Source organism: Pinus tabuliformis, chromosome 9, assembly GCF_031772625.1.
Source record: "Pinus tabuliformis cultivar Carrire ecotype Pingquan chromosome 9, CPIR1, whole genome shotgun sequence".
NCBI lineage: Eukaryota > Viridiplantae > Streptophyta > Pinopsida > Pinales > Pinaceae > Pinus > Pinus tabuliformis.
Window position 1 is genome coordinate 1,906,928,453 of NC_142307.1, and position 144,179 is coordinate 1,907,072,631.

Below are 144,179 nucleotides of genomic sequence, written 5' to 3' on the forward strand. Positions count from 1 at the left end.
GGGTATGAGAAGATCAGTTTGAGAAAGAAGACAACCAGAAAGGTATATTCCATCTTCTTTCTATCCAAATTTTTCTTTATCTATTACTGATGATGATCCCAAAACTGTGAAGGAAGCAGTAGATTCAAAGGATGGAAAACTCTGGAAAGAGACCATGGTTGATGAAATGACATCTTTGCACAAAAATGAGGCATGGAATTTGGCGGAGTTTCTGGCTGGAAAGAAACTCATTGGTAGCAAATGGGAGTTCAAGAAGAAGACAAATGCATAAGGAAAGGTGGAGAAATATAAAGCTCAATTGGTAGAAAAAGGTTATTCCCAGGTGCCGAGACTTGATTTTGGTGATATTTTTTCTCCTGTTTCCAAGGTAGCTTCTATTAGATTATTGTTATCTGTTGCTGCTGCTATTATTTTTTGAGGTAGAACAGATGGATGTTAAGACAACATTTCTTCACGGGGATCTGGAAGAGGAGATCTACATGAAGCAACTTGAAGGCTTTGCGGTGAAGGGTAAGAAAGAACTGGTATGCAAGTTAAATAAGTCTCTGTATGGGTTAAAACAGTCACCAAGGATGTGGTATAAGAAATTTGATACATTTATACGGGGACTTGGCTTCACTAGAAGCAAATTAGATCACTGTGTGTATTTTAAATTAATTGGTGACCATGTTATCTATTTGGTCTTGTATGTGGATGATATGTTGCTGGTTGGAAATGACAAAGAAATTATCCATTATTTGAAGACCCAACTGTCCTCCAAATTCGACATGAAAGATCTTGGTGCTGCAAACTATATTTTGGGAATGGAAATTAAAAGAGATCAGGAAAAGAGGAAGATCTAGTTAAACTAGAGGAAGTATGTCGAGACAATACTGCAGAGGTTTAATATGCAGGATAGTAAACCGATGAAGGTTCCTATTCTTGTAGGTGTAAAGTTATCTGCTGAACAGTGTCCCAAGACATAAGAAGTGGAAGAGGACATAAGAAGTGCAATCGGTAGCCTAATGTATGCAATGGTCTGTACTAGACCAAACATTGCACATGCATTGGGAGTATTGAGCAGGTTTATGTCAAAACCATGGAAGGAGCACTGGACAATAGTGAAGTTGGTCTTCAGGTATTTGCGTGGCACTAGTGATTATGGTTTGTCCTACCAAGGAAGACGAGGATTGGATAGAGTTTTGGATATTCGTGGCTTTGTTGATGCAGACTAGGCTAGAGATCTGGATCAAAGAAGATCTACAAGTGGGTATGTGTTTAATCTATTTTGAGGTGCAGTCAGTTGGACGAGTAAGAAACAATCTATAGTGGCACTATCAACTATAGAGGAAAAATACATGGCAGCCACTCATGCAAGCAAGGAAGCACTTTGGTTGCAAAGATTATGTACAAGTATGGGGTTAGTACAGGGAGCTATAAGGATAGACTGTGACATCCAAAGTGAAATTTTCTTGGCAAAGACCCATGCTTACCATTCAAATACAAAGCACATTGATGTTCAGTATCACTTTGTGAGGGATATGATAGAAGAAAAAATGGTGTTGCTGGTAAAGGTGGACACTTTGAAGAATACTGCAGATGCATTGACAAAATCTGTGAGCTCTGAGAAGTTCTCTTGGTGTAGAGAAACAATGGGTGTTGCAGGGCTGGATAAATGAGTAAGCTCTCTTGTGGCCCCCTATGGAACAAAAACAACAAGTGGGAGAATGTTGGGTTGTGTTATATTCTTTCCACGACTAGCCTATGTAGTGAACCAGGCAGGTTAGAGGGGGGGCAGAGCCCCCCCTTCATTGCGTCGATTGTGCAGCGGGGAGTCACAGGGAGTTTGAGGGCATAGGCAGCCCCCCTCTATAGGGTCTGGGGCAGCACCCCATGGAATTTTTTTTTTTGACCCTGTATTAGGTTGGGCGGACCTAGCTATGGTTTTGTGCATGGTTTTTGCACATGGTTTTGGACGCGATGGTTTTCAGTCCATGGTTTTGGACGTGATGGTTTTTAGTCCATGGTATTGGATGCTTCGGCATGTATAAATATGTATTGTAACATTGAAAGGAAACTAATGAAAAATCAATATGGTAATCTCGGTTTTGGGATCTAGGGGAAAATCGCTATGTATATGTGTTTTATGTGTTATTCTCTCGCATTGTTTATTTTCTGTGTTTTACAATTCATATGCAGGTAATTTTTGTACGGGGTTAAAACTTACATTGGCATGTATGGCCAGTCTCTCTTTGGAAGCAATCCAATGTAGGATGCCAGCTAAATCTTATACTCTATACCTCAAAGAACAGTGGCTGCAATGTCAGATTAAGACCCTAGCATAGAGAGGCACCATGCCATTTCAGGACTATAGGCAGTTCATTGATCTTTGTGATAAAAGTACACTAGAAGATAGGGCCAAAATGGTTGAGTTTTATTTGCACAACATGGCCCTAACAGACATGAATGTATGGGACCCTAATTCCAAGCTAGGAGATTTACAATTAATGGCTTTGGCATCATCGATGAAACATGAGGACTCAAGGGCTATAGAGATGAAAAGGATATTGGCAAGAGAGAAAACTGAACCTCTTTTTATCATATTTGAACAATCAAATCCCATGGCCCTCATCAGTACCCATAATTTGATTGCAAATGATCCTCAGTTGGCACCTACATATCTAGCTACCCAAGAGCAAGAAATTTCACATTTTGAGGACATGTTTAGGTTGCTAGGAGATGATAGCATACATGCTTGCCTAAGGAGATGGAACACACTACCATACATCTTAAAGATAAGAGAGTATCACTCTCCTCAAAGGTTGAGAGAGGCACTAAACAGGACACCTATGTATAAGCAATCTATGCTAAGTTTGAAGGTCAATTGGATTGGCCTAAAACTCAGTCCACCACTACTATTAAGGATGCTAGAAGAGAGAAAGGAAGAAGAAGAAGAGAAGAGGCTGTGGGAGGAGGTAGAAAAGAAAGCAGGCTTCTATCAACAAGAAGAGGAGACCACAACAGAAGCATGGGATGTCAGAGAGACCACTAGATCCATGAAGGATATGGATATTGATTAAGTTGCTCAGAGGATGAGCAACACTTTCAGTAGGGGGGTGATGATGAGCCTCATCATTGGGTAATTATATGGGCCTTAATTAACATCCTAGCTTAGTCAAACCAACTTTTCTTGTAACTTATTACATGTTTTTTATTGTATTTTTTTTTATGAGGTGAGTTAGAGTTGGATATTATGCTTTATGGACTAATATGCATTGAATGTAGGATTAAAGGAGAAAATCAAGGAATTTTGGCAAAGACTAATGTAAAAACTCTAATGGGACAAGGGAGAAGGATTGTAGGAGGTAAATCCTCCTCATTTACTACTCCTCCATTCATCACATCAGATCAGAGTGCAAACAGCCAAATCATGAGGACTAGAAGGAAGCCAAGGAAGTGAGAGGCAAAGCACTAGTTTATCTCGAGTTTGGGAGCCGAGCCTCCCTAGTTTTAAGGAAGTTGTTGGGGACTTTAGATGTATAAGTAGAGAGGCCTAGTACCTCAGTAGGATTTTGGATTTTTATTGTAAAACACTAATCTATTTTCGAGCTGCAAGACTTGTGAAAGTTCTATTGATGTAATTTGTTGTTTTGGTAATAAGAATGAGTTTTGTTTTGAGCCAGAACTGAGTTAGCTTAGAGGGTTGAATCTCTTGGGTTAGGGCACAACCCTAGCAACCAAGACTCCTCTTTATTGTACATGTATGTTTAGTGTAGATTCATAACTTCATTGTTAATTTGCTTTTTATATGTATTTCCATTACAAGTAGTGTATATTAGATTGGTTGTTTAATAGGTTGCTTCCATTTGTGCCTTATTTCAAGTATCATATTAGCAGGGATAAAAACAATCACCACAAGGTTTTCAGTAGGAGTCTCGACCTCACTTCCTCCCTCTGGGATCATGACTTAAGGAAGGGACCCTTAAGCAACCCCAAAATCACAGATTTCTAGTTCTTTTATGAGATTCGGAGTTTGTTGTCTTTAATTAGTATTTGGTTAGTTTTGCAAGGTAGATTTCCATTGTCATATTTTTCATCTCCATTTCTGCAATATATCTCATTCATGCTTTCATTCCTTTCAACAACTTTCTTCATGCATATTATAGGCAGTTGATTCACTAATTCTGCTTTTCTAGTTTATGAAAATGTATCTTATTGCATAGCCAACAGCCACCTTCCACTCCATCCACCTTAGCCATCCCTTGTTTTCACCACCACCTTCACTATTTTTTCATCATTTTTTATAGAAATTATTCCAAGCACATTGAGCGAATCTAGCCATCTATTATCTTGGATATTGACTCTTGAGTGATCCTAGTCCTTGTCCCACTCTATTCCACCCATCACACACCTTTCGTAGGCCTCCCATCACCTCAAACACCTCACATTTAGCTCTCGGATGTATCCTGTAGGTTTCCTGTAATTCCTACAAGATCATCCTTTAGGTTTCTAGTACATCTTGTAGGTTTTCCAGAAATGGCCTGTTTTGAGGTTGAATTGATGGAAAACCTCTAGGAAGTCACCAAAATCCTCCCAAGGGTCTTCTACACCATCCATCCATCTCATAACCCTTCCATCCATCCTCAAACACCCTTAATTCACCTGCCACATCCAAAAGAACAATTAGTTTGCATACTTGATTTTGCATAAAAAGACAAAAAAGAAAAAACAGATTTAGTTTAGTCTCTTTACTTGCACATTAGTGTTGTTTGATGCTTCTTACTTCTACAACTTAGATAGTAGCATTTGTTTCATGTTGATTTAGCATTTCTGCCTAGCATAGCTTCTTAAATGGTTAATTAGGAAATGGTGTGATTTAGCATTACATGTCGACCTTCTCCATTATTGTAGTAGAGTAACTCTCTCTTACAGTAGATTTACCATTCTTCCATCAAAGAAGAAAGCTTCTTTTGACTCCATAGAAGTCTGGCTTGGAACCCTAGTGGTCTCTTGCCAGCTGAACAGTGACAACAAGCAGAACCATCACTTTTACTTGTGCATACAACACTGTCACCTCCAAGTTTGTATGAACCCCGGGTTGATAAGTAAAGCTGGTAGCCCAGGAGTTGCAGCATCCTTGCTGCAATATTGGCGCTCATTAGTTATAATGAATTTTATTAGAACAAGAGGTGTGTTATTGTTATAACACCTTTGTTTTTATTGTCATCACTTCTGTCTTGGATGACCACACTTCTATTCTACAGGATAACATACTATTTTCAACATCAACATACCTCAACAACATATTATCATTGCCTTAGACTTACATCATGCCTTTTACTTTGTCTTTTCCTTTCATCACAACATCTCATCTCAACCATCATATGCATATAAGAAGATAAGCAAGCCAACATCTGTCACCAACTCATCAACGTCTCCATTCAACCATGCCACATGTCTATCAAGAATCATAATCATAGCTCAAGATAACAAGCTCAAATCCTTCATCTATGATCAACATAGCCTCTGCAAAATACCTTGCAAGATACCTTTCCATCAAGCCTTGTTTCTCATCTTGTTCCTTTTCCATCAATGACAACAATGCCAACAATATCCCCCTTTGGCATTGATGGTAACATTGTGATCCTCCCCCTTTTTGTCTTGAGAAGAATTCTCCTTATTACACTAGACTTTTGCTTACCTCCCCCTTTTTGTCTTGAGAAGAATTCTCCTTATTAAACTAGACTTTTGCTTACCTCCCGCTTTGACATAAATGGAAAGGGGTACAAGGAAAGGTCTATCTCTATTTATGATGGAGAAAACCACACGCTCCATTTTTTTTTTTTAGATTTCTTTTCATGCACACTATAGTATTGACATTAATTTCATTTCTTGCATCATTTTTACATTCATTACATGAGAAAAAAAACGTGCTAACCAAGTCATTTTATTGAGCATATGAGAAGTACTTTAGTACTGTCTAATTTAAATAAAGATAAAATTCATTGATTATTTCATGTACTGTCAAAGATCAAACTCACCTTAAACTCCATCACACTATATGCCACTATCAAATTTATGTTTAGATGTCTCTGTCCTAATTGTTGTCAATGTATGGTCTATCCTTATTGGAATTTGTCATAATCCACATTCTTGCACATCTATGGAGGTCAAAACTGCTGCCCTTCTCTACCATAGAATTTCGTTTTCGAATCTTTTGACATTCCCACTTCAGACAAAGGAATGCTTTCCAATCACCTAATTCTGGTAATACAAATACTTTTTCAAAATTAGATGAGTCAAGCTACAAATATCTCAAGAGCTAGTGCCACTCCAAATGAACCATATCAACATTTTCATTCTCTTCTTGCTATAAAATTTGAGATTCTTTTATTTATATATGGCCTCTTCTATATAAATTGGGTCTTATGTGAAATATTTGTCAAGTCTCTATTGTACATGTGAAAATTCCATTGCTCAAAAGCTAGGGTGCAAACTACATATCAAAGGCAAGCTATTTATCATGTGTTTCAGCTGAGTATTATTTATTGTGTAAATAATACTCCCAACATGGATAATCAATGTGGAATGGAAGTATAATTTCAAAATGAATTCAAGATTCTCAACCTTTGTTCAATTTAGGTTTCACCACTTGTTTGGTTGTTTCTGGTTCCAAGTCCAATGCATAGCAACAGAAACATGAAAAATTCTTCTCCTATAGATGGGTTGTGTAAATTAACAATATACTCAAAAAATTTCATGAGCATGCCCAACATATTTTGAACCCAAATTAAGATAAGCTTATTCCTCAATGTAGCCAAAATGGTGTCCTATCAAGCTCCAAAACAACCAAAGTCAAATTCAAATAACACACTATGGTCACCTTGTCACAACTCTCATTTGATTTAGACCTCCATAACTTCAAATCATCGCTCCACCTAAAATTGTGTTGTATGAACCTTTTGTATAAGATTAAGTTCTGCATTTTTGTATAAGCTTTAGTTTTTCTCAGAACTTTTTTCACTAACACCTTGGGTTATATTTCTATATAGAAAAATCATGAGACCAACACCAATAACATTTTTTAACATACCATACCATACCATACTCTATTTTGGTACCAAAACAACTATACACTCAAGTCCAATTGCATGAACAACTGAGGACTGTAGTGGGAAGTGAAATCTTGGTTGGCATTGTTGGCATTCACTAGTTAATGGTTAATGGTTAGTACCTAGATCCAAAGGAGCTAAAGGAGCAATCTGAGCATCCAATAATCTGAATGACTAAAAAATATTCATCATTTACAAATTACTTAGACATTGGATTCACCACAATGGTGATTTATGATTGTGGTTCTAGCATAAGGTCACAAGGAATCAACAATTTAAGAACTTGGCATTGAAGGTGCTAAATGACAATCCAAACATTTTTGTATCTAATAAGATCAAAGAATGAGGTAAATGATTGACCAAGACACAAGATCCATTGCAATGGTAGGTTAATCCAATGGTCATAACACTTATGTTGGGTGTGGATCCTGATTATCTTCTTGATTGTTCAGAGATTTTTTCTTTTAGTCATGTTGGATCACCATTCCTAAAGGGGCAGGAACGCCTCCTACTTAATCACTGTCAGGGGAGTACAAGGGGGTGATAACAACTTTTATGAGCCACCCCCTTGGTAGGGGTTCGAGGCTAGTGCCCTCGAAGCTAAAAATAGATGAAAATTTACCTTGTAAAATATTGTAATTTCATAGTCAATCTTAGTTTTTCATTAGATGGATGATCTGATGGTAGAAGTTATGTTAATTTAGGTTTTTTTTCCTTAGAAGGAAATCCTCAGTTTATATTATAGAGTTGTATTACGACTGTGTATTATTATTCTGAGTGAGAGAGAGGGGGCGGGGGGAGGCTATGTGAGAGAAAAGAGGAAATTACAATAGATTTGTTGTATGTTGTATCTCTTCATTTTTGGTAGATAATATAAAAGGAAGGACTCGTTGTTTCTCTGTGGACGTAGCGCAAATTGGGTGAACCATGTATACCTGTGTCTCTCTAATTTTATGTGTTTCTATATTCAAGTTTTTGCAATATTTTTTTTATTTCATTTCTCTGTTAATTAACTTATAACAACTAATATCAGAGTTGAAGGTCTATTTGGCTAATAAACGCGCAGGAAAGAAGGGTTCCTTGTTTGAGTGGGAGAAATGATGGAAGATGGTAGGTTTAGGGTCAAGAAATTTAATGGCCAAAACTACAAGTTGTGGAAGATGTAGATGGAAGATTATCTGTATTAGAAATATATTTGCCTACTATTAAGTGGAAAATCAAAGAAGCCGACAAGTATGACAGATGTAGAATGGGAGATTATCGACAAAAAGGCACTAGGAACAATATGGCTTTGTCTGGAAGTGTCGGTGACATTCAACATTTCAAAGGAAACTACAACAAAAGGTTTAATGATGCCATTGGTCAACTATATGAAAAACCCTCATATTCAAATAAGTTATTTCTTATGAAGTGTCTATTAAATATGAAGATGTTAGAAGGTGGATCTATTTCTAATCATTTAAATGAATTTAACATGGTTACTATTCAGTTAAGTTTTGTAGGGGTAAATTTTGATGATGAAGTTAAGGTTCTGTTATTTTTGTTTTCATTTCCAGAAAGTTGAATGGCTTAGTTATGGCTTTTAGTAACTTTGTCTCTAGATCTAGTACTTTAAAGTTTGATGAATTTGTTGGTGCCATCCTTAACAAGGAAATGCGACAAAAAAACTCTGGTGAAACATTGGGTAATGCTTTCACTGCAAAGATTAGGGGAAGAAAAATGGAAAGAGGAAGGAGCCCAAGAAATCGTAGTAAGTCAAGAAAAGGTAGATCCAAATTCCAATAAGGGATAATGTGCTAGAAATGTGAGAATAAAGGACACATGAAGAAAGAATGCAAATCTCATAAGGGAAAATAAGGAGATGGAAAAAAGAATCATGAAGCGAATGTGATAGGGGATGTGTTACAAGATGATTTGATTTTTTCATTAGATAATATTATTGTTGCCTAGGTGTTAGATGCAGGGGCCTCATTACATGCCACACTTGATAGGAAACATTTTCATGACTATGTTCAAGGATATTTTGGACAGGTTTGTTTGGATGAGGATATACCCTACAAAATCATTGGAATGGGTAAGGATTTTATAAAGAAATAGAATGGAGACCAATTGTTATTGAATGAGGTAAGGCATGTTCCAGATCTTAAGAAAAATCTAATTTCAACAAGGAAGTTAGGTGGTGAGGGTTGAGTAGCTACATTCACAAACAAAACTTGGAAGGTCACTAAAGGAGCCCTTGTAATAGAAAACGTAGAAAAGGTTGGTACATTGTATTTATGCAATAATATTTCTAATTACCTGAATGCTTTAACTTCCACAAGAGAAGATACATCACACTAGCATCAAGGCTCAAGCACATGAGTGAGAAGGGGATACAGATTATTCTCTCAAGAAATTTGTTGCCAGGTTTAAAGCACGGGGGCTTCACTCAATGAACTTATGACATAGAACATGTGTTCATGGCATACTAAACAATACCCTTAATTTAATTACATATTGGAAAATACCTCTAAAAAACACTTTATTTAACCCCCTACCAATACGAACGCAATACATCTTCCCAATTTAAAAACCCCTACTTTCACTAGATATTGTAGGTATCCATTTTTTCATTACCATTTTTTATACCCCTTTATATTTTTATATTAAATTTGAGCTCCATTTTTTATACACAACATATAAAAACCCTTTTCGCCCTATTATATGCTCAATATATTATGCCATTTTTTCCTCAATATATATCCCCCAATATGAATGCACGTGGTATGGTATTGCTCCCCCATTGAAGCCCCTTGTGGTTTGAAGCATGCTGATTTAGATTTATGGGAAATTATGTTTATGGAAAACAGAAGAGAGTCAAATTTATCAGAGTTGGGAAGGAAAAAAAGAGCTAAAAAATAGAGCTTGTGCATAAAGATGTATAGGTATATGCTCAAGTATCATCTCTCGATGGCTCTTTCTATTATGTTACTTTTATTAATGATGCAACTAGGAAAACATGGATTTATTGTATTCAAAATAAATCTGATGTATTTGATACTTTTAAGAAATAGAAATATTTGGTTGAGAATGAAATAGGAAAGAAGTTGAAGTGTCTCAGATCAAACAATGGAGGTGAATATTGCAGCAAAGGGTTTGATAACTATTTTTCAAAGCATGGAATTCACAGAGAGAAAACAGTTCCACGAACACCATAGGGAAATGGTGTGTTAGAAAGGATGAACATGACAATCATGGAGCATGCAAGGTGCGTGAGATTGCATGCAGGATTTTCCTTACAATTTTGGGAAGATGTATATAATGTTGTTTATCTAATACACATAGGGCCTTAAAGTTCCCTAGATGGTGGTATTCTGGAGGAGGCATGAACATGTAAAAATTTAAACTACTCATTTTTAAAGACATTTGGTTGTGAAGCCTTTGTCCACGTAAATAAAGAAAATATAACAAATTTTGAGGTAAAATCAAAGAAATGTACCTTTATTGATATGGTGTAAATGGTTTTGGTTATCGCTTATATGATTATGAAAATAACAAAGTCATTATTAGCAGAGATGTCATATTCAATGAAAAGGTCTTCTATAAGGATCAGATGCAGGGAAAGAAATAGGAAAAATAAAACAAAGAACATGCAGTGCTTGATGAGATCGCAAAAAAAGTAAAGGTTCCTAAAAATCATAATGTTCAACAACCACAACAATAAAATTCACCTCGAACACCTAAAAGTGGTGTTAGAAGATCTACCATGATAAGTAGACCCCCTGAACTATAATCTCCTTCATTATATTATGTATTGTTGATTAATTATGGTGAACCAAAAATAAATGAAGAAGAAATGCAAGTAGAAACCAAGAAGAAGTGGGAGGAAGCCATGGAATAAGAGATGGACTCCTTGATGCATAACCAGACTTGGGACTTAGTCAAGTTTCCTGCAGGTAAAACAACCTTGCAGAATAAATGGGTTTATAGGTTGAAGGAAGAAGATGGAGGTAAATAAAGATATAAGGCTATACTTGTTGTGAATGTGTTTGAACAAAAGAAAGGCATATATTTTGATGAAATTTTTTCTCTTCTTGTTAAAATGACTTTAATCAGAACTATTTTAAGTATAGTGGCATACGAAAAATTGCATCTTGAGCAGTTAGATGTAAAGACAACCTTTCTCCATGGGGATTTGGAGGAAGAAATATATATGAAGCAACCACAAGGGTATGAGTTCAAAGGGAAGAGGAAATTAGTGTGAAAATTGAAGAATAGCTTGTATGACTTAAAATAGGCTCCAAGGGAATGGTATCTAAAATTTGATAGGTTTATGTTTGAACAAGGTTATACTAGATGTCATTCTGATCACTGTGTTTATCTTAAAAAGAAAAATGATGGCAGTTATATTATATTGTTATTTTATGTAGATTAAATGCTTGTTGCAGGGTATAACATACATGAAATAAATGTTCTCAAAGGAAAATTGGCAAATCCATTTGCAATGAAGGATTTGGGCACTGCAAAACAAATCCTTAGTATGATAATATCTAGAGACAAACAAAATCACAAATTAACATTGTGTCAAAGTGAGTACATAGAGAAGGTGTTGGAAAGATTTGATATGCAGAATGAAAAACCAATTAGTACACCTTTGGCTAGCCATTTCAAACTAATTAAGTAGATGTGTCCCAAGACTCAGGAAGAGATGAATTATTTGTGTAAATTTCCATATGCATCAGTAGTTGGAAGCTCAATGCATGCAATGGTCTGCACAAGGTCTGATATTGCACATGCAATGGAAGTTGTAAAAAGGTATATGAAAAATCCAAGAAAATAGCAATTGATGGCATTGAAGTGGATTCTCAGGTATTTGAGAGGTACCACAAATCAAGCATCATGCTTTGTTGGTTCAAACATTTCTCTACATGGATATGTTGATGTAGATATCGAAGGTGATATAAATAACAAGAGGAGCACCATAGGGTATGTGTTTACTATAGGTGGAACAACTGTTAGTTGGGTTTCAAAATTGCAAAACATTGTTGCACTTTCAAAAATGGAAGCAGAGTATGTTTCTACTACAAAGGCTAGTAAATAAATGATTTGGTTACAAAGGTTTATGGATGAATTGGCAAGAAGAAGGAGATGGGAAGGTTATACAGTGACAACTAGAGTGTCATTCATCTTGAAAAGAACTCAACATTTCATTCCAAGACAAATAATATATAGCTCAAGTACAATTTCATATAGTCAGTGTTGGAAGATGGACAATTGAAGCTGGAAATGATACACACTAGCCAAAATCCGACAGATATGTTAACAAAAGTTGTAACCAGGGAGAAACTAAGATTCTACTAAGTTTCAATTGGTCTTCAAGTATGATGGTGAAGATGAGAAACAACCAGGTCCAAGTGGAGTTATTGTCTAGCAAGTGAAGCAATGATGGTGTTTATATAATTAGTCTCAAAGTGGGAGATTTTTGGGTGTGGAGGTTGATTATATTCCTGATTGTTCATAGATTTTTTGTTTCAGTTGTGTTGGATCCTTATTCCTAACAGGGCAGCAACACCATCTGTTTAATCGCTATCAGGGGGGAGCAACAATGAATTTTATGAGCCCCCCCCCCCGGCAGGGGTTCAGGCGCAGTGCCATCGAAGCTAAAAATAGATGAAAAATTTCCTTGTAAAATATTGTAATTTCGTAGTCAATTTGGTTTGTTCCTTAAGCGGATGATCTGATGGTAGAAGTTATGTTAATTTAGGGTTTTGGGCCTTAGAAGGAAACCCTCAGTTTATTTGAGGGAATTGTATTGCAGTTGTGTATTATTATTCTGAGAGAGAGAGGAGGTTGTGTGAGAGAAAAGAGGAAATTACAGCAGATTCATTGTAGTTTATATCTCTTCAATTTGTTGAATAATATAAAAGGAAAGATTGGTTGTTTCTCCGTGGATGTAGCCCAAATTGGGTGAACCACATATATATGTCTCTCTCTTGTTTTATATGTTCATGTATTTGTGTTTCTGCAATATTTAATTTATTTCATTGCTCGGTTAATTAATTTATCACAACTTATTTGTGCAAAAGGGAGCTAATAAGAAAAGGAATAAGAAAGTTTTAAAGGGAAAACTAAAGGTCTGCACCATGTATAAATATGAATGGTTTGTAAGATAATCGTGAAGTGATCAAAGAATATGACAAAGCATATATATTCCATCAAAAAGCATAGTGAGGAGAGCACAGGTGTGAGAAGAACACATGCGTGAAGTGAGTGTGTAAATTGTGTGTAAGCATAGAACATTATGAGATTAGGGCCAATAAGAAGTGCATAATGAGTGTTTGTCAGAAAATTTGATAAAGTACATAGATAAATAAAGCATGTGAAAATGAGAACTATCTGAGATCTATGCTAGTGGAGAGTGAGAAAAGAAGAGTTCAACACTGAGAAATGTGCCAGATGACTACAAGTGAACCAAAAAGAGGAGATCGTTGATGAGGAGGAAAAAAAAGGAGACCATAATTAAAGATGTTTGAAGGTGTAAGAATTAAAGAAAGCTTTCCTTTGGATATGGTATTAAAATATGATGAAATAGAGGTCTGAAAGGAAAAATAGATTGGATCAAAAAGTCTAAGGGGATTTTTGTTTCTACAAGTTAGTTCTTGCAAATATGAGGGGATTGGGGTCTCTTACAAATTGTTGCTTGCAAATTTGAGGGGATTGGAGTCTCCTGTAAGTTGGTGCTTGCAAATATTAGGGGATTTGTGTCTCTTGTAGGTTGGTTCCTAAAAATATTTATAATAGTAGGTTGGTGCTTACTTCAATCAAATAATTAAAAGAAGATTTGTGGTTATCCTATGCTCAATGCTCTTATGTGACTGGTGTATTATACCGTGATTGAATGTTTTAAATAGAGTAAAATTGTATTATATTGATTCACCCCTCCCCCCTACTCAGTATAAATGTTAATCCAACAAAATAATTGATCAAAATCCATAAATACATAATCATTTTCATGCTTGGTGGAAGATAGACCATCGAGATGGATTCCCAAGGTTTGTACATAGCATACATGTGTGAAACACTTGCCTCTTGATGTCAATTTTAACAACAATCCATGTAATTCATGATCTAATATATATGCTAATATCATGTTAAAGCATTGGCCAATAGGAGTAGTTTACAACACTACTAGCATGTTTTCCATTCCAAAGTTCCCTACCACTCAACTCTAATGTGTCTCCCATATGAACTTCTCATGTTCACTTGAAGGAACATAAATATGGGACAAATGGCATAAAATGTAGGTTTTAACCCCGTACAGAAATTACCTGTATACGAATTCTAAAACACATAAAATAAACAATGCGAGAGCATAACACATAAAACACATATACATAGAGATTTTACCCTAGATCCCAAAACTAGGACTACCAGCTTGATTTTTCATTATATTCCTTTCAATGTTACAATACATATATATGCATGCCGAAGCATCCAATACCATAGACTAAAAACCATCGCATCCAAAACCATGGACTGAAAACCATAGGTAGGTTCACCCAACCTAATATAGTCATGGAAATAATATAACACAACCCAACATTCTCCCACTTGTTGTTTTCTTTCCACAGGGAGCCATAGGAGAGCTTAGTCATTTTTCTAGCCCTAAAACGCCCATTGTTTCTCTACACCATGAGAACTTCTCAGAGCTCACAGATTTTTTCAATGCATTTGCAGTATTCTTCACAGTGTCCACCTTTACCAGCAACACCTTTTTGTCTTCTATCATATCCCTCACAAAGTGATACTGAACATCAATGTGCTTTGTTTTTGAATGGTAAGCAGGGTTCTTTGCCAAGAAAATTACACTTTGGCTGTCACAGTCTATCCTTATAGCTCCCTGTACTAATCCCATGCTTGAACACAATCACTGCAACCAAACTGCTTCCTTGCTTGCATGAGTGGCTGCCATGTATTCTGCCTCTATAGTTGATAGTGCCACTACAGATTGTTTCTTACTCATCCAACTGGCTGGTCCTCCAAATAGGTTAAACACATACCCACTTGTAGATCTTCTTTGATCTAAATCTCCAGCCCAGTCTGCATCCAAAAAGCCACAGATATCCAAAACTTTGTCCGATCCTGGTCTTCCTTGGTAGCACAAACCATAATCACTAGTTCCATGCAAATACCTGAAAACACGCTTCATTGCTGTCCAATGCTCCTTCCATGGTTTTTACATAAACTTGCTCAATACTCCCACTGCATGTGCAATGTCTGGTCTAGTACATACCATCGCATACATCAGGCTACCGACTGCACTTGCATATGGAACACGAGATATATCCTCTTCCTCTTCTTGTGTCTTGGGACACTGTTCAATAGATAACTTTACACCTACAGGAATAGGAACCTTCACCGGTTTACTATCCTGCATATTAAACCTCTACAATGTTGTTTCTAAATATTTCCTCTGGTTTAACTAGAGCTTCCTCTTTTCCTGGTCTCTTTTAATTTCCATGCCCAAAATGTAGTTTGCAGCACCAAGATCTTTCATGTCGAATTTGGAGGACAATTGGATCTTCAAATCCTGGATAATTTCTTTGTCATTTCCAAAGAGGAACATGTCATCCACATACAAGACCAGACAAATAACATGGTCACCAATTAATTTAAAATACACACAGTGATCTGCTTTGCTTCTGGTGAAGCCAAGTCCCTGTATAAATGTATCAAATTTCTGATACCACATCCTTGGTGATTGTTTTAACCCATACAAAGACTTATTTAACTTGCATAACAGTTCTTTCTTACCCTTCACCATAAAGCCCTCAGGTTACTTTATGTATATTTCCTCTTCCAGATCCCCGTGAAGAAACGTTGTCTTCACATCCATCTGTTCTACCTCAAAATCAAAAGCAGCAACAACAGATAAAAGTAATCTAATAGAAATTACCTTGGCAACAAGAGAAAAATTATCACCAAAACCAATTCCCGGCACCTGGGAATAACATTTTTCTACCAACCAAGATTTGTATTTCTCCACCTTTCCTTCCGCATTTATCTTCTTCTTGAACACCCATTTGCTGCCAATGGGTTTCCTTCTAGCCGAAAACTCCACTAGATCCCAAGCCTCATTTTTGTGCAAAGATGTCATTTCATCAACCATGGCCTCTTTCCAAAGTTTGTCATCCTCTGAATCTACTACTTCCTTCACAGTTCTGGGATCATTGCTAGTAATAGATAAAGAAAAATTTCAATAGAAAGCAGATGGACTATACCTTTCTGGCTACCTTCTTTCTCAAACTAATCTTCTCACACCCAGAGTTTGTGGCTCTTCATCTTTTGATTCCTCCTCTGCTATAGAGTCTGATTCTTCCTCCTTTAGCTCAAAATCTATATTCTCAAGTTCCTTTGGTTGGACTTCATGTTTAATAACATCTTTTACCTCTCTAAACACCACATCTCTACTGTACACAACCTTCCTTGATACTGGCTTCTAAAGCTTATAACCCTTTAAACCATCCTTATACCCAATAAAGATGCACTTTTCATATTTACTATCCAACTTGGTTCATTTCTCCTTTGGAACATGTACATACGCCTCACATCCAAATACCCTCAGATGTGAAAGAGAGGGTTTCTTACCAGTCCATACCTCTTGTGGAGTATTATCCTCCAACGCTAATGAAGCTGACCTGTTGACCAAGTAACATGCAGTATCCACCGCCTTTGCCCAGAATTCATGTCCTAACCTGGCACCATTGAGCATGCTTCTTTCCCTTTCCATCTTCGTCTTGCTCATTCATTCTGCAACTCCATTTTGCTAAGGTGTATATGGAGCAGTCTTTTGTCGTGCTATACCACACTTCTTATAGAATTCTTCAAATTCCTTGATGCAAAACTCTCCATCATTATCTGTCATCAACACCTTTATCTTCTTGTCTGTCTGATTTTCCATGAGAGCCTTAATTTCTTTAAACCTGTCAAAGGCTTCAGATTTCTTCTTAAGGAAATATATCCATGTATTCCTTGAGAAGTCATCTATAAATGATACATAGTACACAGTCTCACCCAGTGATGGAACCTTCACAGGTCCAAACACATCAATGTGCACAAGTTCTAATATTTGTTTCGCCCTCTTACTACCAGAGGGGAAACTCACTCGATTCTGATTCCCATATACAAAATTTTCACAGAAATCAAAATCCAGAGAGCTATTACTCATACCTTCTACCATACTTTACCATGAAGTATTCGAAGGCCCTTCTCTCCAATATGTCTAAGCCTTTGATGCCACAGCATGGTATTCTCTCCAGAGACCATTAGATTTTCTACTCCACTTTCAGTAACCACAGAACTGTTGCACCCATCAACAACCGTGCTACCTTGCAGCTTGTACAGAGTTCCAATCTGAATTCCCCACATCAATACCAGTGCTCCCCGAACCATCTTGCAGGTATCCTTCTCGAACACTATTTTTACACCTACATCATCCAGCTTGCTTACAAAAATCAGATTTCTGGCTAATGCAGGAATATGCAGAAAACCCAGAAGTGTTCTAACCCTTCCACCTTGCAACTTCAACATTACTTTTCCACGACCAATGATTCTAGCCTTCCTATCATCCCCCAAGAAGACATCACCACCATCATATTTCTCATACGCGCAGAACCACTCTCTATGGGGAGTGAAGTGAAAGGATGCACCTGAGTTAATCAACCATGCCTCATGATATACATGTGTACTTGAAGAAGCCAAGTACACATCCCCACCTTCATCTGAGGTGGTTTTCGCCTCTACAGAAGGAGCATCATCAGATTTCTTTCCTTTATCAGGAGCTTTAGATTTACAATCCCTTTTGTAGTGCCCTTCCTTTCCACATTTCCAACACACCACCTTTACAGGTTTTCCTGGAGATTTAGATCTCCCTCTAGATTAAGATCTCCCACTCGATGACTTATTTTTTTTTTTCTGTTTTGGGACTATCCTCGTACAGACAAGGCATCACCATTCTGGCTCTCCATATTTTTCCATCTCATTTCCTCCGTCAACAAGGATGAGACTATTTCATCAAACTGCAAGGCAATTGCATTGCTACCTATTGCAATAACCAGACTATCCCACGAATCTGGTAGAGAAAAAAACAAATTGATGCAGTTATCTTCATCTGAAACTTTAATATCAACAGATGCTAGTTGACTTACCATAGTATTAAATGCATTCAGATGCTCTGTCACTGAGTCTCCATCTTTCATCCTTAGGTTATACAACTTTTTCCGCAGGAAGCATTTATTCACGAGAGACTTAGATTGGTACAAGTCCCTAACTTGTCCCACAAAGCCTTCGTCGTAGCTTCCCCTGATACATTCAACAATATTGAATCTGAGACACAAAATCGTATTGTTCTCTTTGCTTTTCGATCCAACTTCTTCCATTATTCATCAGACACTCCCGATGGTTTAGTATCTGGATCTACCTCGATCCACTAATATTTATCCACCAAAAGATCCTCCATCTTGAGTTTCCACAGCTTAAAACTCTTACCATTAAATTTCTCGATCTCTATCTTTCCACTGCTCGCAATCTTCTTTCACCACCAAAATTGATCTCGCAGATCTCCCACTGAATAGGATCTACCATAGGCCTGAGGGAAACCCCTCAGCAACAAAGGCGTCCCCTTGAAGCCAAAATGGTTCCAATACCAAATGTAGGTTTTAACCCCGTAAAGAAATTACTTACATACGGCTTCTAAAACACATAAAATAAACAATGCGAGAGCATAACACATAAAACACATATACATAGAGATTTTCCTCTGGATCCCAAAACCGAGACTACTAGCTTGATTTTTCATTATATTCCTTTCAATGTTACAATACATATATATACATGCTGAAGCATCCAGTACCATGGATCGAAAACCATAGGTAGGTTCGCCCAACCTAATATAGTCATGGAAAGAATATAACACAACCCAACATAAAAATTGATCACAAAGATGAAATTCAAAGACTAATTTACCTACACCTAGTGTCCAATAGGTAATAAGGAAATCAAGGTCATTGCTATCAATTTGGGGCCACTCAACAAAGGTCTCCTATGCATGAGATTTTAGCATTTTGAACAAGGCCACAATCTAATGTTGTTTGAGGTAGGCCACAACATGATTTATGATGTCTTTCTTGTACTTCATGATCAATTTGAACTATTGCAAGTATGTGTACCACTTTTGATGGAGGTCATTCTATAACATTTTCAACCTCTACATGAACTTATATGATTGTGGTTATTGTGTATGATTGTCTCCTTCCCTAGAATGTAAATATTCTATTGGTAATAGGACTAGATATCAAAATTCATCTCCTTGTCATAGATGGGTAACATGTGAACCTCGATATAGAGTGTCTTACTTTGATAGCCCATTAAATTTATGGGTTGAGTAAGGACTACATAAAAATCATATTCCAAATCATCTATCCCAATATTGAATAGCTATTGTAGGTATGATAAAGTGAGTATAGGTGTTGAAAAATTATTTTGTTTTAGATTATTAAACTCTCCCTATTGTGACAGGCCAAATAAACTTGGAATTTGGCGCTACCCTTGGTCACTTTGGTTAGTGGCCAAGCAATATGAGAGCCCAAGTGTGAATTTGCAATAGAAACTAGCAAGACCTATTAACCCATAGAGCTCTATTGCAATTTCCCAAATTCCATGAATCATGAATGATTTGGATCTTAAATGGCTCCATATGCACACCATGTGCTTCCATGATGTATCCTACATACTAAAGTCTATATATGCCAAATGAGCATTTCTCTAGATTAACATATAACTTGTGCTATCGTAGGGTACTCAGGATATATTTTGTAGTAAAACTTAATAGATTAATAAAACATATTGCACTTATCATGAATGATAAGAACTTCACTTCATCCATACTTAAATACATCCACACAAGAATGTAGAAAAAACTCTTAAAGTAAGGGAATACAATAAAAAAATTCTTATCAAATGAATGAATACATAAACCATGATTGTTTCAATCTAATAATCAAGGTGTAATATATGTCAATACCATAATACTCACACATCTTTATAGTTTCTCATGAATATTTATATGGTTTTATATTAACCGCTCTGTATTATATTATTTCCTCTAATTATAAAATGAGTGTATTTTATAATTATGACCCTATTAAATTGATTATAAATCTTTAGATATTTTATATATCATCCATTTAAAACTATTAATAATATAAAGTCTTCACTAAAAAGTCTAAAAAAAAGAGAAGAAAGAATTATATATATATATATATATATATATATATATATATATATATATATATATATATATATACTTATTCTCATTTAAATATATTTTTAAAAAATCTAAAAAGTGTAAAAAAAAGAAAGATTTTTTTTTACTTATTTTCATTTAAATATATTTTTTAAAAATCTAAAAAGTGTAGAAAGAAAGAAAGAAAGATTTTTTTTTTACTTATTCTCATTTAAACATATTTTTAAAAAATAAATTTTTGTTATCATTGTGAAACTTTATAATATTTTTTTTTAATGTTTGAAGATGTAAAGGGTTGCAATAACATAAAAATATATATAATAAATTTATATGTGTGAGATTGGAAATTTATAATGCTTAATATAGAGGGTGAGATTGGAAATTTTTTTAAAGTAATTTATTTTATATATGGGGAGTATTAGTTTAATAAATATTTTGGTTAATTTTTATATAAATAATTTAAGTTTTTCTTTGTTTTATTGCTTTTTTAACACATAATTGTTAGTATAATTACTGGTAAATTGTTGGGGTTTGTAGTTTATTCTTTCCATAAACTAGTTCACAATCGGGGATTTAAACTTTGGATCTCTTAATTTTCACAGATTTCACATTACTTTGATCACCAGTTAAACTACCCTTGAGACAACTTTTTTTTGCATTATTGATTAAATTTATGTTTGTAAAGATTTAAAATTTGTAATTCCTTTGATATAGAATATATTTTAAAAATCAAAAAAATTATATTTATTTTGAATCATACAAATCTTTTTAAATTTTATTAAAAAAATATTAAATATTTAAAAAAAAAATAAAAATATAATTAATAAAATATTTATATATTACAAAAATTGAATAAATTAATATATATAGAGATGTATATTATAAAAAGAAAAAAACTAATTAAATGTCAATTTTATCGTACAATTTCCATGGGTTTATTATCTAAATCGATGCATGCTCACTTTATGTTGTTATATCTTGGCCATTACTTCATTATTTATATGTTACAAATATTTGGGGTTTTAATTGGAAACGATGGTTTCAGTTATAATCAAATCCAATCACTTCATTGTTAGTCTTGATTGGGCTATGGATGTCTAAAGCTCATTTTTCAATTTTCTTTATTGGTAGTTTTGATTGGACAATCAATGTCTAAAGCTCATTTTTCTTGGCTTTATGAATTTTTTTTTGCCATTCACATAAGAGCTTGAGAAGTAATGGATGGAGGTAGTGCTCACATTGGAGCTGATTGTGTCATTAATGGTATTATCATCACCAATTTGATGACCTTGAGTGTTATTAATGGTTAATGGAGGAGGAAATGGAAGTTGAAGCAACAAAACATTGCATGTACAAGTAGTTTGAGAATATTATTTAGCTAAAAGCAATCTCATTTGCAAACATTCCTTCTGATAAATTTTATGTTATCAATAATGGAAATATCTTACATGAAAGTAATTGGTCATTTCATAAATATGATATTGTATGATGGTAGACATAAGATGATCAACCAAGTATCAAATAATAAAACTTTTATTTTTATTTTTAATTATAATTAAGTTAAATTAGATACTCTAAATAATAAAAAGAAATTTTCATATAATCATAATAATATTTATATCAATTAACTAATAATGATGTGAATTTCATTATTCACTATTTATACTCAATTGAAAACCTTATAGGTAGCCAAATTCATGTTGTTATTTATACATAAAAATTTATGTGAAAATAATTACTTAGTAATATTTAAATGTAATTATTAAACAGAGCTTATATTACAATAAAGATTGATAGCTAAAAGCAAGTAGCTTCTCCCTGGACCAAAATTTAGTTAAAAAGCTATAAAATTGTCATTATCCGTAAAATTGATTTATGGATGGAGTCAAAAGTTTCTTGGTAAACCAAAATTTGATAAGGCTGCACAAGAAATTCATGTTGTCTATGGCTTATGTGACAAATCAAATCAAATGTCTCTGGGACCATTATTGTTTGACATAAATAAAATCAAATGGGGCAACATATGAGTGCTTGGGACCATTATTGTTACCCTTTTCTTCACATATTAGAAAGCAAGTAATTGCTCGTGGCAACTATGAGGACAAACTATTTTTGGTAGGTGTGGGCAAACTGTAAGTTCACATGTGCTATGTCATATATTTCAAAAGTTCTCATCGCTTATGTTAGATTACACACAATGAATATATGGGGCTTAAAGATTATTGAAAGTAGTATGCAAAGGTATGTTTTCAAAAATTATGGCCACATTTTTTTTCAATGAAGAAGTGTATATTACATTTTTTTCACTATTTTATATCCGGATTAACATGATTGTCTTCATAGAACATTGAATTTTTTTAATTATTATTTAAATTAAAATTGATATTTGATTTTAAGGTAGAATTTAAATTTATTTTTGATAAGTAAAGTTTTTAAAAAATATATATAAATGTAAAAAATATTTTATAGTTTTAAGATCTATAAGATTTACAGAGATTTAGTAAGTGTAGAGGTTTGCTTTTTATAATAACTATTACTTAATTATTTAAGTAGACAAATTATTTACAAATAATAATGTGATTGCAGAGAAGAGTTATTATATTTAGAAATCAATATATATATATATATATATATATATATATATATATATATTCTCAACTTTGGATCTATCAAGGGTTAAGAGGGATTAATTCTCTCGAGTTTTACATTGAAAAAAGAAGTTTGCACCTTGAGAGATTTAATCCCTTTTGATACTTATAGATCTAAGCTACTTTTCAACCTATAACTAATAAATAATTTCTCAATTACTATTTTATTCATTGTGCCGAAAAGCAACCCAGTATGAGGTAGATCTCAAGCGTTAACATTTAACATTTTTAATATTTAAAAATCAATCTAATTATTATTATGTATAAACACAATATAAATTTAAAATATAAAGAGGTTTACGAACACTCAAAAACAACAATGTATGGTAAATAAATAAAACTATAAATAAACCAGAGGTATGGTAAATAAATAAAACCTCTTTTTATATTTACTCCATAAACCTACTTACAAATACTCTAAAAAGAGGTTTTATTTAGGTGAAGCCTATGGGCCACATTATTATTAATACCATGCAAAAAATTATTATTTAACCCTAATATTAATAATAAAAGATATTATTATTATTATTATTATTATTATTATTATTAAATCTAATATTCATATTAATATATTATAATAGGAATATTATTAAATTTAATAATTTTGGATTAATACAATATTAAATTTGATATATTATAATATATATTAATGTATCGTGATATTTATTAGCTCTAGATATATATGGGAGGGAAGAACAATGACATAAAGTGATAGAGATGGATAGAGAGGGGAAGTGACAAGGGAGAGATGGAGTTAAGCTAAAGGAGAGGGGAGAGGAGGAATTAAAAGAGAGATGGGGAGAGGAATGAGAGAGGTAGAGAAGGGTAAGAGAGGGAGATGGAGACACAAAGATGGATAGGGGAGAGAGAGAAGGAAAGAGGGAGGGATATAGTAACATAGTTGGAGAGAGAGAGAGAGTGATGGGGGAAGAGAGAGGATTGTAGGGAAAAGAGAGGAAGGGAGACATATAGAGGATTGGAGGGAAAAGAGAGAGAGAGAGAGGGAGGTAGGAGAGAAACAGAGAGAGAGGAAGGATGAGAGACATGACTTGAGAGAGAGGAGGAGATTGATGAGGGAAGAGAGAGGATTGGAGGGAAAAGAGAGAGAGAGAGAGAGAGGTAGGAGAGAAAGGGAGAGAGAGGAAGGATGAGAGAGAGGAGGACATAGGGAGGAAGGGAGGAGGATAGACGAAGGGTTATATAGATGGAGTTGGAGGGGGAGAGAGGGAGGGAAGAAGAAAGACATAGGGAGTGAGAAGTGGAGAGAGACAAGGAGTGACAAGGGAGAGATGGAGAGAGAGTGTGTATGTTTTTGGGTGAGATAAAGAGACAAAGAAGGAGAGATGGAGAGAATGGGGGAGAGAAGGAGAGAGAGAGGGAGGGACAGAGAGATTGATAAATATGGAGTAAGATAGCATGTATGTTTGGGGGGAGGGGTGAGATAGAGAGACAAAGAAGGTGAAATGGAGGGATATATAGATATAGATGGAGGGGGAGAGAGGGAAGAATATTTCTTGCACTAGATGCGTTGATTTCAGTGTAGATGGTGATTTCTAATCCTATTTGATTGCTTACACTAGATGCATTGATTTTAATATAGATATTGATTTCTAATGATATTTGATTGCTTGCACTAGATGCATTGATTTCAATGTAGATGGTGATTTCTAATCCTATTTGATTTCTTACACTAGATGCATTGATTTTAGTGTAGATTTTGATTTCTACTGATATTTGATTACTTACCCTAGATGCATTGATTTCAATGTAGATGATTTCTAATCCTATTTGATTGGTTGCACTAAATTGATTGATTTTAGTGTAGATGGTGATTTCTAATCCCATTTGATTGCTTGCACTAGATGCATTGATTTCAATGTAGATGTTGATTTCTAATCATATTTGATTGCTTGCACTAGATGCATTGATTTCAATGTATATTATTTCTAATCATATTTGATTTCTTGCACTAAATGCATTGGTTTCAATGTAGATGGTGATTTCTAATCCCATTTTATTGCTTGCACTAGATGCATTGATTTCAGTGTAAATTTTATTTTCTAATCTTATTTGATTGTTTGAATTAGATGCATTGATTTCAGTGTACATGTTGATTTATGATTTGATATAATTGGATGTATGATGGTACATTAATTTTAAAACATTTGGATTAACATTGTGCATTGATTTTAGTGTAAGCACAAAAAATTATTGACAATGTACATTGATTTTTGTGTTATAGTATTTCAACCTATTAATATTGGAGAGCAAGAGAGACAAGGTATGATGTTTACTACAATATCTCAAGCTAAAGATTTAAATGGTTTACAATTTCAACTCTCCTTTTCATATAATCGATATTAAAAGATGACAAAAATAACAAGGGTGACAATAAGAATAGTAGAAGAAAGTAGTTCGAGATTAATCACAATGAAGACCATTTGTAATTGACTACATTCTTATTATTCACATTTTCATCATTCAACACTATTACATTGTCATTTTGCATTCAAACTTTTTATATCATCAGTTTTCATCATTGAAGTTATTAACAATATTTATCATCTCAACAAACTGAGGTAACCAAGAAAATTTAAAACTAATATGACCAGATTAATCTCAGACATATTTAGCATATTTATAATCATTATATTAATATTAGATGTATTTACATGTTAAGGATAAAATTAATCATATCTTCGATAAATTTTCCTTCCCGCACACAACTGAAACTAGCCTAGATCCATCTTAATTTCGGATCTATCAAGCGCCAAAAGGAATCAAATATCTCGAGGTGCAAACTTTTCCTCAAATTTTACATTCAAAAAAAAATTACACCTCAAGAAATTTGATCTCTCAATACTTAATAAATCTGAAATTAAAATAAATCTACAGTAATTACTTAATACTTAAAAATTATATAATAATATATTAAATTATTTTTTTACACCCATTTTTATTTACAAATCATTTAAATATATAATCATATATAAACAAAATTTAAACTCAAAACTATATAAAAAATTCCTTATCAACTATTTTTTTATTCCAACAAAAAAAATCTTTACTTTATAATATTTATTCATTTTTCGATCCAATATTATATATTAATTTAATGATTCTTCATAAAATACATATCTCAAACAAATTTTTTGAATATTTGTATTTTAAAGATAGTATCTAAAATGAATGCCACAAAAGTTTGAGACTTCATTGAAAATGAAATTTACAACCATCATAGCCATATATATTTATTCAAAATTTTAACCTATAAGAGACTATATATATATATTCATTCTTCGAACCATAAAGCCAAAACCCGATTTATATTAATCCACTATCTAACACCACCTTCAAAAAAAAAAAAATATTAAACTTCGATCATCTAACCATTTCCTTAACGCATTTATAATATGTTTTATGCTTTACATTTCAAAGTGCATGTCCACATGAACCATTAAGGACGGACAATACAATCAAATTAGATATTTCCACTAAACCGTAAACTTAAAAAAATATGTAGATACGTAGAAGCATGCTAAACGTGTTTAACAATTAAACAAGATATAGATACGTAGAAGCATGCTAAATGTGTTTAATAATTATACAAGAGAAGCGGCATGGCAGCGAGTCCTTACCATGAGCGAGCTTCAAGAAAAGAAACACCATGAGAAAGGTAAAGTAAGTAAAGCAACAATAGTCTTGAAAGCTATTGTTTATTGAGCTTCAATTTTTGTATGATTATCAGCAATGAAAGCCATTGTTCATTGAGCTTCAATTTTCATATGACTATCAATAATGGAGAAGATGATCAGAATTGTTACTGCAGCAAACAATTGAATCACAATATGTGGAAGAACCAGCAAGTTAGTCTATTGCACTACTACAGTCTTGCATTAATCCAAGAAAATCCTTTAGAACATGAAACACATGCCATCTAATGATCAATGTCAGAAACAATAAATACTGCCAACTGAGCCAACCATATGATATCTAGTTGTGTTGATGTGCATATTTGTATGTAATGTAAAATGATAAGCATACTGTTAATCTCATTTAATGAGATAAGAGATTTGCCTAGAGAAGAAACTCAGGCACATACCACTTTTAGCAAATACAAGGTGGGTTAAATCTGGGTGAAGAAACCTATTAAAGTAAATCAAATCATTCTGCTAATTAAGACAACACCCTCATTCTGAGCAGCTTAGAAGTTAGAAATAGCTAGCCAACAAGAACCCCTGAAACAGAAAGAAGAGGCCAAATAGGCTTGCATTGAGCTATGGAGGGCCTTCGAAGGTGTGCGTTAAGGATTAAAAGGCAGATTTTAGGCTTGAAAGAGTGTGTGGAGGAGACAGAGGCTGCTATAGGCAACATTAAGGTTACTACTGAAGATATTTTTTGATGCCTTGCAACTAAGAAATTAACTAGGAACAGTGGGATAGATGGTAGCTAATATGCATCCTTGGTAAGCCAAAGCTCCATAGTGTAGCTGGTTCCTAAATCAACTAGACATATGGGCCATGGCAGTATGCCATTATTTTAGCGCAACCTACTACATAAATTAATTAATGATTGCACAATCTACGTCTTGCATTAACTTTAGGTTCTATACACCATCATGAATACTTAAGGGTAGCATTCACATTTTTTTTTTCTAAGTTAGGCTATTTCTATTACTGAAAAAATATTGTACACTAAGGCCTTGGCCTATACCTATCCATGCCTGAGTAATGGCAAAAAACAACAGAATCAAGAACTAGACTACCCATAATGGGAAACCAGTCCTAGTCAAAATGATTTCAAAATTTAGCTTGCTACCCATGCAGGGGAAACTAGCAATGTGCACAGTTTGTTATCAGTTTTCATAGTGAGACAAAAACCAACTACAGAACCTAAAATCAGCATTTTTTTTTTCCCAGAACCCCATAAAAAAAACTAGAAAGCAAAGTTCCAAAAACCTGAGAGAAAAGACTCGTGGCAGGCTGAGTCGCAAACACGAGGTAGACTATGTGGCTAACACACAACAATCAAAGTGGCTGACTAGGAGTGAGGCGGAGATGACAGGTGTTCCTCCACTATGAAACATCTATAATTGATCCGGATTTAAACAGGAACGCAACAAATTACAGAGATAACCATATACACAAAGATGCAGCGGAAATAATACTTCATTTCATTAATGGAAAACACTGAAATATGCTTACAACTAGAAATGGAAATAAACCAACTAGGGTGATGGTAGCTTATCTCTGAGAAGAGATGTGATGGCTACATGCCTCTGAATTGTGTTACAATGAGGCTCGAAGGCCTATTTATTATTGAGAAACAATGGAAAACCCTTAACATTCCAAAACCTAACCCTAGGAGATGAAACGCCAAACTGTGGGCCCCGTTTGGGGTAAATTGGTACATCAATTTCCCGGGGTCGTAACTTTGGCATATGATCTCCGTTTGACGCATACAATAGCTCGTTAGAAAGATCTATCCGAATACTACCATTGTTGGAACGGGAAACATTAGTCCATTGCATGGACCCATGTTGCCCCCGGATTCCCCAAAAAACATCGTTTAGGGCCTCAAAACGGCTCCGGAAGTTCAGGACCCGAAAAAATGCTAAAAATAGTAAATTGTGCTACAATTAAGGAAACTGAAAATGCTGAGAAAGACAATGGTGGGGGTCTAGGTGGACTTGGCAGGTGGCCACCAATATCCACCTGGATCATTCCTCCCCCCTTAGGAAGCAATGGTCCCCATTGCGTTGAGCTCCTCCATGAGATGAGGAAACTTTTGCTGAACTTGTTCCCTGGTGAGCCACTTGCCCTGCTGAAGGAGTTGGCCTGCTTTGACAACTCGATACAGTTGGATATTCTGTTGGCGAGTGTTCTTGATCTGTGTGTCCATGATCCGATCAATTGCAGCTTGTTCCATGCAATCTGGATTTAATTCTGTGGGTTTGAGCTGTTCTGCAATGTCGGATGTGTCTAGCAATGGTGGAAAGTATGGCCGAAGGCGGTCCACATTGAACACTGGGTGCAGGCCAAGGAATGGGGGAATGCTGAGCTCAAATGCATTGTCTCCCATAGCCTTAGTAATGGTGTAAGGACCATATCGGAGTGGTCTCAATTTCCGATAGGCTCCAGTAAGGCGTTCCTTTTGCAAATGCAACCAGACTTTGTCGCCCACCTGAAACTTGTGTGGCACCCGATGTTGATCATGTCGCTGCTTGTACTTGGCATTTGATTTCTCAAGAATGTCATGGACCTGCTGGCGAATATGTTGGATATGCTCAATGAAGCTGGTGGCCTTATCTGTTTCGGACTGGACATGAGCTGAATTCATGTGAGTAGCTGCAAGTGGCATGGCCACATCAATGGGGCATAGTGGCTGGAATCCCAAACCCACCTGAAAAGGGTTATGGCCAGTGGAGCTGTGAAGAGCTCGGTTGTAGCTGTGCTGAACATAGGGGAGGCTCTCGTCCCATGTGCATGGATGCTTTGAGTTATACATGCGCAGAATGTGCACAATCATCCTATTGACAACCTCTGTCTGGCCATCAGTTTGAGGATGGAAGGTTGTGGACTTCGTGAGTTTGGTGTCCAGCATTGACCAGAGACTGGACCAAAATGTGCTGAGAAACCGACTGTTCCGATCTGAGATGATAGACTGTGGGATCCCAAAGTGCACCCACACTCGTTCAAAGAAGAGTTTAGCAGTGGCTTCTGCTGTGATATTCTTCTTGCAGGCCATCATAATGGCCATCTTCGAGAACCTGTCGACGACCACAAAAACACAGTCATTTCCATGCTTAGTGGAAGGAAGGTCTGACATGTAATCCATGGAGATGGATTCCCAAGGTCGACTAGGGGTAGGCAACGGGGTATAAAGGCCGTGCTTCTTAATGGTCGGTTTGGCAATGGCACAGGCAGTACATGATCTGATGTACTTCCCAACATCCTGTCGAAGATTTGGCCAATAGAAATAATTTTGCAGTACTGCCACTGTTTTCTCGACCCCGAAATGCCCAACAGCCCGACTGTAGTGTGCTTCCCAAATCATCTTGGCACGCTCGCTTGAAGGAACACAAAGGTGACCGAGGTGGCATAATAGGGCATCCTGGAGGTGAAAATCTGCAACACGCCGACCCTCCAAGAGTGTCTGGTATGTGTGGCCGAATTCTGGGTCGCTTTTGTAGAGAAGTGGCCAATCAGAAGTCTCGTGCCCACAAGAGTTGAGCACGGTGGTTAACGCCATGATCGGGGGTCGACTGAGGCAATCTGCAACATTATTGGTGCTGCCCTTCTTATACTTGATATTCAAGTGGAACTGTTGCAGGTATGTAGACCACTTCTGATGGCGATCATTCTGCAATTTCCCTTGGGTCTGTATGAACTGCAGGGGTCGGTGGTCTGTGTGGATGACCGTTTCCTTCCCCAAAATGTAATGCTTCCATTGTCGGCAGGCCTGTACAATGGAATACATCTCTTTATCATAAGTGGGGTACTTTCGGACTGTGTCTGAAAGTGTTTCACTGTGATATGCCACTGGATGTCCATGTTGAGTAAGGACTGCCCCAATAGCATAGTCAGAGGCATCTGTCTCGACCTCAAATGGTTGTTGTAAATCTGGTAACGCGAGCACTGGTGTCGTGCAGAGGCGATCCTTCAACTCCATGAATTCCTTCTGTTGAGATTCAGACCAAAAGAATTTTTCTTTCGCCCCTCCCTTGGTGACTTGACTCAAGGGCCAAGAAATATGAGAAAACCCCAACACAAACCTGCGGTAGAAGTTGGCAAGACCTAGAAAGCTGCGGAGCTCTGTTAGAGTGGTTGGAGAGGGCCAATCCCGAATGACTTGGATCTTGGCTGGATCGACATGCACCCCCTGTTCATCAATGATGTATCCCAGATACTGAACCTGGGTCATGCCAAAAGTGCATTTCTCCAAATTGGCACATAGCTTGTGTTGCCGCAGTGTTTGGAGAACCTGTCGGATGTGGTGGAGGTGCTCTTCCCAACTCTGGCTGAAGATCAGAATGTCATCCAAGTATACTACTACAAAGGAGTTGGTGAATGGCCGCAAGATGTCATCCATTAGCCTCATAAAGGTTGCAGGAGCATTCGTCAATCCGAAAGGCATGACCAACCATTCGAAGAGGCCCTCCTTGGATTTGAAGGCAATCTTCCACACATCAGAGGGTTCGATTGGTACCTGGTGATATCCTGACTTTAGATCGATCTTTTTGAAATATTTTGCCCCCTTTAGTTGGTCTAGGAGGTCATCAATCCGCGGGATCGGGTACCTATTACAGACAGTGATCTTGTTCAGCGCCCGATAGTCAATACAGAGTCTCCACGTCCCATCCTTCTTCTGTACCAACACGATCGGGCTCCCACAGGGCGATGAACTCGGACGGATGTGACCTTTCTGCAGGAGCTCCTGAATCTGCCTCTTGATTTCATCGTTCTCCAGAACGGAGCGCCGATAAATTGGTCCATTGGGTAGCGGCGCACCTGGGGTCAGATCGATGGAGTGCTTGACTTGACAGTGCAGAGGAACCCCTGCCGGGGAGGTGAAGATGTCCTCGTACTCCTCCACAATCTTGTCCATCTGTAGTTGTCGTGCAGAGGGACCCCGTCTGGAGGCCGCGGCCACTGTCTTCTTCTTTCCTTGAGGGCGTATCATCAGGAAAACAAATTTCCTGGTTTTGGAAATGATCTTACTGCATTGTTTTGCAGTAATCAAAGAGATGGTGGCAGGTGGTGCTACCTCTGGTATCCTGAACAACTTATTTCCCAATGTAATAATAACAGCACGGGGCCTTGATTCATACACAGCATGTCGCTTCCACAAGTATGGTTGTCCTAGTAATACATCACAAACTTCAAGGGGAGCAATGTCACACAATACCTCATCCGTGAAGGGCTTGATGTTGTATGGAAGGCGACACTGCTGGCTCACGCGAAGATCTCGTCCTTGGTGAAGCCACCCAATGGTGTATGGTTGTGGATGTGCTGTGGTCGGTAAGCCCAACCGCTTCATGACCTCTGCCGAAATGAGGTTCTTTTGACTCCCGCTATCAACAATGAACTGTATCGGGGAGCCCTTTACCCACATTTGAGAGTGGAAGAGACGCTCCTCCTCCTCTGGATCTTCAGGTTCATTTTTCTGGATCTTTGCGGTAGCAACAGTGGCGCTGGGATCCGCATCAATGATCTGCTTCCCTTTTTCATACCCCTTATCAGGTTCTGACTCAGAGTCAGAACATGCATCTGATTCTGAAACCTTTAGCTCAGCCACCAGTGACTGCTTGGCCCGACCCTCACTTGTGTTGTGAGTGGAGCTCTTATGGAACTCGCACCATTTTCCAGTGTCCTTTCTCGGCTTCGCGGCGCTATTCTTTGCTTTCAGCTTCGGCTGGTTGTCTTGGGCTGTCCCGCCTTGGCTTTGTCCTTTGTTCTGTGGTTTCGGGGCACCTTTCCCCTGCTTTGGATTCGCAGATCCAAAGTCTCACTTCTTTTGTTTAAACTTCTGCTCGACCTTGACGGCATATCGGTATGCTGCGCCGAGCGAGGGGATGTTTAGGAATTGTATTTCTTCCTGGATGTACTTGTGCAGGCAGCCACGGTATTTGAGTATCAAATGTTGCTCCGAATCCTTGATACCCAACTTTGTGCGAAGGGTATGGAAAAGATTGGTGAACTCCGGCACATCTTGGTCCCTTCCCTGCCGCAGCGTGGTCCACTTTATGTATTCATCCTCATAGCTTCCAACAGGGTAGTACTGCTCCTTGACGGCATCCCGGAACGAATCCCAGGTGGGTGCGGCTGAAAAATAGTGAGCCAGTACTTTCATCCTTCTGCTCGCAGTAGGTTTCCCACCAGTCCTTGATGTGGGGGGCTACTTTGAGGAGAGCAAAAACAATCTTTTCCCGACTCGAAAATTCATGAACAGAAAAATAACCCTCTAGCAGATTTAACCATTTATCTACGGCATCTGCGTCTATCTGACCCTCGAATATGGGGATTTCAAAATTAACTTGTACCTTAAAGGGTGTGGCGTTTCCAGAGTAGCTGCTGGAAGCCGATGCGTCGCTTCTGGGTAGCCGCTGAAGGATCTGGGTAAAGCTGTCCATCATCGCGTTCCGTTGTCGCTCGAGGGCTTCTTCGAGCAAGATTTTGATGGGATCTCCTGCCCCCTCGTCTTTCTTCTCGTCCGCCATGGGAGGCCGTCGGGATTTGCGAGGTTGGTCTTGCAAAGGTTCAACCAGTTCAAGCCCTAACTCCTTATATCTCGACCTTGTTGGGGACATGCAAAGAAAAACAGAGAAAAAGCAGACCGCTCTGATACCACTGATCCGGATTTAAACAGGAACACAACAAATTACAGAGATAACCATATACACAAAGATGCAGCGGAAATAATACTTCATTTCATTAATGGAAAATACTGAAATATGCTTACAACCAGAAATGGAAATAAACCAGCTAGGGCGATGGTAGCTTATCTCTGAGAAGAGATGTGATGGCTACATGCCTCTGAACTGTGTTACAATGAGGCTCGAAGGCCTATTTATTGTTGAGAAACAATGGAAAAACCTTAACATTCCAAAACCTAACCCTAGGAGATGAAACGCCAAACTGTGGGCCCCGTTTGGGGTAAATTGGTACATCAATTTCCCGGGGTCGTAACTTTGGCATATGATCTCCGTTTGACGCATACAATAGCTCGTTAGAAAGATCTATCCAAGTACTACCATTGTTGGAACAAGAAACATCAGTCCAATCCATGGACCCATGTTGCCCCCGGATTCCCCAAAAAACATCGTTTAGGGCCTCAAAACGGCTCCGGAAGTTCAGGACCCGAAAAACTGCTAAAAATAGTAAATTGTGCTACAATTAAGGAAACTGAAAATGCTGAGAAAGACAATGGTGGGGGTCCAGGTGGACTTGGCAGGTGGCTACCAATATCCACCTGGATCAATAATCCTCCATGTCGCCACCTGCCTGTTGCAAGGCCTCCGTGTTGCTAGCTTGCTACTCTGGATGTTCTTCCTCGATGAAACGGTGATAAGGGTCCATAACCTCGTCTGCATGTTGATCCTTGTCCACCTCCTTCCCTGCTTGTCCTATCTCCTGCTCAGTGTTCTTCTTCCCTGTGCCATGGGTGCTCGTCTGAGCCATGTCTGGTTCGGCTTTGGTGTGGCTGCATCCTTTAGTGGTGCGTCCACCACCCGCAGTGTCCTGTCCCTCAATAACTCTGGTGCTACCACCACCCATAGTGGCCTGCTCCGCAATGGCTCTGGTGCAACCACCACCCTCAGTGGCCTGTCCCTCAATTACTTGCTCCGTCTCGTGAAAGAGAATGGAGATAGTGGCAGTGATGATGGGCCTGTTCAGGGCAGAACGAAAAGTGAATTGGGCATTCTGGGGATGCAGCTGTGGATGGGATGAAGTGCCACTTGGAGGTGAAGCAAAAATGGAAGGAAAGCTACTGGGAGGCGAGGTAGGGGGCACCGAGTGGAGGCAGTAAAATTGAGAGCGGCCTCTGCCACTATGGGTATTTGGGTAGCGCCCAGGGGCCTGCTCAGCTAGGGAGGAAGTGGTATCCGAAACTGGAGAGTGCTGGGGGCGAGTCAGGCTTCCTCTGCTTCCGCCCTTGCAGTTGTGCATACGGTGTCGCATTCTTGGCATATTGTCTTCAGAAGTTTGAGAATTCCTTCCGGGATTGGGCTTAAAGTGATTCAGAGACTCAGTTGAATTTGCGGACTGGCCAATGGATGGATTAATAGCAAAGGCTGAATGGAAAACAAAATGGCATTCCAGGCTCTGGGTGAAGTGAATGTTGGGGCCGAAATCAATGCAGCAAAGGAGGTGGCAGCGTCTTCTGGTGGTTGTGCGGGAGTTGGGTGTTGCAGCGACTTGAGGGCAGAGGCATTGCAGTGGCATAGGATGATGGACAGGTGCAGAGGTGAAATTATCCCGGGAATTCATGTTTGCGTAGAGCTGAGGTGGGTGGTGGCTTACATGTTGGAGACGGAGCCATCTTAAATTGCATTTATGGCTATGGTGAATGCCAGTTTTAGACCACTATGCTAGTCTACGGAAGGCCATGTGGTATAGCCCCATGCCAACCCAATCGACCGCCACCTCATTGTCCTTGTTGATCACCTGTATTCGGGAGTAGCATTCACATCTTTGGCATATCATGCATACTCATTTGAAAGGCTTCCAGAACCTGGTCAAGTCCAAGCCGCTTGCGAGTTTTACTAAAAAAGGCTTTGCACTGCCCCTCACTTTTTGTTGCAACATGTTGAGAGATGTTCTTAAAATCTTTACCAAACATTGCAAGGGCAGTCACAAAAAGTTGCCTCTCATGATCCGTCCACTGGGAATCAAATTCCTCTGTGATAGTTGTTGCAAGTCGTGGACTTTGAATGACATTTACTTTATTGGAATATTCTATAGTCACATCTCTTCCAGTGACAAAACCTACAGCAGAACCATCTCTAAGAAGTGTTTTCACTGAAATAATTCAAAACAATTGCTTGCACTACAAGGGCAAACTGAAAATTCTTGAACCAAGGGAAAAACAAAACAAGGTAACATAATTTTTAATCTTTTACAATTACCTGATTTTTTTTGATATGCATTTCACTTGAGACAACATCAAGAATAAAATGCCGAAACTATAAATCAAACCAAAAAAATATAAAATTGAGGTAAAAACATGCCAAAGTCACACAAAAAAAATATTTTTTACAATTACCTGAATTTCCTAGATGGTTATCAAGGTTGCTTGAAATGATAGAGACAAACTGATTGATGTCTACATTCTTTCTTAAACTACTTTGTGCAACCCCGACATTGTCATTATTTACACTTGAAGGATCAAGCAATTTATCAACAGAAATAGCAGCCATTTCCCTTTGTCGATTGCTTGGAGGAGTTGTGGTAGCTAAGTAAGCAGATGGAACTGAATAATCTCTACGGTTCTTAAGTCGCTGCCTACGCCGCACCATCTCAAATTCATCAGATTTCTGGTTCCTGTAGTAAAACTCAATACAATCTGCAACAGTCTTGTGCTCTATGAAAGATGCAATTTTCTGGAAGTTCTTGTTATACAAGAAGAAAGTGTCCAAAAATATCTTCTTTTCCTCTGGTGTCCATGGATTTATTGTCTTTCGTTCCTGTTCAAAGGCAATTGGATCTTCAATTAGAGCATTATTATAGATAAATCTTTGGATGCTTCTCTCCTTCTCATCCAAAATCTGACATGGCATTTTAAGGTGTGCTCTCTGATAGCCACTCAAGGGTTCTTCCATAAGTTTTTACATTGTCTGCACCTCATCTGATGTAGCATCCAACTTTGCATTACCTGCTTGAAATAATGAAAAAAAGTATATTAGAATGCCACATTCCAATCTCAGCCAACCATTAATTGCTACGAAAATATTCAAATTCTCTACAAAGGAAGGACAAATTTAAGTTTAAAAGGTTTATTAGAACATGAATTTATCTGTTAGTGCATGCAATTGAGTGAAATTCAGTCTTCAAAAGGTTTAAAACATAAAGAATTTCGAGCAGAGAAATTGCAGTCGCAAGAATTTTGAGAAGCATCATCTTTTGAAAATGTTCTCTGGTGAATTTTCATGCAAATTCTTTGGGAAAGAAAATACTGTTGCCATTACATTTGTGACAGAAAGCAGAATTTAGCAGCTCACCAGTTTTCAATCATGGCTGTTCGAAGTCCATACCCCACTGAGCATGAAGACCACCAGAAGCAAGGCCATGCCCGAAGAAGAAGCCATAAGCAAGCCCCATGAAGATTGAACCAAGCCCTTAGATATGAGAATGTTAAAAAATAAAAATAATAAAGTGAATTAAATTAAATTAAAAAGAGACGTTGCCATGCCAAGAGCATGCTTCCCAGGTGTCAGAGGTATGGAGATCTTTGGCCTTCACGACCCGAACATACAAATACTGCATATGCTCTACCAGATCATAAGTGCTGCCTGTCTTATCTTGAATCGTGGTTACCATTGCCATTGCCAGCGCCACCACCACTGCCTCCATCTTTTTCATTGACAGTATAAACTATCAGCCCAATGTCCCCCTTTATGAGCGAGAACAAACTCCTTTTCTCCAGCGGGAACCTCTGCAAACTCTCCTCCCTCGCTAACTCAATGCCTGACAGAAACCCCCTACGCGTATGACTAGTAATCCCTTTGAGATGCAGATTCTGAAACTGATAGATGCGGTTCAAGTCAGCCATTCATTCCAAATGCCTTCCTTCCCTTCCTGGCTATTCAGATGATGAGTGGGCAACCATTAATGGAAGCCTGAGGAGATAAGAAGCAAATGCGGGTTCTTGTCCATAGAAGTGGTTCCAGGTTGAAGGCAGAAGGTGAAAGGCTCCCGGGTAAAGGCTTATTCCTTCCTTCTCCTTCTGTGGTGGGCTTTCCTTTACTGTTGATGACTGAAGGTGGAATTGATAGGTTACAGGGTTATGGCAAAAGGTGAAATGCTAAAGAGGCCCAACGTAACTACAAGAGTTTCAGAGCCAACCCTGTACTAGTCAAAGTTGTAGAGCTTTAGAAGGATGACACAATTAGATGAACCCTGGCGATACACGGTTGCTCGGCTTCCTGTTCTGCTTCACACATTTCTTCTGCTTTGAGCAAAGAAGAAAATTTCTTCTGCTACTTCTTAACAACACCACTCCCCGAGGCTAGCCCCTTAATCATTCTGAGACTATTCACAACGAAACGAGAGCTGACGCTGCGCGCGGCTTCCTGTTCCACTTGACACATTTCTTCTGCTGCTTCTTAACAGCACCAAAGCATAACATTTCTTCTATTTCTTCTTAACAGTGCATGCATCCATGGAGAAAAATAGTCGGCGCTCGAGGAGTATGGATCTCAAAGAAAATGAAACCCAATGTTGCAGTTCTAGAAATAATACTAAGAAACTAGGGAAAGGAAGAGAATGTTGCATGTGTGGCGATGTTGGATTTCAGGAAATCTTGTTCAGATGCCAAAGATGCAACCACTGATTTCAACACATGTGAGTCTCTATTTCACAACAATTTCGATTTTGACACATATGTGAGTCTCTGTTCCACAACAATTTCAAGAATCATAGCATCTAATATTCTTTTATCCGTATGGTTTTCATATGATACATTGTTTTTCTTGTTTGTGCATTTGCCACCACTTTTGCAAATATTGCAGCAAATTGTACTCTAATCAGTTGGAATCAGACAGCTTAAATGTATGTGACTAGTGCCTCGACTCAGAAGAAAAGGAAAAAAATAAGAGACAAAAAATAAATGTTGAATTGGAGGAAATGGATAGTAGGAATACCAAGGAGATAGCTGCTAGTGAAGCGAGCGCCATGAAGGAAGCTGCATCGGTAGCCTCTAAGAAACTCAGGAAGGCTAATGCTAAGCCCATGCATAATCCATTCAATGTCTTGATCCATTCAATGGACACCTGGTTACATGTAAACATAAGAGATGGCACCTAGAAGTTGTGGCAGGCAAGAGTGGTAGGTGTACAAGCGGTGATAAGTAGTGGTGGCAGGCATACCCTGGCGTATAAGCAAGGCTGATGGTTCCTTGATGGTTCCTCTATTACTCTATTATACCATGTAGTCCATGGAAATAAAAAATAGCGGAGCTAACATTTAGTGCCGTCGACTAATGCCAACATTAGATTAGGTAGTATTTTTACGAGTTTGAAAATATCAAGCAAACACAAAATTATAACTTATGCTTTAGCTTCGGATTAGCTGCGGATTAGCTTCGGTCCTCGGGAAGAGGCCAAATAACATGATTTATCAATATGGGTCTACAAACTTGCTTTATAGTTGATAAGTGAGGAGTAAAAGTAGCACTAATTATGCTAAAGTGCTCATTTCCAATTACCATAGTCCAGGCCGAGATGGCAGGGACTAATAAAACGACTGCATTGGCCTAGCTATATTTTAATTCTAAAATTTATTAAAGAAACGAAAAATATTTGTCAATTTTATTAAATAATGAGAGATAAATTGAAAATATTTTAGTTTAAATTTATTTTAAATTAAATTTATTAAATATAAAAAGAAATCAAATTTCTTGATAGTAATTTTTTTAATCATTTAATTTTGTGTAACATTTTTTATTATAAAGAAATAGATAAGTTTTTTTTATTAAGTAAAACCTGGCCAAAACTCTTTTCTTTCTTCCTTTTTTTCTATTTCTTATTTTTTTAGTGGAAACAAAATTTTATTTTGTTAAATTAAAAAAAGTCAAAAAAATCTCGAGACTCCATCTGATTACATATTTCTATTCTAACATAAATATTCTTAGTATCTGTCAGAAGAGCCCTAATATTTCTACAAATTTACATAGCATAGATTGAAACTAAGAGAAAAGACTAGCCTTCGACCATTATCCCAGATGCAACAATGAAATCATTTTCATTTTCGTCTTTCTATGGGAAGCTTAAAACATTAGCCAAGTCCTCGATCATTTCATCAATCCTCAATGCCTGCTGCTCTGGAACCTCCATCAGAGGTGTCTATCACTCTGTATTCATCACTTCATTATCTTCAATTGTTGGAGCTTCCTAAAAATGAATCAATTGGTAAAGTTTAAAGTTCATACAGTCTAAAGCAACCTGCAATTGGTCAACTTTGGTCTATTTTTCTGGTGCAAGAGAGCGAGTTTGGCTTGTTCTTCAACCTTCTTCATTTCCCCTTGTCTGAATAACAAATTAATAATAAATTCCATAGTTATCGTCATGTGGACCAAAGGTTGAGTGAGATCGTTGCTTTCTGCACGCGGAAGGAATTCCATTTTGAAACCAACACGATGTTGCTCTCTACCTTCCGCACTTATAAAAATCCAAACCCAAAATTCTGGAACTACATTGATGCAAAATTTCTCTTTATAATGATTCATAACTGACCCAACTAAACACATGCTTCTCTCAGTTACATTTCAACCATATTCCTTGTACATGCTCCCCATTAGGCAACCATTTCCTGATTTAATTCCTCTACCATAATCATCCATCTTCATTAAACCCAACGGCTCCAGTCAAGATTACATGGTCTCAAAGATAGGAATGGTGATTTTTCGCAATCCTCCATATTTAATAGAGCTACAATTTCTTTATAGATTCATGTAATTCACATCATCTTTAAGGCTACCTTAATCTATGTACAATCTCCACATCAGATGATTCCTTCCAAACTTAAATCTTCTGCAACAAAATTCCAATTTAGTTAATGGCCAAAGATCATCATGAGGTAGCTTAGATCTGGGAATACGATTATAAAATATCTGCATCCCTTCATATTTAACACAACTGAAGGCCTGCTTCCACCTAGCTATAATCCAAGCGTGGACACGTTATCCCTTGATGCAATCGCACGAATCTAACAATTAAGTTTGATTGTTGGTTGCCAAATCGAGATTAGGAGTATCAATCTATCACTTTAGGATTTGACAATTTTCCATCTGGATCCCTTCCATATAATCAATCCTTTAATTCTCTTTATTAGAGTTAAAACCCCTGTGAATAATGTTAGAGAAATTTTATTTATGGAATGTATTGGTTTATCCAACTTGAACCATCATTTTCCATCACCCCTTGCTCAAGTCTGACTCCACAATTTGTGAATGAGTCTGCAACAATGTTGAGATGTATTTTGACGTGGAAAAACTCAATGATCTCAAACTTGTGGATTTGTAAACTTATTCTATAGACCATGGGACATTAGATTAACAATGTATCCTCTTTTATTTTACACACTTGTTTAATAACTAACATTAAATCACTAAACACCATCATTTATCAGATTTTACTTGCTATTTTCAACTCTAATCCCTACCATAGGGATAAGAATCCAGCCTAATTTTTGGTTAAATTCCATAATCCCCATGCATATTTAACCTTTTGATCTTTGTTGGGGAAAAAAATAACCCCACCCACTTTGGCGTCCTCGGGGTTACCTTTTGAAGCTCAATCAAAGAATAAAGAGAACTTACCTTTATTGTTCCTCCAATTTTGAAAATCATTAAGATTCATTCAAATAATGAATGGCTTAGAGACTTGAGGCTTAAAATTGAAGCTAACAACATGATCTTGAGGATGAGAAAGATTGAGCCATTCTTTCTCACAAGGTGTCATGTCAGCCATCACTCCCAGTTCATAACCCTAAGCATAGATTTCCTCCATTAACAACTCAGATGCTTTGATAGTCAAGAACAATGGATTTGGAAGGACATCGTTAAATATTAATTGATTGCAAGAAAGCCAAATGGCCCAACACAAATACTTTGGGAACACCATCAAACATATCATTGTAATTGAATATTATTTCCTTTGCTAAGGACTTTTTTACTTCTTGTAACATTCCGCCTCCCACATTTACCCAATTTCATTGGCCTACCACGGTAACCATAAAACCAAGAGTTTCTATGACATGAACCTGACCTCCTAGCTCAATTTAAGGAAGTAGGGCCTGCAAAATGACCATTGACTAACAACTCACAAGAACCCTTAGGGCTACAGGACACTGAGGGTTGAAATAACCACCCTAGGTGAACAAACCCTAAGTTGGGGCTCCTTTTCATTGACCTAGGCCCCCAAACGCATGCATTATAAGGCCTGTGTAACCACCCTCCTCCCACATCTACCCAAGTAACCGACCAACTGGGGTAAACATGAAATGATAGGAAACTATGATATGATTCAACCTCCTTAGTGACCTTAAGGAAATGGAATCGACGGAATCACATGAGCCATACATTCCACATCAACAACAACACTCCCACGAGCCATCCCAGCTACTCAGGCTTCCTACCCTTGGGTCCCACTAAATTTTTAGACCTCTTGATCTCTTCACACTCTCATGATATGGGCATGCCATCGTCCAGGGACCTATGGATGCTCTCACAGGCCTGCACGACTGCATCCAGGGACTTTTCCCAGTACACATGTGCTAGTGCCCATGGACTTTAAGGCACTTTCTAGCCCAAAATTCTGGCCACTGCCCAGAACTTGTTGTAACTTCCAGAATCCATCAAACACATTATGGCAAGACTAATAAAGCAAAAAACAACTTTAGGGCCTAAACCTCCCCAACCAAGTCTAACATTCTGTCAAACACTTGGCATCAATGCAATCTACAGGTCTAGGATACAAGACAGAGCATGAATGACTGAAAACTCTTATGAAACATGACAGGAAGGATCATTACCTTCTCCCTTGAATTGTTATGATATCAATTAGGTCTTTCATCCATCATTTGAACAGTTACAAGTAAATGCATGAAATAACCATGAGATGGACTAGTCAATAAACCATGCTTATAACCAACATAAAACCATGGAAATAATAGAGATATCATCCATTAAATCCACATATAAGCAAGTAAAAATGTAAGAGAACTTATTTTTTTACTAACCATAGGCAAATTTGACCAGGTTCGCGACTTCCACGTACCACCTAATTGTAGACATGGTTGAACTAAATCTTTCTTTCAGCTAGTCACCCTCGTGCCATATTCCAAGCATGAATGTGGGATCTCATGGATAAACAAATCCAAAAAAAACAAGGGAATCCAGAGGTTAAACCACCTCCACCCTCACCAAACCGCAATCACACCAAAATCGGTGCTTCAATCAAAAAACTGAACCGAACTTGGAAATGTCATCCGAAATCCATCACTATCCTTGAGGGATTTTTTGTCTCCTTGTCTCCCAGTATTTACCACAATCCAATCCAGGGTCACTAGGCCTTAAAGTGAGACACCGACCTCTCAGGTTTTACCGCAATCCACATTGGATCACCAGGCCCTAAACCAAAACTCCTACCTCAGGATATACTGTGTATCTCGCCAAAACCGGTCAAGGGATTCCTAGGCCTTTGGGAATGAACCTTGAGACCACCTCCGCCCCAGATTCCGAAATACATCTGGCAATTCAAAATCTCAAAACCAAGATAAACATCCCAACACACCATGGCATTCGAAAAAGGCAAGGCTAGGCTGAAAAGCCACTATCATAACCTGACAAAACCATGCCACCAACAACAAGAGAACCATACACCAACATTCAAAGCCCTACATGTCAAAACCAACTAGGAAATCACACATGTAATATGTTACCTGCAAGTATTCCTGTTGAAGTTGCTTCATCCTTCTCTTCCTTCCTTGAACCTTTCTTTCCTTTCCTTTCCTTATCCTTCCTTTATTTGTTTTTCCTTTCCTTGCTCTAAAGCAAAACCTGAGCAAAACTTGATCGAAAAGCTTGCCAACTATCCTTAGAAGCCTTTTTATCAACAAGGTCTCTATTTTCTTCAATTTCGATTATTCTCCTTCATTTTCCTCCTCACATGAAACTTTTGACCTTTCACCTTACTTTTATCCCATTTTCCTTTATTTTCATAAATAAATGTGCCAAAAATGCCTTTTCCATTTCCTTTTCCATAATAAACGGAATGAACGCCAACACAAGAACGCCCTGCCCAACATTCAACTTGGAATAAGTGTTCCTTATTCGTGGTTTTATTTTTCCTTTATTTACTTTTGTTACATGGAATTTTCACCAGGGTTGTATTTACAATGAATGACCTTCTACTAAAACATGACAAACATACTGTTTACAGGAGCTTTATAACACAACTTATTATGGTATTTACAATAACCACATATACACATATGCACATTTGCTAAACTTGTAAATAAAAGGATATGATGCCCGTATCAATCAACAAAGGGAATCTAGAGGCTCACACCTCCACCCTCAAAGTAATATCAGGATTCACCTCCTTCCTAGGAAGTCCAGAATCCACTACCACAGTCAAAATGCATCCAATTTCCAGTGCTACAATCCCGCTCCACTTATCCTCTCAATGAATAGTTACTGGCTCATTTTTCCAAGGCACACTCCTAATGTGAATTTGATTCCATTTGGCAATGATAATGACCAAAACAGATATATCCTCGACCTTCCCTTCTTTGCTACACAGTCCTTTAGGAAATCTGGTCACCCTTCTGTGAATTCACTCACCTTCAAGTTCCCCATCAACCCATATCTTAGGAAATCCATCTCTTGGCAAAGCTTCCTCGCATCGAAAGATACAAAAACAAAGGCATATACCTGCCTAAAAACCATCATACCAGTCATAGCACGCTCATGGCAATCAATGGACACTATTGGGTACCAGTGTCCCACAATGGCCCTACTCCTTTTTAACCACCCAACCCAGAATTTTTGTTTCCTACATCAAGCACAAAATTTCCATTAGATTCAAAACAAATTGAAATAACTTCAAATCATACCTCATTAGTTGCCCATCAATAAGGTATACTTGCAATTTTTTCTCTTCCTGTCACAACAAGTCAAACTCACTGTTTGATCCAATCATCATGTATAACATATTACATCAAGTTATTATAAATCACATGTAATCGTCATAGTCTAGAATCATATGCATAATGAAACTGAAATAAAATACTAATACTTATCCTTTAATAAATCCTTAGCTTCTACCTTTGTCCTTATTCGGTACGCATGTTGGATTGGTTTCCACACCCGAAAAAAACCAAGTTCCTTCTCCTCAACCATGTGCACATACACATAATTTGCATCACACACATATAACCACACACGACATACAACACCATGCAATACATGCACCTACACCTGACATACAACAGATACACCTACACCTAGTGTACAACACAATACATATACGTACACAAAGTACAACATAACGAATACACATGTCACAATACCTCGACTACACAATGCACATACATAGTACCGCATGCCCTCAACACAATATGTATGACATGCACACAATACCATACGTACACCAGTACCATATGTACAACAAGTACACAATACCACCTGTATACCGCACCACCTACACAACATGTGCACAACATCACATGTACACGACACCACTTGCACAAGATGTTCACAATGCCACATGTACACTGCACCCCCTGTACAACATGTACACAATACCAAATGTACACAGTACCACATGCACGGCATGTACACGACACCTCATGCACACAACATCACATGCGACATGTAAGTAGCACCACATACACACAACACCACTTCTACAACATGTACATGGAACCACATGCTCACAACAACACTTGTACAGTCATGCACACATCACCATATGTACAACATGCACACAACACCATATGTACATAACACTCCATATACAACATGTACATAACACCCTATCCACACAACACTGCATATCCATCATGTGCACAACACCATATGCACCGAACACCACATATCCATAATGCACACAGTACAATATGTACACAACACCGCATATCCAACATTTACATAGCACCACCTATACCAAGCACTGCATATTCACATTCACACAACACTATATGTACCACCTTGGACATAATCATTACATAAACAAAATTTACACATACCATATACACACAACACTATCTGTACCACCTTGTACATAATCACTGGATAAACAACCTATACACACAAAATATATACACAACACCACATGTGCACAACATCATGGATGCAACATGTAAAACATATACAACATATGCAAAACAATAGTACCATGCATCCAAAACTACATTGTCCCTACCTAGCAACCTTGCTTCCAATTTCTTATCCATGCTTATCCCAACATGCCGCAAACCACATTTATTTCATTTCACTAATGTATCCCTCGGCCTAGTATGTCCATAACACAAGCATACTATAATAACGTAATATCAATTCATATCCACATGATACTGAACTGATAGGTTTTTCAAGACTACTCTTCCCACTTGATTCCTCATGAACTAGGAACCTCTTCATGTCATTCACCTACATAAGCAATCATTCCTTCAAAAGAATTATTCCTAACAACCCTGTCAGACATCAACATACATATATACATATAAATGTTAGCATTAAATATTAATGATCCTATTAGACATCGACATACATACACACATACATACATAGGTATATAAACATAAGCATAATCATGATCATAACATAATTACTAGATAACATAAGATCAAGGTTAAGAGAACTCCCTTCATCTATGCACACCATGCACAACATTGATAAAAATCGTTCCCAACGTAGGCAAGGCATATGATGCCTCAGATCCATTTACTTCACCTTTCCTGTTAGCTTTCTCATGATTGTCATGCCACCATCCATTCACACTAATGGACCCAACCAACTTAGCCAATTGTCATACTCTTACCTTCAACTGCCCTTATACATGCATTAGCTTCATATGAGTCTTACATAACATGTTGGACTTCATTCGGCTCTCCTTGAACTCCACTAACTTTCCTCTTTCCCAAACCAATTCCCAAGACTCTCAAAACATAAAAGGCAATACCAAAAAGCAAGCAAAAAAAAACCAATAACAATACAACACCACAAGAAAAGCGGCAAGGCCTTTCACTAGACATAAACAAAGCTTAAATTCAAGAGAAAATAAAGCACAAATAATTGAAATCATAAGACTCTCAATAGACATCATGACTCAATCCCCATGGTTCCCAATGCTTCTAAAGGAAAGGTCAACCTGAGCCTTCTTCATAATTTCATGGTAGTCTCTTTCCATGTAATCCCCTGCATCATACTACCATAAACACATAAATGTCAGTGCATAAATAAACATAAAAATACACCAGCTACCTTACCTGGATGTGCCAAGCATGTTGTTTGCAACTGAACACATCCAATCCATCTCTCAAGGGGCTCCAATCCTTTGACATATCCCACAATAACTAGCAACTAGTTGATGTACCTGTCAAATACATGTTCATAACTATAGCACATATCCGCATAATGTCAGAAAAATTCAAGGTTAAGTAGGCTTCTTGTGTGCAAAACACTCATTCATCTGGAATTAGGGTTTCCCAAACATAGCCAATGGAATTATTGCCCAATTCCTTTCTTGTACCTTTTTACCTTGTTGCAATTGAGCCTTACTATGTACTATCACATCACCCAATTTTTAGTTATGTAAACACGTCAATTGTTACCCTGTCACACTAATACCAAGCATGTTTTCTGCAACTATTTACACATGTCAACCACATGTTCCAAATATTAAGACAATCATATATATATATATATATATATATATATATATATATATATATATATATATATATATATATATATATATATATATATAAATTTAAAATCAACCTTTACCAAGACTACAATCGTGTCATAATCCATAGTCAACTCATAGTCACTAAACATAATGCTACAACTATCACCTACTACACTCAAGCACATTTCAGTTGTCTCAACACATATGTATTAGTACAACCATCTTAAGACAAGATCATTTGAACACCTACTCATATTATGCAATTTAACAAACATTCAACCAACTTGCAAGCATACCATGTTAAATAAATCAACTAGACAACATAATAGACACCAAACATTCAAAAACCAAATATATGACATAAGAAAACTCATACCTTAATGTACCTCAGGGGAGGCTATATTTTATGCACAATCAATCTAGATTAGCTTTATGACATATCAACTAAACATAAATAAGGTCATGATATCCATAATAATCACTAGCTAACATGTTCACATCATAAACTCATAAACAATTATCATTTGTACATAATAATCACATCTGTACAATCAGTCTAGATTAGTATGACATAATATCACATCATATTAACTCATAATTTAATGTCATAACCCTAACCATTTTCATAGACCAATCCAATTTAGCCTGGTACATATAACATCAAGATATTAATGTAATAACTCTAACCATCAAGTTACTAGCATATAAAAACAACAAGATAACCAATAACATACTCATCAACAACATATAACATAATCATCAAGTTATTTAACATAAAACAACAATAGAAATGCATGCAACCACTTGTTACTATCATTCATGACAATCCAACACATGTGCATATGACTACACTACTCAACTATCATCTATCATGTATGTAACCATAACATCAATAGAATGAAAGGACTACACATAACCACAATGCATATAACAATCATTAACCTACATACATGCATGCCTAAAATACAACCTATAGGAATACATGCTCTTGCCTCAAGGTCTAATGCTGCAATTTCACTCTAATGTTCTACATCTCCCGGCTTATCTCAACCAACACATTAGCATCATAACATACCAATAATATCATGATGACCTAATTGCATACAATGAACTCAAAATGCATGCTTGACCTACCATACATGCATAAGCATAACCATGACAATGTATGTATAATAACATATGGACATTGACATGCGTAATAAATGCATATACAACCATACATTCATGGTGACACATCCCAACAACAACATCATCAACTTCTACATGGCGACCTCACAAAAACCATGATCAACACCGTGAAAATGAAACATGCACATGGACTACAACTATAAGCAACACATATGCAACTGACATGAATGCATGACAAACACACCGCCCATCTAGTCCAAGGGGTGAGCCATGCTTTGATACCAATCTGTAACCACCCTCCTCCCACATCTACCCAAGAAACTGACCAGTTAGGTAAACATGCGACAAGAGGCTACTATGATATGATTCAACCTCCTTGGTGACCTTAAGGAAATGGAATTGATGGAAACACATCAACCACACCTTCCACGTCGGCAACAACACTCCCAAGAGCCAGCCTAGCCACTCAGGCTTCCTATCCCTAGGCCCCACTGACATTTTAGACCTATTGACCTTTGCACTCTCTCATGCTATGTGCATGCTAGTATCTAGGGACCTCTAGATGCTCTCACAGGCTTGTACTCCTGTGTTTAGGGACTCTTCCTAGCAGACCTGTGTTAGCGTTCGCGGAATTTAAAGAGCTTTTCTAGCCCAAAATTTTGGCCACTTCCCAGAACTTGTTGTAACTTCCATAATCCATCAAACACATGATGACAAGAATAATAAACCAAAAATCAACTTGAGGACTACGCATGACCATCCCCAACCGAGACTAAAATTCTGTCAAACATTTGGCATCAATGCAATCTACAGGTCTAGGATATAAGACAAAGCATAAATCACTGAAAACCCTTATGAAACATGAGTGGAAGGATGACCACCTTCTCCCTTGAACTGTTATGACATCAATTAGGTCTTGTATCCATCATTTGAACAATTACAAGTAAATACATGAAATAACCATGACATGAACCAATCAATTAACCATGCTTATAACCATCATAAAACCATGGAAATAACAGACATATAACAACAATTAAATCCACATATAAACAAGTACAAAAAGTAAGAGAACTTAGCTTTTATTAACCATAGAAAAATCTGACCAGGTTCAGGACTTCCACATACCACCCGAGTGTAGACATGGTTGAACCAAATATTTCTTTCATTGAGTCACCCCCATGCCATATTCCAAGCATGAATGTGGGATATCATGGATAAACCAATCCAAAAACAACCAAGGGAATCCATAGGTTAAACCACCTCCACCCTCACCAAATCATGATGACACCAAAACCAGCACTCTGATAAAAAAGCCAAACCGAACTTGGAAATTACATCTGGAATCCATCACTATCCTTCAGGAATTTTCCATCTCCTTGTCTCTTAGGCTTTACTACAATCCAATCCAGGATCACTAGGCCCTAAATTGAGACATCAACCTCTCAGGTTTTACCGCAATCCACATCGGATCACTAAGCCTTAAACTGAGACTCCTCCCTCGGGATTTACTGTGTATCCTGCCAAAACCAGTCAAGAGATTCCTAGGCCTTTGGGAATGAACCTTGAGACCACCTCCGCCCAAGATTTCAAAATCCATCAGGCAATTCCAAAGCTAAAAATTGAGATAAACATCCCAACACACCATGGCATTCGAAAAAAGGCAAGGCTAGGCTGCAAATCACTATCATGACCCAACAAAACCATGCCACTAACAACAAGAGGACCATACACCAACACACAAAGGCATGCATGTCAAAACTAGCTAGGAAATCACACATGCAATATGTTACCTACAAGTATTGCTACTGAATTTGTTTGATCTTGCTCTTTCTTCCTTGAACCTTGCTTCCCTTTCCTTTCCTTGTCCCTCCTTTACTTGCTTTTACTTTCTTTGCTCTAAAGAAAAACCTGAGCAAAACTTAAGCCAAAAGCTTGCCAACTGATCCTCATAAGCCTTTTTATCAATGAGGCCTCTATTTTCTTCAATTTCCATTATTTTTTTCATTTTCCTCTTCACATGCAACTTGTGACCTTTCACCTTACTTTTTTCTATTTTCCTTTATTTTCATAAATAAATGTGCAAAAAAATGCATTTTTTCCTTTTTAATGCCTTTGCCATTTCCTTTTCCATAATAAACCGAATGAACACTGACACTAGGATGCCCTACCCAACATTCATCTTGGAATAAGTATCCCTTACCCATGGTCTTATTTTTCCTTTATTTACTTTTCTTAGATGCAATTTTCACTAGGGTTACTATAGCCTAGGTGCAGTTATAAACCTCCACCCACGTGCACAACACTGCCTCCATGTAGTTGTGACCCAACTTACCTAGTTTAGAAGGTGTGGCCCCGAGATCTAAGCCAAAATACCAGGAAAACCTCCATACCACTACCTAAAACTTCCTAAGACTTCTTAGAATGATAAATGGCATAGTGACAAGGCTAAATATACAAACTTGAGTCAGAAAGTTGACCCAAACTGACCAGAACATACTAAACATTTCGTCAAACACACGATAAACATGTAATTTGCAGGCTATGAATGGATATCTAAGTATAAATCTTTATTCTTTAGTTGTGAATCACCGAGAAGCTCTAATGCCCTCTCAAGTGGCTACAAACAAACTAGTTAGCCCATGTATTCATCAACCATTCATTAAAAAATCCAACATAACAAGAGCTATAACTGGAACATATGATAGAACCATGCTTATAACCAACATATATTTAGAAAACAATGTAAACTTTGAAACGAGAACTATAAACTCAAAATGGGAACTCTGACAAAAATACCCCAAAAAAACATGAAAAACAATGCTAAAAATGAAAAGTGTTGATGCTGGAATAACACTTTTTTTCTAGGGTAAATTTTCAACATGTTTTAAAAATGGCAGTGAAAACCAAATTTTTTGTGCAAAAATTGTGCAAAAAACACCCTCAAAACGAAAAGTGTTGATGCTGGAATAACACTTTTTTTTTTCTAGGGTAAATTTTCAACATTTTGAAATAATGGCGTAAAAGATTTTATCATGACTCCGAAAAACATTAAAATTTCAAAAGAATAATGAAAACATAAAATTAAAAATAAAAACAAAAATTAAAAAAAATAAAAAAATAACAAAATGTAAATAAAAATATATATTAAAAACAAAACATAAAATAAAAAAAGGACAAAAAAAATCAAATATAAAAAGACAAAAAACAAACATAATAATAATAATAAAAAAAATCAATCATATGTTAAAAAAAAACAAAATTAACTTATAAAGATAAGAATTAAAAAACTAAAAAAAAAATAAAAAAATATAAAGAAATAAATAATAAGAAAAACATATTTTCAAAAAAAATGTAATTTTTTTTTTTTTTAATTTCCTAAACCATAAAAAAATTTGGGAAAAAAAAGGACAAAATTAAAAAAAACTATAAAATTAAATAAAGATAGAAACATTAAAAAAAATAAAAAATTAAAAAGAAACTAGATTAAAAAAAAATAAAAAACTACTAAAATTAAGAGTAAAAACATTTAAAGAAAAACCTAAAAAACAAAAATATACTCAAATTAAAAAATAATAATAATTACAATAAAAACCGAAAAACTATATATCTATATATATATATATATATATATATATATATATATATTATTTAAAAAAAAAAATTGTGTGCCTCGTCGGCCGCCCATGGGCGCGCGACCCTAGGCGACAGAGCTTCACGCAGCTCCGCTGCCCAGTTTTGTGCCCCAAGAGTAATCGGCGGAGCTGCCTATAGCTCTGCCACCTAGGGCCGTGCCCCCACGGGCGGCCGACAGGGCTCACAATTTTTTTTTTAATAAATAAAATATATATATTTAAAACAAAATTAAATGTTTATTTTTTTAGAAATAATATATATATATATATATATATATATATATATATATATATATATATATATATATAATAAAATTATAATTTTTTTTTTTAAATCGAAAATATATAGTTTTATAAAAAATTTAAATGTTCTGTTTAAATCATATATATAGATATATATTAAAATTTTAAATGTTTTTGGTTGTTTTTCTTAATTTGAAAATTATATATTTTTTAAATTTTAATTATTATTATTATTTTAAATTTGAGTATATTTTTTTTTAGGTTTGTTTTAAGTGTTTTTAATCTTAATTTTAGTAGTTTTATTTTTTTTTTTAGTTTTTTGTTAATGCTTTTTAAAATTTTTCTATTTTTACGTATTTAATTTAATAGTTTTTTTAAATTTTGATTTTTTTTTTCCAAATTCATTTATGGTTTTTTTGTTTTTTTTTCACAATTTTTATTTTTTTTATGGTTTTTTGTCTTTTTATATATATTTTTATATTTTTTTTAAGTAACCAACATTTTAAAAAAGAAAATTAAGATAACTAGAAAATTTGTTAAGTAATTATGATTTCAAAAAAAATTGAACATAAAAAATTTTAAAGTGTTAAAAAATGTAACATTAAAAAAAAAATATCCACACTTGATAAATTAAAAAATTTAGAGTGTCAAAAATAAGCCCTCTAAAAAAAAGGTTGATGTTGCATCAACACGTTTCAAAATCAGCATGAAAATCACTAACATTTAAAAACAAATAGCTATATTTGATACATAAGAAAATTTAAAGTGTCAAAAATATGCTCTGAAAAAAAATTGTATTTTGCATCACCACAACTAAAAATCGGTTGACTTTTTTGCTACCTCAACGAAACGGGTAATTGTATCAGTTCTCGTTTCAAAGTTTACATTGTTAGAATATTACGCATGACAGAACAACCTCCAAAGCCACATAATAAAAAGTATAAATGCTCATGAAGCACAATAGGAAAATATCTCTTATTAACATATTCAAAATTTAACCATGTAAGGGACTTCTACCTACCACCCAACCATAGATTGAGTAGAAGCAAATATTTCTCTAATCCAATCAACCCCATGCCATATTCCAAGCATGAATTTGGGATCTCATGAGATAAACCAAGACAAACAACCAAGGGAATCCATAGGTTAAACCACATCCACCCTCAAACTACCATGATCTTGCCAAAACTAGTCAATAGATCACAAAACTAGAACAAGATCGGACGCTTCAGAATTCTTTCACCATACCTTGAGTAATTTTCTTGCCTCCACCCACTTGTCAAGTGCTTCTTGGAGAAAACCATTTCCATCCCCAACCCTTGGGAATTTTCTTGATACAACCTCATCGGATTCCAAAATATTTCGGTAATCTATAGCTCAACTATTGGAAATAATACTAAGAGGGGGGGGTGAATCAGTATTATCAAATCAATTAATTTCCTTTTCACAATTAGATTTGTATACACTACTTCGGCTATGTGAAACTGCGTATATACGCTACTATGTCTAAAGAAACCAGCGTATATCAGAAAACTTAAGATTCATTAATTGTTTGATCTTTAATCAATGCATTAGTACTTCATTAATCATAAGAACAGTAAGAAGGAGCAGTAAAACAGAACAGGTCATCGCACACATGGACACAAAGATATAAGGTGGAAATCCAATGTGGGTGAAAACCACCTACTGCAATTTGTCTCTATCTTCTTTTAAATTAAAAACTTCCTTTTACAATGATTCTGTACTAGTACAGTCTTATACCAGTACGTAGGCTACTACCTGTAGAAGGCTACAACCTTCTCTCGTTCTCCAGCTTCTCCTGGAAGGGAGTTACAACCCCCTTAGCTCTTGTACTAGCTAAGGTACTAGTACGTAGGTGCTGACCTACAGAAGGCTACAACCTTCTCTTTTCTTCCAGGGACCATGTTTCATAAATTTTCAGACTAGATCCATGAATATCAATCAAACATCAAGTATATCTGCATTAACCAAACTCCTTTGTACAAACAAATACTTAATCAACCAATAACTTCTCAGAATGCTGTAACCAGAAAACAGTACCAGTAACCAAACACCAATTTTGAACCCAGAACACTGCAGCAATAAACAGAAGCAGCTAAAACATATTTCATGAGATATACGCTACTTCAATATGTGGAACCTGTGTGCATACGCTTCTGTATCAAGGCCATCCTGCATATACGTTATTTTAAGTTAGTGAACCAGCGTGTATACATGCCTCTGCTCCACTGAACCTGCGTACAGATCTATAAAAGATAATTTATCCTTTTTACTTATTCAGACATTAGTTATACCCAGATTATCATATTTATAGATCACATCATGCGCCAAATATAACAGATCAAAAATTACACAAATATACTTCTCTTCAAACTGCCTTAAGATCTTGACCCATCAATAGAACTTATCCTTCTCCTTGCACTTAGGTTCCTCCTTGATTCAGATCTAGTTATGCACCATAACCCAATGACAGTATTCTAGATCTTTTCTCTTCATAAGATATTCAATGCTTCAGTTGATTGCCTTGCCAAATGATCTCCTTCCCTTTTTATAGACTTAGGCCTTACTCAAACCATGGTCCAAACCATATAGATCCACTACTAGGGACTCAATACTTGGGTTCAACACTTTGGATGCAATACCAAGGCCCAAAACCATAGGTTCAAATATGTCGAACTAAATACCATGGACCAACCATAAGTTTTCCCACATGTACGCGCTTTTCTTTGCATGAAAGTGCATGCATACATATACGCGCCTTTTGATCGGTAAACCCATGTGTATATGTGATTTTGTTAAGAGGAACCTACGTATACCTCATTTTCTTTCATTCTAAGAGCCTGAACTGTGATCTGCCCTTTGAGTGAGTTGCCATCAATGACAACACCTGTGCCATAGTGCCAAACCTGTGTCATAATGCCAACATCAACTAGGAAATGAATCCCATAACACCATGGCTATCCAAGAAATGGGCAAGGCAAGCCCGAAACCATTGTCAAACGTGAAAAAACCCATGCTAATGACAAAAATGAAACAAATAAACCAGTGCATGTACCATGCATTCACATACCAATTAGGAAATCACACATGCAACCTATTACCTACACAATATTTTTGCTGAAGTGGCTGATACAACCTTCTCCTTACTTTCCTTGCTTGCCATTTTCCTTTTTTCTCCAAACCAAGTGAATTCTTAAGTGAAATAAAGAATGTTCCAAGATTTATCTAAGTGGGAAAGAGTATGTGAGAATAGAAGATAACTCTAAAATTGAACTGACAAAGGGTTTTCAACTGATCCTCTAAAGCCTTTTTATCATTGAGGGCTCTATTCTCTTCATTTTCCTTCATTTCCCTCTAATTTCCCTATGATGCAACTATGTGTCCCTTCACCTTCCTTTTCTCCTATTTTCCTTTATTTCATAAATAAAATTCCAATTAATACCTCTTTTCCTTTTCTAATGACTTTACCAATTTTCATATCCATTAATAAACTGAAAGTGATGCCCAATATATTTCGTTGCCCAATATTCATCTTGGAATATGTTTCCCATGACCTTGGTCTTGTTCAGCCTTTATTCAACTTTATTACATGAAAATTTAACCAAGGTTTCTTACAAACCCCTACCCTTTAAGGGAACACCATCCTCAGTGTTCTATGACACCAATGACCAACAAAACCACTGAAAACCAAAACATACTACCCATGTAGCTTTATAACAAAGATTGATGCAATATTTACAATGAACAACTGATGTAAACCATGACCAACATGACAAACATGACAATCATACCACTTATTGGATATTTATAACACAACTCGTTGCGGTATCCACAACCATATACATATATACATATACATATACCAAAACTCATTTTCTTGACCTATAAAATAATAAAGGATATAAAGCCCATATTTGATCAACCATCTCCCATGTAGCTTCACAAGCCGAAAGTGCTTCCACTACACTTGAACTTTTGCGATTGCTTGGTTTCATAGCATGAGTTGTTTCCACATGCACTGAGAATCTAGCTGGAATTCTCCCTTTGCTTGCACCTACAATACAAACCAATCAATCACATGATCAACATCCTACACATCTCTTAAGAAATGAAACATGGAAAACATTATGGAATTTCACTATCAGAGGCAGTGCAAGTCTGTAGGCCACTGGTCCAATCCTCTCAAGGATCTCGAAAGGCTCAAAATACCAAGTTGACAACTTGGGACATGATCCAATCCTAAAGGATATCCTCTTGGGTTTGATACGCAAATACACATGCTTCCCAACCTGAAACTCCTTAAATACCCTATTCTGATTTGCATAAATCTTCTGCTTGTACCGTGTTTCCTTTAAATTCCTTTTAATAACTCACATCTCTTGCTCCATCTCTATCAACATATCAAGTCCAATAAATACCCTGTTCATTGGATCACTCCAACTGATAGGAGTATTACAACTCTGCCCATAAAGTGCCTCAAATAGACTCATCTTCAAAGATTCCTGATACCCATTATTATAAGAATACTCAATGAGTGAAATATACTCTTCCCACTTCTGTTGTTGATGCATGACATACATCCTCAAAATTTCCTCAAGAATCGTGTTGACCCTTTTTTCCTATCCATCTATCTGTGGATGATAAGTTGTGTTGAAGGAAAACTTTGTCCCCAAACTTGCAAACAACTCTTTCCAAAAGCTGGAAGTGAACTTGGAATCTTTGTTTAATACGATCTTCTTAGGAACACCATGCAATCTCACTATCTCCCTCATGAAAATATGAGTTACCTTTCTAGCTGAATTCGTAGACTTAATTGCAATGAAATGAGCCACCTTACTTAATCTATTAACCATAACCATGATAGAATCATGTTTCTTCGATGTCCTCGAGAAACTTGTAATGAAATCCATCGAAATGACCTCCCATTTACATTATGGAATCAAAATCGGTTGCAATAAACAAACTGGATACTTACACTCTACTTTTATCTATTGACAATACAAATATCTCGCAAAAATCTAAACCAACTCTTTCTTCAAGTTTTTCCAATGATATAAATTCTTAACTACTTTCAATGTCTTCTAATATCCCAAGTTTGACCTAAATATGATTTGACATGAAAATCCCTCAAGATAATCTTCTTGAGCTCACTGTCATCTCATACATAAATCTTGTTCCAAATCTGACCAAGCCATCTGTCGTGAGATGATATTCCTCATCTCTATCACCTACACCCTATTGTTGTAACCTGTGCCTCAAATGTTGATACCTATCATCATGTTGTCCTACCTACAAGATATGCTCATGTACATCTGTCCAATAAGAAATCAGTGTTGCAATGTGATTCACTTGCACTCTTCTACTAAGAGCATCTACAAACCTATTCTCCTTTCCCTTGATGTAGCTGATCTCGAAATCAAAGTCACTGAAAATAGCCAACCATCTAGCTTTCCTAGTATTCATATTAGGTTGGTCAAACATGTACTCAACCTATTGTGATCACTCGTCAAAATGAACCTTCTACCAATAAGATAATGTCTCCACATCTTCAATGCATGAATAATAACTTCCAATTCAATATCATGAGTCACTTATTTCTACTCGTGCTAATTTAACTTCCTTGACTCATAGCATACCACCTATATTTCCTACATCAAGACTCCACCAAGTCCTCTCTCGCGAACATTTGTACATGCCACAAACCCTTGTCTAGATATATACTCTTCAAGGATGAAGCATTTGTAGGAAAATGCTTCAACTGCTCAAAACTAGCTGCACACTTCTCAATCCATTCAAACTCCTTTTCTTTCCTCTACAAATATGTAATAGCTTTGAAAATTTGTGAGAAGTTCTTGATGAACCTCATATAATAACATGGTAGTCCCATTTATGACTTGAGCTCATCTACATTCCTAGGATTTTCCAACTCCATTATATCTCTGATATTTTTAGGATCAACTACTATACCTTCCTTAGAAACGAAATGTCCCAAGTAATGAACTTTTGTCTGAAAGAAAACACAATTACTAAGCTAAGCATACAACTGATGCTCTCTTAGAAATATTAACACAACTACCACATGTTCTGCATGATCTTCCTCATTCTTAGAATATATCAATATTTCATCAATGAATACCATAAAAAATTATCCATATAAGGACGCAACACACTATTCATTAAACACTCGAAAGTAGCTAGAACATTAGTAAGACCAAACAGAACCATTACAGACTCATAATTCCCATATCTAGTATGGAATGTTTTCTTGTAGGTGTCATCTTATTTGATGCATACCTGATGATATGTTGATCTCAAGTCAATCTTTGAAAAACATTATTGCACCTTTCAATTGATCAAATAGGTCATCAATCTGTGGCAAAGGGTACCTGTTCTTGATCGTCACCTTATTCAAATGTTTGTAATCAATGCATAACCTTATAGTACCATCCTTCTTCAGAAACAATACTAGTGCACCCCAAGGCGACACACCTGGCCTTATGTATCCCTAATCGAGCATTTCCTTAAGTTGTAACTTCAATTCCACAAACTATGGAGTGCTCATCTTTTAAGGTGATTTTTATGTTGGTGCCACTCTTGGTACCAACTCATACGAAATTCCACTTCCCTATGAGGCGTTAACTTTGAAATCTATTTTGGAAATACATGTTGAACTACTGTAAAACCGGATACCTCTTCAAGACTTCAGCATCCTCAACATCCTTCCCTTTTTCACTAGAAACATGCACTGCAAATAGCACACAACATTTCCTACAACTGTGCTTTTCCTTCATAGTTGTAACCATTCTCACTTATGTAGTCTTATTCTTACCTTCAAGAGTCTCTTCTCTCCACCACCATCCAATCACTCAATAGCCTTCTCGTAGCAATCTACCTTGGTCCTATAAAGGTACAACCAATCAATACCCAAAATAAATTGTATGAACCCAAAGGAAGCACAATCAGATGTGTTGATGTAGGCATGCCATTTCGCTCAAATGCACAAGCTCTCACCCAATGATGAACTCTTTTCTTAGTACCTATAGCCAACTGCACCAACTAAGATTTTGTAGGAACTTATTTAGTCAAGCCACACTTATCCACCAGGTTAGGATTAGCATAAATATAATTAAAAAAAGGATCAATCAAAATGGAAACAATTCAATCATAGAGCTTACCTTTCATCTTAATAATGGAAACCTGGTATTTTTCCTGCTTGTTATCAAGTGTTGCATAGATATGAGGAATGTTATGAAAAACATCCCCAATAGTATGCACCTCTTGAGCACTGTAGATCTGAGGTCTTCCACCATAATACAACGAAAAATCCTTCTTATGGTGATCCTTTCTATATATCCAACACTGCAAGGGTTCCCTTTCACTACCCTTATTCTATTGCTCTTTAGGTGGAGATACATGTCCCTTCTATGTTGTACTAAACTTCTTGTAAGGAGCCACATTCTCTTTCTCACCTACATCTTGAGGTATTTCCTTCTTTAGAGGCAAATTTCCTTTGGTCTTGTCATTTCCTTTCCAGTCATGCTTAGGCTCAGTCTCATGCTTCGATGGCTCATAACAATGCTTCAACTTCCTAATGAATTCCTCTAGTGATTGAGTCTCATCATACTCAATTCTATCCTTGAATTCCAATATTATCCAACTGATTAATCTCTGAACCTTCATATTCTCATCCTTAAGATACAACACATACTTCAAAAATTCCAAAAACTTAGTCGTATACTCTTCATCCGTCATAGCTCCCATCTTTAATTTATAGAACTCCACAACATTACTGTCATAGTATCTCTATGACAAATACTTCTTTCTGAAAATTATCTTGAATTCATGCCAACTCAGCTCTTATGTCCTTATGCCTTTAACACGCTTGACATATTCCAACCAAATATCTTCCTTTCCCTTGAGACTTAAAATAATTATCATGGCCTTCATGTTCTCTATATAGTCATGCAACTTGAAGAACTTCTTATTTCCAAATAATCATGCTTTTTCATCTTCTGGTTTCTTCAACTCTCTATCAAATGTAGGGGTATTGCATTTCTTGAACTCAACTGGAAATTATCCCCTCTCACTCCTCCTATAAGGATGATAACGATGATGACCATGTTTTTTATCTGATGAAGAACTAGAATATCACCCATAACCACTACCCCTCCTATCAGGTGTATCCATCCATTGTCAACCTTTGACTATGTCATCCCTGTCCAACATGTGCCCTCCATGAGACCTGCTACTATATTCCCCATTATTCTTATCCTCCTATCTATAATTGATCCATGGTTATCCCTCTCTTTGCAAATTCGATAAACTCTAAAGGATCACTCCATTGACCTCTGTTTGCTTTTCTTGTGCCTTGGAATGTTTTTCCTGTGACTGAATGATCTTGTCATTATCTACCTTGGAACTCCTGATTGCTTCCTTCAAACTTCCCAAGGTATCTTCTATGTCAGGAGAGTACTCATCTCTTGGCTTCTCATCTAATCTATAAGGAGAGTTACATGAACTATAATCCACCATTATGCTTGTCATCTCTGATATTTTTCTTGCAAACATACCATGTTAGATAAACCAAATATAAACATAACCGACATACCTTAGTGAAATTTAGGGGAGGCTATCTCTTCAGCACAAATAAGTCCAGATTAGCATGATACATCTATATACATATTCATATCAACATGTCGACATCATTAATGATAACACTAACTACATACAATGGCCTTATGTGTGACAACCATAACCATGACAATGCATGCATAAAAAATGCATCTACCCCATCTAGTCCAAGTGTTTAAACTTGGAAGCTCTGATACCAATTTTTAATGTGCCCCTTCCCACATTTACCTATTGATTTCACTAGCTTGCTAGGGTAAACATGAAACGAAGAGTTACTATGACATGACTTGACCTCCCTGCTCCTATTAAGGAAGTGGGGCCTACAAACTCACCACCGACTAATAATTCATAGCAACCCTCAGGGATGCATTACACTCAGGGGCCAAAAAACCACCCACCGTAACCAAACCCTAAGTTGTGGCTCCTTTTAACTAACCTAGGCACCCAACCACATGTATGAAAAGGCTTGGGTGCAGTTATAGACCTTCACTCACATGCACAACACTATCTTCATGCAATTATGACCCAACTTGCTCAACTTAGAAGGTGTGGTCCCGAGATCTGAGCCACAATTCCAGGCCAGCCTCTAGACCACTACCCAGAACTATTTAAGACTTCACAAAATGATAAATGTCATAATGACAAGGCTAAACATACAAATTTGTGTTAGGAACTTGAACCAGACTGACTAGAACATACTAGACATTGCATCAAACACATGGTAAACATGTAAGCTATAGGTCATGAATGCATATCTGAGTATAAATCTATGTTATTTAGATATGAATCACCGAGAAGGTCTAATACCCTATCAAGTAACTGCAACCACACTTTTTAGCCCATGCATTCATTAACCATTCATTAAGTTATGAAACATAAGAAGAGCCATAACTAGAACATATGATAGAACTGTGCTTATAACCAACATATAATTAGAATATTAACCATGACTAAACAACCATAAAATCCACATAATAACAGGTATAAATGCTCATGAATCGAAATAGGAAAATAACTCTTTTTAACATGTGAAAAATCCAACCAATTCAGGAACTTCCACCTAGCACGCGAACATAGATTGAGTTGAACCAAATATTTCTTTCATCCAATCACCCTTGTGCCATATTGCAATCATGAATGTGGGATCTCATGGGATAAACCAAGAAAATCCATAGGTTAAACCACCTCCACCCTCAAAAACTGCGATCTCACCAAAACCAGTCAAGAGATCACAAAGCCAAACCAAGTTCAGATGCCTAAGAATTCCTTCACCATACCTTGGGGAATTTTCCTGTCTCCACCTACCTATCGAGGGCTTCATGGAGAAAACCATCTCCACCCCCAACACTTTGGAATTTTCTTGAGACCACCTCATCTGGTTCCAAAATATTTTGACAATCGAAAGCTCAACCAAGAAATGAATCCCATAACACGATGACTATCTAGGAAATGGAAAGGCATGGGTGAAACCATTGTCAAACCTGGAAAAACCCATGCCAATGGCAACAAATGAACCAAATAAACCAAATCATGTACCATGCATTCACATATCATCTAGGAAATCACACATGCAACTTTTTAACTACAAACTATTTTTGTTGAAGCCGTTGATCCATCCTTCTCCTTGCTTTCCATGCTTTTCCTTTTCCTTATTTCTCCAATCTAAGTGAATTCCCATGTGCTCCAAGGATGCTTCAAGATTTATCTAAGTGTACAAGAGTATGATAGAATAGAAGAGACCTCCAAAACCGAATTGAAAAAATTTTGTGAATTGATCATCATAACCCTTTTTAAAATTTGAGGCCTCTATTTTCTTTATTTTTCCTCTAATTTCCCTCTCATGAAAATCTATGTCTCTTCACCTTCATTTTCTCTTATTTTCCTTTATTTCATAAATAAAATACCAATTAATGCCTCTTTGCCTTTGTCAATTCATTTATCAATTTCCATAGCCATTAATAAAACTAAAAGTGGTGCCCACTATAGTGCTTTAACCAGCATTCATCTTGGAATATATGTCCCATGACCTTGGTCTTATTCTACCTTTATTAACCTTTGTTACATCAAATTTTAACCCGGGGTTGTTACAAACCCCTCCCCCTTAGGGGAACATCGTCCTTAGTGTTCAATGATACCTATGACCAAAAAAACCATTGAAAACAAAAGTACACTACCCATGGAGCTTTGTAACACAACTCGATGCAGTATTTACAATGAACAACTACTACAAACCATCACCAACATGAAAAAAATGTCTATCATATCGCTTATTGGATCTTTATAAAAAAACTCATTGTGATATCTACAACCATATACATATATACATATTCATATATCAAAACTCATTTTCCTGACCCAACAAATAATGAAGGATATAAAGCTTGCATCTAATCAAACATCTCCCAAGTAGCTTCATGGTGCCAAAATTGCATCTACTGCACTTTAACTTGATCAATTTCTTAGTTTCAAAGCATGAGTTGTTTTTGCTACAATATGTACTGAGCATATAGCTAGAATTCTCCCTCTAGTTCCACATGTAATACAGACTAGTCAATCACATGACCAACATCCCTCACTTATCTCTAAATAAATGAAACATGGAAAACATCATGGACTTTCATTGTCGGAGACAGTGTAAGTCTTTAGGCCACTGGTCCAATCCTTTGAAGGATCTTGAAACGGCCACAATACCAAGGTACCAACTTGGCACATGATCCAATCGTCAAGGAGCTCCTCTTAGGCTTGATGTGCAAATATGCATGCTCCCCAACCTGAAATCTTTAAACACCATGTTTTGATCTGCATAAATATTTTGTCTATCTTGTGTTTCCTTGAAATTCCTTTTAATAACATGCATCTCCTACTCCATCTCTGCCAACATATTAGGTCCAATCAATACCCTATTCACTCAATCACTCCAGTTGATAGGAATATTACAACTCTAACCATAAAGTGCATCAAATAGATTCATTTTCAAAGATTGTTGGTACCCATTATTATAAGCAAACTCAACTAGTGGAACATACTCTTCCCACTTCCACAACTGATGCATGACATACCTCCTCAACATGTTCACAAGAATCATGTTGACCCTTTCTGTTTGTCCTTCTGTGTATGAATGATAAGTTGTACTGAAGGAAAACTCTGTCCCCAAACCTGCAAACAACTCTTTCCAAAACCTGGAAGTGAACTTGACATCTCTGTATAATACAATACTCCTAGGAATAACATGCAACCTCACTATCTCCCTGATGAAGTATGAGCTACCTTGCTAGCTAAATTCATAGACTTAACTGCAATGAATTAATCCACCTTACTTAACCTTTCAATCACAACCTAGATAGTATCATGCTACTTTGATGTTCTTGGAAAACTGGTAATGAAATCCATGGAAATGACCTCCCATTTCCATTATAGAATCGTAATCAACTGCAATAAACTACCTCGATGCTTACACTCTACTTTTATCTGCTGATAGTCCAAACATCTCGCAACAAACTCAACCACGTTTTTCTTCAAGTTCGGATAATGATAGAACTTCTTAACTGTTGTCAATGTCTTTTGATATCCTGGGTTACCTAAATATAACTTGACATGAAACTCCCTCAAGATAAGCTTCTTGAGGTCACTGTCATCTGGTACATAAATCGTGTTCCAGAATCTAACCAAGTCATCTATCATGAGATGATACTCTTCATCCCTGTCACCTGAACCCTATTGTTGTAACTCCTGCCTCTGCTACTGATACTCGATATCATGCTATCCTTCCTGTAAGATCCTCTCTTGTATATCTACCCTATAAGAACTCACTGCTTTAATGTGATTCACCTACACTCTTCTACTAAGGGAATCTTCAACCTTTTTCTCCTTTCCCTTGAGAGTAGCCAACCATCTAGCTTTCCTGGCATTTAGATTAGGTTGGTCAAATAAGTACATCAACCCATTGTGATCACTCATCAAAACTTCCTTCCAAGAAAATATTGTATCCACATCTTCAATGCATGAATAATAGTTTCCAACTCAAGGTCGTGAGGTACATAGTTCTTCTCATGCTAATTTAACTTCCTTGACTCATAACATATTGCCTATCCTTCCTACATGAAGACTCCACCAAGTCCTCTCTTGCAAGAGTTTGTGTTGGGATAAATTCCCACCCCTTCTTATTTTTAAACTTTTTTCCTAAATATTCCCTTCTCTCGAATTTAAATAGAGAGATAAGAGGCCCTTCATAAAGAGCGAATAGGTGTGCAAAGTGGATCTTGGTTGATTGAAGATCACAGCCAGCGATTTCCCATCACATCCTCAATAACATGATTTTTTTTCCTTCCGAAAATCCCTGATGTGTTTAATACTGGCTTAGTTTCCCTATCGATCATTAGAGAGGATTAGATCTTATGGCTCACGAGCACACTCACAATAGGAGTAGCACACATCTTAAATGCGATTGCATTACCCAATCATTATTATCTGTTTGATCTTGTATGATCTGGTGGTTATTCAGACCTGTCAAATTTCAAAAAAATCACACGTTAACACTTTCATAAAGACTCGATGAATTGATAACCATCAATCGATTCCAAATAAATGGTCATCAAACACAAACTTGCATGTTCTTTAGACATCAACCCTCATGCGATGAGTGGGTCTTGCCTCTTGTGGTTGGTGGCTCGACCAATGAGAATCAGGAACTTGTATATTGCATTAATTAACTACTAATTTCCTTTTAAACCTCCTGGACACCATCTTTTTTCATTCTCCTTGTTAGTTTTCCTTCCTACATACTCTCTCGCGAAGCGCGACCGTAGTTGTTTTGAAGTTGCAGGGTAACTCTCTTGTAAAAAAACTTTCCATTATTGGCCGGTGAATCTACTATGTTGTTTACTTGTTTTTGGACCTGAAATTCATCTTACTGTGTATTGATGGTTGAGCCAACAAGCAAGGAATCCCTAGTAAATGAGTTGGTTGGAATTCAGGACACTAAGGTGTGCCTGACTGATATCCTTACGTTGAAAAGGAATCTTACTTCGTCAACAGCCGCAACGACTGATGCCCTATTCTTGCTTAGGACCAGGATTTTTCATGTAGCCCTACCTCTAGTCCATTTCGACCATGACTCAGTTCTCTTGTTGGTCGAGCACTTCGAGTCAGAGCATCAAGTGATTTATTTTAAAAATAGAAGGTCATTGTTCCTCAAAGTAGATGATAAGATATTGGCTAAGATGCTAGGTATCCCAGCCCAAGGTGCTAATTTAATAGAGAAAGGATTAGGTAAGGAATTTATCACTTGGGCTAAAGAGGATAAGATCAAATTCCTCAAGACCCTCTTTGAGAGCTCAGACAATAAGCTAAAATTATCCTTTCCCATATTCACTCGATCACTTGAACCTTTCTTTCAAACCTTGACTTCCCTCTTTTCTTTCATTTTCGGACTCGTCGACGATTCCAAATTGGACAAGATAATGTTCATAGAAATTTGCCTTATCGCCCTTCATACGGACCAGCAGACCATAGATTTTCTGAAATATTTGGCCTTCGCCCTAATATTATATTTGTATACTACCCTTCTATTTAGTTCCTGCTGCCATTGTTCTTACTTGGTACACTTGGTCCTTTACAATTACCCAGCAGATTTTATGAGTCTTAAACTCCTCTTGAGCACCACTAGCTCTGATGGTAAAGAGAATGAGGTATTGAGCTAGACTGATGCAATCTACCCTCAGTGCATTCCTTTGGCTTATTCTCAGTATATCGATTGTTTTTCTTACGCCATGAGGGATAAAATAAGAAAGCATTAGAATTTCTGACCAATAGACCAAGTTCTTAAGACTAACTAAATAATAAAGCATTAGGAGTTTGTTCTTATTTCTTAATTATATAGTAATACGTTTGTATGCATTCGACAAGCCGCCTTACAAGCTACCTAAGTATGTAACTCCTTTTTTGTTTGCATATGTAGTTTTAAGGCAGAAACTTGCAGTAAATGAATCTCATTTTGTTTCTAAAACAAAATGAGCACTATTTAGTTATCCTTATGTTATTTCTCCTTTAATAGCTAAGAATAAAAATGTTATTGATACTTTGGAAAAGGAAATTACTTCTTTTGGATTCATGCAGGATGATTGTTGGCACTATGACCCCTTGGGTGTAATTTCGCGACACAAGAAGTAGGCTAGGTTATCACACTATGTTCACGAAAGTAGGCTCATGTTGGAGAAGTTGGAAAACTTTCCATTAGTAACTTGAGAGAAATTGTAGTTAGCGTCATCTACAGGGATGCAGGGGAAGTAATACAAATTGATTTGAGTCGACCTCAAATTCAAATAGGTACTGAAGAAATCGAACCTGCTACGTCATTTTTTTCCTCTTCTTCCATAAAACGAAAACCTAAGGGCATGATTCAGCTTGATATGATTCAAAAGGTAAATCTGAAGGAAAGTGAAGTGGACACAAAGATGTTTGACCAATGTGTCAAGTAGTTGGATGCAAAAACTAGACAGAATTGAGAGCTGCTGAGCTGAAAGACTCAAGGGCATAAACCTTGGACATTCAACACTCATTCATAAAGCAGAGAGAAAGGATGGTTTTCAGAGTAGAATTGACTGTAGTCCTTGAAAAATCCCCATCCATAGACACCTAAGCACTTAGAGAGGTGTTACCCGGTAGCGGGCCTCGTTTTGTCTCAACTATGGACTTAGAAGAAAATCGCTTGAATATTACAATGGTTAAGCCTAAGATAGGGGAGAACCAACAAATGGTTGGATCTAGGACTACCTCCCTAACTATAAACCTTGACAAGGTATCAGATATTGAGATGATAAATTTACATCGACAGGCGGGTGAAATTGTGGCATAGAAATTGATGGATTCCTCAATAGGAAAGAAGAAAATGTAGGCCATGCTCGAACATCTCTCTGAGAAATTTCATATAGCTCGAGTAGCCTTGTGTTCTAAGACCAATAGAATAAGAGAATTAGAAGATATCATCATGCATCAATTAGGATAGCCTCAGGATACAAATCCTCTAAAGAAACTAATGGATGAGAAGGAAAAGGAGATCAAAGCAATACAAACGATCCTCAAGATCCTCGACCATGATCCTCATGTCTTAATACAATATTTCAAGAGGGGAGAAGAGATTGAAAATCGTCTCCATGACATGGAGGTCTCTTTGTGCGTTAAGGAAGGAGAGTGGTTGGATGCTTTCAAATAGTTAGAGAAGCTCTTGACCGAGTATAAAGCGACACCAGATAAAGCTCTTAGTTCGGTCCCAACTGATGAGTCCGAGGATCCTAATATATTGCAATTCAAGGTCACTCAATTAGAGCAGGAGCTATAAACACTCACAGAAGAAAAGGCACAGGTGGATCATATGGTCGAAGTCGCAATGAGTCGAACGAATATCGAAATCGATGAGATTTTGGCTACTATGAGAGACAAAAACAATGGGGTGATATATTTGGACGAAGCCCTTAGCATCAATGTAATAGGAAAAACTATACCCATATGATCCAAAGAAGAGATCTCGAGAGAATTTTGGTAGAAGATCACTATGCTCGAAGCATATGTGAAGATTCATGGGGATTGCGAGAAAGTTGAAATACAAAGTGCTAGATCGGAGGCTAAATATACAAGTGAAGCTCTAGATAAAATATATGAATACCTTTATGCCATCATAGATGTGGTAAACACCTTAGAATATGATACCTTAGAGCAGCTAGGATTACCCACTATGGATGACTGCATCTATTCCATGTCCATGTTAAGAGAAAAAAAATATCGCTATCCAAGTTATGCGAGATGAATTTGATAAGGTCATCAAGGAAATAAATGATTTCATAAATGAGTGGAATTATCTAGGAAGATTCAGAGTGCCTTCATTTTGGAATAAAGAAAATTGGGTGATATCCTGGCAAACTTTCTTTGATCAACTGAAATTAACAAAAAAGAACTTGGGCTGCTTGAACATGCTAGTAGAAGAAGCGATTGGCCCTTCCACAGTTGTCAATACTCTTTGTTGATAATTTACTATCCTAGTTGGGATAAGCAAGATCATACAAAACCTGCCCACCTCCAGGTATCAGATAAGATCACGATTAGTAGTAGTGATCACAAAGTGAAAAAACGTGCCTTGGTTACCTACTACTGAGTGGGATAAGCTAGTGAAGTTAAAGAATAGTTTCAAACGTAGCACTATAGTTTATAAGCCTGCTACTACATCAAAGTCTGCTAAGCTTTTTCTGCCTATGTTGTTTGCTACAGGCCAACTCGAGGATTGGGATGAAATCCCCTTGATTACGACACACACTCCAATTGTCAGATTGCACGGGCCAAACACACTTACTCCTATGGAACTCACTCAAAAGACCAAAAATCCAAAGTTGTTGCGATGACATGACACTTGATTATTTCGTTCCTAGATTTAATTTAATTTCATTTAGTTGATTTGAAATTCAGTTGTTTACATTAAGACAATTACAAAAGACGGTTATATTTTTGAAAACGATTATTTAAATCCCTGTTTCTCATCTCAGGGGGATTGTTGGCAGAAGTGAGAAAATTATTTTATACAAAAGTTGACAGTACATGTTACACGATTTTTATTTTCAAATATGAAGTTCTATTCTAGTGGTATTGTTTTCTTTATTTTCTTGTCATTTTGATTTACAGTCACAACAAAACTAAATCTGAAGCTTGCCCTCATTTAGGAATTATATTTTTTGGCTTTCGTGTTTCGATATCTATACTATCAACATAATGCTAGATGACTAGTCATGGATTACTAATAATTGAAGGTACAACTTTTTCTTTGCAATAGTACTTTTCTTAAGTGTGATTGCATTGATCTTTTCTACCCATCACTGTTCTAAATGTGTTTTATTTGCATTTTTTTCTTTTTCCCCAAATCATAAAATTTTTCTTTCTTGTTAGTGATTCCAGTCATGATATTTACTATTAAATGTTGTCGTTTACAAAGTAAAGCAAGATTCTGATGTGCTTGCACTTGATGTGAATGTTGTAGTTTAAGATTGGTGAACATTACCACACTTGTGCTCTTTTATTTTCAGTTTTTGTTTCTTTTTATTAGAAATCATTATTATTGTTCCTGCTCAAATCTATTGTTATCTTTCTGGATCACCTAAGATAGAATCTCAGAGTTGAGACTTATTAAGTTGTGTTCCTCTCTTTGTTAAATTCATTACTTATTACAACAATTAATTATGTCTATCTAGCCTAATTTTGTTTGCTAATTGAAAAATAAATAGTTCATATTCTAGGTTTACCCCCTGTAGTGAACTGGAGGCTAGCGGTGACACCTAGAGTGAGAGGACTTACTAGCCCTTAGTGAATATGTACTTAAATCGTTTATATGCGGGGACGATTTGAGCTCCAACATTATTTTGGCACCGTTGTCGTGGAAATATTAGCAAAATATGTGGATGACTAATTCTAACCTTGTTCAACCACATATTTTATTTGGTTTGGCTGATCAACATAGTGTCCTTAATTATTTACATGAATTTTCATTGCACGTTTCCTAGACCTATCAAGAGTTACAACACAACTGGGAAGTCTTATCATGAGAAGGTGAACGAGCCCAACCTAATCCTAATGTCCCTAGACAACGACAACGTCAAAGAGTCAGAAATTTTCTATGGAAGTGCACATACATTGCTCCGGAGGTACTCTCTTAGATTTTTTATTGTATTTCTATGAATTAAATTAGAGGTTAATTTGTAAATCAATGTAGTTTTAAAATTCTGTCTTTTGCCTTTTTATTCTTTTCAAAGATGGATAACCCTCGAAGCTTAACCAGATCCACGTCTAAGGTCATTAGCCCTCCTTTTGATGACCTCGAAGTTCTTGTTACTATCAAAAATAGGAGGAAATGTCTCGATGCATTTAGGCTTAATCACCCATTTTCACCTAATTCTCGGGCAGTTGAAGCATCTAGCCCCTCACTTTCAAGATTTCGAGTTATAGCTTCATCCTCTTCCTCTTAGCCTGAGTGTGTGATTTCTCTTAGACCTTCCATTCCTTTGAATAACCCTTCTCAATCTCCTCACTATTCTCAACCTTCATCTCCTCCTATTCATCCCCTTCCTCCTTCACTTCCAGTTATGAATTCTTGGGTAAACGCTTGGTATCGTCCCCTTAACCTTCAAGGGGGCTTACATGATTTTCCTCCAAAATATGATAAGAACTTCCCACACTTCAACAAAGAAAGTGATTGAACCACAGAGGATCATGTAATAAAGTTTCAAGATTATTGTGAAAATTTAGGGGTAGAATACGATGATATCTACATGAGACTGTTCATACAAAGCCTAGAAGGGGAACCTTGCAAGTGGTTTAGGACCCTTGCCCAAAATACTATTAACTCCATGGATAGAATTGTCTCATTGTTTATACAACAATATGGCATTAAAAAGAGTAATCAACTTTGAGTTACAGAGTTTTCTGCACTAAAATTAAGATCATATGAATCTCCATCTAATTTTAATAAAAGGTTTACTAAGTGTTACAACTACCTTCCAATTGCAGTTCTCCCTTTCGATACTGTCAAAGTTGTAATATACACTACTACCCTAGATGACAATTTGTCCTATGCTCTCCGAGAAAGACAACCCACAACATTAGCTGACACGCAAACTAAAGCTTGGGCTTGTGAAGGAAATCTCATAGCTATGGGAATAAAGTTATCTTGGGACAATAATTCCAAAGGTAGGAAAAAGGTTTTGGATGCCTCTCTATAGCTTCCCACCTCTTCCTCTTTGTAAGAACAAAAAATTGAAGAAATGTCAAAACTTATCAAATCCCTAACAAATAATATCCAACGCTTAGAAGTAGGAAATAGACATGTACCCCCACCACCTATGAATCCTTTAGTTCAACCCAATTTCCACCCAAATCTACAGAACTGTAACCTAAAATTTCCTCAGTGAAATCAAGCCCCCTTTAACCATCCTCACTCACAACAAATGTTGTAGTGAGTAAAACAACTTGATGAGTCCCCCATTTATCCTCCGTTAAGGAATAACGTCAATCTTATCGAAGAATATGATGATGATGTAGCCAACCAGCTTATGAATCTGGAAGAAGGAGAATACCCCATTCTAGATTTTATTAATTCCTTTGATATAACATCCCTTGACTCCCCTGATTACCTAGAACTATAATTTCAGGATTCCAAACTTCGACGATTTGCGGAATAGTTGGAGGCTCAAATTGAGCATAAATATAACCTTCGGCCCAGTCATAAGGAAATAAATCCTCAACCTTTGGTGGCTAAGCCCAAGATCTCCCTTCCTACTGAACCTAACCCTATAGATGTAGAACCTCCTCTCAAAAAAGAAATTAATTTAGAAAATGAGTTAAGTAAACTTAGGATCAACATGCCTTTAACAAAGATCGTGAAATTTCCCAACTATAAAAAATAAATAGACTCCTTCCTTAAATCCTCTCATCAATCACCACAGGAAATTGGATCGAATGACATGATAAATGTGGAAGATGATGCTTGTAAAATTTCTTTGGGCCCAAAAGAGGAAAAGAGTGGTGCTACAGTTCCTCCATTTTTTATTAGTCTTAAAATCCATGATTGGAACCTCCACGCTTGTATGTTATATTCTGGCACCTCTCATAATCGTATGCCCAAAGAAATCATGGAGAAGCTTGGGTTAAGTATAACCCAAGAGTATCATGATCTCTATTCTTTTGATTCTTGAAGGGTCAAGTGTTTAGGATTTATCAATGATCTTCTTGTATTTCTAGCTCAGGTCCTAGTAAAAAGCCTCGTTATGGATATTGTGATGGCCAATGTTCCCCCAAATTATGGGATGCTTCTTTCCAGGAGTTGGGGTGCTAAACTTGGTGGATCACTCTAGTTAGACCTATCATATGCTACCATTCCTATTTTTGGAGGAGGCACTCATCGTCTCTATAGGGCATCTAGGCTAACCTACATGATTAGTTCTCAAGAGAACCCTAAGAATTCTTTGATTTATATAGTCGAGGAAAAAATGAGAAATTTTGTGCTTTTCATCTCAGAGGAATAATATTCCCTAGGCGAGAAGACTGACCTTCTCTATTTCCCTTTGGATGTTAACACAATTTGGAATATGTACTTTGATGGTGCCTCTTCCAGGGCCAGCTCTGGTGTGCATGTTGTTGTGATACCACCTTCCCGAAGAAATTCTTCTTTTTATTTTAAACTAAAATTTGAAACAACTAATAATATTTCGGAGTATGAAGCCCTTCTCCTTGGACTAGAAACTGCATGCAAACTCAATATTAAAAATTAATCTATATTTGGTGACTCTGAACTGGTAATTAAGAAGCTGATAAACAAATGTCAGACTAAACACCCTTGTTTGCGAGCCTATACCAATCAATTTTGGGACTTAGTCAATAATTTCTTCTTAGAAACTAATTTTACTATAGTTCCCTATGAAAAAAATAAATTAGCTAACACTTTGGCTGTTACAACAGCGACTTTCATCCCACCCAATGGACTTAAGATCAAGTTTGAGATAGATTTTCTCTACAGACCCTCCATACCTTACAAAATTAAGCATTGGCAGGTATTTGAGGATGAACAAGAAATTAAGAGGTTCATACAATTGATCGAAGAATTCTCAAACCATTGTATTGACGAAGACGAGTTGTGGGATAGGGTCCCTGGGGTCATTTTGGTCAAGTTTTGGTAAATTTTCTAATATCTTTTTGTAACAAATGTAAAGTCTCCACGAAATGTGGAAGCAAAGCGTGAAGCTAGTATGAGTCAAAGGGGCTTTCTTCCCTTAGGTGGGTAATTGATAGAGTGGTTTTGAGACCCGACCATGGTTCGCGGACCATGGTATTGTAAAGCAAATGTTATATATAAATGAGTCATAACGAGTCTAGGAAGGTAAATTTTTGAAAAGAATGATTCTAAGGGAAAGGTGTTGAGGCAAGAAAGGTTTGTTTCCTGTACTTAAGAAAAAGGGGAAGGCTCCTACATGTTACAGGGAAAAGTGTCTATGCAGAACTGCTAATCCCACTAAGGTGTGGTAGCTACCTTAGAAACAAACAAAGTAAAGCTACTTTCATTTTTCCTTTATGAAAGATAGATGAGAGAAGAATAAAGGATACCAACCTCTGTCTTGCGCTTGGCTCCTAGTTCGATTCCTCTCTCTTCTGATAGTCCTTTGCTACTTGCTTCCTTGTACACCCAGCTTCACAGAGTACCTGTAGAATCAAAGTAGCATAACACTATACAAGAACATGGATCTATTCTCGTAAACAATCTAGGGTCAGATGTAAATTGACCATACAAATGCATAAAACATAAACGACACAAGAGTATGGAGGAAAACGTGAATAGCTTTTAGTGATACTCAAGAAAGAGCCAAGAGAGTTACAATCAGTTGTTCTGACCCAGCATCATCCTCTCAGCAAGTAATCCCTTCTTCACCTCGTGCAAAGCTTAGATCATCCAACACTATGATGTTGCCTCAAGAAACCAACAACAATTCCTTACAAGATGCAAAATTCCAGCCTCTTGGATCTATGGGATGAGGGATCCATATATAGATATCTGCAAGGGAGATGAGTCAGCTTGTGATTTGATTAGTGTCTTCCCTCTAATAGTTCTTGCTTCCAGTTGGAGATCGATGATCTCTTACTCATCCTTGGTCAAATTCAGAGAGGCAAGTGTCACAGGAGAAGTTTCTGGAAGATTCCATGCCTCTCCACCTCGCGGATTGACACTTCCATTTGTCACTTCTCGCCCATCACACCCAATAGAAGGTCTTTTTGAAATGCAACGCACCCACAGAGTGTAATTAGGTGAGATGCAACGCACTTTGCCTATGGAGCAGGTGAAATGATCCTGTTTTGACCAGTTATGAGTAGTTTTTCATGGAGAACTTCTGGGAGAAGCTGTAATTAGTTGACCTTGTTCCTTTAGGGGTTAGGAAAACACTTTTAGGGACTTAGGAGCCCTTGGTTTATGGAAATTTTATGCTTGGGGTTGCAGTGCCCAAAAATGTCTATAAAAATTGCCCCCTAAAGCATGAGGTCGTTAATCTTTTTGATGTCGGGTGAAATGCTTTATCATGAGGATCCGAAGTTCTTTCAAGATAGGAGGAGACCTGTAATAAGATACAATACAATACATTATCTTCATAATATTTTCATGATCTAGCTGAGGCGGGCATTCCCATGATCAGCTTTATAAATTCATTTTCATGTACATAGGACAGACAATCATCTGAGTGTAGACTGATGATTCTGGTAGAGCCATCATCCCTTTGATTGGATGATTATCTGTGCAGCAATGATGTACATTTGATGTCTTAATTTTCCTGAATATATATCGCAGCCCGGATGGATGAAACTAGATCTGGGGTCTTCAATCTCGTTCGATCTTCACTCAAAGTACAAGTCGATCCATGTGAGAGATGTTCTGGAGTTGAACATGGAAAGACATCGCCTGATTACCAGCCAATGATGTAAGCTGTTAACAGGCGCGAGAGGAATCACTGATAATGATAATGATCCTCAAGGTACTGCAGTACAATTCACATGGTGTGAATAAGGGACTTGGCTTCAAACACCATGCAAAATCTTTCGGTCGAAGGCCATTGATGTAAACCTGTCGCCGGAAGTGAGAAACTTGCCATTGAGGCATGCAAGCTTCAAAGTACTGAAATGGGTGTTCCTAGATCGACTTCTTGGATAATGAGCTGATGTCGACAAGAAGCGATCTATCATAGGAGGGCCTTAATGAATCCCACATCAATGACATGGAACGGAGAAAATGATTTTAATGGAGGTGAAAACGATATGGTGATATAAGGTTCAGGGTGGCGGTCATGAAAGAATGGAGCGTAAATGTATTGCAGCGGGTGAGACACAGGTGAATTCTCTGAGTGACTTATCTTGAACATATCGGCGACACTGACGTGATGGATTGGTAGCATTAACCCCAAATGTGGATGGTGTGATGTGACCATGGTGATGTGACCAGTGAATGAAACAACCCAACCCAACTTGGATGCGGAGTGAAAGTGTCATGTTCAAGAGCGACTTGCTACCAACAAAGTTTCTTCAAGTTTTCTTCCCAATTTTTCCCTAGTCATTGCTGACCAGTACCTCTTTATTTTTGTCAAGCTTGAGGAGGATAACATATGCTTGTTCTATAATATACCCTTCGGGCAAACCCATCACTATGTTTTAACGAGCCTAGCGATAGTGAAACTCGTTCTTGTCTGCTATGGACAAGTTTGTCGCTATTAGGTTTTAATGAGTTTAACGACAAAGATAACTCGGTCCTTTTCAATTTTAGAGAGTCTGAAAAGGGACGTAAAGGAAACTCCAAAATTCCTTTTTTGTCATCTAATCCCTTAAGTCCGAAAAAGTATAAAACAATACAGAAGGGATGAATTTTCGATACTTTAAATGAGCCGAACAAAACAATCGCTCGATCTTTTTGTGTAATAATCCCTCAGGTCCAAAAAGATTAAAATCTAAAGGAGGGATAGCACTTCCGGTCCGTTTAACGAGTTGGAGAGGCCAATGGCTTGGCAATCTTTTCATATTTTACGAGTCAGTTGAAAAGAGCTTAAAGGAGACTCGTCTTTTGAGGAACGAGTGATAAAATTGGGTAGCAGCTGATTCCAGGTAAGGTTTGGAATTTTCCAATCACGGCAGTGTTACAAGGATGGCTAGTGGGATCGCTCTTCGCAGTTGTTCCTCAAAAGGGGTAAACAATCAAATGGAGGTGAATGATCAGCCAATACAAAGTGGGGGTGATGATGGGAACACGACCAAGGCTTTAAAGGCTGAAGTACTACATTCACGATGATTATTTACCGAGAATTGGTTCATTTTTTATTGGGCTTAAACGCTGGGGGAAACATTTGCTCATTGCTTATGTTTATTTTTTAACGAGCATGAAGTCCGCGTTAAAACGGCTCGATACAACAGTCATTTCTTGACTTTACTATAAATAGCTTTGTTCTTTCAAAGATTGTACTGCATTTTCAATCGCTTCATCAAACTAGTTAGAAATGAACAATATATGTTTGAAAAATGAGTTAGAACACTAATGTTTTACTCAAATTACGTAAAAAGTAATTTAAAAGTGCTTTTACCTCTCATTTTACCATTTCATTTGAACTTTGGCTTGTTGGAGCTTTGGAGGTGCTTCCCCCCTTGATTTTCATCAGCTGATTCCGGGAGATTCTGTGGACGATTCTCGGTGCCGTCTGGACCAGGTGGGAGCTAAACCTAAGCTCTTTCATTTCATGCTTTCCATTTTGCCTTCTGAGCTTGATTTCTGGTTTCTATGAGCCTCTAGGGTTTGAAAAACTTGCCCTGGCTTCAGCGCACCCCTTTTGTATCGAAAGGTGCGTTGGATGTTAGCCTGCCTACTGGCCAACTGACATGAAATGCACCCAGAACACTACTGTAGGTGTGATGAGCGCAAGGAAGGAAATTTATGCATAGTTTTTGATGGAAATTTTGTCTGTTTCTCACCAAATCAGGATCTAACTCTTCTCTTGTTTGTCTTCAGAGATTTTTGGAGCAAGATGACTATTACATGGCGAGAACGTGAGCATGAAGAAGAGGACATGCTTGCTTTACATGATCTGGTTACAGTAAACGCACTGCGGAACTGTGGCTTACTGAAGTTTTTCCGCATTTCTAGCATGAGACAACAAATCAACTTGCTGCAGTATTTGATCGATGCTTGGGATCCTACCAGCCAGGTGTTCCAGATTAGGGGCAAATACATCCCCTTGATTGTAGTGGACATCTATTTTTTGACCGGCTTATCGAGGTGGGGTTCCCCCATCTCTTTATCAGGTTCGGCCCGAGGAGGTGAATCTGTGAGATATTATGTTCGCAGGTATTATAGAGATGGATCTCAGCCGAGTAAAGACGGCAAGATCATCATCCGAGATGTCACTGACAGGTCCCTGAGGACTATTCTGTTCACTTTTGGTAGGATGTCTGGTGGTGCAGCTCTTCATGTGGCCAACCGATCTTATATGCAGTACGCCTTGGAATGTCTCCAACTGAAGGTGTTCAACTGGTGTGACGCAGTACTCCTTGTGATGAAAGAACAGTTGACCAAGGTGAAGAGCGAGAGATTGAAGAACTTTGGATATGGTTCTATCTTGACCGCCTTCACCTTGGAAAAGATACCACTGATGCAGCCACAGTATATTGCACTCGATTTACATTCACCGACTGAACCACGTATGCAGAGATGGGTCGACCATATGTCTAGGCATGCTGGTCAGTCTCAGATTTCCTTTTCTGATACCTTCTTCGGGTGGTTTGATCGTCAGGAGATGGTTTATTCCGAGTATCCATATGCTAGTATGGACTTCCGAGGTGACCCAGATTTAGTACTGCCGGCTGGCGAACAGTGGGGTGCCATTGGTAAATTCTTTGACCATATTCCTGTCTATAATTTTTCTTTTATAATGTCCTTGTGCTTTATCCTGTCAAGACTAATCAAAACTCATGTGTTCATGTAGATGTCAGTCCTGTTCGGCCAGTAGTATGCCTGAGAGTGCCAGTTGCCGCCCCAGCAGGAGAGGCTATTGGAAGGGCTATCCTTCGCGACCTCGATGTGGCCGAGACTCTCACAGCATCACAGGATCAAGTCGAGGGCCTCACTCTCGGTATTCCAGATGTGAGGACTGACGAGCTACCTTTGAGGTTGCAGCGGCATACTACTGGTGTGCCAAGACGATGGACTAGGCTCTTACGCATGATCACACAGGCTGTGACTTGTTATCACGAGCATCATTAGACTAGGGTGCCCCCTAGTGTTTTGAGTTTTGGGTCATTTGACCAATTTTGTCTTGGTTACAGAACATTATGTGTAAACCATAAACAATTATATATATATTTTTGATTTTCGGAGTTTTATTTTGGTTAAGTTGCATGATCCTGATGCAAATATTGATGAGATGCTTCTTTTTATAAATGTTGCAAATGTCTATCTAACACATAATTTGACAATGAGTCAGTTAATGTGTTTAAGCTCTTGGAAATATGTTGATATTGAATAAAATCAAATTGCCTTTCCAAAATATTAACCCTTAGGAACATGCGATAAATAGCTGGATTTCGGACAGAGTAGATACCAGTGAGTTGTAGTATGATGAGTTGTGAGTCTAGCCTGACAATCAGTCGGCGTATGCCATGTGTGATGGCATCGGAGAGAAGTTCTATCAACGCGCTATATTCAACGATGTTATTTGTTGATCAACCAATACATACCCCTCTGAAACTTACTAACTCGCCGCTTGGATCAAAAATGGCCCAGGCCGCAGAAGATAGGTTCCGCAAACTACGACTCGCTCCGTCGGCATATCCAACACATGACTCCAATAGGTTTGACATCTGCAATAAATGTAAAAAGTGGATTACTTGACCAAAACAAATACTTTAGCGAAAACAAAAACATAACAAAAGCATATAGGTTACTATACTGAATCACGCATAGTAACGCTTAAGGTACAACCCATTACGAGGTTGTGCCAGTGGAATCTCGTCATAATCCATTAACTCGTAGGCTCCTTTTGCTAACACTCACTTAACAATATAGGGGCCCATCCATAAAGACTTGAATTTACCTGCCCCCAATTTATCAGATTCTTGGTCATAAAGCAAGACCAAGTCACCTTCTGAGAAGACACGGGGTTTGACATTCTTGTTGAACTGCGCCTTGACTCATTTCTTATGGGCTTCGTTAGCCAAAGCGGCATCACGACAGGTTTCATCCAATTGGATTAGTTCCAAGAAACGAGCCTCCTCTTCTGAAGTCCTGGGGAGAAGGTCAATTGTGAGTTTGAGGGATGAGATTTCACATTGGATTGGTAAGACTGCTTCTAGGCCATACACCAGTTGGAAAGGTGTAAACCTGGTTGCATTCCTTACCGATGTTCGGTAAGCCCACAAGGCTGAGTACAGGATTAGGTGCCAACTTCTTTTGTGAACTCCAATCATCCTTTGCAGCATGCGCTTAAGGACCTTGTTGATTGCTTCAACTTGTCTATTGACTTGTGGGTAATATGGAGTAGAGCTGTTGTGAGACAACCCTAATTTGGCAACTAATTCGACCATCATGTGATTGTGAAAATGCGATCCATGATCTGTGACTATAGCTTGTGGGATGCCGAATCTAGCGACTACATGATTGAAAAAGAAGAGGGTAGTTGTTTCACCGGTATTATTTAATGTAGGCATCGCCTCAGCCCATTTGGTAAAATAGTCGACTGCGACTATGATATACCCATGCCCCCCGGTCGAGGTGGGGTTACATGTCATGAAATCGATGCCCCATTTGGCGAATGGCCCAACAACAACTATTGGCTGCAGAGGTGCGGGTGGTCTTCTGGTTTTGCTATCAAAAATTTGACAGGCATGGCAACTTCTGACTGCGGTTATGCAATCTTTGAACATTGTTGGCTAGAAGTATCCTGCTTGTAAAAATTTTTGCATTGTAGTGTAACCGGATTGATGCCCCCCACACGCGCCTGAATGGCAATCATTCAGGACTTTTTCGGCCTCCTCATGGGTGAGGCACCTCCGTAGAACTGTATCAACACCACGACGGTAAAGTGTATCACCGACGATCATGTAGTCTTTTGATTGGTATCGAATACATTTTTGTTCGGAGCGGGAGGTATTGGGCCTATACTTTTGGGTTTGGAGATAAGTGATTATATCTCCATACCATGGATTGCTTGAAGATATCAGAAACAAATTTTTGTCCACGATTGTTTCTTCGGATGTTTCATCGTTGGATGACGATGGGAGATCGCATAATAATTCTGCGAAAACCAGAGATTTCTTTGACTTGGACTTTACAAATTCTAGATCAAACTCTTGTAGAATTGCTATCCATTTTGAATATTTCCCCCCAGCAACTGTCGTGACAATATATAAGTCATGGGGTTGCAATCTAACAGAATGGTAGTTTTTCGAAAGAGGACATAGTGTCGAATCTCTGTATCGCTTGAACAGCTGCGAGCGCTAGCTTTTCAACATAATAATATTTGATTTATGTATCATTTAGTTCTTACTTAAATAATATATAGGATGTTCAATTCCGTTGTCTTCTTGAACTAAAACCATTGCGATGGTTGTATCTGCTGCAGCCAGATACAGGTTAAAGTCTTTTTGATAATCAGGAGCATACATTAATGATGCTTTCATTAGGGATTCTTTCAAAGCATCAAAGGAAGCTTGCGCAACCTGATCCCAGATGAAGGGTATTTCCTTTTTCAAAAGACGTGTATAACCTTTAGCAAGTTCGGCGTAATTTGGAATGAACATCCTCAGAAAGTTTTCTTTCCCTTGGAGTTTCTGAATCTGAAGCAAATTCGAAGGTGGAGGAAAATTTATGATTGCCTAAACCTTACATGGGTCGAGACGAATCCCGTATTTCAAGACTACAAAGCCAGGTAAACGACCAGAACTGACACAGAACACACATTTGTGTGGATTGAGTCGTATCTTGTAGTGTTGGCAACGTAGAAATATCGCTCTTAAATGCTGCAGATGATCAGTCCGCTTTCGCGAATGAGCTGGAAGGTCGTCAAGATATGGCTGAATGATGTTTTTGATGTCATGGAAAGCATAATTCATTGCCCTCTGAAATGTTGCCCCTGCATTCTTTAAACCAAAGGGTAATTTTCGATATGCGAATGTGCCCCACAGACAAATAAATGCAGTCTTTGACTGGTCCTGTGGGCGGATATTTATTTGATTATACCCAGAGAATCCATCCATAAATGAAAAGATTTCACATCCGGCGCATTCATCAATTATTTGGTCAATGAACGGTGTAGGGTAGTTGTCTTTTGGAAAAGCTTGATTTACATCCCTATCAGGGAAAATTTTAAGAACCCCCCCTAAATTTATAAATATAATAAATGGGCGAATCTCCATGGTATATAAGAAAAATGGAAGGCGATTTTATCAATAATATAATATGTATATATAATTTTTTGGCGAATCTCTCACGAGGCATGGCGAATATTTTACTCAATTATAAAATATTGTAAGATCTTGGCGAGTCTTTCACTAAATAATAAAACTTTGTAAAGTCCTAGTGAATCTTAGCCTATGCTACATGCTGGTTTAATTCCCCCATTTAAAAAGGCTACATTCCAGGTGAATACCATGGGTCAATACCATGTGCCATTTTTATTTTTATTAATTCTAATATTAGGGTTAATAAAGGTTTTTTGCATGGTATTAATAACGATCTAGTCCATGGTATTTGTCCCATAGTATTTTGGCCATAGGTTTTACAAATATAGTATTTGGCCCATAGGATTCACTTAAATAAAACCTCTTTATTGAGCCTTCATAAATAGAACGAGGGTTATGGACTAAATATAAAAAGAGGTTTTATTTATTTACGATACGTCTAGTTTATTTATATTTTTATTTATTTACCATACCTTTTGAGTAAGTATAAAAAACGTTTTATTCATTTACCATACCTCCACTTTACTTATATTTTTATTTGTTTACACCCTTACATGTATATAAGGTGACTTATGGAGTAAATATAAAAAATGTTTTATTTATTTACCATACCTCTCATTTATTTATATTTTTATTAATTTACCATACCTCTTTTATAAATATGGTATTTGGCCCATAGGATTCACTTAAATAAAACCTATTCTTGAAAATGGGCGAATGGATTCACTTAAATAAAACCTATTCTTGAAAATGGGCGAATGGAAGGTTGTAAGTCCTAATTTCAAGGGCTCAATTTACCTTTTTTACCCTCTTCCTTAAAACAAGGTGGGCTATTTGAGGTGATTTGTAAAAATGTACTATGATACAAAATATTCGCCCACTAAAAATTTAAAACCCCTTAATTTCGCCAAAGGGCGAACATTCGCCCCTAAAATTATCCTTGATCCCTGTAATCGACGCACACTCTAATTGTTCCTTGTTTTTTCATAACAGGAACAATATTCGATACCCAATCGGTTAGAGGAACGAGGTAAATGAAACCAACATGGAGAAGTTTTTCAACTTCTGCCTTGATGGCAGCGGCTTTCTTGGGGTGCACCTGCCGTAGCCGTTGTTGTACTAGTTTGACATCTGGATACATCTTGATTTCGTGTTCAACGATACTTGAGTCAATGCCTAGCATTTAATTATATGACCAGGCAAAGACATCTCTGAATTCGCGAAAAAAAGGGTTATATATTTCCAGTTCTGAAGGAGAACAACATTTGCCAACATAAATATTCTCTACAACATCTGTTTTGGTCGAGATATTTATGGCGATAGTCTCTTCAATGTTGGACAAGTTTCGCTCGGAATCCACCGTGTTTACATTATTTGATAGAAAATCAAAAACTGAAGGATGATAAAGGTCGTCAGGAGTATCTTCTTCACAATCCGGAAGAAGGGAACAATGGTGGTAATCTTCCCATGGTGCCCCTTCAATTACCATTGGTTGAACAATTTCTTCCTCAGTGACATGCACTCGCGACCAAGGATCTGAAGGGGTACCATATTCCTTAGACCTATCTATCCAAACGCTTGGTGAGCGTTGATTTGGGTTTGCCTCCCATGCTAGGAACATTGATTGCTACAATATTTCCGTTGGGCTTGGAGGCAATACCTGCGCATGATCCATGTTGATATCGTTTTCTGAGATCTTTTTAATCAAAGATATCATATTGTAGGTTCCTACCGACGCTACTTCCGCCAAATTGATTGGAGGCAGAAGGGCAAAGTTCCCATTAATATATGGTCTTTTTATAGGCCTACTCCGATATTTTGAAGTGAATGGGGGCTTCCATGGTTCATTGGAATGCTTCCCGTAACTTGAGAACCATTGGGGAGGAAGGTTTGTTGATCGACGATTGTAATCCCTCCTTGAAAGGGAAATGCAATCTTCCTAAAATAGGTCGACACAATAGCAACCATAGCATATATCCATGGTCTTCCCAGTAGGATGTTGTAATCGAGGTTTCTGTCGATTACTTCAACATATATTTCTACTATTTTGCCTCCTAGTTCAACCTTCAAGTTACTTAGAATACCATATGGAGTATATGTTCGTCCGTCAAATGATTTTAATGTTGTTGAAGATCGAGACAAGGTTGGAGATCCTAAAGTTTTCCAGCAACTCATCGACATTATACATGTAGATGCCCCCTCATCAATAATCGTTCAATGAACAGTTTTGTTGAGGGCTTTCACTTGAACGAGGAAAGCTAGTTGAGCTGGTAACTGAGGATCGTATCCTTTATGATCAAAGGATACAAGATTGGAATCCTTTGGGTCTATCCCACCGATGGCTGATAATAAAACCTGCTTTTGGGATGGGCAATTTTGCAGTACCTCAAGTGTCGACATAGCGGATGGAGATTGGGCCAAATCTTCCACTATATTATAATGCTATGCTACTCTAGCACGAGGATTAAACGTCGACTTGTGTACTACTACCTTTGGCGGTTTTATTGTCAACTCAGGAATGATGGGTGGCGCAACTTCTGTCGAAGTTGTTGTCGAACTACCAGGTTGATCTTTATCCTTGTTGTTCAACAGCTGTGGATTCCCGTAATCTTTGTTCCTTGTCGATATCAAAGCATCATTTTGCTGTTTGGAAACCAACAACATCAGCACTTGAGATGAGGAAGCATTTCCACTGTCAACCAGATTTGTTCCTGGATTTGGAAACGGATCAGTTAATACTGCCGAGGTTTTTGAATTCTTGAAGAATTTTTTAAGCTCAGCTCTGTGTGGACAATCTGCTGTCCAATGATCCTCATCGCATATAAAGCATGGACTTTTTGGTTTCCTATTTCCAGGAGGGTTTGCAGAAGATTTTTCAGGTGATGATTCTTCCTGTTTCTTCTTCTTCCCTTTGCTTTTCTTCTTGCCCCCTGGTTGCTTGGTTTCTTTGCCTTTATCTGTCGAGACGACATTTACTTCCGAGGCAAGAAGTTCCTCTTTTGCATTTTGACTGGAAATCTTACGGGCCTTTTTAGATGTAGCCTTTGTCAATTTCGTGTCTGTTGTGCCTATCATGCCATCGCCAGAATGAGAGTCATTGTTTGATTTAGGAGGAGGGGGGAACCGAAAATTCCGGTCTGGGAGCGTCTGGTATTTTATCGTAGAGTGTGCCAGACTGAGTATAAATCAAGTCTAAATATTGCGCATGAGCAATGACTTGCTCTTCGGTGACGACTCCCCCTTTTGCCTCATCTTCTGTAATAGAAGGCAATAATGACTTAATAAACCATTCAGCTAAAAGCTGATCAAGAACATACATTTTTACCATTCTACGATGACGTTGCCACTCATGTATATGATCAGATATGTGAGTGGCCATTGTTTGTTTGAAATTGGTAAGAATTTTCGTTCCCATTTCGTACCTTATCGGTAACTGAAAATGGGTTAAAAGGATTGTGGCTAGGGTACTGAAGTTGTCAAACGAAGCTCTGGGCAATTCGATATACCATTTTCTGCCAGACCAGTTAACGTCCTCTGAAAAAGGCGAAGCCTAATTGAATCATCGTTTAGGGTGTTTGATGAACACCACAGATGAAAGGTCATCACATGATTCGACGGATCTTCGCCCGGATTTCCATTAAATTTAGGAATATCTGATGGAAGTTTATGCGGAATCGTTGGCCACCAAGGGGTGTAAGCGATTGGATCATTTGTTAACCGATTTAAATCAGGTAACTCTAAAGTTGCCACAAAGGGTAACTGTTGATTCAGGTTAGGTGAAGCATACCCAGGATAAGATGGGATTGCCTGAGCAGTTGGTCTTTGCATACCATCATAATGCATTTGATGCTGGTAACTTTGGTAAGGTTGGCGGGCATGACCATTGTAGGATGGTTGATTTTGACCGTTTTGAATATACGGCTGCCCACTATTTGCAAAGATTTGTTGCTCAGATCCTTGGTATACTTTTTGGAATTTCGGTTGTTGGTATTGCACTAGCCATGGTTGTGAAGCCATGTGCTGTTGCCTGATACTAACTGTTTGACCAAGATGAGGGGTAATTGTACCCATTTGAACCTGTGTCATTCCACCAGTCGGCGATTGTGGTTGAGTTGCAGGGTCAAGAGGCTGTTGCATTACAACCTGAGAAACCTGAGGTTGGCATACAACAGGCAGCGCTGGTACTTGCGACACCGTCACAATAGCTGGCGTAGTTGGTATACTTGACATAGGTAAACATTGTTGCATCGCATATACAACTCTTGGTTGTTGAGGTAGTATCGGTACCCAACCGCTTGACGTAATTCTAGCATAACCCGAATTTTGTTGTGAACTCCCGTATGGCTGTCCTCCCGGAGGGGACAAGGAAAGGGTATACTGCCCCCCATATGGCGGTAATCCGGTACTTAGGGGAATGGGTTTCCCTTGAGGACCGGACTGCCCAAATTGACCTCCAAATGGATCAATTTGTTGAGACTCAACATAAGAGTTTCCGGATACTATTCCAGATGAAAAACAGGAAGGGACCATACTGTCGAAATAGCCCCTGAGTGGGCTCCTTCTAGCGAATGAGAGCTAGTTGGGACAGATGGTATACCGGTGAACATTGTTGGAGTGATAGCAGGAAGTTTTGTTGTCGCTGTGTCAGACGACACAGTCCTAGATGTTAACGGTTGTTCAGACATTTCTAGTCTATGCAAAAGATTACCTAGCGATTCTACAGGAGCTTCCACTGGCGGTAGACTAATTCTGATGAAGAAGGATACAGAGCGATCCCGACTCCAAATTGCGATGGAGTACTAGATGGAGGATCCTCCACAATCTCTTCTATAGCAATCAGACCAGGTGGAAGAGGTAGACCGTCTAGTCTGTAAAATATTTCTGGTGCCGAAGAAGGTATGGAATTTGCAGCGATAGATGTTTGAGGAACAACACTTTCCGAACCGTTTGTAGATGAAACTGGTTCAGTAACACAAGTGTTTACCCTCAGGCTAGGATCAATACTACTGTCCTTCGGTGGCTGCTGAACTTCTTCTGTAAAGGCAGGGATACCAGAAATGTTTGGAGTAACCAGAGTCTCTGATGTTGTTGGAACACTTGTTCTAACTTTACTAGGAGATTTGGAACCGGTTAATCGAGTTCGCTTTGTCCGTAATAGTTTTGATTCTAGAGACAAAGACGGTTGACTCGTAAGCCTCCGCGAACGATGGGGTTTCAATTGAATTTCTTCCACGATTGCGGATTACTCGATCAACTAAAAGTCAAGTGGAAGTATGTTTCCGAATTAGATGAATTTTAGACGCTTTTGACACAACTTGTTTTTTCAATTTTAAAGAGTCGAGAAAAAACAAAAGATGACTCTAGTCGCCTTCTATTTTTAATGAGCCTAAAGTGAAAAGTGCTCAGATGGACCTTTTCCATTAAGGAGTCTGAAAAGGAACGAAAGGGACTGCTCTGGGAATCTAGGCAGAGGGATTACCAAACCAATCGCAAAACTGCAGAATACTTTTTACGGTACGGCAGTCAATCTTCCCGAATGCTGTGTTCAGTGCATTGCGATTGATAGGGCGGCAAACACGGCTTCCTATGGATAAAGGATTAAGCCTATTGTGGTCTCCCAAAATATACTCGACGGTACATGGGAGCACAAGTCCGTACTGGCACTTATCGTCTCAAAGTGGAGGAATCACCCAACCAACAGTGAGAACAACAGTTACCAGGCTTTACGACACCAGAATACGTCTCTATCCTAGACTTCTAGATGTTGTGTGTTAGGCTCCAAAGCGTTGTTAGATTCATTAAATTTATTTTATAGTTGATCTTGCTTAGGAAATTTTCCTTTCAGGTTCACCGCGTGATGTAGATGTACAATTCCTAAAATGCAATCTAAGATGATAAACAGTCTTTTATCTTCTTTGTGCAATGAAAATCCTAGCTACTAAGGAAAGAAAGACATAATTCTTTCAACAAAGAGCAAAGAGCACACACTATATGCACTGTCCTAAATCAAACCAATCAAACAGTCTAAATGCAAATGCACATGCATGTATTTTTTTTCAGCCTTCTTAATATGTGAATGATAAAAAGAAAGCTAATGCGCAAATCTGAATTACTTTCAAGCGACAATTACTAACAAGTTTCTTTTCAAATTCAAAATGAAAACTTGCTTTCGACACTAGAAAGACTATGAATTCAGATCAAATACAACAGTAACAGGGTAATCGACTATCAAGAGCAATCAGACTCTCTTCTATGACTGAAAACGACACTTGTGACACTTTCAAATCAAGAAACGACAATACAATTACGTTACTTTTTTGCAAAGGAGAACTGAAAATGACTCAACAAATACACAAAAACATTTATAGTTCTTTGCACAATAGAGGCGGAATATCAGCAAGGAAAGGGGTTTCAAACAGAGGTGAACTGACTACAGGCAGCAAAATTCATGAATAGAACTGAAAAGAATGAACACAGAAACCAAAATTCAGGAACAATGCCTAGTCTGATCAGCACACCTGTAACACAGTGAATTTGAAATGCAGCGCACCTACTATACTCAGGAAGTGCACTGAATTTCAAATTCACAGAACAGAGACTGCGTTGGGCCAGAGACGAGACTTTGCTTGGGTTCTGGGTCACAGTTTGCAGTTCAGTTCAGGGATTTTTTCCGAGCAAGTGATAATCAGTAAATCAACAACAGGGGTAGATCTAAGGAGGTTACTAGAGCCACCACAAGGGAAATTAGAGAGTTTGTAAATCAGTTGTTTAATTCATAAACAAAACCCGGAGATTGACTGAAGTGGCATTTATCTACTTTGAATTTTCATAGAAAATGCAGTTCGAAAGCTACCTGGATCGACTTCAGGCTCCGTTTGTAAGTTTATAAAGTAAACAAAAAATGTAGATAAACAAACAACCTAGTCGCTCCCCAGCGGAGTCGCCATTTTGTTACAGGGAAAAGTGTCTATGCAGAACTGCTAATCCCATTAAGGTGTGGTAGCTAGCTTAGAAACAAACAAACTAAAACTACTTTCGTTTTCCTTTATGAAAGATAGATGAGAGAAGAATAAAGGAGACCAACCTCTGTCTTGCACTTGGCTCCTAGTTCGATTCCCCTCTCTTCTGATAGTCCTTTGCTACTTGCTTCCTTGTACACCCAGCTTCACAGAGTACCTGTAGAATCAAAGTAGCATAACACTATACAAGAACATGGATCTATTATCATAAACAATCTAGGATCAGATGTAAATTGACCATACAAATGCATAAAACATAAATGACACAAGAGTATGGAGGAAAACTTGAATAGCTTTTATTGATAATCAAGAAAGAGCCAAGAGAGTTACAACCAGTTTTTCTGACCCAGCATCATCCTCTCAGCAAGTAACCCCTTCTTCACCTCATGAAAAGTTTAGATCACCCAACACTATGATGTTGCCTCAAGAAACCAACAACAATTCCTTACAAGATGCAAAATTCCAGCCTCTAGATCTCTAGGATGAGGGATCCATATATAGATATCTGTAAGGGAGATGAGTCAGCTTGTGATTTTATTAGTGTCTTCCCTCTGATAGTTCTTGCTTCCACTTGGAGATTGATGATCTCTTACTCATCCTTGGTTGAATTCAGAGAGGCAAGTGTCACAGGAGAAGTTTCTGGAAGATTCCATGCCTCTCCACCTCGCAGATTGACACTGCCATTTGTCACTTCTTGCCCATCGCACCCCATAGAAGGGATTTTTGAAATGCAACGCACCCACAGAGTGTACTTAGGTGAGATGCAATGCACTTTGCCTTTGGAGCAGGTGAAATGATCCTGTTTTGACTAGTTCTAAGTAGTTTTTCATGGAGAACTTCTAGGAGAAGCTGTAATCAGTTGACCTTGTTCCTTTAGGGGTTAGAACAACACTTTTAGGGACTTAGGAGCCCTTGGTTTATGGACATTTTATGCTTGGGGTTGCAGTGCCCAAAAATGTCTATAACATGGAGGTATGCAAAGTTATAGACCATATAAACCAGCATGTTGTTTCTTGTATGTGTTAGGGGACTGTAGTCTCCTTTCAAGTTGTAGCTTGATAAAAAGAATAGGTTGGAGCCTGTTGAAGGAGGATCCTTCCATGGATTGTAGCCTACAAAAAAATTGTGGGAGTTCAATATGTTGGTAGGCTAAATTGCTTCATTCTTAACCCCTTTCCTACTTCAAATTCATAACCTTAGACCTCTGTTTTAACCTCACAACCTCCTTATTCCTGCACTATTCTAAGAATCACGTATTTTCCCACACTAGATTTATATTTCATATTTAATGGTTACAAATGTACTTAATTAATTATTTTTATAGATTTTATACCTTTAATATTCTTTGCAACTAATATTTTCTTTCCTAAATTATTTGGTACGCAACGTAATAATCATTTCTTTAGCATGGTGGAGTGCGGGTAGGATTCCTACACCGCTGGCGAACCCTAAACTTTCATGACAACCCACTATGTAATGCAGACATCTCGTTCAGAATCAATCATTTCGAGTTGGGCTTGAAGTAGAGATAATTTAGGGATATGATAGAGATCAGGTCGTCGGCCGAATGCTTAAGTTTAGTGTTTTGTTACAGCTAAAAGGCTTAGAATGTAATATCATTGTTATTTCGTTATAGCCAAAAGGATTAGATCATAACACTAAATGTAACTTTTTTATGACCACAGGACTAAAGGGATATATATAATGTAGGATTCAGATAGAAAATGGTAGCGATAGCGGAGCGATAGAAATCCTACCGTAACTGTGGTATTTTGTAATTTTGCTGGTATCGCCCTCGTTCTAGGCTGGATTCGATTTCATCATGTACATTTGTTGATTCTGAAATTTAATATAAAGGGACTGCGTGATGTTATTTCGATCCTGTGTTTTAATTCTATGTTGATGTGTTGCTGAGAGCTGAGTTTCCAAGTTTCTTAAATAGGGAAATGAGCTGGACCCAACTCGTTCTCCCTCATATTTTTCTTTCTCGATTAAACGTGCACTGATTTCATTTTAATGCAAGGTGTGAATTAAGTATATGCTTCCATTATTTCACAAAGTTCAGGTTTGATTTAATTTATAGCCATTGTGTGATGGATTCGTGGTGTGATTTAACTAAGTTTGATCTTACCTTTTTTTGTAATCTTTCTTTTTGAAGCTTAGTATTATTTCTACCTGGATCTTGCAAGCATGTTATTCCTTCACTAGTGCATTTACAATTCTACAATTTGATTCCTTTGGTTCATTACAGCAAAGTCTTTTGTTCTTTTCTGTCACAAGGATCTTGTTTCATTTCTGCAAGTGAGTGTTCACCTTTTAGAAGTATTCTTGATATTTTGGACTGAATATGCTTTGGTAATTAAGGAATGAACATTGTTATAATGCATTAATTTATACCTGCACTTTACACTTTTAAGGAAAGGATCGAACTTCACATTTAATTATTCAAAGTGAACCTTTTTGAATTAAAAAGATTAAAAAGGCAGATCGGATTTATGTGAATAACTATTACAGGGATAAATCATGTTGTCACAATTAGATGATTTATTTAGTCGCATGAAAGAGTTCCCTTGATTGAAGAAAAGTGTGCTTTGACTTTCAAAGTTAATTCTTATATTGAAGTTAAGTTTGGTTGAAGAATCTTTCTATTTGTGAAAGTTATCCTAAAATTCTATTCACCTTTACAAATTATTTTCTTAAGTTAACGCACTCTTTATTCTTTTATGAAATAAATTTGAAAACTTGGTGCAGGAATCTATGTTCTGGTATAGGAATCAATATCCTGATACAGGAATAGAGTGCTCTAGTCCTAAGACTTAGAGCTCCTACACGAGGACAAAAATCCTCAGTACAAGTATAGAATAAACTTCCAGCATATAAACTTTGTTCCAGTACTGGTGCAAGAATATTGCAAGAGTACAGGAATAACAATTTAGTCTAGGGAGAAAGATCTATAAAGAAGTCAGATATCTTCAAGGGTCCAATTATTAATCTAGCATACAACTATACGAAAGATATACATAGATTTTCATTTCAATTAATCAGGATTTCTTACAAGAGTTTGAAAGTTCCTTTTATTTATTTCTTCGCAAAAGTACATTCTTTCATATTCTAGCACTAGAATTTCTTTCGTGTAAATTGTCAGGTGATATTTTCTTTTCGATTCTACAAGATTCATTTGGGCACATCACTCCCATCTTATAGATCAGTGCTTTATGGTCCATAATTCCCTAATTCAGTTGTTACATGCCCTAAAGAAGTCAACCATCAGAATGCCTAGCTTCCTAAGAAGTTCTATGACTGAAATCATCCAAAATTTGTCTCTAAGAGGATCAATGCAGGTAGATACACTACCAGGGTGTGCTGTAGTGCAACCCAGTACACTACCAGGGTGCACTACAGTGTAGCCCAGTACACTACCAGGGTGCGCTAGGAGAGTTTGAGATAAATCTGCATTGGTGTTTGGAATATTCTTATCCATAGGATGCCTCTAGAAGTTTCCTAAGGCTATCCACTCCTTTGGGCTCAAAATTGGATGAGGGAGGGAGTTAAGGAACACCAATCCCTTTATCCCTTCCTCCATGGAACTAAATCCTAAGTTTGAGAGGGAATTCATTATCACCATTTAAGGCATAACTTCCTTCATTCACCTGTAACAAGACCACTCATCTAAGTGATCAAGGGTTGGCTTGGCTAGAAATCATTGAATTATAGGGAGATGCTATTATTATGAGACTTGGGTTGGTTTCAAGTATTATAATGATGTCAAAATTTCTTGCTTATTATGAGGAGAGGATGGGATTGAACTGGAGGAGTGATACTGAATCAAGCAAATTGGGTTGTAACTCTTCCTTTTACTAATAAAGTGTTAAAATCTTTTTCCATATGTTTTTATTGTTCATTGATGCTTTCATATGTGTATTATGAACTTGATTCCATTCTATGTTTAATCAATAGATCATTATCATATGATTTGATTGGTTTTTGTCTTCTGTCTATGTGCAGTACTTTTCAAGTAGATTAAGTACGAAAAGGAGCGACAAGATTGATCAAGGGAGATAAGGGGTAAGCAAACGCTACAAGTAGGCTTCTTTACTATCTTATTTAATCTATTGGATATAGAAAAGGTAGAGAATGCTCTGCACTGTTTTTCTAGACTAAGCTACTAGTTTAGGGGTTTAAGCGTTTATCCCTAGACACTAAAAATTCCAAAAACAAATTGGTGACTCTGCTCAGGATTCAATCATCTTTCCTAGTAGCTAATCCACCTCCTTAGAAACCTTGACATACTTGTTGTAATTCAGCCTTTTGCACTGAATTTTGGTAAAACTTTGAGGTTAGATGACTCTTGAGTGGCCTCACAAGAATTAGCGTAGCCTATCCTTAGAGACAGTGCACTGCAATGCACCCTCCAGTTAGAGACAGTGCACTGCAATGCAATTACTCCCTCTTTGGTCTGCGCTGATCTTCCTAGGGACAGATTCCCACCCTTGGAATTAAATTTTTTACCAAAATTCTTCTGATTGCTTGCTTATTGATTGTAAATGGATGTCATGTCTTAGAAAATAATTTTTCATCTCCTTAGCTGGCCCTACTTAGACTAAGATTCATAAATGTTTCTTATGTATTTACTTTGTCATTTTCAATCTATAGTCGAAAGTTAGTGTTTTGGTTGATTGATCTTTGTCGAAAGAAAGTGTCGTAAAATCGTCTTTTCCTTCGAAAATTGAATACTAGTCATGGATTACTAATAATTGAAGGTACAACTTTTTCTTTGCAATAGTACTTTTCTTAAGTGTGATTGCATTGATATTTTCTACCCATCACTGTTCTAAATGTGTTTTATTTGCATTTTTTTCTTGTTCCCCAAATCATAAAAGTTTTCTTTCTTGTTAGTGATTCCAGTCATGATATTTACTATTAAATGTTGTCGTTTACAAAGTAAAGCAAGATTCTGATGTGCTTGCACTTGATGTGCATGTTGTAGTTTAAGATTGGAGAACATTACCACACTTGTGCTCTTTTATTTTCAGTTTTTGTTTCTTTTTATTAGAAATCATTATTATTGTTCCTGCTCAAATCTATTTTTATCTTTCCGGATCACCTAAGATAGAATCTCAGAGTTGAGACTTATTAAGTTGTGTTCCTCTCTTTGTTAAATCCATTTATTACAATGATTAATTATGTCTATCTAGCCTAATTTTGTTTGCTAATTGAAAAATAAATAGTTCATATTCTAGGTTTATCCCCTGTAGTGAACTGGAGGCTAGCGGTGACACCTAGAGTGAGAGGACTTACTAGCCCTTAGTGAATATGTACTTAAATCGTTTATATGCGGGGACGATTTGAGCTCCAACATTATTTTGGCACCGTTGTCTTGGAAATATTAGCAAAATATGTGGATGACTAATTCTAACCTTGTTCAACCACATAGTTTATTTGGTTTGGCTGATCAACATAGTGTCCTTAATGATTTACATGAATTTTCATTGCACGTTTCCTAGACCTATCAAGAGTTACAACACAACTGGGAAGTCTTATCATGAGAAGGTGAACGAGCCCAACCTAATCCTAATGTCCCTAGACAACGACAACCTGAAAGAGTCAGAAAGTTTCTATGGAAGTGCACATACATCGCTCCGGAGGTACTCTCTTAGATTTTTTATTGTATTTCTATGAATTAAATTAGAGGTTAATTTGTAAATCAATTAGTTTTAAAATTCTGTCTTTTGCCTTTTTATTCTTTTCAAAGATGGATAACCCTGGAAGCTTAACCAAATCCACGTCTAAGGTCATTAGCCCTCCTTTTGATGACCTCGAAGTTATTGTTACTATCAAAAATAGGAGGAAACGTCTCGATGCATTTAGGCTTAATCACCCATTTTCACCTAATTCTCGGGCAGCTGAAGCATCTAGCCCCTCGCTTTCAAGATTTCGAGTTATAGCTTCATCCTCTTCCTCTTAGCCTGAGTGTGTGATTTCTCTTGGACCTTCCATTCCTTTGAATAACCCTCCTCAATCTCCTCACTATTCTCAACCTTCATCTCCTCCTATTCATCCCCTTCCTCCTTCACTTCCAGTTATGAATTCTTGGGTAAACGTTTGGTATCGTCCCCTTAACCTTCAAGGGGGCTTACATGATTTTCCTCCAAAATATGATAAGAACTTCCCACACTTCAACAAAGAAAGTGATTGAACCACAGAGGATCATGTAATAAGGTTTCAAAATTATTGTGAAAATTTAGGGGTAGAATACGATGATATCTACATGAGACTGTTCATACAAAGCCAAGAATGGGAACCTTGCAAGTGGTGTAGGACCCTTGCCCAAAATACTATTAACTCCATGGATAGAATTGTCTCATTGTTTATACAACAATATGGCATTAAAAAGAGTAAGCAACTTTGAGTTACAGAGTTTTCTGCACTAAAATTAAGATCAGATGAATCTCTATCTAATTTTAATAAAAGGTTTACTAAGTGTTACAACTACCTTCCAATTGCAGTTCTCCCTTTCGATACTGTCAAAGTTGTAATATACACTACTACCCTGGATGACAATTTGTCCTATGCTCTCCGAGAAAGACAACCCACAACATTAGCTAACACGCAAACTAAAGCTTGCGCCTGTGAAGGAAATCTCATAGCTATGGGAATAAAGTTATCTTGGGACAATAATTCCAAAGATAGGAAAAAGGTTTTGGATGCCTCTCTATAGCTTCCCACCTCTTCCTCTTTGTAAGAACAAAAAATTGAAGAAATGTCAAAACTTATCAAATCCCTAACAAATAAGATCCAACGCTTAGAAGTAGGAAATAGACATGTACCCCCACCACCTATGAATCCTTTAGTTCAACCCAATTTCCACCCAAATCTACAGAACTGTAACCTAAAATTTCCTCAGTGAAATCAAGCCCCCTTTAACCATCCTCATTCACAACAAATGTTGTAGTGAGTAAAAAGACTTGATGAGTCCGCCATTTATCCTCCGTTAAGGAATAACGTCAATCTTATCGAAGAATATGATGATGATGTAGCCAACCAGCTTATGAATCTAGAAGAAGGAGAATACCCCAATCTAGATTTTATTAATTCCTTTGATATAACATCCCTTGACTCCCCTGATTACCTAGAACTATAATTTTAGGATTCCAAACTTCGACAATTTGTGGAATAGTTGGAGGCTCAAATTGAGCATAAATATAACCTTCGGCCCAGTCATAAGGAAATAAATCCTCAACCTTCGGTGGCTAAGCCAAAGATCTCCTTGCCTACTGAACCTAACCCTATAGAGGTAGAACCTCCTCTCAAAAAAAAAAATTTAGAAAATGAGTTAAATAAACTTAGGATCGACATGCCTTTAACAGAGATTGTGAAATTTCCCAACTATAAAAAAGAAATAGACTCCTTCCTTAAATCCTCTCATCAATCACCACAGGAAATTGGATCGACTGACATGATAAATGTGGAAGATGATGCTCGTAAAATTTCTTTGGCCCCAAAAGAGGAAAAGGGTGGCGCTACAGTTCCTCCATTTTTTATTAGTCTTAAAATCCATGATAGGAACCTCCACACTTGTATGTTATATTCTAGCACCTCTCATAATCGTATGCCCAAAGAAATCATGGAGAAGCTTGGGTTAAGTATAACCCAAGAGTATCATGATCTCTATTCTTTTGATTCTCGAAGGGTCAAGTGTTTAGGATTTATCAATGATCTTCTCATATTTCTAGCTCAGGTCCTAGTAACAAGCCTCGTTATGGATATTGTGATGGCCAATGTTCCCCCAAATTATGGGATGCTTCTTTCCAGGAGTTGGGGTGCTAAACTTGGTGGATCACTCTAGTTAGACCTATCATATGCTACCATTCCTATTTTTGGAGGAGGCACTCATCGTCTCTATAGGGCATCTAGGCTAACCTACATGATTAGTTCTCAAGAGAACCCTAAGAATTCTTTGATTTATATAGTCGAGGAAAAAATGAGAAATTTTGTGCTTTTCATCTCAGAGGAAGAATCTTCCCTAGGCGAGAAGACTGACCTTCTCTATTTCCCTTTAGATGTTAACACAATTTGGAATATGTACTTTGATGGTGCCTCTTCCAGGGCCAGCTCTGGTGTGCATGTTGTTGTGATACCACCTTCCCAAAGAAATTCTTCTTTTTATTTTAAACTAAAATTTGAAACAACTAATAATATTTCGGAGTATGAAGCCCTTCTCCTTGGACTAGAAACTGCATGCAAACTCAATATTAAAAATTAATCTATATTTGGTGACTCCGAACTAGTAATTAAGAAGGTGATAAACAAATGTCAGACTAAACACCCTTGTTTGCGAGCCTATACTAATCAATTTTGGGACTTAGTCAATAATTTCTTCTTAGAAACTAATTTTACTATAGTTCCCTATGAAAAAAATCAATTAGCTAACACTTTGGCTATTACAACAGCGACTTTCATCCCACCCAATGCACTTAAGATCAAGTTTGAGATAGATTTTCTCTACAAACCCTCCATACCTTACAAAGTTAAGCATTGGCGGGTATTTGAGGATGAACAAGAAATTAAGAGGTTCATACAACTGATCGAAGAATTCTCAAACCATTGTATTGACGAAGACGAGTTGTGGGATAGGGTCCCTGGGGTCATTTTGGTCAAGTTTTGGTAAATTTTCTAATATCTTTTTGTAACAAATGTAAAGTCTCCACGAAATGTGGAAGCGAAGCGTGAAGCTAGTATGTGTCAAAGGGGCTTTCATCCCTTAGGTGGGTAATTGATAGAGTGGTATTGAGACCCGCCCATGGTTCGCAGACCATGGTATTGTAAAGAAAATGTTATATATAAATGAGTCATAACAAGTCTAGGAAGGTAAATTTTTGAAAAGAATGATTCTAAGGGAAAGGTGTTGAGGCAAGAAAGGTTTGTTTCCTGTACTTAAGCGAAAGGGGAAGGCTCCTGCATGTTACAGGGAAAAGTGTCTATGCAGAACTGCTAATCCCACTAAGGTGTGGTAGCTACCTTAGAAACAAACAAAGTAAAGCTACTTTCATTTTTCCTTTATGAAAGATAAATGAGAGAAGAATAAAGGAGACCAACCTCTGTCTTGCGCTTGGCTCCTAGTTCGATTCCTCTCTCTTCTGATAGTCCTTTGCTACTTGCTTCCTTGTACACCCAACTTCACAGAGTACCTGTAGAATCAAAGTAGCATAACACTATACAAGAACATGGATCTATTCTCATAAACAATCTAGGGTCAGATGTAAATTGACCATACAAATGCATAAAACATAAACGACACAAGAGTATGGAGGAAAACTTGAATAGCTTTTATTGATAATCAAGAAATAGCCAAGAGAGTTATAACCAGTTGTTCTGATCCAACATCATCCTCTCAGCAAGTAAGCCCTTCTTCACCTCATGCAAAGCTTAGATCACCCAATACTATGATGTTGCCTCAAGAAACCAATAGCAATTCCTTACAAGATGCAAAATTCCAGCCTCTTGGATCTTTGGGATGAGGGATCCATATATAGATATCTGCGAGGGAGATGAGTCAGCTTGTGATTTGATTAGTGTCTTCCCTCTGATAGTTCTTGCTTCCACTTGGAGATCGATGATCGCTTACTCATCCTTGGTCGAATTCAGAGAGGCAAGTGTCACATGAGAAGTTTCTAGAAGATTCCATGCCTCTCCACCTCGCGTATTGACACTGCCATTTGTTACTTCTCGCCCATTGCACCCCATAGAAGGGATTTTTGAAATGCAACGCACCCACAGAGTGTACTTAGGTGAGATGCAACGCACTTTGCCTATGGAGCAGGTGAAATGATCCTGTTTTGACCAGTTCTGAGTAGTTTTTCATGGAGAACTTCTGGGAGAAGCTGTAATCAGTTGACCTTGTTCCTTTATGGGTTAGAACAACACTTTTAGGCACTTAGGAGCCCTTGGTTTATGGACATTTTATGCTTGGGGTTGCAGTGCCCAAAAATGTCTATAACACTACAGCTGAGTGCTCGGAGACCTTGGTAAGTCCATAGTTTGAGTGTGCGGGCCCTTGCAGCTGAGTGCACAAGGAAAATAAGTCTGCTCTGAATTGAATATACTTAATAAAGACAGTTTTGAGCCAATTCTAATGCATCTATGCCTTATTTATTACTTCTACAAGTTTATGGATCTTCGCTCTATATTATGATTTACATGAATTAATGCTTATTTGCTGCACGAAACTAGTATATCTATAGTATTTATGCATTTTAAGTATAATTAGGAACCTTCATGAAGATCTAGAAGTTGTTTAAATGGTTTTATAGTAATTATATGTTCGGAAGGGTTAAAGCTGTGTGAACATAGATCTAAGCCATAAGGACTACAGGAACCCATCACATGGGCCTCTGGATGTGAGAAACCTAGTTCTGTCATTCCCCAATATTGCTTCGAGTGATACTACAGCCTGTGCTACACAAGTTGTTGCCAAAAGGGCTAGTAGTTATGGTTTTGTTGGTTGGCGCAGATAACGCTGAACTTTGGTTATGCCCCATCAAGCCAAAAAATGGATCCGTGGCCAGGACTAAGATCTGTCTGAGGAATGTGGGATGTTGTAAGTGGTTCCCTACTAAGAAATAAATCGAAAAGTGGATCGATCGGGAGTTGCATGCATTTGCAGCTCAGAAGAATAGAAACATGAGGTTATACAAGGAATAGTGGCTGAATAGATACCTTTACACAGACAAGACTAAATTCTTCTTTTGATTATTTCCTTGAAAACTACATGAGTGGTTGTCCAAATTAACGGATAGCCAAGATATGTGGAGACTTGACGACCCTATTGTGTGGACCCCAAAGCTAGTAAAGCACTTGGAAGCTTTAGAAAATAACATCACATGGGTTGTTGATCACTAGATTGATCGTATCTTAGTAGGATTCATCACTGAGCTCGCGATCAATACAAACATCAACTACAGTGAAACAGAGCGTAGATTCTTCAAGGGACCAAGAGGTAAATACTTAAAATATTTTAAAACTTGGATTAAGATGCTTTTGGGACTACACAAAGCAGAAAACCCTTCAAAAGGAACGAAGAATCAGGCTCTAAATACAATCCGCTATTAGGATCTTCTAATAGTGACGACAAAGGGATAGCCAAGGTATCTAGGGGATACCCCATTCATCCACTCCACCGCCACCTCCACCTCCGCCACATACACCTACACCTACACCTACACCTCCACCTTCGCATCAACCATGAAGATGTCGATATTCAAAGGGGTGGGAAGAAAAGACCCCGAATAGTTCTATTTTGTCATGGATTTCATATGGAAAACACAACAGATTACATATGACAATATGAAGAGAACGCAGTTGGTCACAACGCTGCAAGGCAGAGCACTAACTTGGTACATTAAGTTCTGTACTGATAGACTCGGTGCAACGAAGGCAGAGACTCAACAGGCGTTGAACAATGAGTTTAAGAAGCCTAAGTCTCAGGCGCAATCTATAACATAGTTTAAGGAAATACAACAGAATGTGTCCTTGTGGGATTTTGATCAGAGGCCAAAATTCCCGATCCAACAGTCTAATATGAAGATCACATTTGCAAATCTTGAAGATAGGAAAGGAAGCTCAGCCATAAGTGTGCGTTGAAGTGTTGTGTATAAAATGAAAAGACAATGGACATGATAAGGATCATTGCCTTGTTTATTAGAATTACTTGATTGGAGGAGGTCCTGTACCATTGAAGCTGAAGAACATTATGGGACCAAGTGCAAGAGTACCCTTATGGTGCGCTATCTTCTAGATAGTTGGGAAGCATGTAGCTGACCATTGTCACCTCTTGCAAAAGTTTGTGTAGACCCTGAAACATTTGTTTTGTACCTTCTATAAGTCAGTTGGACATGATGAGTGAAACTACCAAAGCTACGAATTAATGATGGAGCGAACCCATACATATCAAATATAGGTAGAAAATTGGCCTCAATATCAGGGCACAAGTGTAGTGCGTGGAGGATTCCAGGGCTCTGGAAGAGGACAAGGACGAGGGGATCAAAGAGGTCAAGGAAAAATTATTTTCTACAATTGCGGAGAAGTTGGAAATTTTGCATGCCACTGTCAAATCCCAACACATCCATCCTGTTAATATTACAGATAGCTTAACCATGCGATTGAACATTGCCTAGTGCTGATAGCCAAGATGCAGGAGAAAAATACATAGACTCCCACGCAAATTATACAAATGATGAGGACAGTGCCTTGCGAAGAAGACCATATCATCAATATCATGACGCAAAGTGGTATTGCTACAGGAGAGGATAAAGGAAAGTGGCTAGAAACCGAAGGTTGGGTATGCAAGGCTGCTGAAAAAGAAATCAGATTTGATCTCAACAAGGCTAAATAAACTTTTATGGAGGCCAAGAAGCACTTTGTTGAGGCTTCTACATTAGGAAGTCAGGAGAAATCAGTTGGAAACAATGAAGTGCATGATGTGGGTCCCTCGCTATTGGCTACTTTTCTGAAAAGTTGTATGAAGTTGTTGCGGCATAGGAAGGAAGTAGAACGGTTCCAAGAGCTAATTGATAACTATATGGGTAAAATCAAGAATCCTCTCAAAACAATGCGTTATGAGGAAATTGGGTAAATATAGGAAGCAAACAGGGTGCGAAATGAGGCTCATTACACAGATTGGAGAGTATGAAATGGATCAAGTCATCCTGGATCTAGGATTTGATGCGAATGTGCTGCAAAAAGAAACATGGGAAAGAATTTGGAGACCTATGCTACAATGGTCTCCTATACAGCTACGCATGGACAATCAACAGAAAATCATTCCTATGGGGCGCCTGTACAAGGTAACAGTAGACATTGAGGGAGAAAGTGCTCTATTGACTTTGAAGTAATTGAAATAGTGGATGACAACAATCGTTACCCTATGCTATTGGTAATTGATTGGGCCTTCGACATGGATTCCATAATTACCTTGAAGAAGTGAAGGATGACATCTGAAAGGAAGGCGCTGCAAGTTATTGTGCCACTGGATCCTGCTGATCCTGGATCAAATATACAAGATTACTATGTATGATGAAGATTGTATCAACCCCACTACAGATGGGTGAATTACATGGGATAAAGATAGCTCTTGTACCTTGGATTCAGATGAAGAACTTGAGCACTGGAAAAATAGGCTGAACAAAGTTTCAACGCTAAGCTACAATATGATGACAAAATATCTTCGGTGTGTCTCCATGGAGGTAAGAAATCTTCCTCATTATGATGACTTAGATGATGTTATTTTGTTTCTAGATAAGTTTGAAAGGGAGGTGCTAGAGGAACATCAGTTCCAGGATCTTGATCTAGCATTATGCACTACGCCTAACCGTTGGTGAGGTGCGCATAAGGATAGATTCATTGACTGGAAGGAGTACAAGCAAATGATGAAGCTAAGGTTTGGATATGCCAATACCTGTATGACCGAAAAATACAGCAGAAAGGATGACCCGCACGATCACTTGGCACGATGGACTAAATCTTGGGGAGTGGAGCCTCAACCAGAATGGGTACATATATTTTTTCATACTCTAGATACTATTCCGATGAAATTGTACTTGGAAACAAAGCTATGCCGTGGAACAATCGAATGGGATATCCTTAGGGAAATTATTTTGTTAACTTTTAGTTTTGAGGATGGATTTGCACGAATTGATGAAGCGCTCTAGGAAATCAAGGCTACAATATTTAGGACACCAGAGGAGCCGGTATAATAGGTTCAACCGGACTAGAATACACAACTATGCCATGCATTAAAATGATACGTGACTGCAGAAGAAGAAGAGGATCCAAAAAATATCAACATTCCAGAAACCAAGGGACAGCATGAGGTTGAAGGGACCAAAGGAACAAACCTTGATATAACAGAACCTTTGAAGACTATGAAAGTGAACATTGGATCCAACATGTAGCCTAAGTTTGCGAAGATAGGCAATTATTTGGATTAAGACACAATTGATAATGTTGCAGAACTACTACATGAATATCAGGACTTGTTTCCTACCAAGTTCTTAGATCTTAAGAGAATAGTAGGGGACCTAGGTGTAATGAAGATCTCCTTAAAGCTTGATGGGAAGCCTATGAAAAAGACACCCTACTGTCTAAATTCCAAGTATAAGGAGAAGGTGCACAAAGAGTTGGATAAAATGCTGGAGGTTGGAATCATTGAGATGGTGGAAGAATCTTACTAGGTGAGCCCTATGGTCATTCAGTAGAAGAAGAAACAAGATGAAATAAGAATATGCTTATATCTAAGAAATATTAATGATGTGTGCATTCATGACCCATTTCCAATTCCATTTACAGATGAAGTTTTGCAGAATATTAGATGGCAGGAAGCCTATTCATTCACTGATGGGTTTTCAGGGTACCATTAGATTAAGATCACGCTGAAGGATTGCAACAAGATGACCTTTGCGACAGAGTGGGGATGCTTCCAGTACACAGTGATGCCATTTGGGCTGAAGAATGTGCCTGCGATCTTCTCATAGGTTGTAATTTCCACTTTTAAAGAGTTTATCCATAAATTATTAGAAATATATTTTGATGATTGAACTATGTATGGATTTGTAAAGTGCCACATTGAAAGTCTACACCTTATGTTGGATTCTGGTCGCAGATACAGATTTCCTTGAATTTGAAGAAATGTATCTTTTGTGTGCCTTATGGGATCCTGTTAGGTGATGTGGCATGCAAGGAAGGATTAATGGTAGACCATGCGAAGATAGTTGTTATTGTCAACTTAAAGGCTCCCAAGAATGTAAAGCAGTTGTGTGCAATGCTAGGCCATATCGGATACTATAGGAAGTTTATCAAAGCGTATGCACAGATAACTGCGCCAATGGATAAATTACTAAAGAATAACACGAATTTCTACTGGGATGAGGAGTGTTATTATAGTATGGATGTGTTAAAGGAAAAGATGGTGACTACATCAATTTTGGTCTTCCAATACTGGAAGAAGGAATTTCTCTTCTATTGCATTGGGTAAGGTATTGACCCAACCAGGCGAAGGTGAACTTGAACATCCTATGGCCTTCGCGAGCAGGAAATTATCAAGGAATAAGAAAAACTACTCAACTACAAATAACGAAGGGTTGGTGATGGTGTATGCACTATAGAAGTTTCAACATTACTTGTTGGGCACGCACTTTAAGATGTATATAGATCACTCTACTCTCAAGTACTTGGTCAACAAGCTTGTTTTGGGGGGAAGATCTATAGGTGGTTATTGATTGTCCAAGAATATGAATTTGAGGTAATTGTGAAGCCTGGATGATTGAATTCAGGACCAGATCATCTATCTAGAATTGAGATAGGTGAAAAACCCATTAGTTTGGAAGTAGGATTGTCGGATGCACAACTCTTTGTTGTATGAGTTGTAGACAATCACTTTGTTAACATAATTCAGTTTTTAACCACTGGTACAGCCCCAAAGGGATATTCTACACAACAAAAAAAGGAATTGGTGGTCCATGTAGCTAATTTTTCTGTAATTGTTGGACACTTGTATACAATGGGAAATGATGAAATACTGCGCCAATATGTTTTGAAGTTTGAACGATCCATCATCCTCGTCGAAGCACATGGAGGCGTGGAGGGAGGACACTATGCATGCAGAGCAACCACGTAGAATATTCTACGTGCATGATTGTGGTGGCCAATGGTGCATAAGGATTCTAAGGCATATTGCAGGGCATGTGATGCTCATCAGAGGATGGGGAATCCATCGCAGAGGGAAGAACTGCCCTAAACCAACAAATCTCATTGTAGGTATTTGACAAATGGGTGATTGATTTTGTGGGTCAGATATAGCCACGAGGGAAGAAGATGGGAGCGCGGTACATTATTATTGCAACTGAGTATTTGGTGAGATGTGTGGAAGCACAACCAGTCAAAGACTGTAGCACTGCTACAGATGCAAAGTTCCTGTTTGAGTATCTCTTGAAGCGGTTTGGGTTTCCTAAGATATTGATGTATGATAGGGGTACACATTTCTTAAATGAAACAATTGTCGTGATTCTTGAAGAATTCTAGGTTTATCATTAGAAGAGTAAGCCCTATCATCCTCAATCTAATGGTATGGTGGAAGCATTCAATAAAATCCTAGAGAATGCATTGATAAAGGTCTGTAATGCATAGAGGAACGATTGAGATGTATGCATATCAGTGGTCGTATGGAAGAGTGCCTTGCGCAGTTGCTAAAACTTGAAGAATATTGATTTTAGCAAGATTTCACCAATAGGTGCAAAAGGAGCACGAGAACGCTTGGCATGACTGACATATTAAGCTACACACCTTTCATGTGAATGATTTTGTCCTAATTTACGATAGAAAATTCATGAAGTTCCCTGTGAAGTTTCAAATGCATTGGCTGGGACCCTATGTAGTCAAGGAAATTACAGAAAGTGTCTCAGTTCAGCTCACGAGGCTGAATGGGGAATTATTTCTGGGTAGAATTAATGGAAGTCACTTGAAGTTGTATAAAGGGGACTGTTGCCCTACACAATGACTACATGATGGCGAGATAGTCTTAGTACTCCAGGTAGTTGCAAGGAAGTATAGGACTATAAAATACACTGCCTACGAAGTGGAGAAAGGAAGTAAGGGGGCTACACGATGGAAGAAAGAAGTGTGCTAGGAGGAGATGCGCAAGGACCGTTACACCATGGAGGTTGGTGCCATGTAGAAAAGTCAAAAAATAGATGTTGGGTGCACTATAGATGATTGGATGGAAAAATTTCTATTAAAAGGAGCGGGTAGCTTGCATTTATGGCACAAATATTTGGCAATCTGCCACCAAATATGTATTTATGGTAGATATTTGTAGGGAACGACCGGATTTGAATTTGAAATCGCCTATAAATCTGGCATGCTGCCCCACATTAGAAAACTTTGTTGTTTGAAAATCGCTTGTGAGATTTTGTGCCTTAAGTCTATGAACTGGTCTAATTGGGAAGATCTTTTTACATCCAGGGTTAGCTAATGTGCCCGAAGAATTTTGTGAGGCTTTCTTGAAGAGAATGATGACCACTAACCCCACAGAAGTTTCCAGTATAGAAATCGTTGCCCCTGAAGTCGCATCCCTTGAAGTCACACAGCTAGTAGAAGCAACACCTTCTATACCTACAACGCCGAGGTCAACTAGGCCTAGTCCATCTGCTGCGAGAAGAAACAAAAGAAACCGCAAAAAGTTCTGGTGTACCAATCACTGAGGAAAAACCCCCAAGAGATCTACCATAAGAGGAAAATGGATAAGTCCAAGCAACCGCATGAACCCCTGAATTGTGATGTAGAAGAGCTTTCTAAAGGAATTGAGGAAATGGAGTTGAAGAGGGCGAGCCTATGAATCGAATCCCAAAGTATATTCCACCATGATAAGGAAAAGCGAAGGTCCTGAAAGATCTAGATACCGGCAAGTTTATGGTTTCTACACCACTGCTACCTGAGAAGGTAGTATTTGAAGGTGCGCTCTTAGGGTGCATTCCTGCACTAAATATGGAATATTGGGATCTATTATTGGTGCCAATCAAGTATTTGGCGAAGATCTATTATGAGGAGACTAGAGTCACGCAACTAGAGCCAATGAAATGGGTCGCGACAGTTGAGAAGGCAGGGCTATGGAACATGCTCTGGGTGTCATATTTCAGCAGGACATATATTAATATGGTCAACATTTGGCAATATTTTTCCTTGGTACACGATGGGTGTCTCTGGTTGGGAGAACCCATCCTCATTACGAATATACTAATCCACCACATCATAAGGTTTTCATGCCAAGGGGTGGATCCAACCGAGGAGTTTGGAGGAAAGACCAAGGAAAAGCAAATCGTGGACAAAACGAAGAGCGAGTTTGGCTTAGTGAAGAAGTCACATGAATATTCCATCCGCTCCATTACAGACAATGCAGTGCAATTTTTAACGTAGACCTTGGCCTGTAAGATCATGCAGAAATGTCACGGGGACGAGTTTCCGGCGCTGGTAATTTCACTAGGTGTGTAATGTGCAAAGAGGGTACGGTACAACTGGGTGTGGTACCTCTGCAAGGAGTTTTTGGAAAACTACCGGGAGTCACAAGATGACAAAAAATAATTTCACTATGCTTGGCTACTACTATTGATTTCCCTCGTCACATGGAGGTTGCCAAAATATAGTCGATTCCCTCCACGGGAAGTTGACTTACCAGAATTTGCGAAGTTCGCCTCACTTTGGGTGACAAAGGACCCTGCAAGAGTCATGGAAACTAAAATGTTCTAGGTGCTTGTCAATATGGGTCTCCGCATGGTGATCAGCTAGAGGCCGTGAGTATCACCAACTCTATTTGAATAGTTGGATGCTTATGTAGTGTTCAAGGTGAACTTTCACAATATGTCTATCCTGCATGGCGGGACTCGAACAAAACATGGTTCAAGTTACCTTACCTGGTCAGTGAAGCAGATGCATAGGAGGTCATTGGGAAATGGCTAGGGGAGTGGCTGCATCCTTTGGATGCAGGGGCAGGTACCAGCAAGGTCAAGAAAAGTTCCTCTGTGCAGGGGACAACAATGCAGAAGCAGAAGGAGGTTGAGTAAGCCGTAGCTCGAGAGTAAGTTGCGTAGCAGAAGAAGGAAGTTGCTACCAAAGTAGTTGATGTTAAGGCAACTACCGAGAAATATCGGGTGGCTAAGGAGACTACTATTGATGTTGAGGAGTCCGCAGACCATGGTATTGTAAGGAAAATTATATATATAGATGAGTCATAGCGAGTCTAGGAAGGTAAATTTTTGAAAAGAATCATTGTAAGGGCAAGGTGCTGAGGCAGGAAAGGTTTGTTTCTTGTACTTTTGCGAAAGGGGAAGGCTCCTATAGATGAGTTCTTGGAGACCTTAGTAAGTCCATAAGCTGAGTGTGTCGTCTCCTGCAACTGAGTGCACAGGTAAAATAAGTCTGTACTGAATTGAATATACTTAATAAAGACAGTTTTGATCCAATTCTGATGCATCTGTGCCTTATTTATTACTTCTGCAAGTTTATGTATCTTCACTTTGTATTGTGATTTACATGAATTAATGCTTATTTTTTGTGCAAAACTAGTAGATTTGTAGTATTTATGCATGTTAAGTATAATTAAGAACCTTCATGAAGATATGGAAGTTGTTTAAAGGGTTTTGCAATAATTGTATGTTTGGAAGGTTTAAAGGTGTGCGAATATAGATCTGATCCATAAGGACTGTAGGAATCCATCACATAGGCCTCTGGATGTGAGAAACCTAGTTTTGTCATCCCCCCATATTTCTTCGGGTGAGACTACAACCTGCACTACGCAGGTTGTTGCTGAAAGGTCCAGCAGTTAGGGTTTTGTTGGTTGGTGTAGATAATGCTGAACCTAGGTCAAGCCCCATCAAGCCAAAAACAAGGACGTAGATATGCCTCTGGTTCATGCTTCTCATATAGGTTCTAGGATAGAAAATCATGATGTTATTCAACTACAAAATAATGACATCTCCAGAGGATTAATTCCTTTGGAGAAAATTTTCGATCATAATGACATCGTGGCTAGCCTAACCCTTAAACCCCCAAATGTGAAAATATAGGTTGTAAATATCTCCACTAAATCTGAAAGTAAATTTGTTAAGTTGTCTAAGTTTCTTTTGCTTGACACAAAAGAGTGTTATATCCACCTTATCTCAACATATGTTGACATATTTGCTTGTTCGTATGATGACCTCAAGGCTTATGATCAAAGTATAATTGAACATCATATTCCTCTAAATGAGGGAGTTAAGCCTTTCAAACACAAGCTTCGATATATTAACCCCCTCCTACTTCCTCCCATTGGGAAAGAAATAAAAAAGTATTTTAGATGCCAAGATTACAGTTCCCCTGCGATATTTCACCTAGGTGACCAAATTGGTACCAATTAGGAAGACAAGCGGTGAAATTAGACTATGTATATATATATATTTTACGAATCTCATTAGAGAATCCCTAAAAGACAATTATCCCCTCTTGAAAATAGACGTCATTCTACAATGAGTAGTGGGAACTTCCCACATCTCTATGATGGATGATTTCTCCTACTATAAGTAGGTAGCTTTCCATAGGGATGATATGTAAAAAACTGATTTTACTACTCCTTGGGGTACATTCATGTACTAGAAGATACCCTTTAGGTTAATGAATGTCAGAGAAAATTTTCAGTGGGTAATGGATATTTTTTTTACCAATCAAAAGGATTAGTTCGTGGTCATCTATTTAGATGACATGATTTCCTTCTCTTTTGATGATAACCAACACCTTAGACACCTAGAAGCTATCTTTCAAAAGTGTCGCATGTTTGGTTTGTCTCTAAATACAAAGAAATATTTCTTTGCGATGACAAAATGGAATTTATTAGGACATATAGTATCCCAGCAGGGCATTAGGATCGACCTTGAAAGGGTACATGTGATTCAAACAATTTCTTTCCCATACACTAAAAAAGGGGTCTAGGCATTTCTGGGGAAAATAAAAGGGTAATTATATCCAATGGGATGAAGCATTAAAGAATTATTTTCAAGAAATTAAAAAAGATTTAATGGAAGGTCCTATCCTTATTAGCCCAGATTACATGAATGATTTCATCATTTTTCCATTTTTCTCTAAGCATACTATTGTTGTAGTCTTGCTGCAAAAGAACCAAGATGGGTACGAATAACCAATAGCCTTTTTCAATAAGTCCCTCCAAAATTATGAGTTGAAATATAATATTATAGAAAAGAAGGTTGATGCCTTGGTAAAAACTCTTAAGGCTTTCAAAGAACATATCTTGTTGGCTAAATCAATAGTGTATCTTCATCACCTTGCTATAAGAGATATACTCTTATATCATGACACTGAGGGGTGAAGGGGAAAATGGATTATTAAAACCCAATATTATGATCTGGAATTAAAACCTATTAAAATCATTAAAGGACAGGGGTTATCTAAGTTATTTACCAAGGAAAATTTTGATGCATTCGAAATCAATCTAATTGCTATTGAGAGTTTAGTTGGAGAAAAGGAAGGTCAACACGATAAGAAATCACGGTTACTGCTACCTCAGCCAAGTCCCACTACCATTCATTCTGATTTCTTATCAGCTGAGTGGTACAAGGATATTATTAGTTACCTTGAGACTATGCAATTGCCTAATTACTTGAGTAAGGCTGCAAAGCATTCTCTAAAATTAAAAGCTATTAGCTATTGTATTATAGATGGTAGATTATATTGGAAAGCTCCAATAGGTATCCTTTTGAACTGTGTCCTCCTGTCTTAGGTAGATTACCTGATCACTCAACACCATAGCAGGGTGTGTGGTGGCCACTATGCTTGGCCAACTACAACCCATACATTTTTAAAGAGTGGCCTTTACTGGCCCACTATTTTTGGTGACGTAAATAGAAATGTAAAGTCTTGCCACCAATGCCAGATTTTTGCTGGAAAGAAAAACCTCGCTGCCCTTAAAGCATATTATAACTGAGGCACCATTCCAGCAAATGGGTTTAGACTTCATCGGGGAAACCCACCCGGCTTCTAGTGGTCAACGCCATTGGAATATCACTGCAACCGACTATTTCACAAAGTGGGTGGAAGCCGCACCATTGAGAAATATTAAAGATAAATTTGTAATGGATTTTTTGACTAAGAATATCTTCTCTCATTTTGGGTGCCCCTAGAAAATTATTGTTGACAATGCTAAGCATTTTTGTTCAACTGCATTTCAGAATTTTTGCAATAAATTCGAAGTTAAATTGAGGCACTAGACAACTTATTACCCTCAAGGGAATGGGCTCACCAAATCCACCAATAAGAACATCATTAAAATCCTGAAGAAGTCATTACATTCAAAAAAACGAAACTAGCATGTAGGACTAATATGTGGTCTGGGCTGATAGGATCAACACCAAAATGTCCATGGAACTTCCCCTTTTCATCTTGTTTATGAGTTGGGGGTCATGTTCCCCTTGTACCCAGGTACTAAAGTCATGGAGAGTTTACAAATGATAATTTAAGAACCAAATGACTTGTAGCGGAGAATTAATCAAATGATCTAGTTGCAGCAAGAGAGTTATCAACACCAACATTGAAGTGGTCTTTGAAAGAATAAATCAACACCAGTCTAGAGTTAAACGAGATTTTAATAAATGGGCCAAGAGAAAAATATTTCATCCTGGGAACTGGGTTTTGAAATGGGATAAGAGGAACGAAGAGCCAAGAAAACACAGGAAATTCGACAATCTATGGATAGGACCATTTGTCATCGATATAGTTGAGGGGAAAACTCCTTTTCCCTAAAGAATTTTGAAGGAGAGGAAGATGGTCATGCTATTAACGGTCAATTACTCAAACATTACATTACCTACTAAAGTCTTTCTATTTAAAAAAAATAGATAAATACAAAAATAAATTATATGTATAAATAATAATAATAATAATAATAATAAAAAGTTGTGAATCATACAAGATGTATATATTAGGATAGAGCATGTATATAAACCAAATTGATTTCAATAACGAGAAATCACTGGGAAATGAAATAATTATAATTATGAAATTCTTGACTAAATATTAGTTGAAGTGAGAAAATTAAACTATATTCCTTGCACCATGTGAGTTCTCTTTTTCTAATTTTAGAATTAACTAAGTCGTTTAATTTTCTATTGAAAAATTGTTTGTGGCGCCCTGGGTACTTCCAAAACACAATTGGCTTTGAGGATAGGTGATTTTTACATAAAACAAATCTAGATCCAATTGGTCCCATGCCTTGTCTCCTGAAAATTATCTTACACCTATGCATCCCAACAAGTCCTTTGAGGCCCTGTATGTTTCAAACATTTATAACTCGAGTTGGTAAATAATTTATTTTTCCTCCTGTGCGAAAACGAACTATCATAGTCTATTCTCACTAATATTAATCCTACCTTCTTAGGGTTGAGTATGCTGACAACTCCATCAGGGCTATAGACACTTGCTGGCAGTGGAGCAAGCTCAATGGCATTAAGAAATTCAGTGTACAACCTACCCATCCCCTATGTTTTGGTTAGAGCGGGGTATGTTGATGACTCCGCTGGGTCTATAGACTCTCGCTGGTAGCATAGCAACATCAGTGGCATTGGAAAGATCCAATGTGGTTGTTTCCGCTATGTCATGCAAATAGAAAGCTATAAATCAATCAATTAAGAACACGATAAACCTTAAGAGTTTGGGAAAATAAGAAGCACAAAACAATCTTATTGGCGAGACAACGAATGACTCCATTGGGGCTATGGACGCTCGCTGATAGCGGAGTGACATTCTGTAGTAACTTCCATACAGGGGTTTCCTAGAACCATGTATCTTAATGCTTCTACCTATCTCGATATTTATGTCTTTGCAATATGTTAGCCCCCTCTCAAGCATATGCTATTACATAGATTTTTATAAAATATCCGGGAGACAGTTTCCCTTATAGTATCCCACTTTATCTCTTTATATTTTTTGTTTGATCACCTAACACATAAAAGATGATTTGGGAAGGACTCTAGGGTAACCTTTAGCAGAATTTTGGTTCATTCGACACACATATATGCATAATGGGAGAAGAAAATATGCTATAAAACATATTAAAATAACTATTTATATTCATACACAATTGATAAGAGAGCTAAACAATAACATAAAATTACATTTGTAGCTTCCTTTCCATTTGACACAATTTTTTTTTTAATAAATGAAGAAAATGTGCATTAGCTATTCCATTTAAAAAAAGGCCCTGCACTACAAAGTTTAATTATTTAAACATAACTAAAATTGAGTCTAGAAATGTAACAATAGAGCCTCTGCACTCTATAATACTTAAAAGTATACAAAATTATAGATTTAATGGGCGTCTGGGAAAAATTTAGCCATTACTATATCAAAATTGGCTATCGGAAACTTGGATTATGTCCTTAGCGGGGTCAGAGGAGTGATGGGCCTCTAAATTAGACATAAATTAAGGCCCATGCCTCTAAATTAAAACATAAATTAAGGCCCATGACCATCCTTCACCACATTAAACCTCTCTTTCTACATTAGATAATTTATTTTTAACTTTAATATATTCATTAGGAAGGTTTATGAATAATTGGATATTTGTGCCTAATATTATTTATTTTTGTGGAATTATGAGAATATTGGGCAAATTATGAAGATTTGGAGGAGGAGATAATTTAGGGACTTGTTCCCTACTACAAGAGGATCAATAATAAATAATAAAATCAACAAGATATTATGGAATTATGGTACAAATTGTGGAACTCCAATGATTGAGGAAATCTAGGAATGTGTTCCACTAATCAAGGGACTAGATCCACTAATCAAGGGATTTTGGTGGGGAAAGCTTTCTCCATTCATGGGAAATGATTCCTAATCATTTTGTATAAGTACCAAGTCGAATTTGATGGTTTGAATCTGCATGCCTAGGACAGTAGGATTGCACACATGTTAACTTAGCATTATTTGGAAGAAAATCCTCTTAGCAGTTAGTTAGAAAATGGTGTGTTTTAAGCATTTAATTTCAGTCTCTTTCCTTGTACTTTCTTTGTTGCAATAGGTTAAGTTTCCATTTCTAACATTTAATTTTGTACAATTAGTTTAGGATTTGACCTCAGTACATGCACTCCATGACATCATGACAACAAAGGAAGGACACATTGTATGTTGTACATATAGTGCCGATACCTCTTAAATTTGTATGAACTCTGGGTTGATAATTAAAGTTGGTAGCCTTGGGAGTTGCAGCATTCTTGTTGCAATACCGAGGCTCATCACTTTTTGGCGTCGTTGCTGTGGAGGTGTCAAATTATGCATTGTTTTCTTCCCTAGTTGATTCATTTTTTTTTACTTTTTGTAAAACAAAAAATATTTGCATTAGGCGTAATTAATTTTAAAAGTAGAAAATTGCATTGCATTATAGTTTTCATTCAATCATAAAAACAAAAACAAAAAAATCCCCAACACCAACCCACTCCCCCATTGATCACGTGGTGCAATGAGAGCCACATCACCATTCACTTTTGGAGGTAGAAGAAGAAGAAACGGATGAAGATGATGACAATGAGGAAGATCCTCTCAGATTTCCCATTCAATATACTGATGGTAGTGTGCACATGAAGAACATCCCTCCATCTTTTCTTCCAAATTTCATGGTCTAAGGTCATAGCATCCGGAAACCTTTCCCTTTGAATTTGAAATTGTTAATAGATCTTATGGTTACTTATTAAGAACTCAAAAATTGAATTTTTTTTCGGCAACATTGAAGGATAGAGCTCTTAAATGGTTCATGGGTTTAGGGACTAATTCAATAAGATCATGGAATGATATGCAAAAGATATTTCTAGAAAAATATAAAGATCATGAAGAAGAAATCTTTAGAATGAATCAAAGAGAAGATGAGAGTCTAGGGATCTAATAGAGAGGTTCATGTATAATGTTAAGAGGGAAAAACTACATCATTTAGGATCCGACACACTAAAAAATCTCTTACATAGAACAATTAGGCACGAATGGATTGATCTCTTTAATCTCATGAGTAGAGGTGATGTATAGCAATTATCATTTGATGAAATTTGTGAAACGTGAAAACGCATATCAAGAGGAAAGGTAGGAATAAGTCGATCAACATCAAGATAGGTAAGTCAAGCTAAACTTCGAAATTTGTTTGATGACTTTAAAACAGAAATTCTTAGCTTTCTAAAAAAACAAGTAGAAAAGTTAAGAATACAAAATGAGCAAAAATAAGATGTTTGTGTTGTCCCTGCAGAATCACATGATGTTAAATGTTTCTCCTCATTACCAAGGTTGAAGCAAGTTCACCAAGAGGACATTGGAGCAAGTCAATTGCCAATGTAGCAATGTTATGTAGCTCCAAGAGGACCATGGCAGCCTATTCAACCTGATATGATGTAAGAGCCTAATTCACAATTTGAAGCTTATGCACATCCACCTCAAAGTTATTGGAACACACCCTTTCCTTGGCAACATTGGCCATCTCAACCCCAAAACAAATCTTGGCAACAAGGTTGGAAAGGAAATTAAGGGAGCCATTCACAATATCCTCAATATCTTCCTAAATATCCTCCATACCAAAATCCATGTTATCCTTATGTTGGCATTATGATTCTGGTATGGCTCTATGTTACAGATGTTGTACTTGATGGCAACACCTGATCAAGCTCTCAAAATGTTGGAAATTAAGAAGTACGCAGGAGAATAGTTCAAAAGGTGCGTACCCGCAGGTACGCCGTGAAGGGACTGCGGCCGCACACGCAGGTCACCCGTTCAGAAGGTGCGTACCCCCAGTTCACTTACTTCAAGGCAGAGAAGCGCGTTCACGTGGGGTTTCCTATGTTTGGCCCGTGGTATTTAGCCCGCCGTTCTTGATTCTATGGTTTTGGCCCGTGGTATTGTTTTATATTATTATTATTATTGAGCCCCATGTTTTTGGGCCCCTTGTATTGGTTATCTATGGTATTGATCCATGATTTTAGGAAGAGCTTGCCTATATAAAGCAAAGGAGATCACTTGGCTAAGCATCTTTTGCAAATTGAATATCTGAAGATCTGAAATATTGGGTTATTGTTTTAAAAGCTTGATCTATATAAAAGTGAAGTTGAAAGCGAATCTATGAAGGGTGATCTCTCGAGCGCATGATCAGATCTGGGCATCTGACGATCTGTAGCACACTGGTGGACTGCCAATTCGGCCCTAACCAGAGGTACGCAGGTGATTAACAGTGCAAGTGCGTGGGTACGCAGAGCAGAAGAAGGAGAAGTGCATGGGTACGCAGAGCAGAAGAAGGCGCAGTGCATGGATACGTAGCACGACAGAGGTTCAGGTGCGTGGGCACAGGGAAAGTACGCGGCGCTTCAGAAGCCGCAGGTGCGTGGGTACGCGGCGCGATAGCATCTGTGGGTGCGTGGCTGCAGTAGCAGTACGTGGCGCGATAGTATCTGTGGGTGCGTGCCTACAGTAACAGTACGCAGCGTGATTGAAGAAACAGTGCGTGAGTACGCGGTGCGGCAGAAGGGTCTCTGCGGGTATACGCAGGGGAGCAGAAGGTGAAGTGCGTACGCTCGCAGGCCAGAGAAAGAAAAACTGCGTATCTGTCTTAAGATCTTTTGTTGGCTGACTTTTCTCTGTTGATAAGGTGTTCTGGGTTTAGTTTACTGTTATTGTTGATCTAGTTACTGCAGTTGACTGGGTGATTTACTTGTACTTGATGATCTCTTGATGTTTATGGATCTAGTTTGAAAATTTATAAAAAGTGATCCTTGAAAGAAAAGAAGTAGGGGGTTGTAGCTCCCTTCCAGGAGAGACTGGAAAATGAGAGAGAGTTGTAGCTCTCTGCAGGTTGCAGCCTGCGTACTGGTAAAGGACTGCACCAGTACAAAACCATTGTAAAAGGAGTTTCTAATTTGAAAGAAGATAGAGACATATTGCAGCAGGTGGTTTTCACCCACATTGGGTTTACACCTTACATCTGGTGTTCTTTGGTGTGACTATCTGTTTTCTTTGTTCATGCTCATTATTTTATGGTACTGACATGCAAAAATAATTCAAAGTATAAATAAGGAAGATTTATTAAAAGAACTTGATAATATTGATTCACCCCCCCTCTCAGTATTATTTCCAACAATTGGTATCAGAGCAGGTCCTCCAGAGAAGCTTGATCGCTTGGAGGAAGATCATTCATCATGAGCAACTACGAGAGGGAAGCATCAATCAGGCCACCAATCTTTGATGGGACAAACTTCAATTATTGGAAGGTAAGAGTTACTGCCTATCTTCAATCTCTTGGTACAGAAGTTTGGGATATCATAGATACAGGCTACACTTTTCCTTCAGCTACTCCTACAGATTCGGCTGAGAAGAAGAAATATGAAACAAATGCTAAAGCAGTCAATACTCTGCTAGGATGCTTATCTCAAACAAAATTCGTAAAGGTTATGCAATATAAATCCGTAAAGGAAATATGGGACAAGATTGTCTTGAGCTATGAAGGATATGAACAGGTAAAGCGTGCTAAACTTCAAACCCTTAGGATTCAGTATGAGAATCTCAGAATGTATAATGATGAAAGTGTGGCTAACTATTTTCTTCGGGTAGATGAGATTGTTAATTGCATGAAAAACTTGGGTGAAGAAATAAAAGAGGCTATTGTGGTTGAAAAAGTTCTAAGATCATTGTCCCCCAAGTTTGAATCTAAAGTGTCTGCAATAGAAGAAAAGGAAAATCTACGAATTCTTACTATGTCTCAGTTACACGGAATTCTAACTGCTTATGAAATGAGAAAGGGAGGTCCTTCAGACAGAGGAGAATCTGCTTTCAAGGCTTCAGGCAAAGGAGACTATTATGAAGCAAGTCATGTGCCAGAAGAAGAAGAAGAAGAATCAAATCTTCAAAGGGGTTTTGGAAGGTTCAGAGGTAAGTTACCTTTTAAATGCTTTGCTTGTGGAAGAGTAGGTCATTATGCTGCGAAATGTCCTTATAAGGATAAAGGAAAGGAACCTGCTAGATGGAACAAGAAACAGATTGCAAATAAGAAAAGCTACTACACGCATGAAGATAGTGATGGTCTATCAAATAGTGATGAAGATGAACGAGGTAATGACTATAAACTTTTAATGGCATTTGAAGATGATGATTACATGGATGCTATAGATGTGGATAGCTTTTGTGAAGAAATTTCTAGACTCAAGACATGTATAGAAGAAAAGAATAGGATCATTGATACTCTACAACTTCAAATTGATGAAAAGGAAAAATATCTTGAAAAGTTAGAAGGTGAAATTGTTGGTCTTAGAAAAGAGATTGAGAAAACAAAGGCTATTAATCTTAAGTTTGTCAAAGGATTTGAAACTCTCGATGAGATCATCAATGTACAGTGTTCTCCTCTAAACAAGACAGGTCTGGGCTATAATGGATAAACTTCTCAAGCATCCACCTCAAAAAGTTATCCTGATGCAGCAAGAAGAAATGAGCAAAGGCACAATGGAGATCACCAGGTAAAGCAGGGACCAATTACAAACAAAGACTATTAGGCAAATCAGGGGCAATCCGTCTTAAGGATGAACAAAAGCTACAACCAGCCACAGGTAAAATCCTCTCAATTTGCTTCAAGAATGAATGACAATAGAAATTACAATCGTTTGGCCGAAAGATTGGATAACCGCAGAAGTTTCTTCAATGGACAATGCTTTTCTTGCCATAACTTTGGTCACAAAGCAGCTCAATGTGTTGCATATAAAACGATCATGACTAGAGAAGCTCAAAAACAAAGAAGTATGACCGGGATTACAAAAAGGACCTATAACAACTTTTTGGTTCTTGAAAATGAAGTTGAATGTTCTATTTGCAATAACTTTGGTCATGAAGATTTTGAATGCAGGAGCAGGTTTCAGTAGACAAAGGAACAAGCCTCAAGCACCAAAACATGGAGAATAAAGGAACCAAAAACAGAAAGATGTGGAATAGCATTTTATGTAGAGGGACAGGAAAATCTATGGTACATTGACAGTGGATGTTCGAAGCATATGACAGGTGATAAAGAAAAACTTGAATCATATTCTGCTCTAGAAAAGGGAAAGAAAGTTTCTTTTGGAAATGATACTCCTGCAACTATAAAAGGAAAAGGCACTGCTTAGTTAAAAGAAAAGGTCAAAGCTGGAAATGTTTTGTATGTTGATGGATTGAAGCATAATCTTCTGAGTGTCAGCCAGATGTGTGATCAAGGAACCGAGGTGGTATTTAGAACAAATGGATGTTTTGTTCGTGATCTTGATACAGGTAAAACGATGATCAAAGGTAAAAGAACTCCAAATAATCTATACATATTTGAAGAGGGACAACAACAATGCTATCTAAGAAAGGATGATGAACACTGGTTATGGCATCGGAGGTTGGGGCATCTAAGCTTTTCACAAATAAGGAAAGCATGCAAATATAAGGCAGTTCGCGGTCTTCCAGATATCAAAATTCCAGACAACACCATATGCAAATCATGTCAGTTTGGAAAGCAAACCAGAACTAACTTTCCAGAGAAGGAAGGATCAACTAGCATGCCTCTTGAGCTTGTACATACAGATGTATGTGGACCATTCAGGAAAAGGACACCTCAAGGAGAAGAATACTTGATATTATTCATTGAAGATTTCTCCAGGTTTGTCTGGTTAGGACTTATGAAGCACAAAGATGAAGCATTTGAAAAATTCAAATCCTTTAAATCCTTGGTTGAAAATGAATCAGGATACAAAATTAAGTGCCTCAGATCCGACAGAGGTGGGGAGTTTACCTCAAATGAATTTTTGGATTTCTGTGAAGAACATGGGATAAGAAGAGAATTATCTACAGCTAGAACTCCTCAGAAAAATCGAGTAGTGGAAAGAATGAACAGAACAGTCCATGTCGTGGCGGAAAAAGTCATTTGGGCTGACACAACTGACCTCCCTAGGAGTATAAACTCACTAGCGACAAACAAGACAAAATGGAATGATCTTTCTCTAAATCTACCTTTTATAACATGAAAAGTACAAGTGTTTAGGCTTACCTTATTCCAAAACGCTATTGTTGTAGTTCGTTCTTGCCAATCCGGATGAGCTCTTCCTTCAAGTCAATTCCTGCAACCACAAACAATCAAACAATTACCGAGCACTTGTATTTCATATAATAAAACATAGATTCAACATGCAGACCAAGGAACACATGAAATAACTCATTAACATAAGCTATTGAGAAAAATAAACCAGTTTGTATTAATAACGAAACAAAGAAACTCTTACAACCTGGCCTTGGTGTTGTGCAAGTTCCTCCCAGGGTCCATCAAGTGTCTTCCTCTACTTTGACAAAGCTCACCCACTTCCAAGTAGAATCATGTAAAGACAATCTCTCCTCACAAAGGTTCTAATGGAAGACCTAAATCCTGCAGCATTTACCCAAAGAAAATGTGTAGCTCCAACCTCTCCTCCTTGTGGCTCAATGCCTTTATTTATAGTGCTGTAAAGAGGTTATTCAGGTCCACTATCAATGGGATCATCCCCCTCTATGGGTGGGATAGCTCCCTTATTGATGGGATAAGTTCCCCCTTAATAGAGATACATGAACCAACTGGAGGCGCATCCATTTCATCAAACCGACCTCTAGAATGTTCTAGAAGTAACCACAAGTAACTTTTTCAAGATAAAACTCGCGCATTTTGCCTTTTACAGAGGGACGCACCTGTCCCTTAACATACAGAGCGTCCATGGACGCAGCTTTTGTGAACATTGCCTGCGTCCCCGCAGGTAAGGCTAGAGAGAACCTGCGACCCCAGAGATAAACATAGTTTTTACAAGACTTTCTCTCTTCTTTGAGTTTGAGATGGATAACAGAGGCATAGACTTACCTAAGAGGGTAGCATGACTGTTGATTTTGGGCCATACTGACTGTAAGTAGTCAAGGTGACATTTTTTAGTGTAACAGATTGCCCCCTAAAGTGCGAAGCCTGGAATAGATTGGTATTTTGTAATTCTAGGAAGGGTGAAGCGCTTTATCATTTCAAGGATTGACTTGTGGATGACCTGGTTAGAACCTGCAATTTTCAACACAAAATACATGTATAAGATTATATCATCACTGAGGTAGGCATTCCCATACTCAGATTCAAAACTTTAACTAATGGACTAACTAGTCTGATACAGGAATGATCTTGCAGTACATCATTTTATAGACTTTTGTAGACACAGTATGGACGCAGCCATCCGTTTATGATTAGTTTACATAGATAATGAATACAAAACTCCTCGCAGCCTGGATGGTAGAAAACTAGATCCAGGGTCTTCACTTCTACTTCCCGAATTGGTACGATTCTAAACATGTGATTAAATGATTTGATGTCGAACATGTTAGAAACCACTTGATTACCAGTCGATGATGTGAACTGTTAACAAGCGTGAGAGAGACCACCAGTAATGTCAATGGTTCTCAAAGTACCAAGCACAACCCGTGAAATGTGAATAGATGTTCTGATGTCGAACACTTCACGGAATCCTTTGATCGAAAGTCAATGATGTAAACTGTCGTCAAAGGCGAGAAACCTGCCATTGATGCATGCAGACTTCAAGGTACTGTCGATTCCTAAGTCATCTTTCTAGATAATGTGTCGATGTCGATAGAAAGCGACTCGTTGCAGGCAAGCCTGCAACACGAAATCATTGTTCAAGTTGAAGAAATTTTGCTGTAAGGACTGACTCAGGGATGGTCAAATGGATGATAAGTATTTTGCAGATGAAAGTTTTGCTTGCAGACCTCTTGAACACATAACGACACAACAGATGGTTTGGTGACGAATAACTCAAAGTTGATCCCTGAACCCGGTTAAAGATTTTCAAAGTGATTCGGTCAATTGTGAGGTAAAAGATTTCCCAACCCAGGTGAAATGAAAAAGTGTCGTGCTCAAGAGTGGTAATAAAGTTTCGTTTGAGACAAAAGGTGACAAATAGGTTCATTCTTCTCTCTTTTCCCCCACCATTTCTGGCAAGTACCTCTTTATTTTTAACAAGCTTGAGGAGGATAACATATGCTTGGTTATAAGCTCATCCTTCGGACGAGTCCAACCTAGTTTGAATTCGAACCCTAGGAAGGAGTGGTTCGTTCCTGTTTGTAATTGAACAGGTCCTTTACTGTAAAAGTTTAACGAGCCCAGTATAGGAGAAACTCGGCGTTTTTCATTTTTAGAGAGTCTGAAAAACTTAAGGAAACTCCACGTTGAACTTTTTCGTAAGTTTGTGTCCCTCAAGCCCGAAAAAGTATAAAATCATACCTGGGGGAACCGCTTGATCTTGCGACCAAGGAGTACTTTCATAATAGTGTCGTTGACCTGAAAAGTAAAAAGTGATCAAAGACACGTCGTTTTAGTTCCTTATCGAGTTTGAAACGACAAAAACCCGGCAATCTTTTCCTGATTTTACGGTCAGAAAAGAGCTAAAAGGGGACCGTCTTTTAATTCCGTTTTAACGAGTGAAAAAGAGACACTCGGCGATCTTTTCATGTTTTAGGAGTCAGAAAAGAGCTTAAAAGATGACTCTGATATTTTTATTAGTGAAAATTACAATTTCCCTCGAAATCCCTTTGTCCTGCACAAAAGCGACACATTACTCATACCTGTTTAAAATAGGCAAAAATTCATTGAAAAACATCTTTTCATGGTAAAAAATGAACTCATTCACCCAAAAAACCTATAAAAAGACCTTTTACCATGTCATTTTTACCGTTTGACTTTGAAGATTGAAAAAGGAGCTTTTGACAAGAAACTTCCCGTGGTCGCTGCGGAAAATCTGACCGTCGGAATCGAATGCCGCTTCACCGAGGTATTTTACACATCCCACTCTTCATTTCTATCCGTTTAGAATTTAGTTTTTGGTCTCTGTTTTATTTTTTGGGGGGGGTTTGGGTTCAAAATGCGCCCCTCGGCGGACGCAGGTGCCCTTCGGGTGACCTGCGTCCCCCGACTTTTTCTCACACGGGAAAAAGGTCGGGGGACGCAGCCCACCTTCAGGAAAACTGCGTCCGGACGCCCTGTGCTACAAAGCCGGGGTGCGTCCTCCGCAAAGGGCGCATTTCAAAACCCCAACTCTTTCAAAAAACCACCAAATTTGCTCAAATTAATTTCTAATTGATTCTTTTGATGTGCAGGACCTTGAACATGTTAGACTGGAGAGAGAGAGAGCACGTAGAGGACGATGAAGCTGCGATTAACCACCAACCCTCTCTGGATGCCTTAAGAACATGTGGATTGTACAAATATTGGACCATACCGGGCATGAGGGGCCAGGTAAGATTTTTGGAATGGCTGGTTGAGCGATGGAACGTTCAGGATCAATGTTTTTACATTGGAGGGCACCAGCTCGAGATAGAGCCCTCGGATGTATACTTTCTCACTGGCTTGCCAAACAGAGGTGAGCAACTCAACCTTGCGGGGACCAGGCCGGGTGGCCAATCCCTTGATGATCTCCGCGAGGAGTGGTGCAGACCAGGGACTCGCCATAAAAAAGGCGTGGAGATAAAACACATCGCTCTGGCGGAACTTAGAGTTATTGCATTTACGGTCACCAGGATTTGTGGCGCGGCCGCCTTGCACATTGCCTCCGGATCCCAAATGCGGATGGCAGTTGACTGTTACCAAGGCACCATCTTCAACTGGTGCGAAGCTGTGTCGGCTCATATGAAGAGCCAACTGACCAAGGCAAAGAACGGACGACTAAAGACTTTTGGATATGGGCCTATAGTCGTGAGCTTTGCCTTGGAGAGAGTTCCTATGCTGATCCCTCAGCAACTCACTGTTGATGACTTGGGTCCTCGGGAGCCAAAGCTTGTTCGATGGGTTGCGGTGATGGCCCGGCATCCTGACGAGGGTGCTGCAGTGGTTCGATTCTCAGACAGTTACTTCGACTGGCTAGAGGGCCAGCTTTTTGTGATACAAGACTTTCCATATGCCGGAATGGATTTCAGAGGTGATCCGGACATGGTTCTTCCACAGGGAGAACAATGGGATGACAGAGGTACTTTCATTTTCACAAGTTTTCTAATTATGTATTTTTTTATTTTTCATATATATCGTCTCAAAGTAACAGTAAAATTTTAAAAATGCAGATGTTGGACCACAGCGTCCAGCCAATCTCCGGCCTTACGACAGACGACATCCAGCTGCACCGGCACCGGCTCCACAGGACGCGGCTGCGGAAGTACTAGCTGATTTGGAGCATGATCTAGAGCGTCTCACGGCAGATATACCTGAGACTACTATGGATGATATTCCTATGAGGCTTCAGCGCTTCGTAGTTGCGGTCCCTGGACCGTTTAGGAGATTTTTGCGTAAGGTAGCGCGCGCAGTGGTGTCGTACAGAGAGCACCACCAGTGATTGACTAGTCACTTTTGTAGTCACATGTGACATTTTTGACTTTTTGTACTATCATTTTGCCGATCATAAGGTGTGTTAAACCTATGATCGAAGACGATGTATATATTTTTGGACACACTTCTATCTATATCTATATATCACTATTACCGGCTTATCTTGTTTAACATGTATGATGAAATGTCTTTTAAATTTACTTGCATGATTATTATAAATGTCTGTCCAACACTCGAGAAGCAATTGCATCTGCTAATGTATTCAAAGACCTTGGAATATGTTGATATTCAATGTAATCAAATTCACGTTCCAAGAGACGCACTCTCAAAAACAACCTTAACAACACAGGATTTCTAATGGCATAAACTCTATTAAGCTGTAATACAACAAGTTCAGAATCTAACCTCACAATCAAACGTCGAATTCCAAATGAAATAGATTCGGATAATAATTCAACCACTGCACTGTATTCTGCAATGTTATTCGTTGTTTGACCGAGGCTTACCCCATGCATAGAAACTAACTCGTCAGAGGGCGAATAGATAACCCAAGCTGCGGAAGAGATATTCCGTGTACTACGACAAGCACCATCAGCAAATCCAATGTATGTTTGGAGAGGCGTCGACATCTACAATATCAAGAGTAAAACCAAGATAAGCCAGGATAATGACGAAAACCACACTTGCTAAGCTAAGCACACTGACTAAACTAACACACTTGCTAGCTAGAAAGGAAATCTAACCTATCTAAAAATTTCTCCATCCATCATTTTAAGCATAATACCTCTTTAGGTAAAGTCCATTTCTGGGTTTGCCCAAAGAGTCCCCATCAAAATCAACTAACTCATAAGCCCCTTTTGCTAGCTTTCGCTTTACAATGTAGGGCCCATGCCACATGGGAACGAATTTTCCAGCACCTAGCTTATCGTTCGCTTGATCATATAATAGTACTAGGTCTCCTTCTGAAAAACTTCGAGGAGTTACATTTTTATCGTACTGGGCTTTCATTCGTTTTGCGTGAGTCTCGATAGCTAAAGTAGCGTCACGTCGAGTCTCATCTAATTTAGCCAAGTATAACAACCGTTTTTCCTCTTCGGAAGTAGCTGGAAGTAATTCGACAGCCATTTGAAGTGATGGGATTTCGCACTCAATAGGTAACACAGCTTCTAAGCCATAAACTAGCTGAAAAGGGGTGAAACCTGTTGAATTTTTCACTGAAGTTCGATATGCCCATAGCGCCGAAAATAACATGTTATGCCAATTCGTTCGATGGATACCAATGATCCGTCGAATCATGACGACTAGAACTTTGTTGATTGACTCAACCAAACCGTTGGCTTGCGGATAATAAGGTGTAGAGCTATCGTGGCGCAAACCAAGCTGGCTTGTAAGTTCAGTCATCATGACATTTCGAAAATGGCTTCCATGGTCTGTAATGATTGCTTGTGGGACACCAAACCTAGTTATGATATGATTGAATACGAAAAGTGCAGCTGTCTTGCCGCTTGCGTCGAATGTAGGCATCGCCTCGGCCCACTTAGTAAAATAATCAACCGCCAGGATGATATACGCATGCCCCCCGGCCGAGTGAGGGTTACAAGTAATAAAGTCAATGCCCCATTTGGCGAATGGACCAGCGGCAATTATAGGGTGGAGAGGAGCAGGTGGAGCGCGCATCTTGCGATCAAACACTTGACAGTTGTGGCATTTTCTGACGGCAAGGATACAATCTTTAAACATAGACGGCCAGAAATAGCCAGCGCGCAACACCTTCTGAGCTGTGGCATACCCAGACATATGACCGCCACATGCTCCAGAGTGACAATCATTCAAAACTCTCTCAGCCTCATCGTGAGTTAAACAACGTCGAAAAACTAAGTCTGCCCCCAGGCGATAAAGTGTATCTCCAATAATTCTGTATTGCTGGGATTGAAACCGAATTTTTCGACGGTTTTCCTTGGAAGCTTCAGGCCGAAAGGTTTGGGTTTGGAGATAGATGATTATATCCCCATACCACGGATCTACAGTGCTAATAAGAAACAAAGATTCGTCCGCAATGGACTCCTCTGCCACAGTCTCTGTGTCAGCACTCGGGAAATCACACATCAATTCCGCGAAGACTAAAGATTTCTTAGACTTGGACTTCTCAAACTCCAAGTCGAACTCTTGCAGGATGACGATCCATTTAGAGTACTTGCCCCCTAGCAGTTGTTTTGTCAAGATATAAATCATAGGGTTGCAATCCGAAATAACTGTAGTTTTGCGGAGAAGAATGTAGTGACGAAAACGCTGGACAGCTTGAACGGCTGCCAGGGCCAATTTCTCCACATGTGAATATTTTAACTCAGTTGGATTTAAGGTTCTGCTAAGGTAATATATCACATGCTCTGCCTTGAATTCATCTTCTTGAACTAACACCATTCCAATGGTGGAATGCGAAGCTGCGAGGTATAAGAAGTAGTCCTGGTTGTAGTTGGGAGGATGCAATAACGGTGCATGGGTCAACGCGTGTTTTAATGCATCAAAAGATTGTTGAGCAATCTCGTCCCAAAAGAATTGTACGTTCTGTTTCAACAACCGTGTAAAACCTTTAGTGACCTCGGCGTAGTTAGGGATGAATCGGCGTAAAAAGTTCGCTTTCCCTTGCAAACTTTGGAGTTGGCGCAAACTCGAAGGAGGAGGCAATTGGATGATAGCCTCGACTTTCGAGGGATCGACGCGAATGCCGGTTTTGGAAACAACAAATCCCAGCAATCGACCTGTTTCTATACAGAAAACACACTTGTGGGGATTCAACCGAATTCGATAATGCCTACACCTCATAAAGATTGCTCGTAAATGGACAAGGTGATCAGCTCGGTGTAAAGAATGAGCAGGCAAATCATCGAGATAGGGTTGCACAATGTGCTTGATGTCATGAAATGCATAAGACATGGCCCGTTGAAAAGTAGCACCGGCATTCTTAAGGCCAAAAGGTAATTTGCAATAAGCAAATGTCCCCCATGGACAAATGAATGCCGTTTTTGGTTGATCGGCAGGTAGAATATTGATTTGATTATAACCTGAGAAACCATCCATGAAGGAAAACATCTCACTTCCGGCACAATCATCAATTATTTGATCGATATAAGGCGTAGGATAGTTGTCTTTTGGACAAGCTCGATTGATATCCCTATAATCGATACAGATTCTTATTGTTCCTTGTTTTTTATTGACGGGAACAATATTCGATACCCAATCCGTTAACGGGATCGGATAAATGAAACCTGCTTTCAACAGCTTTTCGACTTCGGCTTTGATTGCAGCTGCTTTTCGAGGGTGAATCTGACGCAACCGTTGCCGAATGGGTTTAGCATCCGGGTAGGTTTTGATTTCATGAACAACAATGGCAGGATCGATTCCTGGCATTTCCTCGTAGGACCAGGCAAACACGTCGCGGAATTCTTGGAATAGGGCCTTGTAAGTTTCAATTTCTTCGTCAGTACATGCGGCACCTATATGAATGTTCTCTTGAATTCCGGGCTTCACTGATATATCAATGGGAATAGTACGAGAAATATTCCCTAAATTCAGCTCTGAATCAGAATGTTTCGTTGGATCCTGAGCGTCTTTGACATAATCAGCGGTAAAGATAGATGAAAAATCATTTTCAAATGCATCGCCTTTAGGTAAAAACGAAGATCTGTGATGGAGATCTTCCCATGGTAGATCATCTACACTTAGGATTTCGCGAAGTCGTTCGTCAGATGACACTTCTTCGGGAAACGTTATCCGTTCTAAGGGTGAGGTGAAAAGTGACTCTTCACTGACCACATTCATTTGGTCGGTTGAATGAAAATCGGTAAAAGACATAAGAGCTTCATAAGCAATCTCATACGGACTCAACGGCATAACATCACCGAGTGAGTCTAGCTCAGAGTCAGAGGGAACATACCAAGGATCATCATAAATAATGTTTTCTGACGTGATCATATGAATTGTTGCGACGAAGGGTCTGCATTGAGTGGAGGGAGAGGAAAAGTTCCCAGTAAACCGGAATCCTTAACTAAACCTACACCAATGTCCCTATAAGGGATTGTCGTTTTACCAACATGCTGGATAGTTTCTAAAGAGGTTGGGTCGGATGAAAAGTATGTCAGCTGATCAATAGTCACGATCTTACCGTTATGTGGAATTTAATGACTCTGAAGACCGATGAAACGACCGCTGTCATAGCATATGACCAACTTCGACCCAAAAGAAGGTTGTAATCTAGAGGGGCATCAACCACTTCCACATCCAGACTAACGGTTTTACCTTCGACCCCTATAGGCAATTCTTGTAGAATACCAAACGGACGGAACCCACGGCCATCAAAGGCCTTAAGGATGGTGGGGGATTGGTTCAACGAAGGAGAACCAAGCGATCTCCAACATTGAATCGACATAATACACGTAGAAGCTCCCTCATCAATCACAGTCCGATGAATAGGCCTGTTTTTGACTATCACTGGGATTTGGAAAGCCATTTGATGGGGGAGACGTGGTGTACTATTTTCTAGATCAAAGATCATTAGGTTCGGGTCCTGAACATCGACAGCTCCATAGCCGACAAAAGCAATTTTCGTTGCGCTGGACATGATTGCAGCACTTCGAGTGCCGACATTGCTGAAGGTGAAACAGCTAAGTCTTCAACAATGTTGTAATTCTGGGCTGCTCTCGCATGTGGGTTGAAAGCAGACCTTCGAAGTACACCCTTGGCGGGCGGCTTAATCACTAAGTCTGGGTTAGGTTTTTCGATCTGTAGTGGATCGGAACCAGGAGTTGAGGTTGATGGGTTAGAGTGAGAAGATTCTGCTTCTTTACCATCAACAGGAGCCTTACTACCATAATCTTGCGATCGAGTCGCAATCCTGACATGAGACATCATCAAAATGGGTTCTTCACTGGCATTCGAAGAAGAACCTATCATCTTATTTTCCTGCTCGGGAAATGGATTCTTTAACACAGCAGGAGTGGAAGAACCTTTAACTATTTTCACTACCTCGGCCCGATGAGGGCAGTCTCTCGTAAAATGATCTTCTTCACAAATGAGACAAGGATAACGAGGTTTGCGTTTTTCGTCATTGGTTTCCGATTTTTCTACTTTCTCCTTTGGAGCCTTATCTGCTTTGGTCTTCTTCTTTCCTTTCTTCTTTCCACCGTTTTTGGATTTGGCCGTAGATGACTCTACAGCGTGAATGTCGGCGGTAAGTTCAGGAGGAGAAGACTCTCCTGTCGGAGAATCAGGCAAAGTGATAATTGGAGTATTGGAGGTCTTGGAAGACTTCTTCTTACTCTTCGTAGTCACGATACCAATCATACCATCAGCGGCATGAGATCCCGAAGGAGCAGCAGCGATTTGGTTTGATTTGGGAAGATCCGGTATTTTCTCGTGTAACGTACCCGACTGAGTATAAACTAAGTCAAGGTACTGTGCTTGAGCAATGACTTGCTCCTCAGTAACTACTCCGGCCTTAGCTACATCTTCAGTAATTCGTGGTAATAATGATTTTACAAACCATTCAGCTAAGATTTGGTCCGGGATAAAAACTTTCACTAATCTTCTTCGACGTCTCCACTCATGGATGTGATCAGAAATGTACGTGGATGTCGATTGTTTTAGCGAAGTTAATAATTCTGTACCATTATCGTATCTGACTGGTAACTGAAAATGAGTTAAGAATGAAGTAGCTAACTGGCTAAAGTTGTAAAAAGAAGCCCGTGGCAACTCAATGTACCACTTGGCTGCGAGACCAATGAGTGTACGCTGGAAAAGACGTAAGCGGATGGAATCATCTGAGATGGAATTTGATGCACACCAGAGGTGGTAAGTCATCACGTGATTGGACGGATCCTCTCCAGACTTACCTTCGAACTTGGGTATATCGCTGGGCAACTTATTTGGCATTGGCGGCCAGAACTGAAGATATTGAATTGGATCGTTCGTTAGGCGCGTCAAGTCGGGTAAATCTAAAGTTGCAATAAAAGGTAACTGCCGGTTAGGATCTCTAAAATTCTGAGTCACAATACCAGCCCCAGGAGGAGGATATCCAGGATAACTAGGAACAGGAATCGCATTGGGGATATTATATCCTCCTGGAAAACCAGGATTAACCGGACCGTACTGGGGTTGCTGAGGTTGTTGATAAGTGTACCCAGGATACGGTTGATACTGGTAAACCGGTTGTTGGGCAGCTTGCCCAGGTTGATACTGTCCCTGGTACGGAGGTTGAACAAATTGAGGTTGAGTAGTAACAACCGTACTTGTACCAGGTGGTCCTACAGGCATCTGGACTGTGGTTTGAACCGTAGGTCCAGACAACGGAACAGATGTCTGAGGAGTGGTTACAGGGACAGTAGAAACCGGAGCTGCCGATACTCCAGAAGTAAGCATGGTAGATGAAGCGGTAGTTGCTGCAGCCGTGTGAGGTGGAGTACCAGGTGCAATTGGCGGCTGAGTAACTACCGAAGTTACAGGGGTCTGAACACTTGACTGGACAGGTTGCGGTTGCTGGGGTGGACCAGGAACTACAGGTTGTCCTGCTTGAGGTACGACTGTATACTTGGCTTGCAACATCTGTTGACCCTGTGACGGATCCCATGTTAACATTCCAGGGTATTGACTCGTAACAGGTTGAGGATACTGAGATCCATAGCCGTATTGAGGATAGGGTTGATAACTGTAAGGTGCAGTCCCATATGATTGCCCTTGAGGTGGTTGATAACTTTGACCAGGGTATTGACCCGTAGGTTGATAACCTTGAGGTAAATACGAGTACTGGGGTTGACCTTGACCTTGGGTTGGTATCCTTGAGGTTGATACCCTTGGGGTTGATACCCTTGGGGTTGCCATCCTTGAGGTTGCCATCCTTGAGGTTGATATTGATACTGAGGTTGACTTTGGGGTACATATTGAGGCTGGGGTTGATACCCTTGGGGTTGATACCCTTGAGGTTGCCCCCCAGACACGAATGAAGTACCTTGAGGTTGCCCCCCAGGCATTAACGAAGGTTGCCCCCCAGGCGGTAATTGGCCACCTTGAGGTTGGTTAACGGGAGTTGAACCTGACATCATATAAACATCACCTATACTCAATGGAACATTACCACTGTTTCCAACTAATAACCCATGATCAATGGGTCGAGGAGATGCTCCTGAAAAAGTACCAGAAAGTGATTGATACCCAGCAGGAACAGAAGGACCACCATGTAAAAATGATTCAGGACTTTGTGTAAACACAGATGACTCACTAGACATATTTACAGGAGTATGAATTCCTCCGGGTGGAAAAGGAGTACGAGGTGTAGAAAAACCTACTGAGTTGTCTAAAAAATTGGTTAAAGCAAGGTACCAAGGTTCACTTCTAGGAGGACTGTAAAAGATGGATTCACGCTCCCTTAGATCAAGGGTAATTAGATCTTCAGAATCAGAAACGCCTATTTCTTCCTCTGGAACAAGTTCTTCTATAGCAATTAACCAACAGGAAGATTTTCGGTGATAATTCTTTCTATTCTTGGTGAATCAGGAACACTAGGAGTTGGAGTAACAGGTTCGGAAATTTCAGGTTCTTCGCCTGTTTCACTGGCAGATGAAAAACTACCAGTAAGCTCGGAAACTGTAACAGCTTCGGGATTGTAACCTGTTTCTAAACTTTGGTAATCTGGATGGACTACCAAGGCAGACTCTCCTTCTTCAGGTGAACCTACTTACTGCCACTAGGAGTTACAAGGACCTTTAAACCCTCTAAAACACCGGGGACGTCTCGAGGAGGTGAACCCCTAAGTTCACGGGATCTTCTCAACAATTCGGCCACAGAAACAACTTCAGGAGACTGGCCCGCAATGCGACGGGACCGTCTCGGTAATTCCGCCACAATTAATGATTTTAATTACAACACACGAAAACAAAGTAAAAAATTTCAAATCAAACCACCTAAGTCTTCTAAAGAACCAAACAAATTTGAAGCACACGCCTAAATAATCTAGAGTGTCAAAGCACACACAAACAGTATCTTCCGGACCAAAAGCGCTAGTTGGTGATTAGGCCCAACCTCGCAGGATTCAGTACAGAAATGGCGGGTGGAACAGTTACGCCGACAACCTGCTTAATGAATAGACTGGACCAAGTACCTCCACTTTAACCGTCTCGAAGTGAAGCGTAACCCCCAGAAAATCCAAGTGAGTATAGCCGACGTCTGCTCCAGGTACAGTGGGACCTTCCCTCCACCGTCACCTTGGGTAGAATCCTAGATATTATGGCCACTAAGGTTACCAATCACAACAATTACACCTGGGGGAACAGTCTAAACTCCGACAGCACGCAAGGGCAGAGTAACAAGCTCCAATCCCCTTACCGGCTCCTTGACAGTAATCCAAGGTTTACCGATAAGTGACCCCTGGCTCCTCGACAATGGTTAATCCGAGGTTTACCGTTTTTAATACGTACTGCCTGGCGTCGTTCCCAACGAGGGAGGAATGATCCCCTCACTGGTTCGGACACGAGCTCGTGCTTCTCCTTTAAGAGGAGCTTTCCCAGAATGTAACTGAAACAATTGGATTTGTTCTACTCAAGATAGACTAACTGTTTGGTTTTGTAGTCTTGGAGAGTTAAGTACTCACCTACTCCAAGACCCTAGCCTAAGCTATGTTGGTGCTTCAGAGCCCTAGAAAATAAAAGTTACTAGATCAATTTTAATTTAAGCGTTACTTTTAAGGTTGTTCTTTAAGTCAAAAGGTGATGGAAGTGAAACTAGTGGTGTGTTGACTCGACTCAAAACCACTACAAAATGCACCTAGGATGATTTATCCACTACTTTTGCTTTTTCGATGAATTGTTTTAACTAAAAAGTTGAGAGAATGCAATCTTTATAAAAGCAACTTCTTAATTGAAGACAATCAAAGAAACAATTCAATTTTCTTTTCCAAGCATAAAAACATAACTTCTCTTTACATGCACGAAAAACTCTTTTCTTCTTTGAAAAACAAAAAGCTACTTGAAACAAGACTTTTAAAGAAGATGTTTTTGTATTTTTCTTTTAATAAAGCAAATAAAACTAATATAACCAAAAGCAATCTTTTAACAACTTATCAAAATCTATGAAAATCCACTCATAAGCAAACTAAAGGCAAATTTATTCTAAGCAATTCTAACGAGGCCAAAACTAACAATGATTATTCTAAGGTGTTTTACTTGATTACAATCAATCAAGGACTAGCTTATTGCAGAACCAAAAACTAGTCAAAACAAAATTCTAATCTTTTTGTCCTTTTTGAAAATGGAAATCAATACTTTAAAAACAAGCAATGCGAAATTTGACCCAAAACAACTCAAATGATAAGTTGCTCAGACAAGGAGACTTTACGACAGGCTCAACTTCTAAGAAGGTTGACTAACCAGAGATATCTAAGGCTGGACAACTTTCTAAGCTCAAAGTCACTACAGAACCTATTCAAAAATCAAACCCTAGGTCTAAACTTCGTTGAAATCCACTAAAACACTCAAAGCTCACAAAACCAGTTCAGGTGAGAATTCTTGACAGGGTACTAAAGGATCTGGGCAGAAAACACTAAGGAAAAACAAAATCTAAAAGTAATTTAAAGCAAAAATGGAATTTTCTTAACTTTTACAGGAAGACGCAGGCCACCCGTTGTCACAGGTGCGGCCCCGCACTGTGCAGTCGACAACAGCGCGTCCAAGGACGCACTGTGCAACACACAGAGACTGCGTCCTTCTGGAAAAAGGAAGAAAAACTAAAGCCAACTAAATCTAAAGCTAAGCCACCCAAATACTAATTCTCACAGTCAAAAACCAGAAAATAAAAATGATTTTCTCAAAGCAAAGTTCATATAAAGGAAAAGACTTATCCATTAATGGATTCCCCAGCGGAGTCGCCAATTTGTCGTGGCGGAAAAAGTCATTTGGGCTGACACAACTGACCTCCCTAGGAGTATAAACTCACTAGCGACAAACAAGACAAAATGGAGTGATCTTTCTCTAAATCTACCTTTTATAACATGAAAAGTACAAGTGTTTAGGCTTACCTTATTCCAAAACGCTATTGTTGTAGTTCGTTCTTGCCAATCCGGATGAGCTCCTCCTTCAAGTCAATTCCTGCAACCACAAACAATCAAACAATTACCAAGCACTTGTATTTCATATAATAAAACATAGATTCAACATGCAGACCAAGGAACACATGAAATAACTCATTAACACAAGCTATTGAGAAAAATAAACCAGTTTGTATTAATAACGAAACAAAGAAACTCTTACAACCTGGCCTTGGTGTTGTGCAAGTTCCTCCCAGGGTCCATCAAGTGTTTTCCTCTACTTTGACAAAGCTCACCCACTTCCAAGTAGAATCATGTAAAGACAATCTCTCCTCACAAAGGTTCTAATGGAAGACCTAAATCCTGCAGCATTTACCCAAAGAAAATGTATAGCTCCAACCTCTCCTCCTTGTGGCTCAATGCCTTTATTTATAGTGCTGTAAAGAGGTTATTCAGGTCCACTATCAATGGGATCATCCCCCTCTATGGGTGGGATAGCTCCCTTATTGATGGGATAAGTTCCCCCTTAATAGAGATACATGAACCAACTGGAGGCGCATCCATTTCATCAAACCGACCTCTAGAATGTTCTAGAAGTAACCACAAGTAACTTTTTCAAGATAAAACTCGCGCATTTTGCCTTTTACAGAGGGACGCACCTGTCCCTTAACATACAGAGCGTCCATGGACGCAGCTTTTGTGAACATTGCCTGCGTCCCCGCAGGTAAGGCTAGAGAGAACCTGCGACCCCAGAGATAAACATAGTTTTTACAAGACTTTCTCTCTTCTTTGAGTTTGAGATGGATAACAGAGGCATAGACTTGCCTAAGAGGGTAGCATGACTGTTGATTTTGAGCCATACTGACTGTAAGTAGTCAAGGTGACATTTTTTAGTGTAACAGTCCAACAAATGGCTCATGCTATGCTTGATGAGTCTAGAACTCCCACAACTTTCTGGGGTGAAGCTGCATATGCTGCAGTGGTTATTCACAACAAAACAAATGTCTGGGTGAACAACACTCAAACTCATCATGAGCTATGGTATGGTGAGACTCCTTCGGTAAAGCACTTCAAAATATTTGGAAGCAAATGCTATATTAAGAATACTGATGAGAAACTTGGCAAACTTGAACCTAGAGCAGATGAAGGCATTCTTCTTGGTTATTCTCCACACAGCAAAGCATACAAGTGCTACGATAAAAGACTTGGAAGAATTGTTGATAGCATTGATGTAGTGGTTGATGAGAAGGGATACATTCCTAGGCAAGTAAATCATGAAGATATCGAAGAAGAAGAAGACTACCCTCAAAGACAGAATGATGAAGAAAAAGAACCTCAAGAAGAACCAGAGGAGAAGATAAGGATAGAAGAGAAGACTCCATCCAGATATGTTCAGAAGAATCATCCAGAATCTTAGATTTTGGGGCAGAAAGAAGCAGGTGTACAAACAAGAAGAACAGTTGCAGAAGCTTCAAGATATTTGGCATTACTCTCTTCCACTGAACCACAAAATGTGAAAGAGGCATGCAAAGATGAATGTTGGGTGAAAGCAATGGATGAAGAACTTGAGCAGATCGAAAAGAACAACACTTGGGAGTTGGTTCCTAGACCAAAGGATAAGAATGTTATAGGGACAAAATGGGTCTTCAAAAATAAATTGAATGAAAATGGAGAAGTAATTAGAAACAATGCCATACTTGTTTGTAAAGGGTACGCGCAACAAGAAGGAATAGATTTTGAAGAAACCTTTGCTCCTGTTGCAAGACTTGAGGCCATCCGAATGTTCCTTGCTCTCTCAAGCTTTCAAAACTTCAAAGTATTTCAAATGGACGTGAAATCAGCCTTTCTGAATGGAGACTTGGAAGAAGAAGTATACATTGAGAAGCCAGATGGTTTCATTCTTGGAAATGATCCAAATCTTGTATGCAGATTGAAAAAGGCTCTCTACGGTCTCAAACAAGCTCCAAGGGCTTGGTACTATCGTTTGGACAAATATCTTCATCAACAAGGTTTTTCAAAAGGATCAGCAGACAACAATCTTTATATAAAAGTTGAAAATGACAAATTTCTAATACTTGTTGTGTATGTAGATGACATTATCTTTGGCAGCAATGAAGAAGCTATGAGTCAAAGCTTTGCCTTGGTGATGCAGAAAGAATTCGAAATGTCCTTGCTGGGAGAACTGACATATTTTCTTGGTTTGCAAATCCAACAAAAAGAAGGAGGGATCTTTCTGTCTCAAACCAAGTATCTCAAGCAGATTTTGAAGAAATATGGCATGGAAGATGCAAAACCGGTATGTACACCCATGGTCACAGGATGTAGCCTCAGTGCAAATGATGAATCAGCAGCAGTGCATCAACCAACCTACAGATCTATGATTGGAAGTCTACTTTATTTGACAGGTACCCGACCAGATATCATGCATGCAGTGGGAATAGTTGGAAGATTTCAAGCAAATCCGAAGGAAACTCATCTTTAGGCAGTGAAGAGAATCATTAAATATCTTCAAGGGACTCAAAATTATGGCTTATGGTAACCTAGAGATACAGATCTCACACTTCATGCTTATACAGATGCAGATTGGGCAGGAAGTGTGGATGACAGGAAGAGAACAAGTGGCGGTGCATTCTTTATGGGTTCCAGATTAGTATCTTGGTTCAGCAAGAAACAGAGTTCGATTGCCTTGTCTACAGCTGAAGCAGAATATGTTGCTGCTGCATCTTGCTGCACTCAACTCTGTTGGATGATGCAGACCTTGCAGTACTTTCAAATCACTTGTACACCACCTATCTCCATATTATGTGATAACACAAGTGAAATCAGCATTTCAAAGAACCCAGTCATGCATTCAAAGACCAAGCACATACCGATCAAGTATCATTTTCTCCGGGAACAAGTACTAGAACAAAAGGTCAAGTTGGAGTATGTTCCTTCTAAGGAACAAGTTGCTGATATACTCACCAAACCATTGCCCAGGGAGACCTTTGAATACCTCAGGAAAAAGCTGGGGGTTGTTGATGCATCATCTTGTTGAATCTCTTCTGATGGTTGGTTGTACGCAAGGTACATTTGGGGTATATGCGTACATTTGCTGGGTTGCGGATTGGTTGAAGATCGAATGGCACAGGTTCAGGGGGAGCATATAATGCATTGTTGGCATTATGGAGGAAGTACATTATGGATGCTGGTCTGAATATTGCTGCAATATGTCTCTATCTCTTTCATGGTCATTTATGGTGTTTTGGTGGCGTATGGTTCTTATTTGCAGATCTGGTTTATAGTCAGGAGGAGCATGTTCTTAGGGGGAGCATAACCCTTTGCCCTTGATGTCAAAGGGGGTGAATGACGTTGAAGATTTTGAGGTTGCCATCAAGTCCAAAGGGGGAGATTGTTGGCATTATGATTCTGGTATGGCTCTATGTTATAGATGTTGTACTTGATGGCAACACCTGATCAGGCTCTCAAAATGTTGGAAATTAAGAAGTACGCAGGAGAATAGTTCAAAAGGTGCGTACTCGCAGGTACGCCGTGAAGGGACTGCGGCCGCACACACAAGTCACCCGTTCAGAAGGTGCGTACCCCCAGTTCACTTACTTCAAGGCAGAGAAGTGCGTTCACATGGGGTTTCCTATGTTTGGCCCGTGGTATTTAGCCCGCCATTCTTGATTCTACGGTTTTGGCCCGTGGTATTGTTTTATATTATTATTATTATTGAGCCCCATGTTTTTGGGCCCCTTGTATTGGTTATCTATGGTATTGATCCATGATTTTAGGAAGAGCTTGCCTATATAAAGCAAAGGAGATCACTTGGCTAAGCATCTTTTGCAAATTGAATATCTGAAGATTTGAAATATTGGGTTATTGTTTTAAAAGCTTGATCTATATAAAAGTGAAGTTGAAAGCGAATCTATGAAGGGTGATCTCTCGAGCGCATGATCAGATCTGGGCATCTGACGATCTGTAGCACACTGGTGGACTACCAATTCAGCCCTAACCAGAGGTATGCATGTGATTAACAGTGCAAGTGCATGGGTACGCAGAGCAGAAGAAGGAGAAGTGTGTGGGTACGCAGAGCAGAAGAAGGCACAGTGCGTGGATACGCAGCACGACAGAGGTTCAGGTGCGTGGGCACATGGAAAGTACGCGGCGCTTCAGAAGCTGCAAGTGCGTGGGTACGCGGCGCAATAACATCTGTGGGTGTGTGGCTGCAGTAGCAGTATGCGGCACGATAGTATCTGTGGGTGTGTGCCTATAGTAACAGTACGCAGCGTGATTGAAGAAACAGTGTGTGAGTACGCGGTGCGGCAGAAGGGTCTCTGCGGGTATACGCAGGGGAGCAGAAGGTGAAGTGCGTACGCTCGTAGGCCAGAGAAAGAAAAACTTCGTATCTGTCTTAAGATCTTTTGTTGGCTGACTTTTCTCTGTTGATAAGGTGTTCTGGGTTTAGTTTACTGTTATTGTTGATCTGGTTACTGCAATTGACTGGGTGATTTACTTGTACTTGATGATCTCTTGATGTTTATGGATCTAGTTTGAAAATTTATGAAAAGTAATCCTTGAAAGAAAAGAAGTAGGGGGTTGTAGCTCCCTTCCAGGAGAGACTGGAAAACGAGAGAGAGTTGTAGCTCTCTGCAGGTTGCAGCCTGCGTACTGGTAAAGGACTGCACCAGTACAAAACCATTGTAAAAGGAGTTTCTAATTTGAAAGAAGATAGAGACATATTGCAGCAGGTGGTTTTCACCCACATTAGGTTTCCACCTTACATCTGGTGTTCTTTGGTGTGACTATCTGTTTTCTTTGTTCATGCTCATTATTTTATGGTACTGACATGCAAAAATAATTCAAAGTATAAATAAGGAAGATTTATTAAAAGAACTTGATAATACTGATTCACCCCCCCTCTCAGTATTATTTCCAACACCTTACCATTCACCTCTGCCACAAGCACAACCCCATCCACATCCATCTCAAATATACACTTCCACTCAACTACCTGTACCGCCATTTCCAAACTCACACATTGAAGTAGCTCAACCCACTTACAATGCTGAGGTACAACACTTCCAAACATCTCCTCTTGAGATCAATGGTATTCACCATAGATCAGTAAGAGTATTGCGAAAAAGAGAATCTCTTGATATAATTGAAGGACTACATCGAGAAGAAGAAGATTCAAAAGAGAAGATCAAGGAATCATGGGCTACACGTGATGAACAATAGACATCAAAATTATAGATTGAGAAAGCTTCCTCATGGTTACCATCAAATCCTCCATGTATTCAAGAGAACAATCAGAAAAAAGAAGAAGATTTGAATGTCATGTTAGAAGAAGACATGAAGAATTATCCAGACAAGCAAGAAAACCAAGGACAACAAAGTTATATTGAGGTTTGGTTCCATAAAATCAACAAGATGGAGCATCACTCTCTTCTTCAAATATGATTGATCCTTTCAAGGTCAAATCATTTGGTCTTTGAAATCTAGGTACATGTCAAAGCATACATTTCAAGCCAACACATCATTTTTTTCTGTCATATTGATGTGCACATGGCTCCATTGGAAGTATTCTTATACTTGAAAATGATTTTTTTTTTCAAGTAGGGTAGGATAGAAAAAAATGAAAAATAAGAGAAAAAAATATTAAAATCTCAGGTGAAAAACTCTTTTGAGGTACCTCAAATTGGCTCATTGATTGAAAACATCCATGAGGCAGTCAATCGGTTGGTAAAAAGAATAAAAAAGAGAAAAAATAAAATATCCTAGCTGAAAACCTCCTTTGAGGCACCTAGGCAGACCTACTAGTTGAAAACGTTATTGAGGCGGCTAGTAAGCCTAGAAGAAAAGAATAGAAAAAATAAAAACTCTTTGCTTCATGTATCTCTCTGATGAATGCATGTACTCTCCAACGTCTACAAGCAACAATAACAAGTTGGTACCAAAAGGAAAATTGGTCAAGCTTAGTCAAAAGAAGTCAAATTTTGACTTTCTCCTACTTTTCTCAAATGCTCCAACAAGGCCAAGGCCATGCGAATCCATCACCCTCATCTATTTTCACCATCCACCCATCATTATCAAGATTCTATGATTCAGTTTGCTTGATGTCCTAAAAAACTACACGATGCACTGATTTACTATAGGATACAAAAATACATAAATAAAAAAATTTGATTTTGCCATAAAACACATATTTCATTAAATTTGGAATTAAATAGTGGATCTAGAATTTAAAAATAACAAAAATTGTCAATCCTAGTGATGTCCTCATAATAAAAATTTTCCAATTTTAATGAAATATGTGTTATAACTTGAAAACCATGCATCCATTTTCCAATCTGTTTCAGGGGGAGATGCATATGGATGATGGTGACATTCTCAAGAAATTTTAGAAAATTCCAGTGCACCATTTTCGAGAAATCAGCCTCCATCACCTACATCCATTTTATCATTTTCTTGATTTCTGTTTATCCATTTAAAAAGTTGTTTCATGGGGAGATGCATATCAATGATGGTAACATGTCCAAGAAATTTCAGCAAATTACAGTGCACAATTTCCAAAAAATCGACCTCCATCGCCTTTAGACATTTTTAGTTTTTCTCGAGATCCATGCATCCATTGACCAATTTTTTTTATGGGTAGGTGCATAATGATGATGGAAACATGCTCATAAAGTTTCAGATCAATCTACTCTGTTGTTGGGGAGATATGGACAAAACAAGTCATTGTCCTGAAAACCTACAAGATTACCTAAGATCTTACAGGATACATAACAACACCTACAAGATTGGCAGTGAGCAGTTTTAAAAGGGGAAAAAAGAGGTTAGCTTCATCAAGCAGTGTTAAGGAGGTAGGCTCTACATTTCCCCACATTTTTCTAAGTGAAAGGAACATAAAAAACCCTTCTAGTTTATAGAAAGTGATTGTAGCATAAGGGAATTGTATACATAGAATTTTTAAATTTGGTATCAAACCTATACAAACGTCCATCCATCAGAGAAAAATGACAGGGGGAACCCATCAACATAGTGAGGATTCATCAACACCCTCCAATACTAAGAGATATTCACAAGGCACAATTTTATGGGTTTCTTTGAAACATTGAGGGGATATGATGATAAAGTAGCCAAAGATTTGCAGTCAGCTTCAGCATGGAGATCTAGAGGTCAAATAGGCTCCTCCAGAGCTTAGGAGCAGGATCAGGATCATCAGCATCACCATCCATCACCTGCACTTCAACATCAACTCAACAACAACGTGTAGGTCTCTCTAACAACCATCAGGTAGGTACTTGTATGCGATATTCTTGACCCCTTCTCTTGAGCATATTGTAGTTAGAAATCTGTTGTCAATGCCTGAGAGATGAGGTTTTATAAGCTAAGGATGGGTGAGAAGTCTCAGCTACCTTCAACTAGTTAATCGCAACTCACTCCTTCACTCATGCAATGTTGAGAAGTCAAATTATGAAAGGTGATGATTTCAAGGAATGAGGACAACAGTTAAAAGAACAATTTGTTTGCAAAAGCCAAGTCACCACAACACTCCAAGCCCTCCATCCACTTCATATTCACTATCTATTCATCATTCATCCATCCCATTTCATTCTTGAAAAAAAAAACAAACAAACAAAGCATCCTTTCCATTTTCACAAACCTACACTACTCTCTCTAAGACCTAGCATCATCATCCAATCCATCTTCATCATTTCTCATCACTCTCATACAGTTAGAAGACCCTGAAAGAGGAGGAATGACTACTACAGGAAGACAAAATTTCTACAAGAAGGAAGAAATAAACAAATTATTCTAAACCCCAAGATCACAGTGCCTAAGAGAGACCTAATCAAAATAGAAAACTCCAAGGCCATTACGCAATCATTTAGGACACAAGAGAGAAGAAGAAGGAAACAAAAGGAAATGAGGCATTCACCATGAAAACAAAACTCAAACTGCAGTGATAAAAAGAGGGTTTCCAAGAGGTCTCTAATCTCTTTCTAGATTTTGTCCAATGCCGAAACGATGTTATAAAAATGGGAGAAAGGCATGGAAGTCAAGTAAGGGTCTGCCCTAACCTCAGACTATCATTTATGATCAAAATGGGTTTCCTATAGTTTTAACAGGGTTTTGTCTAGATTTCGTGTAGTTTTGACAGGAATTGCTACATGATGTCCTAGTTCTCATCTAAAGGAAATTTGAAGGTTTTAGAGGTGTCCAAATGGTGGAACAAGGTAGCAGAAGGTTGATAAGGATATGGAAGACCTTGCTAAACTGAAAAATATTCAAGAACCCATATTGAATAAGGGGAAGAATGCAAGCTAATGGTCTCCAGAAACAATGATTTTTCTTTGCACATTTTTTTTTTTTTGGGCTTGTCCTTGGAGAACTTGCAGCTAATATTCTTAATGCACAAGAGAGAGGCCACCAGGGCCATGAATGAGGCATAATGAGGTCATTAAGTTGCTCAAAGGATGAGTAGCAGTTTCAGCTGGGGGTATGATGGGCCTCTAAATTAGACATAAATTCAAGCCCATGCCTCTAAATTAAAATTTAAATTAAGGCCTATGACCATCCTTCAGCACATTAAACCTCTCTTTATATATTAGATAATTTCTTTTAACTTTAATATATTCATTAGGAAGGTTTATGAATAATTAGATATTTGTGCCTAATATTATTTATTTTTGTGGAATATTATGAGAATATTGGGCAAATTATGAAGATTTGGAGGAGGAGATAATTTAGGGACTTGTTCCCTACTAGAGGAGGATCAATAATAAATAATAAATCAACAAGATATTATGGAATTATGACACAGACTGTGGAACTCCAATGATTGAGGAAATTTAGGAATGTGTTCCACTAATCAAGGGACCAGATCCACTAATTAAGGGATTTTTGTGGGGAAATCTTCCTCCATTCATGGGGAATGATTCCTAATGATTTTTCATAAGTATCAAGTAGCATTTTCCTCTAAGGAGAGATTTTAATGAGTATTATTATGGAGAGAGCTTGTATTTTTGCAGCTCCATTGTATGTGCTTGCAGGGATGTATTTCTATTGATGAAAATAATGAAGATTGGTGTCATGTTCAGCTTCTAAATCTTGTTCTCCTCCATAGGTCTCTGATTTTCCTTGCGCTTGCCCATCTTAGGAGCCTCAAAGCCCTTTTGTATCATTTTCTTTCCTTCTTTTCACTTCTTATTCACATGCATCTCTAGTTTTTATTTCTTTCTATTTCTGCATTTAGTATTAACGATTTCTTGTGATAGGATTGAGTTAAATGTTTGATGTAAGTTCTTTTTTAGGATCAAAATCACTATTTAATCCTTGGAAAATCTTTTTAAGTTCATAGTAATCATTGAGCTGCTTGGATTGTCTTCGTATTCCCAAATCTAGATTGCTAGACCTCATTTTTAGCAAAGAACAATAAATTTCTGCAATTTTTTAGAGAATGCTAACAAGCTTCAATCAAGTTGGTTCCACTTGCATTAGATCCAAAAAACATTCTAGTTCATAACAAAAATTACCCCATTGTGTTTGCACTTGATTTGGTTAGGCATTTTTTAGATTTACTATCTCACTAGTTCTTGAATTTCTAGATTTTCGACTAGTAATGTTTTTTATTTTTTTGCATGGGTTAACAGAGGTATTTTTGAGTGATTACACTTAGAATAGGGACCTAAGATATCCCATTTGATAAAAAAAATTGTCCCATCCAATTTGGATTTTATTTTCTTGGTCATTAAACCCTCACCAATTTCATCATTTCACAAGGAAACGTCTCCAAGATTTTTGAGCAAATCCATCCATCTCCCAAGTTTGGTTTTGAGGTCTGAAGTGGTCCTAGGCACTCCCTTCCCTCATTCCATCCATTAACCACCTTCCTTAAGCTTTACATCACCTTCAATATCCATCCTTTTTCTCTCGGCTATATCTTGTAGGTTTTCTGGGGATCTTGTAGGATTTTAGTACATCCTGTAGGTTTTCCTATAGTGGCCTGTTTTGAGGCTGAATTGAGGGAAAACCTCCAAGAAACCACACAAGGTCACCTAAGGGTCTTCCAACCCTTCCAACGATCACCATCATCTCCAAGCCACCTACCACATCACCAAAAGAGATTAGCTTTCACACTCTCACATGAGAAAAGGATAAAAAGAAAAACATATTTATTTTATTCATTTACATCCACATCAATAGAAGGTTTGATGGTTTGAATTTGCATGCTTAGGACTTTAGGATTGCATACATGTTAACTTAGCATTCATTGGAAGCAAAGCATCTTAGAAGTTAGTTAGAAGATGGTGTGTTTTAAGCATTTGATTTCAGTCTCTTTT